Raw genomic sequence first — 102,129 nt, 5'->3', positions numbered from 1 at the left:
AGAAGTGGGAAGAACTGGCCAGTGAACATGTGCCAGCCCGCCCACCTCCCACCCCGTCTAGACACCTGGCCATTGTGTGTCTCCATGTATTCAAAGGCGAGTGCAAGCCAGGTGCAGTGGCTCCTGTCTGGAATCGAAGCACAATGAAGACAGAAACTGGGAAGATGGTGTTTCAAGGCCAGCATAGGCAAAATGCTAGTCAGACACTCCGACCCCTATCTCAACCTGAAATCCTATTGGAAAAATAGCTAAGGCGGGCGGGGGGGCGGGGCGGACGGGAGTGTCCGGGGATGTGGCTCAAGTGGTAGAAGACCTGTCAGGCAAGTGCAAGGCTCTGAGTTCTGAGAAATAAGTAAATAAATAGCAATTACAGATGCAAGGTGCTATGGACCTCACCCTGGGAATGTGTAAAACTGTCCTTTCAATGCATAAATCTTTTTGCTTCACGTAGGATCTCCCTGTTGTAGCCCAGGCTGGCCTTGAACTCCTCAGCACCCTGCCGCAGCCTCTTCAGTACATGTAGAGATTACAGGCCTGCATCACTACACCCAGCTTATTGTGCACAATTCTTAAATGAATTTTGGCCAAGTTTGTTTGGCTTGTATTTTCTTGAGACAGGGTCTGGTTATGTAGCTTAGGCTGGCCTCAAACTCCTGACCCACATGCCTCACCCTCCTGAGTGCTGGGATTATAGGTGTGCACCACCAAGCCCAACTCCTTAGCTGCGTGAGGCAATCTTTCATCAAGACACATGGCCACCCCTAGGAATGGCTCCTGCTCCCAGGCAAGTCCCATGGGTCCCCTGAAATTCCTTTAGCCTGTTCTAGAAGCTCATGGAAGTGGGCCCACATGGTATGTGTAGTCTTGTGTCTGTCTTCACCCCCCACAGAGATGCGCCCAGCTCCCCTGCAGCGGAGCCAGGCTGGCACCATGCTGTGTAGCGCCTTACTTTGCATTCTGGGTGGATTCCACGGCGTGGGTGTTTGCCAGCTTTGCAGCCATCTCCTCGTGACAGCACCTTAGAGAATTCTACGTCTTACTATCATGAATAAAACGGAACACTCGTCCCTCTGTGTCTGTGAGGAGCTGGATCCCGGATCCACGTGGATACTGAAATCCAGGGACACTCCAGGCTTTTATAAAATAGTGCTGGGCATGGCGGCACACACTTGTAGTCTAGGGAGGATAAGGGAGGAGGAGCATGAGTTCCAGGCTAGCCTTGACGTTGTGTGTGTGTGTGTGTGTGTGTGTGTGTGTGTGTGTGTGTGCAAGATCCTGTCAAAACAAAACAAAATCCCAGCTACTCAGGAAGCAGAGTCTGAGATCAACTTGGGCAAAAGCTTGAGGCTCTATCTAAAAGTTAAACTGAAGCCAAAGGGCTGGGAGTATGGCTCAGTGGTAACATGCCTGTCTAGCGAGTGCAAGGCCCTCAGTTCAAATCCTCTCAGGACTGCCATAAACAGAGAGACAGAGACAGAGAGAGACAGCAAAAAGAAAGAAGGGGGAAAAAATGGAAATGCTATCATTGTCTGAAAATCTGTCCTGCCTGGGGTAAAGGAAGACTACACAGAGCTGCCAAACAGAATGGGAAGTACCAGGCCTTTAGAAGTTTCTCATGCCTCTGTAATGAAATCTACATAAACACTCCAATAGGAAACAGGTGTGGAGGTACATGCCGGTCATCTCAGCATTCCGGAGGCTGGGGGAGAATAAGAAGTCACATTTCTAATTAAGATTGCTCCCCACCCAAATGCTGATCTTCCAACTTGCCAGACAGGAGATCTACCACTACTGAGACACCCTCTCAGGACCAACCCCCCTTTTGTTTGCAATGGTTACTTTGAAATAAGGTCTCACTTTTCTTTTCTTCTTTTTTTTTTTTTTTTGGCCGGTCCTGGGCCTTGGACTCAGGGCCTGAGCACTGTCCCTAGCTTCTTCCCGCTCAAGGCTAGCACTCTGCCACTTGAGCCACAGCGCCGCTTCTGGCCGTTTTCTGTATATGTGGTGCTGGGGAATCGAACCTAGGGCCTCGGGTATACCGAGGCAGGCACTCTTGCCACTAGGCTATATCCCCAGCCCCTGAATATTTTTTTTTTTAGGGGGAGTTTAGAGAGTGAAAGTTACCTTTTGAATTTCTTCCCACTTCCTATTTTTTTCTTATGTCATGTAACATGTTCACACTGCCAACTTTCCAGATTATTTGAAATCCTCCTTTCTTACTAAATACCCTACTAGCTTAAGATTTCTCTAGGGTTACACAAGATCCTGCTGCTGATTTGCTTGGGCTTTGCTATAGAACGTGCACATTATCTCTTCTCCAACATGGAGAATAATGTGTTAAATAGTGTAGTCACTTGCCAGACCTGTCTTTACAATGAAAATCTTAAAATGTAAAACCTTTTCTATATTTAGAATTGTTTCCATGGGCTAGATTTTTCTGGACTAAAGGATAAGCATTTTTTTATTGAGCCAACTTATTTTCCAGAAGGGTTATTCTAATTTGCACATATACACCAGATACACAGCAATGGAAGTTTTTAAAAAACAAACAAACAAACAAACAAATATGGATCTAGCAGGGCACCTGTGGCTCACACCTGTAGTCCTAGCTACTCAGGAGGCTGAGATCTGAGTATCATGGTTCAAAGCCAGTCTGGGCAGGAAAGCCTGTGAGATTATCTTCTCCAATAAACTACCAAAAAGGCTGGAAACAGAGCTATGCCTCAAGTGGTAGAGCACTAGCCTTGAGCCAAAAGAAGAAGAAAAAGCCCAGGGACAGCTCCCAGGCCATGAGTTCAAGCCCCAGGACTGGAAAGGAAACAAAACAAAACAATAAATCCTCGGTGTAGGGATGCGTGTGGTAGTGTTTGCCTGTGTGCAAGGCAGGAGGATCAAGATCCAAGGTTGGTTTGAGGCTGAACTGAAGCAAAACAATAAATTAAAGCAAATATGGTATATATGTCTCCAGTGGTAGACCACTTCCCCCAGATTTGGGGGGAAGTGGAGGAAGGACATCCAGGTGGAGGCCTGGCAGGTGCACTGGCAGGCACCTGCACTGATTTCAACAAGACCTGCTTCCTGTGGGCGGGTCCCAAGCAGCAGAGATCCAGGGTACTGTCTGGTCTCACCTGGTTCCTGACTTCACCTGGCTGAATCCCTACATTGACATGTTCTCCAGAAAACTCATACTCCAGCTAAAAAACTTTCAGTCTGGTCACCTGTGCTGAGGAAGGGAGGAGGGTGGATAGGCTGGACAGTGAGGATGGTCCGTTAAGTCAGCGGCAGGAACTCTTGGGGTGGCCAGGGCCAGCAAGCCCCTTCCCCATCCTTCTCCCTCAGTATCTGGGATCAAGAGTTCAGCCTGGATGAAAAAGGGTGCAAAGAGAGGGGCTGGGAGGGGGCAGGGGGCGGGGCTATGCGGGTGAGAGGCTGGTGCGGTGGGCGGAGCTATGCTGATGAGAGGATTGTGGGCGGGGCCATACAGATAAAAGACTTGAGCTTTGGGCGGGGTTACGATGATGAGATGGTTGGGTAGTGGGCGGGATATGCTAATAAGATTCTTAGGCTGTGGGGGTCACGCCGAGGAGATGCCCGTGAAGTGGGCGCGGCCTCGCTGCTGAGGGGGGGCGAGGGGCGGGGCCGGGCGGGGCGGGGCGGAGCGCGGGCCGGGCTAGCTCACCGCCGCCGCTGCGCCCCCCGCACGCGCCGGCGGACCCGGGCCGGCGGACCCGGACACCGCGGAGGAGGCGGGCGGCGCCCGGTCCGAGCCGCGGGGATCGGGGCCCGGCGGGCGGAGTGCGGGCGCAGGCGGGAGGGCACCGAGGACCGCGAGCCCGGGGCCGGCCGAGGTGAGTGTCGCGGCGGAGGTGGCGGGCGGCGGGCGGGGACGAGCCGCGGCGCGGGGCGACGCCGGCGGGGACCTGTCGGAGCCTTTGTCTGCGGCGCGCCCCCTCCCCCTCCCGCCGGCCGGCGTGGAGTCCCCGCCGCATCCCCGGTCCTGGGACGTGGGGTCCCCCGGCCCTGTCCAGCATCGCAGAGGGCCGGCACCCTGCACTCCAGCTGCAGGCGCCGGGCACGGGTCCGGGAAGGGACGCGGCGCCCGTGGCCCCGGCCGAGCCCATCTGGGCGCCACCTTCACCCCTCGGTGCACCCCAAGGGGTCTCTCACCCGAAGTTCCTCTTGGACCCCTCTCTCCCTGTCTCATTCCTCCCCCTCAGCCAGCTTTCTCCTAGTTCTCGGGAAAACTGCTGGGAGTGGCAGGACCTGGGCCCAGAGGTCACCTCGTGATCGCCCCAGGGATTCCCCCCTTTTGCCTGAGGTCACAGGCCCGGGGGTCTAACTTTGCTGCTACTGGGGACGCTAACAGGAGCATCAGGGGGCTGCGGGATGCTCTGGGAATATACAGAAACCTGGGGAAGGGAGGGCGAGGAGCCTGGGACACCCCCAACCTGTCCAGCACCTCAGGCCCTTGTCCATTCAGCCGGTGGCCCAGGACATTGCCTTTATCTGCCCCCCGGTACTCCGAGAAGGTGGCACCGCAAGGGATTTAAAGCCCACAATCCTAAAGCAGTTGAGCCAAACACCTGAAAAGCTGGGCTGTGGAATGAGCCAGGAGAAGCCCTGAGGCAGCCGGGCCCCCTTGAGGCCGCGTCCACAGCACAGGGGACAGGAGGACCCAAGGGCATCCAGCTCCGCAGGTCTGTGGCCAAGCCAGAAGTTCAAGGCCTGAGGAGGACCAGCAAGCAGGCTGGCTTTCCAAGTGGAACTCCATTTCCCTTGTCCCCTCTGGATGCCGACCACAGTAGCCTGGGAGGGAGGCCAGGTGGCACTGAGTTCCAGATGCACCCCCTACAGAGAGTCACAGCACCCCCCAATGGGAGGGGCTGAAGGTTTGAGTTGTGAGCTACTAATCTGGACTTGGCCTCCCTGGGCTTCAGTCCTGTCTTGTGTAAATTAGGGTTTAGAGCCCTGCTTTTCAAGGGTGCTGGGGGTCAGCCCTCTCTCCCCATCATGGTCCACTTGGTGCTCTCTGAACGGCAGCCACATCTTTTCTACCAGTCACTCAGTTCTTCTCCATCTGTGAAAGATGAGGTGGGGAAACTGAGACCCAGGGGGTGATCAGAAGATCAGAGAAATAACTGGTGTCATCTCAGCTGCTCTGTAGAGCCGTTGACCTAGGGGGTCCAGCAATTAGAGGTAGGAGAGCAGAAATAAATCTGTTTTAAAGCTGTTTTATTTTTTTAGCTTGTCTGCATGTGCTTACATTTTAATTAAAAGGGGCAGGGGGGGAAGGGAGATTCGAGGTCCCAGGCTCCTGATATTGAGTGTGAGAAGTCAGGGGAGGGAGGTGAGAGGGGAGGGCCGTGGGGACGGACTGAAAGGTGGGCAGTGTGTGTGGCATCTGCCCGCCACACCAGCCGAGTCAGAGGGATTGGCGGGCCCGCCTGGCTGGATGCAGAGCACGTCTGCCTTCCCGGATGGCGAGGCCCCAGCGAGGCGGAAAGCTCGCGTGCTGCCCAGGCACCGCCAGGATGCTGTGTCTGGGGCTTCATCTCAGAGCCCTTGCTGGACACAAGCCAGGACACTTGGGGTTCGGACGCTGTCCAGGGCTGTCCAGGGCTCCATCCTACCACTGTTCCCTTCACCCATCTTTCATGCCTAAGGAGGGGGGCAGAGTAGGACAGAGTCCAAGAGGCACCCAAGTGAGGGTCCCCACGCCCTCCACAGGCCCTGGCTGAGGGCAAGGGTGTCTCTGTGGCCACCATCAGTTAAATCCAAGCCAGGTCTTTTTTTGTGTGTGTGTGTGTGGTCCTGGAGCTTGAACTCAGGTCCTGCATGCTGTCCCTGAGCTTTTGTGCTCAAGGTTAGCCCTCTACCACACACCTCCCCTTTCAGCTTTTTAGTGGTTAATTGGAGATAAGAATCTCATAGGTTTTCCTGCCAGGGCTGGCTTTGAACCGTGATCCCAGCCTCCTGAGTAGTTAGGATTACAGATGTAAGCCACCAGCACCCAGCTTCACTGATAAGTTTTAAGAGGTGAAGGTAGAGCCCCCTATTTGGGCAGAGGGTAACCCCCACAGTGGGGTCTCTCCAGTATAGATCACTAAACTCTAAGAATTTGGCTTTAGAACTGAGGGCCATCGTGGCTGAGTGTCACACAGACTTGGGTTGGGATGAGGGGGTGCCACTACTATACCTGGGAGACCAAGGTGGGATAAAGCCACCCCAAAACCCTATTGTCCTTGACTGGAAAACGAATGAAAACCTGCATCTCCCTCGCAGAGATGCAGGTATAGTCATTCATTTCAATGTGCTTCATGGTATCACCTGTTTCTCATTGCACACCAAGTCTGTGTCGCCTGTGCCCAACCGAGGTCGCCACTTCCACGCTGTCCACCATGGTTGCTCCTGGGGCAAGCCTTTACTGTTCCCACCCCATGTGCATAGCAGTGAGCAAGCTGGAATCACCTCACTACCAAGTTTGTGATGAATATCAAAAGGGGAGAATCCTTGGCAGTAGTGTCAGGTGTTCCCTTGCCTGGCCTCCTTACCTACCTCTTTTTCCCCTAGCGTGTCGGTTGCCATGGGCTCCATAGGAAGCCAGCGCCTCAAGGAGCCCGGGGAGGTGGCCACGCCTGAGCGGAGTGTGGTGACGAGCTTCAGCTTCGACAACTTCCAGCTGGAGGACCAGGGTGTCAGGGCCAGGGGCGTGTCCACATTCACAGATGCCAGTGAGTGGGGGATGGACCTGGCGTGTGTGTCCCGGAGCCGGGACAAGCCAGAAGCCCTGTCAACCTGAGGGGAGCCATGGGGCCTCAGGACTGAAGCAGAGCTGTGCAGATCCCATCAGGCTGGGTCACAGCTGCTGCGGTAATAAACAGGCCCAGGGCAGGGCCTGACTCCATGCTGGTTGCCATCAGTCATGGGTCTGGGCTGTGGAGGCCCTGTCTTCACCTCCCTGTCACTGGGTAGGTGAAGGGGGCACACGGAATCAGCAGTCTTGTTTGCGGGTCCTCATCTCTGTATGTGGACAGTAGAGGTTGGGCTGATAAAGCCCTGGCTTGGGTTAGGGTGAGCCTCTGCTCCTAGGCAGAGGGATGGAGTTATATTAGGCCAGGCCCTCAGGCCTGATAGCCATGGCCACAGGAGTGGGTCACCATGGTAGCAATGATTTAACTGTGCTTGCTAGGGTGAAGGTGGCTAGATCAGCCAGGGTTCAACTGGAGAAACAAAATCAAAACACAGATAGTTTAGAGAGAGAGATAGGTAGGCAGGTAGATAGATGACAGACAGATAGATAGATAGATAGATGATAGGGTTATGGATTTTTGGGGGGTCAGTTATGGGGCTTGAACTCAGGGTCTGGGTGCTGTCCCTGAGCCTCTTTCTGCTCAAGGCTAGTGCTGTACCACTTGAGCCACACCACCACTTCCCATTTTTGAGTGGTTAATTGGAGATAAGAGTCTCCTGGGGACTTTTCTGTCCAAGATGGCTTTGAACTGAGATCCTCAGATCTCAGCCTCCTGAGTAGCTAGGATGACAGGCGTGAGCCACCGGTGCCCAGCTTGAGTGGGGTTATAGATATGTGCATAAAGGGTATGAGAGGTTGGCTTGCCAGGCACCAGTGGTTGACACCAGTAATCCTAGCTACTCAGAAGAGAAAGGAAATAAGAAATAAGAAGGAAAGAAAGTAAGTAAGAAAGGTAGTTTATCCCAGGTACCAGTTGCTCATGCCTATAGTCCTAGCTACTTAGGAAGCTGAGTCTAGGGATCAAGGTTCAAAGCCAGCCCAAGAAGAAAAAAATCCCCAACTCCTAGGTCCAACTAACCAACAAAACACTAGAAGTGGAACCGTGTGGTTCAAGTGGTAGAACACCAGACTTGAGAGGAAAAAGCCAAGTGAGAGTGGAGTCCCTGAGTTCAAGTCCCAGTTCTGACACAAGACAGTAACACAGACAGCTGTGACCCTCATATGAACAGTGGCTGTGGGAATGCTGTGGCCGTGGCCTGAGTGGACTCGCCATCTCTCTCCTGATGTCTTGGTTTAGCAGTGGAAGAGCCGGTGCCCGAGGACCGCTACCATGCCATCTACTTTGCCATGCTGCTGGCTGGCGTGGGTTTCCTGTTGCCATACAACAGTTTCATCACGGACGTTGATTATCTGCACCACAAGTACCCAGGTTGGCCCCTCCCTGCCCCCCAGCATGGAACCCTTCTTACTCACAGATGTACTCCTTCCTTAGCCAGGTGCTCTGCCCTGTAATCCTGTAGTCCCTGCATAGGAGAGTCATGAATGTGAGACCAGCCCAGGGAAAGTTAGCAAGACTGTGTCAAACACATCATAATTTGGGGCTGGGAATATGGCCTAGTGGTAGAGCGCTTGCCTCATATACAGGAAGCCCAGGGTTCGATTCCCCAGCACCACATATACAGAAAATGGCCAGAAGTGGCGCTGTGGCTCAAGTGGCAGAGTGCTAGCCTTGAGCAAAAAGAAGCCAGGGACAGTGCTCAGGCCCTGAGTTTAAGGCCCAGGACTGGCAAAAACAAATAAATAAAATTTAAAAGATCATAATTTTTAAATGCATTGTAACTATGCATGAAGAATCTCAAAGAAAGCTGTGGATAAATAGAGGGTTGGCGACTGGGAAAGAGAAATAGGTCCTTTAAAGAAGTAGGTGTTAGGGATGGGATGAGACTCACAAAGAGGGTGAATGAAGATAGATTGTTGGCATTTACTGAAAACAGAACAAGGAGCCAGGCTCTGGTACCGCATGACTGTAATCCTAGCTACTCAGAAGGCTGAGATCAGAGCCAGCCTGGGCAGGAAAAGTCTATGAGACTCTTATCTCCAGTAAACTACTCAGAAAAGGCTAAATGTGGTGCTGTGGTTCAAGTGGTAGAACAAAAGAAGCTCAGGAACAGTGCCCAGGCCCAGAGTTAAAGCCATAGAGCCAGCTAAAAGTAAAACTTAAAAAAATAAATAAATAAGGGGCTGGGAATATGGCCTAGTGCCAAGAGTGCTTGCCTTGTATACATGAAGCCCTGGGTTCGATTCCCCAGTACCACATATATAGAAAACAGCCAGAAGTGGCACTGTAGCTCAAATGGCAGAGTACTAGCCTTGAGCAAAAAGAAGCCAGGGACAGTGCTCAGGCCCTGACTCTGAGGCCCAGGACTGGCAATAATAATAATAATAATAATAGAAAAAAACAGAACAATGAAAATTCTTGAAATGAGAGAGGGAGGAAGGAAGGAGAAGAAAAGAAATGAAAAGGAAAGGAAAGGGGTGTAGGGGTGGGGGAGAGGAAGAGAACAGATATTCTTGCCAGGCACCAATGGCTCACGGCTGTAATCCTAGCTATTTAGGAAGCTGAGATCTGAGGGTCAAGGTTTGAAAATAGCCATAGCAGAAAAGTTGGCGACTTTTATTTCCAATTAAGCACCAAAAACAACAATGAAACAAAAGTAGAGCTGTGGCTCAAGTGGTAGAGCACTATCCTTGAGTAAAAAATCCTAAGGGATAGCGCCCAGGCCCTGAGAACCTTAAGAAAACACACACGCACACACTCGGGCTGGGGATATGGCCTAGTGGCAAAAGTGCTTTCCTTGTATACATGAAGCCCTGGGTTCAATTCCCCAGCACCACATATGTAGAAAACGGCCAGAAGGGGCGCTGTGGCTCAAGTGGTAGAGTGCTAGCCTTGAGCAAAAAGAAGCCAGGGACAGTGCTCAGGCCCCGAGTCCAAACCCCAGGACTGGCAAAACAAAACAAAAAACAAGAAAACACCCACACACACACATATGCTGGGTGACCAGAAGGCAAGCCCTCCCCCTCTCTGGGCAGTGGCCCCTTGGGGGAGGGGAAAGGAAGCTCCCGCAGCAGAGATGGCATAGAGGTTGGGCCCTGATACTTGCTCCCTGGCCCCTGCAGGGACCTCCATTGTGTTTGACATGAGCCTCACCTACATCCTGGTGGCGCTGGCCGCTGTGCTCCTAAACAACGTGGTGGTGGAGGGGCTGAGTCTGCACACGAGGATCACCGCAGGTATGCCGGGGGCCTGCACACAGCACCCCTGGGCTTCCACTTTCCCAGCCTTGTCTTCCTTGAACATAAAAAAACACCGGTGGACATATTTCCTAGGCACATCATGGCTTCCACACTGGGAGGGTAGAGGGGTCCCCCACATGCCAGTTCCATGCCTGGCTCTGTGACACCATGTTATACTCCAGCTCCCTCTGCCCAGGGTGCTCTTCTAAGAAGCTCCTCGAGAAAGCCCTCCAGCTTGTTCCCTAGACCTTCCAGCGGCCCCTGGTTCACCCAGCATGAAAAGGGAAGGGCAGAGAGAGCCCCAGACTGAGACCTGGCTGCACACGTGGTTGAGGGGTGATCAGGAGCCCCCAAGACCACCCCTCCCCCTCACAGCATCTCCCCACAGGCTACCTCCTAGCCTTGGGACCCCTGCTCTTTATCAGCATCTGTGATGTGTGGCTCCAGCTCTTCTCTCATGACCAGGCCTACGCCATCAACCTGGCTGCTGTGGGCACCGTAGCCTTTGGCTGTACAGGTAGGGAGGGGGAGGGGCGCACACAGGGTGGGCAGAGACCCAGGGCACAAGGCCAGATAAGTGGCTGGCACATCGGCCCACACCCCCTGCCTTGTGCACATGTGAGCACAACATGTTGGAGGCAGTGCCTTGGACTCAGGTATCCGTCAGCATTTCAAGGGCTGTCCCACCTCATTGCTCTTGGTTTGGTGCATAGTTCTCCCAGTGTAGCCCAGGCTGGCCTTGAACTCAAGGTCCTCCCGCCTTAGCCTCCCAAGTGCCCTGATGATTATAGGTGTGGGGACGGTGGGGTCCGGCATGTCCAACCTCATGGACATTACAGCATCAGCCTCAATGCCTGGGGTTTTTCTGATTGACAGGTGACAAATGGTGTCTCACTGTTTCCCTCCTCTCTCTTAAGTGCAGCAATCAAGCTTCTATGGGTACACGGGGTTGCTGCCCAAGAGGTACACGCAGGGAGTGATGACCGGGGAGAGTGAGTATTGAGGGCCCCAAGGGGTACCAGCTCCTGTGGGCTGTGGACTCCACCATAGTGTTCCTTGCACGGATAGGGCACTGGGCATGCGGGTCTGGGGGGTCTCTCTCTGCACCTGGATAGAGTGCAAGGGATATGTGTATGCCATGTGGGGGTAGGAGGACCATGTGTGTCCCTGGAATGTTGTGGCCCAGGAAGTTGGTGTAGCGGGTGGTGTCTGTGTGTGTCTGTGTCTGTATGTTGGGGACATATGCACACACCTATGATGTCAGATGCTGGTGTCATCAGGCTCTCCTGCTTGGCACACACACACACACACACACACACACACTTAAGGGGGGCCTCTCCAGCATACTTATCCCAAGCCACAAGGCCACCTCCCAGTCACTCCTTTATAAACAGTTCTCTTCACTCAACCCCCAGCTCTCCCCCTCAGTTTTTTGAGCAACCCAGACAGGCCTCCTCCACACCCTGTGGACCTTCCAATTCCCCAGTCTGTCCCTTGTTCTCCAGCCTGGCCAGGCGGCAGGTCTCCTGTCCTCCCATCCTGTCTCTTAGCCCAGGAAGGCATCAGGGTCCCATGCGCAGAAGTGCCAGGTTGGAAGTGGACCCAAGCCATGACTGACATGGGTTGCTCTCCTTTGCTCCCCTTCTGCCACATTCTACAGCTTAGTGCTGAGGTCGACCAGATGTTCATAGACCAATGACAGGGTTGTGGTCCCTGAAGGGTCTCTGAGCCCACTGGTCACTTTGCCAGTAGATTTTATAGGGTGAGTGCAGCGGGTTCACCAAGGTACCGGCAAGCTGATTTGGGGTGAGGGGTATATAGCCAGAGTTCCTCAAGAAAGATTTGTTTAGGGCCCCCATGGCTCATAGGGTCTGTAACCTGGTCCTGCTCCCTGCTGCCCAGTAGTTGAATTTATATGAAACTCCACCTACTGGCTGCAGCCTTCCTGACCAGCACCCTGCTCCCTGGCCTGCATCTGGACCTGGAACACATGGCTCCCACCAGTTCCCTGCCAGCTCCTCTGCCCAGCTCATATCTTACATTTTCCTTCCTCAGTTTGCCCCCTGCCAAGCCCCATGTGTCTATAGACTCCCACTGGGTCCTCTGGGTAGGATGATGCTGGGTGCTCAGCAGAGTGGTGGAAGCAGAGGTTGTATGTGTGTGCACGGCCCTGGGGCCAGCTCTTGGGAGGATGGATGAGAAGACCAAGGAGGCCAGAAGGTCTGGGGTTAGGGAGACCAGATGTGCCTGGAGTGGGAGAGCCGAAGGATCTGGGGCAGGAAGGGAGCAAAGGCAGGGATCCTTGAGGCAGGGCTGGGGGGAGATGGAGGGACAGGACGAATATGGATGTAGCTGGATGGAGCAAGGCTGGGGAATGGGAGGCCATTGGGCATGCTGCAGTGGGCAGGGCCTGGTGGAAGTTAAGCATTGTACATGCTGGAGGGGATGGGGCCTGGGGTCGTAGTTGGAGAATTGGACGTGCTGGAGGGGGTGGGGCCTGGGAAGAGGTGGGGCATTGGGCATGTTGGAGGGGCGGAGCCCGGGAGGAGGTGGGGTATTGGGCACGCTGGGGGGGCGGGGCCCGGGAGGAGGTGGGGCATTGGGCATGTTGAAAGGGGCAGGGCCCGGGATAAGGTGGGGCATCGGGCATGCTGAAAGGGGTGGAGCCTGGGAGGAGGTAGGGCATTGGGCGTGTTGGAGGGGCAGGGCCCGGGAGGAGGTGTGGCTTTGGGCACGCTGGAGGTGCGAGGCCTGGGAGGAGATGGGGCATTTTATGTGCTGGGACCTGGGGCATTGGGCATGACTCAGGGGCCGGCAGAGCCAGGCCTGAGGCCCTCTTGGCGCTGAGCCCCTGCTCGTCGCGGCCCCCCAGGCACAGCGGGGGTGATGATCTCTCTGAGCCGCATCCTCACCAAGCTGCTGCTGCCGGACGAGCGGGCCAGCACGCTCATCTTCTTCCTGGTGTCCGTGGGCCTGGAGCTGCTCTGCTTCCTGCTGCACCTGCTGGTGCGGCGCAGCCGCTTCGTGCTCTACCACACGTCGCGGCCGCGGGACAGCCGCCGCGTGCGAGCCGGCTACCGCGTGCACCACGACGTGGCCGCCGGGGACGTCCACCTGGTGAGTGCGCGCGGCCGCTCCCGCCTACGGCCGCTCCCCTGGCCCATCTTGTCGGGACAGCCCGGCCGGGGCCCCTTCCCGCGCGCTCGGCCCGCAGGTCACTCCCGTCTGCTTCCCCGAGGTTTGAGGTTCGCTGCACCCAGAGGCCAGGCAGAGCCAGGGAGAAGGGCTCAGGGCTGTGGCCGGTTCCTGAGACATCAGAGCCAGCCAGCAAACCTGGGCGGGAGGATCCATCGTGTGATTCCTCCCTTGCAAGATCGGGGCTCACCCGATGTGTCCCCAGCAGACAGCTGTGCCTGGGGTGGCCTTGTTATTTGTCTCTCCCTCCATGGGGGAAAGCCAGGACAGACCGAGCAAGGCCTAACCTCCTCCTGGTGGACTGTGGCGCCCTCTGGTGGCCTCAGGCCGCGTAGTCCTTCCCCGGAGGAGGGAGGCAGCACAGGGGTGTCCTGAAGCCCCTTGGTGGCCCTCTCAGCACAGTGAACCTGGAGGGGAAGACACAGAGCGCACGGGTGGGAAAAGCACGCGAAGCTTAGGGCTGGGGTAGGTGGGGACAGCTGGGGAGCAGGGTGCCAGAAGGAAGAGGTTTGAGCGGGCCCTGCTTATGGTGGCCAGAACCAGGAAGAAGGTTCACAAGATGGAATGGGCTGTCTCCCAAGTTTTATTTTTGTTTGTTTGTTTTTCTGCTCCTGGAGCTTGAATGCTGGGCCTGGGTGCTGTCCCTGAGATTCTTTTTTTCAAAGCTAGTGCTCTGCCTCTTTTTCTGAGTAGTTTATTGGAGATAAGAGCCTCACCGACTTTATTTTATTTATTTTTATTTTTTGCCAGTCCTGGGGCTTGGACTCAGGGCCTGAGCCCTGTCCCTGGCTTCTTTTTGCTCAAGGCTAGCACTCTGCCACTTGAGCCACAGCGCCACTTCTGGCCATTTTCTGTATATATGGTGCTGGGGAATCGAATCCAGGGCTTCGTGTATAGAAGAAGGCAAGCACTCTTGCCACTAGGCCAGCCCCTCACCGACTTTGTTACCAGGCCTGGCTTCAAACTGTGATCTTCAGGTCTCGGCCTCTTGAGTAGCTAGGATGACAGGCATGAGCCACGGAGCCACAGGTGCCTGACTAAAATCTCTTGATAAGGATGGAGAAAGTGTCTGCACAGTAGATGCCAGTTGTATACCAGCCTGAACGTGCTGCCCTTCTCCTGGGCTTGCGATGCTGGGCCCTTGCCTTCCTTCCATCCCACCACCAATTCTGGACCTCTTCTGCTCCCCCTCCAGGAACACCAAGCCCCAGCCCTGTCCACCAGTGGGTCCCCAAAGGACAGCCCAGCCCATGAGCCATCAGGGGGCAGCAGCGGAGCCTATGTGCGTTTTGATGTACCCCGGCCCCGAGCCAAGCGCAGCTGGCCCACCTTCAGAGGTGAGGGGGACTCGTGCATGCCCCCCCCCCACGGTCCCCATCTGCATGCCAGATAGAGGCTCAGGTGGGAGGCAGCAGGGCCCCCCTGGGCGCTGCCCTCTGACCCAACCACACGCCCCCCCAGCTCTGCTGTTGCACCGGTACGTGGTGGCGCGGGTCATCTGGGCTGACATGCTGTCCATCGCTGTGACCTACTTCATCACGCTATGTCTGTTTCCCGGCCTGGAGTCTGAGATCCGCCACTGCGTGCTGGGCGAGTGGCTGCCCATCCTGGTCATGGCTGTGTTCAACTTGTCTGACTTTGTGGGCAAGGTAAGCCACCTCGGGAGGCCCTCCCTGGACACCCCCCCCTGCCCCGCCCGAAGCGTTCCCAGGCTGAGGACACACAGGGGTCCCTGGTGGAGAGAGTTGCAACCACGCCACAGAACTGCCCCCAACAGTGCCCATGGAAGAAGGCCTGGTCCCCAAACCTGCGTCTGCCAGGCTCAGCCCCCCTCCTCTGGCATCATGGCCTCTAGTTCCTGGGTCCTTGGGATGATGTGGGCCAGCAGAGAGCCAGCTGGGGAGCAGAGTGAGCTGGGGAGCGCCCTGAAGTCACTCAGTGGGCAATACATTCTCTGCTGCCCCAGGCAGACAGGGCTGGCAGCCAGTTACGAAAAAGAATCTGGTGCAAGGATTCGTGCGGATCTGGGATGGGCCTTGTCTTAATGGGGAAAGAGCATGTGGCTCAGAGAGGGGAAGCTGTTTACCCAGAGATGCACAGCTGAGGGGGTCCAAGAGGTGAGTCTGGAGGTCCAGAGACAGCAAGGCTGACTGAGTTCGTGGGTCTGAATCCTAACGCTGCTGTTCTGCTGCTTGAAGCACTGAGACTCTGGGCCTTGGTGCCTTTATGACTCAAATAGAGCCCAGGCTCCCCCGAGCAAGGTTATTATGAGTAGCACTGGGTGACTCATGACTGTAATCCCAGCCAAGTGCCAGGTAGGTTGAATGTGGTTCAAGGCCAAGTTGGGCAAAAATGAGAGGCTATCTGAAAGATTAAAGCGAAATGGCCTGGGGGCATGGCCTTACAAGATAGGGGCGTGGTGTATTTGGCAGGGCATGGCCTCCTCGGATAGGTGTGGCCTGTATGTTAGGGGCGTGGCTCGCCTGGTAGAGCCCCTGCCTAGCAAGCATGAAGTCCAGCTGTTACAATGGGGCTGGGGATGCCAGGCGGGGAACCCACAGGTCCTGCTCCCTGCAGATCCTGGCAGCTCTGCCTGTGGATTGGCGGGGCACACACCTGCTGGCCTGCTCCTGCCTGCGTGTGGTCTTCATCCCTCTCTTCATCCTGTGCGTGTACCCCAGCGGCATGCCCGCCCTCCGCCACCCCGCCTGGCCCTGCGTCTTCTCACTGCTCATGGGCATCAGCAATGGCTACTTTGGGAGTGTGCCTATGATCTTGGCAGCTGGCAAAGTGAGCCCCAAGCAGCGGGAGCTGGCAGGTAAGGAGGCTGCCCCACACAGTGCAGTCTCCCTCAGTGGGGAAACTGAGGCCAGGAGAAGCCAGCGGGCAGCCCGCTGCAAAATGCATTTGGTTCCGAGGGCCAAGCTGACATGAGGAAGGTGGGAGGTGTGTGGACACCTGTCAGTCATCTCATGCAGACACTCCTTCCTTTCCCTTCTACTTGGCAAGCCCCTACGTGCCAGGCTCTGTTGGATGTAAAGTAAAAAAGGAACCGCAGCCAGGTGCTGGTGGTTTCCACCTGTAATCCTCGCTACTCAGGAGGCTGAGATGCAGAGGATTGGATTTTGAGGGCAGCCTGCACACCAAAGTCCGTAAGACTACATCTCCAATTAACTAGCAAAATACCAGGCTAGAGTTGTGGCTCAACTGATACGGTGCCGAGTGAGCCCAGTCAAGCAAGCCGGAGGCACTGAGGTCAAACCTCATTGCAGGGGTGAGGGAAACATGAGTCTGAGAATTGGAAGCAGTAGAATGGAAGTCATAAGTGGTGGTGAGGGAGCCAGCCACAGGAGGATGCAAAGGGTGTGGCATCAGGGTGGAGGGAGCCGCTGGAGACAGGGGCATCTTTGAGTTCCTGGAGCAAAGGGGTAGGGGACAGGGGAGGCTGGGGACTGGCCAGGAGCACCAGTGCTCAAGGAGGTCCAGGACAGGACAAGGCTTGCACAGAGCTGGGAGCAGGTACCTGGGGTGGGGTCAGTTTTGACTGTTGGAGGGGCACTGGAGTTGTCTGTGGCCTCAGCTCCTGTGGCCACCCCTGGTCTCCACCTTCAGGTCAGTCTTGTCCACAGGGAACACCATGACCGTGTCCTATATGTCGGGGTTGACGCTGGGCTCTGCCGTGGCCTACTGTACCTACAGCCTGACCCGAGAAGCTCACAGCAGCTGCTTCCATACCATCACCACCAACGGCTCCGTCCCCATGGGGCCCTGAGCCCAGCCACCGCCCCCCCCCCCAAGCCCCAGGCAAGGGAGCCTCTCAGGCTAGATGAGGGGCCCCACGATCTGAGGCCCCCCTCCTGCCTCTGCCTCAGTGCCTGCGGGGGGGCCCTCTGGCCTCCTCATATGCCAGTGATAGCACCTGCCTGGGCCCAGCCATGCTCTCTGGCCTGGAGCAGTGCGCCCCCCCCCATCGTCTCTGTCTCCCCTCCTCCCCTGTGTCCCGTGCCACCCCCACCTTGCCCCGCGTCTGGTGGCTTCAGCTCTAGCTAGGCCAGCACTCAGCCACCCCCCAGCCAGGAAGGCCGGCCACAAGCTTAAGTGTCCCTTCATCAATGTAGGGGCCCTGGGTCAGGGCAGAAGAGAGGCCTCAGGTAAAAAGAATGGCCCTCTACCTGGCAGCCTTTGGGCCCCCTGCATCCCCTTCCGAGTCCTGTTTGCTCTAGCCGCAGCGGTCCCTCGGGGGGGTCTAGAGACTGGCTTGAGCGTGTCCACCCCATGCTGCGACCACCCCATGTCCCCACTGAGGGGTGCAGGGCCCAGTGGGAGCACTTTTGGCTCCGCCTGACTCACTCGTGGTCCAGGAGAGGGGGCTCCTCAGGGCTGCTCTCAATCTGAGCGTCCTGGGGATGAGCTGTAGGCAGAGGACATTCAGGCTGGCCCCCTAGTGTCCTGCCAAACACAGCCGTCCAGGGACCCCAACACCCCATCCAGCGGTGCCACCTCCTGCTGTGTCCTGTCCCCCTGCGTGTCCTCTAGCGCACTAGCCATTAAAGATGATGGCAGAGAGACTGCCCGCTGCCACCTCTCCAGAAGTGTTTGTGGGGGGCTGGAAGCAGTAGGGGGCCCGCAGCGTGGGGAGAGGGGCTCTGAAGCACCAGGCCACATCTCTAAGCAGAGCTGGTGGGTCAGGAAGCATGGGCTGCCACAGGTGGAAAGCTGCCACTTGTGGGCTTCAGAGCAGCCTAGGGGGCCCTCAAAGGCTGGGCAAGGCCCAGTGGGAGTGGGGAGAAAGCCCTAAGGTGGGGGTGGGGGGCAGTTTTGTCTCTGCCCTGGAAACCTCAGCTTGCAGCTATGTGGACAACTTGTGCAGTCTGGCCAGATTCCTACCTAGTGCCATGCCTCAGTATCTCCAAAGAGCAGGATTGGGCTATTCATCCCTTGGAAGGCTTGAGGGTGGCTTAGGCCTGAAAGGTGTGTGGGTGGGTTAGGATCAGGGGCAATGCCTAAAGGCTGCCACCAGGTGGTAGCAGTGCACCAGTGTTGAGCCATCAGGTTGGGGCAGGTAGGCCGGCCCACACCATGCTGTGTGTGTGTGTGTGTGTGTGTGTGTGTGTACACCATGCTGTGTGTGTGTGTGTGTGTGTGTGTGTGTGTGTGTGTATGTAGGCTTTTCTACAATTGAGTGTCCTGGGCAAACACGCTGAGTTTCCTGGCCCTCTTCCACAAGCCCAGGATGGCTTATGTTCGCCACCACTGAGTAACTGGTCCCCAACTCCAGGTTCTCAAGGTCCCAGCTTGGGGTACAGAACTGAAGCCCCTCCCAGGGGCAGAACTTTTGGCATAGCTCCCCCAGGCCCAGGCCCCGGCCCGGCTCAGACTGTGTATTTTCCAGGTATGGGAAGGATGTGCAAAATCCTTTCTGGTCTTTTTTTTTCTTTTTTGGCCATCCTGGGCCTTGAACTCAGGGCCCTGAGCACTGTCCCTGGCTTCTTTTTGCTCAAGGCTAGCTAGCACTCTGCCACTTGAGCCACTGGGAATCGAACCCAGGGCTTCATGTAGAGGAGGCAAGCACTCTTGCCACTAGGCCATATTCCCAGCCCCTGGTCTATTTTTCTTTTACTTTTTTGCAGTACTGGAGTTTGAACTCAGGGCATCATGCATGCAGCCACAGGGAGTGAGTGATTGAGCCATGCCTACCAGCCCTTTTTTGTTTTGTACGTCAAATAGGATTTTAAGGTTTTGTTGTATTGGTCTCAAGACTGCGACCCTGCTGGGCACCAGTGGCTCACATCTGTGATCCTAGCTACTCAGGAGGCTGAAATCTGAGGATCCTGGTTCAAAGCCAGCCCCGGCAGCAAAGTCTGTGAGATTCTTATCTCCAATTAACCACCAGAAAAAAACAAAAGTGGTGCTGTGGCTCAAGTAGTAGAGCACTAGCTAGCCTTGAGTTGACAAACTCAGGGACAGTGCCCAGGCCCAGGTTCAAGTCCGGTGATGGAAAAGACTGCGACCCTCTTACATCTGCCTCTCATTATAGCTAGGATGACAGGCACTCCCTGCTGTGCTCCCAGCTTGCTGCTTGATTGGGGGGGGGGGGGGCTTGCTATTTTTTTGCTTTGAACTGGGATTATAGATGTGGCAACCATGCATGACCTTCAAGCTACATTTTAAATGAAAAGAAAGGAAACACACACACACACACACACACACACACACCACAGCCCGAGAACTTTAAGTCCAACACAGCTAATACCCTAGCTGCTGCCACACCCTGCCTATTCAGAACCTGGAGCGCAAGTCCCAACACTGCAAAACCTGATGTCTCATTGTCCTAAACATTTTTTTTTTTTTTTTGCCAGTCCTGGGGCTTGAACTCAGGGCCTGGGCACTGTCCCTGGTTTCTTTTTGCTCAAGGCTAGCACTCTGCCACTTGAGCCTCAGTGCCACTTCCAGCTTTTTCTATATATGTGGTGCTGAGGAATTGAACCCAGGGCTTCATGTACACGAGGTGAGCACTCTTACCACTAGGCCATATTCCCAGCCCAGCCCTGAGCTTCTTTTGCTCAAGGCTACCACTCTACCACTTGAGCCACAGCGCCACTTCTGGCTTTTTCCATTGATGTGGCACTGAAGAATCAAACCCAGGGCTTCACACATGCTAGGCAAGCACTCTACCACTAGGCCACATTCCCAGCCCTCATTGTCCTAAACTAAGCTCAGATTTAGTCCCACACAACCAGTGGCTCCTCTGCCTCCACGTCCAGTGCCTGATGTGGCTGGCGGCTCCCAGAACGAACCACCCACACCTCAAAGAAATCACTCCAAGCAACAGTATTTTTCCAATTAAATCTTTTTTTCTTTTTTTTTTTATGAAAAAGATCACACAGAATTTTTGCCAACAAACAAAATTCCAAAAGAAACTTAAAAAAAAAAAAAAGAAAAAGGCAAACAATAACTCCCCCACCCTCCCAAAACAAAACAAAACAAAACCCGAAGTCTGGCTTTTCCTTTCCTCTAGATTGTCTGCTGGGGCCTCCGGGGTCCGGACGGCGCAGGGGCTGGTTAAGTGCTTTTGGGCCGAGCAGGGGCCAAGCTCGGGGTCCCCTCTCCCTCTCTCCTTTCTCCATCTGGGGGTGCATACAGTACACATGGGCAGGGCGGGGGTGCTAAGGGCTGAGGATGGCGGTGAAGCCGGGTGCTAGACACTCACAATCTAACAGGAAATAAAAAATAATATTCTGCACGTCAGAATGTGTTTGCTTTTTTTTTTTTATAATTTCATAGCTATTTTTTTCACAGTTTTAAAAAGTTTATATATATATATTTATATATATTTATCTTTATATATATAATTAAAAAGTCGACTCCATTTGAAGGTGTATGATACAAGGACGGGCGAGTCTCTTGGTACAATAAAACTGTACAGGTAAGAGCGGCCCTCCCTATTGTGGGAGGGGCTGGACACGGCCGGGCACAGGGTTCAGCACCATTTTAGGGGGGTTCTCGTAGTGTGAAGGTCTGGCACGGGTGATGCGTTGGGGCTGCCTCCCCCTGGCTTGTTCCCCAAGTCTAGGCTGCGCTGAGACCATGGAGGAGGGCGTAGCAGGCGCCCAGATGCCCGGTATAGTCACTGAGTCTGGATGGCACTGGGGGACCCCCAACCCATGCTGGGGGACCCTTGAGGGTAAGCTCCATGCTGCGGGTGGCTGAACCCCGCGGTGAATGTCTGTCCGGTCCCTCAGAAGCTGGCTCCCCACCACGTCAGTCTGCACAGGCTTGGGGGGTGGGGGGGAGCATGGGGATCTCGCCAGGTGTCAACGGGGTGCTCAAGGGACGCCAGCACGGGTCCTGGCCAGGGCCACCCCGAGCCACACTCAACCCTGCATGGGGGCGCCAAAGGGACATGTGCACATGTGCACACACGTGCATGCATACAGTACACACATGTACACACTCGCAGAGCGTCCGCTGGCACACCTGGCCAGGCGCACCGCGGCAGGGCCGGGGAGCGCTCAGCAGAGGACGGGCACACCGTCTGTGGAGAAGATCATGCCGGTGGTGGGCTCATAGGTGCCGGCCAGGTAGTACAGGCCCTCGCCGTCCTGGTACTTCTTGGTCTTGACCATCTGCTCGTACTGCTCCAGGCCCACCACCAGGCACTTGTGCGACACGGTCTGCACGTCGTTCTCGTCCACGTGCGAAGACTGGTACAGGGCGCGCTGCCGCGGGAGGGGGTCATGGTGGTGGGAATGGGGCTGAGGAGGGGGAACCCCAACCCATCCTGAGCCACAGGGACCTGATGCCAGGAGGCAGACAGCCCAGGGGAGACCAAGAGGGATGCCACACAGTGCGAGAGAAACAGCGAAGCCAAGACCCAGAGGACCCCGAGCGCAGGGAGACGCGGGGCCGGAGGACGAGGAGGGACAGCAAGACACAGACGCGGGCAGGGACTGCGTGGCCGCTGGGGTCTCGGCTGTGGGGACCGGCAGGGGCCAGGCTGAAGGGAGAAGCCACCCAGCCCAGCTCCGGGCTGCCTTCCTACCTCCATGAAGTCCTTCCTCTGGCTCGAGGCACGCAGGGCCGTGGGGAGGCTGCGGCTGGACTTCGGGTCCCAGTGCTGGGGGCGGGAAGGGGAGACGGGGACGAGTGGGTGGGGGCCCAGCCTGGTGTGACCCTAGGGCAGCCCCGGTGGGGGTAGGGGCAGCGGGCACTCACTTGGCCCTCGTGGAACTGCTTGCCCGGGCTGGTCTCCTCGGGGTGGTAGAACCACTTGACGCGGACCACCATGTTGTTGCCCCAAGACTCCCACATGCTCTGGATGCGGCCGATGTAGGGCAGGTTGGGCCGGCCGGCCGATAGGAACACAGCGCAGTCCCCGATGCGAATCATCTCCTTGCCGCGCACGATGGCCTTGTAGAAGAGCTTGCGGGCCTTGCCCTTCATGCCGCGCCGCTGGGGAGGACAGGGGAGGGGAGGGGAAGCGCCCGTCAGTGGCCAGGCCCAGCCTAGGAGCCTGCGGCCTCCCGGAACCCAGCTCTGGGCCCCTCTAAGCCATGCGGGGAAGGGGTGGAGGGGAGGGGAGCCTTGTCTTGGCTCCAACTGGAGAAATCCCTGTTAAAGTTTGGGTCTGGAATGTTCCCCCAAAGCTCCTATTTTGAAAGCCTGGACGCTAGGGGGTGACCTCACTGCCAAGTGGTGTTCGGAACCTTTAAGAGGCAGGGCCTAGTGAGAGGAAATTGCTTATTGGAGCGTGACTTTTAAGAGGCCGGGCCTAGTAGGAGAAAGCAGGACATTGTAGGTTGTTCTAGAAGGGAGTATACCCTTTGGTCCTTTCTCTTTTGTTTCCCAAGCACTGAGCAGCTCTACTAGAAACCCAAAGTAAAGGAGCCAAATGACCACTGACTGAAATTTCCAAAGCTCAAGTAGAATTAACCCTTTTTCCTTATTTGGTTGTGTCAGAGATTTCTGTCACAGACAAAGGGCTAATCGGCACACCCGGTTCACATGACAGGTGGCGCTCTGTGGCTAAGGGGACTTCAGTCCATCCTGGGAGTTGGCAGGACACTCACTGGGACCAGCAGAGACCACTGCTCCAGGCCTGGTGGGCACAAGCTCACGGCAGGCCAGCAGGGGCCCAGCGCTGTCCCTCCCTGGGTGCTAGCACCCTACAAAGCCAGGCTGGCTGCCTGCAACACTCAATTTGTGGGCACAAACGTGAGGTCCAAGAGAGGTAGAGGTAGGGTATGGGGTATAAGCTACTGCACTGGTCCATCACAGCAAGTGTGAACGAGTGTGGACGGAGCCCCGTGTCCCTCTGCCGCACATGGGCAGATGGCAGCATCATTACAAAGCCAATGTCCAGCATCCTGGGGCCAGGTAGCTGCAACTCAAAGCAGTATGAGGCTAAGATACGAGGTCCCAGTGGCTTACACCTATAAATCCTAGCTACTTAGGAGACAGGATCACAGGATGTCTGCAAAACTGCTATCTCCAACTAACCAACATAAAACCCTATGTGGAGCTGTGGTTCAAGTGATAGAGCGCCAACCTTGGGGGAAAAAAAAGGTCAGGGACAGTGCCCAGGCCTAACTCAAGCTCTGGGACTTGTGCATACAAAAAACAACAACCACAAACAAACCCCAAAGACCAGCCTTAACCCCAAAGCAGACTGCAGTGAGAGCCCTAGGTGCCAGAGGCAAACCTGGACGGCCATCCCTACACACTGCATTAGTTCATTTTACAAGCCCATACATGGGCATACATAGGTGTGTGGGAGCACAGAGCCCCATGTAGCTGGCAGGGCTCCTCTGAAGGCCAATCCCCAACTGTCAGGGTGGATGTGGAGGCCACAGTCCCAGCCTGCTATAGGCACTGCTGAGCCATCAGCTGAGGGTGGCCAGAGTGTGTGGGCCAGCCTGGAGACTGAACCCTGGGCTTTTAGCTGGCAAGTCTTCACTAGGGAGGCTCTGGGTGTGGGGATGGGAGGGTACAGGCCTCTCTCTAAAGCCCATAACCTGGGCCACGAGCTACCCCCGCATCGGGCAGCTGCAAGGGGAAAGCTGGCGTGGACAGTACCCCGGAGCCCCGAGCTGTCACCTGGGTGGGCTTGCCGAACCACTTCCAGAGCTGCCGGGCGGGCAGGAAGGCGGCAATCTTGGGCCTGTTCTCCACGGATGGTAGGCGCTGGCGCTTGGCCAGCTCCTTGGTGGTGGGCAGGTGGACGCCCTCTCTCTTCTTGGGTCGGCTCTTGGCCCCGGCCCCGGCCTGGGCCTTGGGTGGTGGGGGCTGGGGCGGCGGGACAGGGGGCTGGGCAGCAGGCGCCTTCTTGCCTGGGGAGTGGGCCGAGGAGCGGGCCTTGCTGGCTGGCTTGGCCACCTTGCTGGGCAGGGTGGGTGGGGTGGAGGGGCTGGCCGAGGGCACGGGCGCCACCTCATCATCGGAACTGCAGGAGGAGTCCTCGTCTGTGGTGGAGGAGGAGGAAGAAGAGGAGGAAGAGGAGGAGGACGATGAAGAAGAGGACGAAGAGGAGGAGGAAGAGGAGGAGGAGGAAGAGGAAGAAGAGGAAGAAGAGGAGGAGGAGGAAGAGGAGGAGGAGGAGGAGGAAGAGGAGGAGGAAGCTGGGGAGGAGGCCCTGGAGCTGGAAGCACTGCAGTGCCGGCCCCCGGCGCCCCGGCCCTCTCCCCCAGTTTTGTCCCCGTCCTCCTCGCCCTCGGTCTCTGAGCTGCTGCCACTACTGCTGCTGCTGCTGCTGCCGCTGCTGCTACTGCTGCTGCTGCTGCTGCTGTTCGTCTCCGACTCCTCAGCCCCATCCTGCTCGGCCTGGGCCTTGTCCGGGCTCTTGGGGGTCTCGGGACCCTCCAGTGGGAGCCCTGGCCCGGGCTCTTGGGTGAGGTCCCCCTCCAGGGCCTTGGGCCAGGCCGTCTTGGGCTCTCCACTGCCGGCTGCCGGGGCATAGCTGGCTAGGCTCAGCAGGCCCTTGGGCTCCTGCCAGCCCCCGGCCCCCGGGTCTTCCCGCAGAAGCAGGGCCTCTTTGGCCTTCTTGCTTTTCGGGGAGGTGACCCCCTCGTGGTCCAGTTTGACAAGCAGCTTGGCCTCCTCTGCTGGCCTCCGGGGACCCTTGGTGGCCGACTCTTCGGCAACGCGCGTCTTCTTGGGCTTTGGGCGGGTGGCGGGCATGGCGACAAGAGGGGCGGGGGCCAGGGCCGTGGCAGGGGCCGGCAGCTCTCCAAAGGGCTCAGGAGCCGGGCAGCTGGTGAAGGTGGGCGGTACAGGGCTGGGCTGTGGGGGTGGTGGGCGAGCCTTTGCGGCCTTGGCCCGCTTGTCCACAGGTTCTGGGGTGCTCTTCTTGGAGCTTGGGGTACTGACTGGCTCCAGGGCCAAGGCAGAACTGGGGACCTCCTCCTTGGCAGTCCCCTCCTCCAGGGCGGCCGCTCTGTCTAGAAGAGAGAAGACGACGGATGGAGGCCCAGGCAGGGGCGGGCCAGGTTGGCCAGGGCCTTCCTGGTGGGAGATGAGCCAGGAAAGCTCTGGTTGCAGACACGTGGTGACTCACAACTTTAATCCTAGCTACTTGGGAGGCAGAGACAGGAGGATCGTGGTCTGAGGTCAGCCAAGGCAAAAACATGCTCAAGTGGTTGACTGTGAGTTTGTTCAATTCCCAGAAGGAAAGCAAGCCCTGATGGCCCCTGGCGGGATCTGGGTGCTGTGTGGAGCTCAGTAGCTCTGGTGGAGCAGCCACCCCACATGTAGTGGCCCCACGGTGGGTCCTGGGGTGGTTCGGGCACCTTTCTCCTGATTCCTGAGTGACTCACCAGGCCAAGGCCCAGCTCTGTGCTCACAGCTCTGCGTGCCCTCCCCCCCCCCCCCCCCGGGCTGCCAGGGCAGAAGCGGCCAGCGGGGTGCAGCTCCAGAGAGATGGGGACTGATCACTTGTGCACGCCCTCCCCACCCCCCAGGCCTGGGCCAACTTACCACCCTTGGCCTTGGCACTGGGTTTTCGCCCGCGCCCTCGCGCCTTAGCTCCCGGCTCCTCCGAGCCCGTCCCAGCGCCCTCTTTGCCCTCCCTGGTGTCCTTGCTGGTCTTGCGGCTACGGCGCTTGGCGCTGGGCACCAGGAGGGCAGGGGAGGGCTCCGCACCTGCAGGGTGAGCATAAGTCAGGCAGCTCAGGCCCGAGGCTCCACTGCCCAGCTTCCAGACCCGGAGCCGCGCATCCCAGCGGGGCGCAAGGCCCTGCGTGACGGCTACCGCCGCCAGGAAGCAGAACGGCCGACGCAAGGGCCGGCTTGGGCGATGGCGGGCCACCTGGAGCGTGTTAAAGTCAGGCACAATGCAGGCCATGCCAGCTCTGCCTCTGGAGACTCATTAAGCTCTGAGCCCCAGGTACACCACTGGGCAAAGGGGACAGCAGTTCCAACCACACAGGTCACAGCAAGAAGGCCATGCCATACAAAACTTGAGGCCATAGATAAAAATACTTTGTTTTGCAGTCCTGGGTATGGAACTCCGTACTCTACTACCTCTCCGGCCCTTCATAAATAATACTTGACTAAGAGTGGGCATAGTCACGGATGCCTGTAATCCCAGCTACAAGGAAAGCAAAGAAATAATCTTTGAGGTCATCCTTTGAGGCCAAGGTAGTAAGACCCCATCTGAAAAGCAATGATGGTACACACCTTGACATTCCAGCTATGTAGGAAAAAGAGATAGCTCATAGGCTGGCCCAGGCAAAAAAAAAAAAAAGTGTGACTCTCTATGAAAAACTAAAGCAGGACTGGGGGTGTGGCTCAAGTGGTAGGGCACCTGTCCAGAAATAAGCGCAGGCCCTGAGTTCAAGCCCCACCCCCAGGAATAACATAATAAAATTATAGTGACGTTTGGGCAGCCTCCCTTGGCCCAGACCGGCTGGGCCTGTGGTTATCCTCATGGATCACTGGGAGCCCTCATGTCTGACCACCCCAGCCTATTAAGGGGTTCATGTCCATCATCCACCATCTCTTGTGGGTTCCGATGATGCAAACAGCAAAATCAAGAGCCCAGAAGCAGGGGAGGGCATCAGACGACGACAGCCGGCCACCGGGGCTGTGGTGCCCATCACTCACACTGGATCTTGTAGTCTGGTGGCAGGAGGCGGATATGGGAGAGTGGGATCCTGCCCGTGTCTCCGTCGTCAAACTCCACGGTGATCAGGTCTCCGTCATCTTCAAGGTCCAGCAACCCTGTGAAGGAGGGCAGGTCAGAGGGGGACAGGGGCTGCCCAGGTCTGGGGTGCAAGGCTGGCTTGGCTCTCCCACTTCTGAGACTGGGTGCCAGAAATGGCTGGTCACGTACACCCCTCTCTGCTCAAGCCTAAGCCCACCCCAGCACAGGGTCAGGGACCACAGAACGTCAGTTCTAAGGCGAAAGAGGAAGAGGGACAGAGTTGGATGGATGCACAGGAACTAGCTTGGGCTGTGGCTCTGCGGCTCTGTCCCATTCCTGGCCATGTCAGCAAGGAGGCCACCGAGGGGACCCTAACACTGAACAGCCAAGTGTCGCATGGAGGAGTGTGCGCCAGGAAGGCCGCTGGGCTCTGGGCTGAGCACAGGGAGGAGGAGCTGGCTCCCCCACAGCCAAGGTAAGCAGGACCCCGTTCCTACATGCACATGTAAGACTAAGTCCTCAGGGACACGCACCCCAAGGAAGTGATATAGCGCCGCTGCCACAGGTGGTCACAGAGCCACACACTGCAACTGCACCGTGCACCCAGCGGTCAGGATCTCCTCAGCACACATGGCACAGGCCGGAGTGGCTGCCAGCACAAGACTCAGGGCAGAACTAACATGCGCAGAAGACACAAGGAGGCACAGCTGGCTGGGTAAAGGGCAAGTCCTCGGGGAGATTTTGCAATGTGCTGCTGCAAGTGAGAACACTTCCCTCTAAAGGAATGAGGAAAGGAAGTCATGGCGATTTTTACAAAAATGATAGAAATTTATAGAGTGTGGTAACGCATGCCTGTAATCTTAGATACTTGAGAAGGTAAAACAGGAGAAAGAAGGAAAGGGAAAAAGAGGGAGGGAGGGAGGGAGGGAGGGAAGGAAGGAGGGAGGGAGGGAGGGAGGTGAAGGAAAGGAGGGAGAGACAGAAAACTTCAGATCTAGGGGTAAGAGAAGATCCTAAATGTTTCCAGAGACACACACACAAAAAAAAACAAAGATTTGACAGTGAGTATGGTAATAAACTTCTCCAACAACATTAGATGGTGAACAGACTGACGTGATGACAGGGTAAAGTGAGAGAGAAAATGATCTCTAGTTGAGATTCTATACATAGCCCAACTATCTCTAAAGAATAAGGGTAGCTGGGCACTGGTGGCTCACGCCTGTAATCCTAACTACTCAGGAGGCTGAGATGGAAGGATTTCAGTTCAAAGCCAGCCTGGGCAGGAAAGTCCATCAGACTCTTATCTCCAGTAAACTACTCAGAAAAAGCCCCAAATGGTGCTATGGCTCAAGTGGTAGAGTGTTTGCCTTAAGCAAAAAGGAGCTCAGGCAGAGTTCCCAGATCCAGAGTTCAGGCCAGGAGAGGAGGGGGGGAGAGGGAGGAAAAGAGGGAGAGGGGGAGAAGAGAGAGAGGGGAGAGAAGGGGGAGAGGGAGGGAGGGTGGGTAAGGATAGAATACAGAGATGGTGTTCAGCAAGCCCTGGAGATACTTATTTTCCATGGACTTTCTGGAGAGCCACAATGACAGCACCCAAGGAGAGACATGGGTGGGGCACACAGGATGGCCAGAGCCTCAGGTTGCCAGCCAGGAAAAGCTACGCGACTCCAGGAATCCCTTGAGTGGCTTGAGGAGCAGCCACCCCTCCCGGTTTCTGAGGACAGGAAGATCCAGGAGACCAGAATCCTAGAGAAAACCTACCGTGTTAACAGGACTTACAAGGTTTTGGTAATAAATGACTGACAGGGGCTGGAAATGTGGCTTAGTGGTAGAGTGCTTGCCTAGCATACATGAAGTCCTGGGTTCAATTTCTCAGCACCACATAAATAGAAAAAAAAAAAAAAAAAAAGAGTTCAAGCCCCAGGACTGGCAGAACAAAGAAACAACAACAAAAAAAAAAACCCAAGGCTGACTGGTAGATGGGAAACACATTGTCCCAGCTGAATGTCCTAAGGCTTGGACTGTAGCAGACACATATGGACCAGATGCTGTAGGCAACTCCTTAGCTTCAGCCTCACCACAGAGGGTCACCGAGAACTTCAGTTCACACTAACACCCAGGTGCGGACACCTAGAGTGCTAGCCATTCTCCTGACTAGATGTACTGAAGTGTTCAAGGACCTGCCTACCCAGCAGAGGCCACAGGCTTGCTGTGGACAGAAAGCAAGTGAATAGGGCTGGGAATATGGCCTAGTGGTAGAGTATTTGATTTGTATAAATGAAGCCCCAGCACCACATATATAGAAAATGGCCAGAAGTGGTGCTGTGGCTCAAGTGGCAGAGTGCTATAGCCTTGAGCAAAAAGAAGCCAGGGACAGTGCTCAGGCCTGAGTCCAAGACCCAGGACTGGCTAAAGGGAGGGAAGAGGGAAGGGAGAGAGGGGAGAAGGGAGGGAGGGAGGCAGGGAGGGAGAGAGGGAGGTGAGGAGGGAGGGAATATACGGCTCCTGGATCCTGCCATTCAGAAAAAGTCCATCACTTTGTTATGTGAGTCAGGAAAAGTCTAAGACTAGAGTTGGGTTGGAGGACCCAACAAATCCACCCAGAATGCACTCGTTTAGACCCAGGGTCATGCTGGGAGGGAGGCATCTCACCTCGGACCACAGTGCCGGGGTATAGGCAGCGGTACTGCTGGCTCCAGTAGGCAGCAATCCTGGTCCCTTGTGGCAGGTAACGCGTGGAGGCTGGCCGCACGTCAATGATCTAGAGGAAATGTAGGATTGAGCCCCGGGTGGTGGCCAGGAACAAAGTCATGTCCATCCCCTACTCCCCCAGCCCGGGTCCCGCCCCCCATCCTGCCTCCCCTTCCCCCTCACCGCCTCCTGGAGCAGCTGCTCCAGGCAGTAGATGTGGGGCCGGTTCCCTCGTTCACCCTCCACTACCACGCGGTATCTGTGGGGAACGAAACATGTATGAGGTAACATTGACCAGAGGGACCCCAACCCAGCATCATCAGCACAGCCAGAGTCCTGGGGCACAGCACCCAGATCCTGAGGTCATTGACTTGCTATGTAAGTAGAGGAATTCTGTTTTTTGTTTGTTTTTCCTGTCCTGGGGCTTGAACTCAAGTTGGGCCTGAACACTATTCTCTGAGCCTCTTTTTGCTCAAGGCTAGCATTCTACCACTTGAGCCACAGTGCCACTTTCAGCTTTTTCTGAGTAGTTTATTGGAGATAAAGAGCCGCAGAGACATTTCTGCTGGGGTTGGCTTTGAGCCGTCATCCTTAGATCTCAGCTCCTGAGTAGCTACGATCCCAGGTGAGAGCCACCAGCACTCGGTAGTAGGGGCAAATTCTCTCTCCTCCTGGCCTCAGTTTCCTCAGTTGCAAAATGAGGAGTCACAGAGCCTGCTAGGCTGGGGTCTGCCTTCCCCGGGCCCAGAGCGGCGTGTAACTCACATGTCCGGGGAATGCACGGTGTGCACGTGGCCTGCATACAGCAGCTTGTCGTCCATGGGGATGAGCACGCGCAAGCCGTCCTTCAGCTCGTCCTTGTCAATGATGCAGGAACGCGGTGCTGGGGGAGGGGGGAGGGGAGGCGAGGCTGAGCACAGCAGAAGGCACCAGGGAGACCCTCTCTCCTCACAGGCCCACTTGGTGGCCCCCAAGTCAGCTCTAGGACAGAGCACCTAGGGGACCCTGAGTGAGCCTGGTGGCCCTCAATACTGCCCAAACCAAAGTGCACACCCAGGAAGAGGTGTGAGTTTGGCAGCCTCCTCTGCCCCTCCGAGGTGTCCCCAAGATCGCAGGCGATCCCCGTGAGCCACCTGGCCCACCCAGACCGCTGGCACCTTTGGTCCACTTTCCCCCCGCCTCCCCCTTCTCTTCAGTACCCTCCCCCCCACACCCTGACTGCCCCGCACAGCCCTCCCCCAGCCTCCAAGTGGGCCCTGTCTTCCTGATATGTTATGAAGATCCAGACAGCTGTGAGGTCTGGGGGTGAGGGATTCCTTCTGCATCCTTGCCTGCACCAAGCTTGATGCCAGGCATGGTCGTGGCGCTCACTTTGACCAAACAACAAGTGGCAGACGCCAGTCATGCAGGGCCAGGCAGGCAGAGAGGGGGCTTCCCACACCCTGCTCCCCTCCACTCTCAAGCCCCTGCGCATCCAGAGACCACTGACTCTCAGTCAACCAGGCACTACCTGACACACAGCAGGTCCCGGGCCTAGGCGCCTCGTCCCCCGTCACGTGGGGTGACCGCTCAGGCATCTGCACTCTGCAGACCCCAAACTTCTGTGGCAGTGTGATTGGCTGCCTGCCCTCAGGGCTGCCCTGGCTCCGCCCCATCCTATCACCACCATCCCTCCAACTGACCCCGAAGGAAGGCCATCAAAGCCCAATGTGTGGTCTCTCCTATCCCAGGACCACAGTTTTAGGAACCCCCAATGTTTGCCCCCTACCCGGTCCCGCCTCCTGGCTCAGCCCTACCCCTGCCTGTGCTTTTTGTCCCCCACGTCACCCTTTAGCTTCACTAAGCCAGAGCTCAACTGGCGTCTTTTCTGTTGGCTGAAGGTGCCCCACTCTCGGTCCTCACACCTGCTGAGGTCTAACCTCCCCCCAAGAACCCCGCCAGCCCCTCCCAGCACAACAGCGACACTCACCTGGAGTCAGGGGCCGCTCCACAACCCCGCCATGCGGCAAGTGCTCATCCTCAGAGAAGCTGGAGTCCTGGTTGGGTTCGAAGTCCTCCTCAGCAGCCATGCACTCCATCAGCTTGCTCACAGCCCCGCCTTTGCCCCGGTTCTAGCCACAGAACACGGCAGACAGAGGGCTGAGGAGAAGGCTCAGGGTCCTGCCCTGCAGGGGACCCTCCCAGGGACCCAGAGCCATGTTGGGCCAGCCAGGCTACAGGGGGGACCTGCTGCATGCACAGTGGCCCAGGCCACTCAGCACTCCGTACATGGTGCTGCCACAGCGGACACCTGGGTTTCCTCCTTGGGGAAACTGAGGCAACAACTCCAGCCATGCACGATGAACCTGAGGGAACAGCTCCCTCTGCCCCCTGAAGGAACGCTTGTTCTAGTGGCCCAACAGGCCTTGCGCCGCTCAGTTGGCTGTGGCCTCCCCTATTTGCCTCCTCCCATACCCCCTGGGGGCCTCACCTCCTTCTTCACCTCCTTCCCCTTGGGCTTGGCCTTGCTCCTCCTCGCAGTCACCAAGGGCCCAGCATGTGGGGCCCTGGCATCAGGAGGCAGGGCAGGAACCCGGGGGGCTGGCAGTGAGGTGGCGGGCCCGGCCTCCTTGCCTTTCTTCTTCTGCAGAAATAGCAAGCAGAGCTCTCAGAAGGCAACAAAGGGCCAGGCCCTCAGTCCTGCCTTCTGGCAGGTCCACACAGCCCCAACACACCACACCCTACGCAGAAGAACCAGGCGCCTGGTACCCTTCAGTGTTCTCATTTTGGAGGGTGTTTTAGTGATGGTCCTGAGAGGCTTTGACTCACGGCCTGGGTGCTGTCCCCAAGTATTTTTGTCCAAGGCTAACACTCTACCACTTGAGCCACAGCAACACTTCTGGCCTTTTCTGTTTATGTGGTACTGAGGAGTAGAACCCAGGGCTTCATGCATGCTAGGCAAGCACTCTACCGTTAAGCCACATTCCCAGCCTCATGTGCTTCTGTCTTTAACTCTAGATTTTCTTTCCTCTTTTGCCTTGCTCAGGGTCTTGTGCTTGCTTGGCAAATGTTCTGCCACCCAGTCATGCCTCCGCCAAGCCACTCCTCCAGCCTCTCCATTATTCTAATACTTTATGTTCCTTATTCCAAAACAAAAAGATAATGTACATAAATTGTCTTTTGTATCATATACATGCATGTTGTGCATTCCTCTCCAACAACATCCTGATGTGTCCTTCTGGAACAGTCCACGAGGTAAACCTGAAGGCTACACATACACATTTATACACATTTTTATTTGCTTGTGGATTTTTGGGGTGTTGAGGATAGCACTCAGGGATTCATGCATGCTAGGGAAGTATTCTACCACTGAGCTGCACCCCTAGCCCAGTGTTTGTTTTGTTTTGCGTGAGCACTGTCCCTGGCTTCTTTTTGCTCAAGGCTAGCACTCTACCACTTGAGCCACAGCGCCACTTTCAGCTTTTTTCTATATATGTGGTGCTGCGGAATCAAACCCAGGGCTTCATGTATACGAGGCGAGCACTCTACTAGGCCCTATTCCCAGCCCCCAGTGCTTCATGTTTTTAAACACAGGTCCAGAAATCCTGCCTTGAGCCATGTATGGTGGTCCACACCTGTAATCCCAGTACTTGGCAGATGGAGGTAGGAAGATGAAGAGAAGACAAAGGAGGGAGGGGCATGAGGCAAAAGGAATCCTATCACAGCTACTGTACTGTACTGTACTGTACTGTGGCTCCACCCTTGCTGTGTAGCAGTGTGATCGGTGTCATGTAAGCACCCCCAGCAATGGGCCTGCTGACCCCCTTTAAATGATGCCCCCAATCCCCACAATGGCCACCCCAGCCCGGCCTCATTGTCCAGCCACAGTGCACACTCCCACCCACATGGCTCCCAGAGTCTCCCATCCCCAGCACCTCAGAGGTACCCCGAATGGACAAGCGTTCCCTTGCATGTGGGTGGAAGGCAGCCCAAAGCTTCACCCACCCATGGGCCTGCCAGCAAGGAAAGATCTGGAAACCAACTACAGGCCACCCATCAGAGAGCCCATATACAGCTGTGGGGCACAGTGCCACACCACCCAGAAGATAAAATGGGCCCCAGGCTGGCTTCTGCCAAGGAAAGAAAGAAGGGTGACAAAGGGAGAGGCAGGGAGGGAGAGGGGGGAGAGGATTCCTGAGGCCAAGGTGGCAGTAGGGGTGGGGGACATGGCTCTGGGCCATGACTTGGGGGCTGGGCACTTGCTGGCATGCCCAAGGCCTTGGCCCTAGCACCATCAAAAACAAAAATAATCATCTCACGGTGCCACACGGAGTACCTGCAGCTTCTTGGGGGCCAGCTTGGTCTTGTCTGGGCTGGTGGGGCCAGGGCGACAGGCCTAGTCACAAGGGGGTGACAGTTTTGTTCCTATAGTTCCCCTTTCCCATGCGGGGACGAGATAGCCAAGGGTCCCCCGAGTGTGAAGGTGGCTTGGTTCTCAGGATGGTGTTTGGGGAGGAGGCAGAAACTCCAGGGGGCGTGGCCTAGTGGAGGCCCCAGGTCATGGGGAGGGGACGCCTTTCAAGGGCACTCAGGAAACCCAGTCTCTTGCTGGCCCTCTGCTCCCTGGCTTGCATTCTACCTCCTGCTCCTGCCTCAACACAGGCCAGTTGATCTTGTCCTGGAACTTCCAAAATGCTGAGCTGTGTTCAAATGGTAGAGAACACCTGGCTAGCAAAACAAACCACTCTTAAAAAAAAAACATGACAAGGTCTCATTCTCCCAGGCTGACATTGAACTCATGACCTTCCTTCCTCTGCTTCTCAAATGCAGAGATTACAGGCATGCCCCGTCACACCTGTGTGTTATATTCCAGTCACAGGAAGCTGACTAATTTGGGCTCACACTGGCAAACACGGGCGCATAGATGACACAGAAGCGATTCGCCAAGGCTGGGGATCCCCAGGACCCTCCCCGTGGCCCCTACCTTACGAGGGTCCTTCCTGTCCTTGGCTCGGCCGGCGTCCTTGCGCGGGCTGGGGGCGCCGGCCTTGGCGCGGGCGGCCCTGGGCGCAGGTGCAATGCTGGGCGTGGGGGCCGCGGCGCTGGCGTCGTGCAGGAAGATGCGCTCGCTGCGGCGCCGCGTCCACAGGTCGTCGTCGCTGGCCTCAGGCCCAGCCTCAAAGCCCGGCTCTTTGGGGCCCCGCAGTTTTCGGGCCTTGCGCCCCTTCTCCGGTGCCAGCTTGGTCTTGTCTGGGCTGGTGGGGCCGGGGCCACGGGCACCAGTGGTGGGCGCAGGCAGTGGGGGGCCCGGCTCCCCCAGCCCCTTCTTGGGCCGCAGCACCCCGGCAGGCGACTGTCTGCGCACCTTGACCTCACTCTCTGAGTCCGTATACTCAAACTCCGTGCCTGGATATAGGGGGAGGAACGGGGCTTGTGGGCTGCACCTTTGGAGGGGGGCCCTCTTCTACCCAGCAGGCCCCAGGACCACACTCTGGGAAGGGGGGGGGAGCTTCTCTTTTGCTTCCAGGGAAGAAACTGAGGCCCAGATGGGGAGGTGTGAGTGTTGCCCGGGCCCACCTGTCCCTGCCCTGCCTGTGCCCAGCCCCTCACCCTGGACCCCCTCTGGAAACCTCACGGTCCTGGGCTGCCCAAGCCCCTCCCATGGAGGCCCTGGAAACCCCAAGCCGACAGGTGCACGGGGAGAGGTGCCCACCTGCAGGGCGGTGGCCCGCGGGAGGCAGATGGGGAAGCCCGTAGGAAAGCCCCGAATCCTTAGTGCTGGGCGGTCCCACGTTCTGCCAGGCCTCTCCCCTTCCTTGATTGCTGGCCAGCCCTACTTCCTGCCAGGCCAGGCCTTCATGCCCATCACGGCCTCCCCTACCCTGAGTCTGGGGACAAGTGATCTCTGATTGCAGAGCTTCCAGCTCTAACCCACACCTCACGTCTTCCCTGCTCTCTCAACTCCGGGCTTCCCTTCCATGGCTCCCCCAACCTCAACCAGGGATGTCAACTCTGCTATGCCAAGAACACATCTAGCTCCTGGGTGTCCCCTTCATTCATGGCCACCTGCCACTGTCCCATCTCCTATCTTGGACCTATCCGGCCTGTCCCACTCCCAGGAGTGGCTCCCTGAGTTCTCCAAGGGTCTCCGGTGATTCTCCGCTAAGCTTGGCACAGCACCAGTGTTCAGCACAAGTATCAAGCGAGGAGCTGGTGGCCAGACTCTGGATGGGGTGTCAGTGCCAGCCTACTGGGGTGACAGCCCCAGGCAAGGCCAGAGATCTGCCCGAGGGCTCCCAGAACCCAAGCCTGGACACCACGGCTCAATTCCAGCTCTCAGACCCCCTTGGGACAGCAGGCAGCCTGACCACCCTGGTGCCCACAGCAGGCCCTCCCCTCAAGGGCAAGCAGGACCCCCGATCCTGTTCATCTCGTGTTGGCAGAACTACAACACAGGGAGCCGCAAGGAGTCTTGGGAGGCACTGAGACTTCAGGCCTGAGTGCGAAGGGATGAGAACCCAACCAACAACAGCTAGACCCCCGGATGCACAGCCCCATCGAAGGTGTGAATGGGGAGTAGGTGACACTGGGACAGGGAAGGCCCAGTTGGAAGAGGAGTACAGTGTTACACGGGTGACTCCTTGTCCCTGTCCTTGTACCCCAATTCTTACTAGTGTTTTTGGCACAGACAGTAGGGAATGTGGGGCACATGTGGGAAAGAAATATCCTCCTGAGCTCAGAAAACAGGGATGAGCCAGCCAAGCATGGTAGCGGTGCACATCTGTAATCCCAGCACTCCGGAGGCTGAAGCAGAAAGACCACAAGTTCCAGGCCACCCTGGGGTACACAGTAAGATCCTGTCTCAAAACACTAAGAGGAAGCAGGAAAAAGACGCCTAGAAGTAAGAGAATGAAAAGATAGAACCACAAGCTTCTGTTCACCCACACTCTGAAAGGACTCACACATAAGAGGTGACCCAAAGCAGCCCAGAGAACATCAGAAACCTATCTCAACCAAGTCCACAGTAACCTCCACCAAAAACACAGAATCTGGAGCTTGACCCCCATCAAGGCAAGGTCAGCTGAAAGAGAATAAATACTAGTCAGGTACTAGGAGCTCACATCTGTAATCCTACCTACTCAAGAGGCAAAATCTTAGTATTACAGATCGAAGCCAGCTGGGGCAGAAAAGCCCATGAGACTCTTATCTCCAATAAACTACTCAGAAAATTCTGATGCTGTGGCTCAAGTGGTAGAGTGCTAGCCTTGAGCAAAAGCAGCTCAGGAGCAGTGCCCAGGCCCTGAGTTCCACAATGCCTAGTACACAACCAAAAATTACTCAGCAGATGAAAAATCAAGATGGTGCCCAACACATGCTAGACAGAAAAGAAAAACAGTTGCCTTATACTGAGATGAAGCCAGCATTAGAAACAAGACAAGAATTCACCCTGAATATCACAAATGTCCTTGAAGACGTAAAAGGAAACCTGCAAACTTCTCTAAAGAAATTTAAAAGGCCAGCAGAGAGGGCTGGGAATGTGGTAGAGTGCTTGCCTAGCATTCATGAAGTCCTGGGTTCGATTCCCTGGTATCATACAAACAGAAAAGGCCAGAAGGGGAGCTATGGCTCAAGTGGTGGAGTGTCAGCCTTGAGCAAAAGAAGTTCAGTGACAGTGCTCAAGGCCTTGAGTTCAAGCCCCAGAACTAGCAAAAAAAAGAAAGGCGGGGGGGGGGGGGAGCAGGGCACTGGAAAAAAAAGAATGGGCTGAAAAGAACTAAATCCTAGAACTACAAACTGCAGCTTTGGAAATGAGAAATTCACTGAAGGAAGAAGTCTAAGAGTGCAGTATCTGACTAGTAAGCACCATGCCCTGAGTTCAAACCCTGGTGCTCTTTAAAAAAAAAAAAAAGGAATAAATTCACAAAAGGGACCTAAATGCTGAATAGATGAATGAGTTCAGAGACTGGTTAGATGGTAACAAATGAGGGGGGAGAGAGGGACTGCATCCAAGTAATAATGGCTCATAATCAAGAGAAATGTGAAGAATCCATGCAAATACATTGTCCACACCAGGTATACTGCTGTCCCTGCTGGGAATCAAATTAAGACTAGGGAGACAACAGCAGGAGACCTGAGACCTGCTTGAGTTTAGATCTGACATTTCCTCCTTAGGCCTCAGGAGGTAAACGTTTACAGTTCCTTAGTGTGGTACTACTGAGGGGCAGTGGCTCTGAAGGAGTGGGGCCTAATGGAAGAAAGTTAGATGATTGGGGGTGTGCCCTTGAAGGAGGAGACTGTGGGACACCAGACTCTTCCTCCTTCCTCCTCCACCTTCCCCTCATACTTCTGATCAGCTTCTTGCAACACAGGCTCAGGGACAGTGCCCAGGCTGTGAATTCAGGCCCCACAACCAAAACACCATGTATGTACCTAGTATAGCAGCTATAGACGTGTGAAGAAAACTTGGGAGAATTGAAAGGAGAAACACAGAATTCTGCAACCATAATTCCATTTTAACATCTATCCTCTATCAAACTGATGGGATAAGAAAATGGTAGGCATAAATCTAGACATAACTGATCACCTTGAGGTGAGTGGTATTTATAAAGTATTACACCTAGTCATCTAACTATATATTTGCAAAATACCAGGTATGTAAAATATGATACTTGTGGAAGGACTGATTCCTGCCTCATTTCCAAGGTCAAACAAGACAACAAGCTTGACCACCAGCCTGTCCTCAGGCAGTTCCAATCTAGGCTGGGCCAGAGGGCACCACCCTTGGTCCCCAGGGGACAACAGCCCCTCACCCTGGGTGGAACATTCCACTGTGGGGCTGGTCAAGGACATCACCCTGGGACCAGAACCCATTTTCTGTTTTCTATTTCCTTGTTAAGCCCACCCCAAAATCCCATTAGGAGCACAATCTCCAAACCAACAGGAAGGTCTGTGCCCCTTCGCTGTTCCTCAATAAACAGTCCTTGCCTGTTGAAGATCCAGTGCGACCTATTCCTTTTCCATTCTCCTCCATTTTCCGAACACTTGTAAGATAGTATACCGATTGTGACTATATCTATGAAGTGTACAAAATATTTACTAGGAAATGCCTTCCCTTCAAAAAAAAAAAAAATGTGTGTGTGGGTTGATCCTGGAGCTTGAACACAGGGCAGGGGTGCTGTCTTTGAGGTTTTATTGCTCGAGTCTAGTACTCTACCACCTGAGCCATAGCTTTGAAATTCCATCCTCTGATCTGTCTCCTGAGCAGCTAAGTTTATAGGCATGGACCAACATGCATGGCTTCAAATTAAAAGATAAAAATTATATAGGCTGGGAATTTGGCTTAGCGGTAGAGTGCTTAGAGTACTTGCCTACTACATGCATGAAGCCCTGGGTTCAGTTCCTCAGCACCACATAAACAGAAAAAGCTGGAAGTGGTGTTATGGCTCAAGTGGTAGAGTGCTAGCTGTGAGCAAAAAGGAAGCCAGGGGGGCTGGGGATATGGCCTAGTGGCGAGAGTGCTTGCCTCGTATACATGAGGCCCTGGGTTCAATTCCCCAGCACCACATATACAGAAAATGGCCAGAAGTGGCGCTGTGGCTCAAGTGGCAGAGTGCTAGCCTTGAGCAAAGAGAAGCAAGGGACAGTGCTCAGGCCCTGAGTCCAAGCCCCAGGACTGCCAAAAAAAAAAAAAAAAAAGGAAGCCAGGGACAGTGCTCTCAGGCCCTGAGTTTAAGCCCCAAGACTGGCAATAAGTAAATAAATAAAAATCGCCAAGTCTGTTCTCCAATCATGAAGGAATAGTAATAAGCCAGGCACTAATGGCTCACACCTATAATAATCCTAGCTACTAAGGAGCCTGAGATCTGATGATTACGGTACAAAGCCATCCAGAACTGGAAAGCCCATGAGATTCCAATGAACCAGCAACTAGCTGGAAGTGGAGATGTGGTTCAAGTGGTAGAGCATGAGCCTTGAGCACAAAAACTGAGTGAAAGCGCCCAGGTCCCGAGTTCAGACCTCAAGACCAGCACACACACATACACAACAACAGTAGCAGTAAGATAATCAGGCAATTTCTCTTAAACATCTGGGAAATAAACAATGGTTTTCTAAATGTTTTTCATCTGGCCTAAGTAGAAATCACAAGGGCAACTAGAGCACATAACTGAAAAACGTGGTAATATATCAAAATGTATTAGATGTTACGCAAGTAGTGTTTAGAGAGGCTTCAGCTTTTAGTGTCTTCTGGAAAAGAATCAAGTTCCTATCAAAACCATCATCTCTTCCCTTATGAAATGGGGAAACAGCTGCAAATTATATGCCAAGAAAACAGAAGGGCCAGGCACTGGGGGCTCCGCCTGTAATCCCAGCTACTCTGGAGGCTGAGATCTGAGGATTGCGACTGGAAGCCAGCCAGGGCAGGAATGTCTGTGAGACGCTCATTTCCCATAAACTACTGTGTTGGCAGAAGGACACCTCTGACCCAGCTCCCAGATCTCTGGTCCCCAAGGCTGGGTGAGGGTCTCCAGGACACCCAACACAGGGCCGTGCTTACATGAAGTCACTCAGAGGCCCTGTCACTAGCTGCTTTGCTCGGGGCAGAGCTGCCCTGCTCCCACCATCTCTGAGCCTCAGTTTCCTCGTATGGGTGATGGGCCTGCAGTACCCACCTCGAAGCAGCAGCCCTGCCACACTCACCCATTAGCGTCTGTCGCTCCTCCTTCTTGCGGGCCTTCTGCTTGGCCTCCAGCTGGACCACTGACAGGGCTGGCCCCACTGTGGGGCTGGGAAGGGCGCTGGCTGCAAAACGTGCAAGCAAACCCAGCCCACTCTCTTCCAGGCCTGGCGACAGAGCCCGCTCTCGGGGGCCTAGCCTATAGCCACCATTGCCAGTTTCCTCCTCCTCCTCCTCCTCCTCCTCTTCCTCCTCCTCCAGATCCTCCTCCTCCTCCTCCTCGTCATCGTCTTCTGAGCTCTCATCTGGCATGCAGAAAATAGGGAGCAAGTCAGGGGCCCGGCCTGGGTGTGCACCAACCACCCCCCTCCCTTCCACCACACCAACTGTCCCAGGCTAGAGCAACCACTTGACTCCAACCTCACCCTCTGTCCTCACCATGGACCATGGGGAAGGATCCAGAACCAACCCCCAGCCCCACCCATGGCCTGAAGCATCCACCAATCAGAGCCAGGTACATGGGCATTCTGGACAGCCCAGAGGGGGGCAGTGGCTCTGGGCATCAAAGTGGACTTCTGGGCAGGGAGCTCCAACAATGCACGCACCTGTGCTGTGGGCGGGGGACAGACACAGACAAAGACAGGAGACAGTGCTTGCCACGGTCTCACACACACACACACACACACACGCACGCACACACACAACACAACACACACACCGACGTAAACATGGAGGCCAAGGAAGGAGGCAGGAGAGGAGGAAAAGGAAAGGAGGAGGAGGGAGAGGGTGGGCTTCAGGCTGCAGGCCGAGGCATGGGGTCCGTGGCAGGGGAAGGTGGAGTTTGGTGGCTCTGCAGAGAATGGAGACACCATGGTTCTAACCCCAAGTAGGTCTGAAAATGGACTCCCCATGCTGGGAAGCCTGAAGGATAGGCAGGCTGTGCTCCTCCTGAGCCCCAGGTGGCCCTCCTTCCCAATTAAGAGGGAACATACAAGAGGGGCCTGTGTGGGAGGTATCCCCCGCACACACCTACATTAAAAAGATCAGGTGGGTATATTGGTGGTTCATGCCTGTAATCCTAGATACTTCTGGAGGCTCAGATCTGGAGGACTGAAGTCAAGACCAGCCTAGGCAGAAAAAAGCCCACTAGTTTGTTTTTTCTTTTTTTTGCCAGTCCTGGGGCTTGGATTCAGGGCCTGAGCACTGTCCCTGGCTTCTTTTTGCTCAAGGCTAGCACTCTGCCACTTGAGCCATAGTGCCACTTCTGGCCGTTTTCTGTATATGTGGTGCTGGAGAATTGAACCCAGGGCCTCATGTATATGAGGCAAGCACTCTTGCCACTAGGCCATATCCCCAGCCCCGCCACTAGCTTTTATCTTCAATAACCAGCAAAATGCTAGACTGGAGGCACAGAACACCAGCCCCTAACCAAGCAAACTGAGCAAGTTGGAGGCCCCAAGTTCAAAAGTCCCAGTACCAAAGAAAGAGGAGAGAGAGAGAAACAGAGAGACAGAGAGACAGACAGAAACAGGAGCATGGGAAGAAGCAGGTGACTCCCTGTCACCTACACAGGAGCTACACTGTTCCTGGGAGCTACAAAGCGTAGCTCTGGGGCAGGTGGTCTGTGGCCTGACCCAGGTTGCACCTCTGAGGGGTGAAACTGAGGTTCAGCAACATGAACTGCTGTCCTGAGTGCAGGCAGCCAGGACATAGGCAGTAAGGAAAAGCAAGGCCAGGACATTGTGACCTCCATGGAACCAGAGCCTCCATCAGAAATAAAATAGGGTCTCAAAATCAGGCTAGCCTCCAACTCAAGGTCCTCTTGCCTCTGCCTCCCAAGTGCTGGGATAACGGACGTGTGCTACCATGCTGGTCCAGCGTCTGAAGTACAAACTCCCTTCTGACTTTCCCTGAGGAAGTGGGCAAAGGGCATGGAGAGCTTGTGGCCACAGGCAGGACCCAGGGAGCTTGCAAGGGAACTATGTCCCACAAGAAGTAGCAGGACACACATACTCTGGGGCCAGACAGGTGACCAGGAAAAAGGTGAAGAGAGAAAGATAAGTGGACAAGGAAAGATGGGTAAATCAAGTCCCCGTTCCTCTGCCAAAGCCCCAAGCCAACTGCTCAGTGAAAAAGCAACTAGTGGCCAAAAGTACAGCCCAAAGAGAGGTGCTATGTCCCCTCATCCAAGGAAAGGAGTGTGGGGTTCTACTGAGCCAGCCTGGGAGGGGGAGCCCCAGAGCAGGTGGAGAGAGGGAGGAGGAGCCAAGGGGGCGGGCTATGAGGGGGAGGGGCTCCTGTGGGCAGCGCAGCGATGGATGAAGCAGGCTGGGGAGGCCAGCAGGGCAGGCAGGGGACGGGCGAGCAGTGCACACTTGCGATCATTCACATTGCGACATCACATGGTTGTCTCCGCCCCAGTGAGCCACAGCGGCAAAGCAGGCTAAGTGTAGGCAGACTTGACAGCACCTGGGTCCCCCGGCAGGACCCCCACCCCGGGGTTGGCCAATTTGGGCAGGGGAAGGAAGAGGGTGGCGGACTGGGATGAGGGTCAGCTATTTCTCCTCAAAGCCCCCTGCCCTGGTTGCTCAGGTGTGGAATTTTCTAGAAGGAGTCTAGCTAGGCCAGCAGCCAGTTCTGGATTTCTGGGAGCCGCAGTGGCCATGTCAGAACCCAGAAAGCCACAAGTAGGCCAATCCCAACACCGTGGCCTTCAGAAAGTGTGAATCACCTGCCACAGGTGCACTGTAATTCTCCTGTGGCCTTAGTCCACAGACTTGCCAAGGCAGAGGGGGAGAAAAACCCCGAAGGCACCCAAAGAAATGCAAAAAAATAAAAATAAAAATAATGAACCGCCCAAGAAACCAAAACAGTAACAAAGAAAATAACCCAAAATAAAGAAACACCTTTTTATAATTAAAAAAACAAAAAGAAAAAAATAGATCTTGACTCAGGGCAAGGGCTAATAAATAGGCTATTGTCTATTTTGTTTGGTTTCCCAAACCCAATACAAGCCAAAACGCTTCTGCTGTTGGCAGACCCAGTGGGGACAGACCCCAAGGAGGGGAGGTGAAGAGAGGGCAGAAAGAAAAGGGTTTTGCCTACCCCAAGCTCAGTTACCCGCTGCGCCGTCTGCCCTACTCCCAGCCTTCGCTTTGCGTCCAAGTGCAGCATGAGGGTAAATGCAAGAGACCGAAACAGACACTCAAAGCATCATGGGTAGGGGTCAAGGGTGGAGGTATGGTCAAGCTGCTGGGAGGAGAAAGCAGACACACTAGAAAAAGCCAAGCCAATTAAGTGTTTAGTACCAGGGGGGCAAGAAGGCCCTATTAACCAAAATATCCCTTGAGACCTCACCAATGATCTGCCTGGTATGCAGGGACCCAGATGGGGGAGTTGTGCCCACCCCCCCGCTTCCCTTCCTCCCATCGCTCCCCTAGCTGGGCTCTGCCCACTAGCACTGTTGTAGCCGGGACCCCTTTCTGAGAAGTCTAGGGGGATAGGAGGGCTACCTACTTGTCTGTGGGATGTGGTTAAGGGTAGAACTCCGAAATGTGGGTGTGTTGGGGAGCCCAGGTCAGAGAGTAGAAATGGAGAGCCAGGCCAGAGTCATCCACAAAAGAAGGGAGACCTGGGACAGAGACTGGCAGGTAGACACGTGGCCTCTCTCTGTGGCCCAGCTTGCGTGGGCTCAGAAGTGCCAGGAGCCCAGGAGGAGGAGCCCACAGGGCCCCAGCTCCGTGCTCCCTTCGTACCACTTCACGATCACCCGAAAGCCACCTGTGCCAATTTGGACAGAAGGTCTGGGAGGGGAGGAGACTGGGAAGTGGAGGGCGGGCTGACCTGATCCCAGGGGCCCATGCCAGGTCCTGTCCAGGTGCACTGTGATTCTCCCAGCCCACCCGGGGCCTTCCTTGGGGAGCAGGTGATATCTGGGATGCTACACAAGGCTCTGGCGAACCCCATGGTCTGATTCTAAAGGGAATCCACCCTGAAGCAAAACCACAAAAGCCTAGAACATTCTCACATTTCTGGTTGAAGGGTTTTGGAGGGCTCTGATGTTTCTGAAGGCAGACTACAAGGCTCATGCTGGAGAATTGGCAGCCAAAACCATCTTGGCAGTCACATACATGGGTTTTTGTTTTGTTGTTTTTTTTTGGACTCCTGGCTAAGCCCAGGCCACACCAGGCAGGGGAATCATAGCCATAACACTATGTCCCAAAGAAGCTAGCCATTTCTAAATCCAACCATGAAAATCAAGGATGGCAAAGGGCCTTGCACCTGAGCTGCCTCCACGCCCTTCCAAGCAGAAATGCCAGTTAAAAGCCATGTGTTGGGTTGGTTAATATTTTTTAACCACTGGTGAGTCACAGGAGAAGCTTTAAGAAAACTTAAAAAAAAAATTAAAAGAACCCACAAACAAGCAGCTTTGAAAAAAATAAAAAGATATACACGTACACACAAAAAAGAAATGGATGCGGGACCACTAGGGATACTTGAGTAATAGAAAGGAATGGTCCCCCACATCTACTCCCTCTGAGGTAGGGTGGGGAAAGGATCAGGAGGGAGGAGGGGAGCAACAAATGGGGGAAAGTATCAACCTAATGTCTAGTAAGGACACAGCAAGAGAGACAAGGTACACAGTTTAGTTAAAAATGAACTTGGTATGTTTAATAGAGCTTGGAATTACCAAAATCGCGGTACAAACATCAAGTCACACGCCCACACGACTGACAGGAGTCCATTTACAAAACTCTCCTGGGCAGCTTCCTCCGGCCCGCGCCAGGGGACAGTGCCCAACCCGGCCTGTGGTTGCCTGGGAGGGTTCAGAGAGGCACAGAGCCTTGGGGCAGGGGCAGGGGCAGGGGCAAGTTATGAGGAAGGGGGAGAGTGAAGACTAAAAGCCAGTCAGTGTGAGGCTGCAAAAGAGCCAGCCAGTGATGAAATTAAGATGGTAACAGTACAAATAAAAATCAAATAAAAAATGGGGCATAGGGCAGACTACGCTGCCAAAGACCAAGACGGCTGTCCATCTGCAGCCATCCTTGCTGTGCACGCTCTCTCTCGCTCTCTCGCTCTCACTCTCTCTTTCCCCCACTCACTCTCACTCTAAAACATGGAAGGGACTGTGTGTTTGGAGCTAGTAACCTTGGTCAAAGGAGTTCTCCGAAGAGTCGCTGAAGGAGGAGCGGGCCTCAGCTTCTCGAAGCAGCAAGCAGAAAGGCTGCTTTCTGCTAGCACCTGCCTTGGCTTTCAGAGTTCGGGGGGATGCTAGGCCCCTCTTGGTCAGTTTAGGGCCTGCCACTGGCTTGCTGTTCTTGGCCACCATGCCGCACAGGAGGGAGGAGGTGAGTTTGGAGCTGGAGGGGCCTTGAGCAGACCACTCGTCCTTCAGGAAGTCATCCTCTTCCTCAGAGTCCGTATCTGTAGTCAAAGTGGTTTGGCACAGTAAGTCACGGGTGCAGGAGGAGGGGGTCAGGGCTCTGCCGCACCATCATCAGTGCTTCTGAGGGCATGCCAAAACACAGGGCCAAGTACCCGCTGGCCCTGGGAGGCCTCTTGTGGTGCCCCGCTCTCCTCCTGGCCAGGGGAGGAAAGCACGAGTGCCACGCAGCCTGCGTGACATCTGCCTCTCCGGCCCCTATGAGAACAGAGCCCCTGAGCCTCATTCTCTTGAGGGAGGATTCTCTCAGGATCCTGGAGGCCACCATACCTGATTCCTTTCCACCTCTCACCAGATGGCAGTGTCTCGAGGCTCCCCTGGGGAGGGACATGGCCCAGGAGGGGAAGGGCACCATGACACTCATCTCTTCCCAATGCCCTACTAGCAATAGCACAGTGGCAGGGTGAGAATTAGACCAATGAATGCGACGTTCAGGGCCTCCCCCGGTCCTCTTCTCCATAGAGCCTCCTGACCACATTGTCACCGGCTCAGCGTAAGGCTCTGGCCCACTCACATCTCTAAAAACCAGAGATGTGAAACTTTCCTGGGGTGTAGGGTGGGGCCTGTGAAGGGGGGCTATCGCTCTGATCCTGTGGAATCAGCCAACACCTGCACCATTTCAGTCTGTTTTACGACTGTGTTTGTTGGGCAAGACCAGAAATAAAAGAGCTCCACAGCCAAGCCCATAATCTCTTAGTCTGGTAAAAACCCACGCCCAGCAGGAGAGGGTTCACACGTGCAGCAATCCTTCTAGGAACACCTGCCATCTCCCAGGCCAAGAGCAACCACGTGCACACAGGCGAAGGGATGGACATACCCGGCTGCTTCTTGACAGCCCCACTGTCCATGAGCCGAAGCCCCACTGCAGCAGGTAAGTCGAGGCCTGCCAAGGCACCACAGCTCTCCCTCCTGTGCATTCTCCGTTCAGTGGCCACATCACGGGCCAGAGATGGCTATCATCAACAATCAACATGGCCCCCCATGAGAACCCAACTAGGCATGCCACACGTGACCTGCAAACCAAGGTACCATTCTCTACTCCATCCCCTGCAGCAAGTCTCTATCACAGTCCTGCTTCCCTGGCCTCCAATCATGGCCCAAGGGCAGTGCTGCCTGACCACATTTACCTGGATGTGGAGGACCTTGGAGTTACGGTGTTCTCACATGTCCCGGCATACAAGGCACATCTTGAAGACACACTAGTCCACGACATACCCACCCACTCACAACACTGCAACAAAACACCAGCAACCCTATACCAGAAGCCATACCCAGCTCTCGGTTCACACAAGCACTCTTAAGATCCCTGGAAGACAGGTGATGTTCTAAATTTGAGCCCAAAGGCACTTTCATTTTCTTAAGAAATACATGCCTGGAGGCCAGGCACTGTTGGCTCAAGCCTGTAATCCTAGCTACTCAGAAGGCTGAGATCTGAGGATCACAGTTCAAAGCCAGCCTGAGGAAGGAAAGTCCCTGAAGCTATATCTCCAATTAACTGGAAGTGGCGTTGTGGCTTAAGTGGTAGAGGGCTAGCCTTGAGCTGAAGAGCTCAGGGACAGGGCCCAGGCCCTGAGTTCAAGCAAGCTCCACAACCAACCTAGAGAAAAAAAAAAAAAAAAGAAAGAAAGAAATACATGCCTGGGCTGAGGCCTTGGCTCAAGTAGCAGAGCCAGCTGCCTAGTAAGAATGAGGCCTTTGAGTTCGAACCCTAATACAACCACCAAAGTGAAGAAGGAAAAGCAAAAAAAGATGAGAAGAAAAGGAAAAGGAAGAAAAGAAAGGAAGGAGGAAAATGCGGATATCCTAAAAAAATTTTTTTAAAAAACCTATTGTTTTTGTCTTTTCTTTTTTGGGTACCAGGTATAGAACCCACAGGAAATCTTTTTTTTTTTTTTTTTGGGCCAGTCCTGGGCCTTGGACTCAGGGCCTGAGCACTGTCCCTGGCTTCTTCCCGCTCAAGGCTAGCACTCTGCCACTTGAGCCACAGCGCCGCTTCTGGCTGTTTTCTGTATATGTGGTGCTGGGGAATCGAACCTAGGGCCTCATGTATCCGAGGCAGGCACTCTTGCCACTAGGCTATATCCCCAGCCCCCACAGGAAATCTTTTAAGCTGAATATGGCGGTACACATGTGCAATCCCAACTTTCAGGAAGCTGAGGCAGGAGGATGATCTCAAGTTCAAGGCCAGTCTGGGCCAAAGAGACCACCCGGTCAGAAGAGAAAGGGAAAAGATGATATAGACACAAAAGGGGAGAGGGAAAGGATAGAAAAGAAGGAATGAAGCCAGGTGCTGGTGGCTCACACCTGTAATCCTAGCTATTCAGAAAGCTGAGATCTGAGTATCATGGTGTGAGAAAAATTTGTCTTTTTTACCAAAGTAGTTTGCTTCCTTTCTGTTCATCTTGAGAGGAAGGTTTTCTGGAGAGTTCCTACTTGGGCCAGGTGGCTTGACCCTTGTTAATTACAGCTTAGTTACACCCATCCTTTTCCTGAGTACTTTAATTAAGACATCCTGTTAGAAGCTCCTTGAATTTTAGTTACATAATGTTAATTAAGCTGCATCCATGTGCAGATTGTGAGTACAAGCCTCAGCCAATGTGAGCAGAGGAGCAGAGCCTACTGGGTTAGGGATAAAAAGGGAGCAACCTGCTTGCTGGCTTGCTTGCCAGATTTTTGGCTGATGGAGCCCTCTTCTGCAGCAGTTAACTTTGCCTTGCCAAGTTCCTTTTGAGTTGGTGTCATTACTCAACATCCCAAGCTAACTCTAACAATGCTTCAAAGCCAACCCGGGCAAGAAAGTCCAGGAGAGTCTTGTAGGTAAAAGCCAGAAGTGAAGCTATGGCTCAAGAGTTACAGCACTAGCCTTGAGCAAAAACAAGCTCATGGACAGCGCTCAAGCCTGAGTTCAAGCTCCAGAACTGGCACCAAAAAATAAATAAATAAACAGGAAAAGCAAAAAACACACACCTCATTACATGGTGTCCATTTCCCACTCAAGATCCAATGCCCCCAACCCCACCCCTCACACACTAGCAAAAACCCAGACCCAGACAAAGCCAGTGGCTCACATCTGTAACCCAGGAGATTGAGAGTTGACGCTCTTCTCCATTAGAAGAAATGTCCCTGAGACTCTTATGTTCCCTCCAATTAAGCAGCAAAAACTTGGAAGTGGAGTTGTGGTTCAACCCGCAAGCTTTCCACTCTACCTGGGCCTAGAGACTCCCAGAATAAACACCAGCGGCTGGAGAGGGCCCCCTGCCTTCCTGCGGCAGTCACACTTGGTACCCACCGTTCCTGGGCAGGTGGTCCCCAAAATACAGACGCCAGTGCGCAGCTCTTTTCGGCCAGGTGGCAGCTGGGTGAGGGCCATCTTCCCAGGCACATCACAACAGTCATCTCCATTCAAATGAAAACAAAACAAAACTCCTCCATTCCTCAGACCACCAAGCAACGACTCAATTTTGCAGGCTTAATAGCACACGACCTACCACACTGGGCAGAGCCTGAGTAGGGACAGGGCTACCGTGGCAGGTGCCAGGCAGAACCAGATGTAACAGCGGCTGGACCATCACTACTCAGGCACACACTCGTCCCTCAACCCCTGATGTTGCCGTCAACGATAAAATAATGGCTGCTACTAGCAGGACTGTCAGAGACAATGAAAAAAGGCCTGAGAAAGCTACCATTTGCAGGCCCAGCACAAGGACCACCACGAACCTCAGGCTCCGTTAGCCCACCCAAGAGCAGTTGCACTCCAGGCCTCTCTAGGCGACCAGCCATGAACTCAATGTATGGGAGGTGGTGTTGAGGAAAACCTTCTGGGAACTGGAGGCGGGCAAAGAGATGTCCTGCCTGCCAATCAGAAGTCTCCAGGCATAAGCTCAACATGGCATCCGCCAATCACAAGCACTCCTGCTTCAAGTGCACCCACTTCCAGCCTAAAAAGAGCACGCAAAGTCAGGCTGGCACAGAGATTAATAGGAAGGGAGAGGAGTAGCCACCCAAAGGCAATAGGCGGCAATAGGCGTCGGCTACTTACTGTAGGAGTAGCTGCTCACTTCCGAGGCGAAGGGGGAATGGGCCGACTTGGGCTGGCCTCTGACCTTGAACCCCACCTCCATCTTCCTGGCTTTGGAAGCCCTTTTGTGTTTCCCTTCTCTGGAGGATTTCAAAGATAGGCCCAGGCCTTTGGCCAGCGCCTTCCTGTCCTTGCTCAGCAGACTGTCATAAGAAGTCAAGAACCTGCTGCAGCCCCCATTGCTTTTGGATTTTCCCCCAGAGGGGTCCGAAAACTTGAAGGGCGACTTCAACTTGTCCTGCTTTGTGAGGGAGAGGGCCTTGTCTAGCTTGCTTGCCAGTTGTTCCTGGTCACTGGCCATCTTCTTCTTCTTAATTTTCAGCTGGAGAAGCAAATTGGGTCACAGTTTAAGACATTTTGGAGAGAAAAAGAAAAAACAGAAACAAAAAGCAGTGTAGTATCCTGACAAACCTGGCCTCCAAAAATTGCTTTAGTTCAATCCTTACACTCTTACGTGGGAAGCTTGGCATCTGGGTATCAACGGATTATTCTGAAGGTAAACTAAGGCATACAATAAATACACTTATCAAAATGCCTCAGCCCATAACCAAGGCCTGGAACCACTTGTCAAATAGATGCCACTGGTCCTAACTGCTATAGGCACTAGTTTTTCACAGCCCTGGATGGTGCCTCCTAGCAAGCAGAGCTGCCCAATAGCCTGGAGAAGGCAGCTGGATCAAGAGAGAGAACGATGATTGAAAACTGAGATCAGAGCCTGGCTTGATCTGCTTATCTGTAAACCACCTACAACAGCTGACACAAGAGACCGCACAGTCTAAAACCAGCCTGTCCAACGAAACAAGCTAAAGCTGCCAAGAAAATGCCTGGAGTGTGCCTTGGATGCCTGAAGCAGAAAGAATAATTAGAGATTTCACAGATTAAATTCCTGCTTGCACGTCTATCGTCGACTGGAGTCGTTTACTGAAGTGAAATGTGCAGTTTCAGAGCCATCAATGCCCTGCATTTCAACATGTTAATCTCTATTTGCTGGAATCAGGTAGCATTTCTAAAGGAGGGAAGCAGGGAGGGTGTCATTTAAACAACAAAAGCATCCCTCACCGCAATTCAGGAGTTAAAAAAAAAGATCTTGATGTACAAAAACTGGCTCTATTTCTCCACTTGGGCCCAACAACCCCCCACCCCCAACCTGCCAGGATGTGGACATTCCTCTCTAGTAACCAAATCAACCAACACAGCCTCTTTGCATGGGGGTTTATGAGGAAGGTTGACAAGGAACATTAGCATTTAGATACCAGGGCCTTTGGTGGATGGTTTCAGTGCTCTGCAGAATCAGAAAAATCAAGGGAGTTGGCTCTCACTCCATTACCCCTGGAGAATTCGCAGAAGAAATTACAATGGCATCAAGCCCTTGCTTCTTACAACTATAGGATGGAGAAGCTACTCATTAAACAATTATACTGTTAAACAACAGAGTAATTGCATTAGTTGGGTAAGAACTTACAATCATCCTGTTTGACTTAAGCAGAGGGTCATAAAGCATATAAGTAAGAGTAGTTTTTACACCTGAGGGAAGCTGGGAGGAGGGCACAGAATAAGTAGAAAGTGGGTGAAAATAATAATAGTAATATAACAGAAGGGACCATCAGCTACATCAGACATTGATGAAAGTGAACTAAGAAACTCATGGGTGGGGATGGGAAGGAGGGAATAAGAAAGAGAGAGAACAGATGTTACTAAACAAAAGGAAAGTAATGTACATATCACCCAAAATAGAGTAAATGGTTTGATTGTTAAAAGTTCATAGACTTCATCAGCTACGTAGAGTAGAATGGTGATTTTCATCATTGTGAAGGTTCAAATGTGTACTGTGAAATATATGCAGTAACTTACTCAATTAAATAAAATAGATGTGGCTTTTATAGTTCAATGGCTACCACTAAGGCTGCTCCTTTGATAGGTAGGTACCAGATCTTCTTGGAGCATTCTCCCTCCAACTAGAACAGCAGCCATACTCCCAGTGTCTGTTAGCAGCAGGGGTCTGTCTCCAAAGGGAACAGGAACTCTCAGGAATAACTCTATCTCTCCACCCCAGGACTGTAGTGGAGAGGGAAAACTAGGTTACTGACCTGACTTAGAAAGTCAGAGGAGGCTTCATGTTCTTCCCAGCTCTGGTTCCTCCCCCTGGCTTTTCCCATCGCCATGAGGACATCATGCTCCTCCTCCGATCCTTTGTGCCTCTTTCTTATCCCTGCTCCCAGCTCGTAGTCATCTGCCGTCAGCAGGGATTTGCTCAACCTGAAACCCAAACATACCATTTGATCAGCAACAGGAGGAGGGGAAGGGGTCTGCCCTTTGTGAGCCCCTGCAGTTTGTGCTGCGGAATATGGAAGGGCAGGGATGGATGCAAGGGTGACCAGATCTTGTGAAGCTACAGCATTAGAAAGCTGGAATACTTGTGAATAAGGCAGAATGTGAAGGGGGGTGGGGGGTGGGTTGAGAAATGCAATTTTCAAGTTAGCATCCTCTGCTGGCCTTTCATGCAATCATTTACACACACACACACACACACACACACACACACACACACACACACACCCTTGAACAAATACTGTTTCACCAAAATATGCCAAAAACAAGGATCATAAATGCCAAGGAAATCCACCAGGATGGCAAAAGGAAATAAGATGAAGCTGATCTGAGCCGGGCACCAGTAGCTCACACTTGTAATCCTAGCTATTCAGGAAGCTGAGATCTGAGGATCTTAAAACCAGAGGCAGACAAAACCATGAAACTCTTTAACTCAAATTAACCAGGAAAAAAACAAACAAACAGAAGTAGAGCTATGACTCAAGTGGTAGAGAGCCAGTCGTGAGCCAAAACTAAAGAAATAAATAAGCTCAACAAGAGTGTGAGGCCTTGAGTTCAAGCCCCCACACTGGTATGCACGCAAAGCCACTTCCCCACACCCTGACTGCTGTGGCATTTGCTGCTCCCTGTTCTTCTCCTGTCAGGAGCATCCAAGGAGGTTAATGCTAAGTCCTGGAGCACCAGGGCACCCGTTTGCTCCTAAAAGATCTGATGCCATCCTGCCCTGCACCCTCTGGAGTCCCTGAGGCTGCCTGTTGTCCACCCGCCCTTGGGGCCTTTGCTACATTCCCCACCTCTTTCCTCCATCCCCCTCTAATGGCACCCAGGGAAGGCCAAAGCCACTTGGGACAGAACCCCAGCCCTGGAGGGAAAGCTGGCACTGAAGACCACCATGGTCCCCGCGGTGCCCCAGCCCGCAGAGGGACCCTTAGCCCTCCTGGCTGGAGGAAGCGGCCCTGGACAGAGACTCGTTCAGCAGAGGGAACTAAACGACAGACTGCACGAGGAGGAACGACCCAACTCCAGCAGGACTGGCCTCTGGGCAGCCCCATGGCAGGGAGGAGGGCACAGAAGGGAGCAGGAAGCAGTCCCTGGCTGTGGGCAGGCAGGCCTAGGCCTACCGCGGGACCCTCTCTCCAGCCAGGTCCTCCGAGCTCTGTTCCCCTAAGTCGCTCACTTTCTCGCTCACTCGCCCTTCCTCCTGGCCCAGGTGGCAGGCGGGGCTCCCGGAGCTGCTGGCCCAGGAGTCAGAGCCTCAGGGACCTGAGGCCTCCTGGTGCCCACATGTAGGCACCTTGGGGGCCCTATTCCTCCCCTCTGAGCTCGGTGCCAGTCCCCGACCCGCCGAGGGGCCAGCCTTACTTTCCGCTACTGCTGTGGCTCCTCCCTCTCTTGCAGGGGGGCGACAGGGCGCTCGGGGTGTGGGTCCGTTTCCGTGGCCTGCCAGGGCCTCTGCGTGCCAGGCTCCTATGGGAATCCTCGTGCCTGTCCCTTAAAAAGAATCACAGGCTGGGCCATGAGCGTGGAGCAGGCGGGGCGTGGAGGGTACAAGAGCTGCACACACACCACTCACTCTGGTCCACGCACACCTGACCTAACAACCCCGAGGCCCGCCTGCCTGCCTGCCACTGCCCAACGAGCCAGTCTGCACTCACCCCGAGTCCCGGCGGCGCTGGAGCTTCACCAGCTCCCGCTGCTTTTCTTTGTACTGCCGCTGGACCTCGGCCAGCCGCATCCGGAAGTCCAGCTCCAGGGCATCCATGTCCTCCAGCGACGACTTCATGGCGTACATCTGGCAGACATCAGGGAGGAAAGGAGAGGCATGAAGACACATGGAGATGGCTGCAAAGTCCCCAGTTCGCATCCTACCACGTCCTCTAATAACTACGGGTTCAGCCTCCAGCCTCCTTCCCCAAATACCAGCCTGGCAGGGCAGTGTCAGCACCAAGTCAGCAGGACACAGAGGAAAAACGGCGCTTCACCCAGTGCGAGGACTCGGTTAATGAAGATGGAAGGTATTTGTGTCCAGGGGCTCAAGGGGGGGCAGTGCCTGCTCAAAGCCCAACGCGTAGCACAGGGCAGAGTCAAACCTGGCTCCTAGAATGCTCTCTTCCCAATCCATGCCACTTGACCAGAATGACCACTGACGCTCAGAGATGGAAAGCAATTCTGTCCAGGACCACAGAGCCCGTCCGTGAAGGGAACTAGACTCAGGTCAAGATGCTCACCACCCCAAGCTAGGCGGCCCCCACTTCTAGACGCCCCAACTGCCAAACTGCCAGGACAGCTCACCCGCTCTTCTTTCCTCTGCATCCAGCTGTACTTCTTGTTGGGGTTCAGCTCCCGTGGAAGCCGCAGGTTCTTGAGGGGGTCCACAAAGGGGCTGTCCAACACCTCCTTCAGCATGTGGCTGCTGGCAGCCAGGAGGCTCTCCAGGGAGGGCCGCACGGGAAGGCCCAGCTCCGCATCTGCACAGGAAAGGCAGGTGAGCCGGCGCAGGGACCAGGGGCCAGCCCAGTGAGCCCAGTGACTTCAGGCAGGCACGGCAGCCACAGCAGCCACTCTGCCACCGCCCCGTTCCCCGCCCCCCCCCCACACACACACACAAGGAGGCTGAGGCCCAGAGCCAGCGCAGGCCCCAAAATGGCTGACCTGGCCACCTGGGCTAAGGCTGAGATTCAGGACAGAGTGCACAGGAAACTGGAAACTTCAGACTTCATTGAAGGCTGACCATCTCGTCCCAAAACTGGACTGCGGCTGGCTCTCGTGAACTGTATTTCTTTTTTTTTTTTTTTTGGGGGGGGGGCAGTCCTGGGACTTGAACTCAGGGCCTGGGTGCTATCCCTGAGCATTTTTACTCAAGTCTCCATTCCTGGCCTTTTGTTGTTGGTTAATTGGAGATAAGAGTCTCACAGACTCTCCTGACTGAACTGGCTTTGAATTGAGATCCTCCAATCTCAGACTCCTGAGTAGTGAGGATTACAGGTGTGAGCCACTGGTGCCTGGCCATGAGCTGAATTTCTCCACCGTGGAATTTACACAGCTCCCCATGCATGCTCCTGAGATCAGAAAGGAGCCGAGGACAGGAACACAAACCAGGACAGGTGCGAAGAAGGAAAAAACCTGCTCCCAATACACAAACCCCTCCCTGGCAACAGCTTCTGCTAGATGATTCCAGAAACATTTATGCATGCTCCAAAATTCCTGACGTGTCGGGGCATCCTATGTAAATACTAAAAGGAATCGATCGATACCTAGCATCTGTCACACTTGGCTGCTCCCTGCTCCACATGAGGGTTGTGTGTGCATGTGTGCATGTGTGTCTGAGTGCTGGTGCTTGAATCAGGGCCTAATGTTCCAGTTTGGCTTTTTTACTCAAGACTGGGACTCTACCACCTGAGCCACAAGTGCACTTCCAGCTGTTCTGCTAGTTAATCAGAGATGAGTCTCAGATTTATCTGCCAGGCTAGCTTCAAACAAGATCCTCAGATCTCCACTTCCTGAGTGGTTAAGATTATAGGCATAAGCCACAGTGTCTCAGTATCTGGCTTTCAACATCCCCTCCCCCTACCCCATGGGCAAGCTCACTTCATTTTTTTTCTCCTGTTACAGAATTTGAATTCAAGACTTCACACTCATTTGGTTGGGTTACTCAGCTGGTGTTCTACCACTCGAGTCCCATCTCTGGCAAAATGCCCATTTCAGAAGGTTTAAAACAGGAAATTATCAGCAATTTTCTATGGCCAAATCTAACAGCAGCTTGGAGAACTTGGGCATTGGTATGGGAGGTTTGCTGTTTTGTTGCTGTGTTTCGTGTTCTTTGGTGGTACTAGGGTTCAAACTCAGGACCTGGCACTGCTAGACAGGCACTTCAGCACTTGAGCTGTGACCACTGCATGCTGAGGCTGGCCTCAGATCAAGATCCTCCTAGCCTACCTATGTATCCCTGGGATAACAGGTACAGCTTGCTTGTCTTTTTTCCTGTTGGTCATGAGGCTTGAACTCTGGGTCTGGGAGCTGTCCTGAGAGCTCTTCAGCTCAAGGCTAGCACTACATCACTTGAGCCACAGTGCCACTTCCGGTTTTCTGGTGGTTAAATGGAGTAAGAGTCTCGTGGACTTTCCTGCCTGGGCTGACTTTGAACCACAATTCTCAGATTTCAGCCTCCTGAGTAGCTAGGATTACAGGCATGAGCCACTGACGCCCGCCTCCAGCTGGTTAAGATAGGAATCTTGCTAACTTTTTGCCTGAACTGGCCTTGAACCACCAGGTCCACTTCTGGCTTTTTGGTTCTAAACTGGAAAAAAGAGTCTCACAGACTTTCCTACCCCAGCTGGCTTCATACTTTGATCCTCAGATCTCAGCATCCCAGGTAGCTAGGATTATGAGTGTGAGCCACTGGTGCCTGGTTCAAAATGTTGTATCTTTTTTTTTTTTTTTGGCCAGTCCTGGGCTTTGGACTCAGGGTCTGAGCACTGTCCCTGGCTTCTTTTTGCTCAAGGCTAGCACTCTGCCACTTGAGCCACAGCGCCACTTCTGGCCGTTTTCTGTATATGTGGTGCTAGGGAATTGAACCCAGGGCTTCATGTATACAAGTCAAGCACTCTTGCCACTAGGCCATATTCCCAGCCCCAAAATGTTATATCTTAAATTGACATTTTCTTCCTTTGATCTAAAAATATAACAGGACCCAGGGGCATGGCTCAAGAGGCAGAGCACTAGCCTAGCAAGCATGAAGCCACCCGTTCAACAGCCAAGGACAGAAGATTAAATGCAATGACACATGAGCATTTTTTTGGTGTGTGACCATTCCCCACACAATGAAGAAGGGTTGCAATGACATCAGCCCCCAAAGACAGAATGGAAGAGTTAGTCAGGGCCTGGAGGCCTGGGTTTTTTTCAGCCAGAGCTCTGTGCAGTACCTGCCTTCCACCACTAGGTATCAGCAGCACTCCCCTAAACGGTGACAGACAACCAGAGATAGTCACAGCCAGCCAGGCACTGGTAGCTCAGGCCTGTAATCCCAGCTAAGGAGGGAGGAAGCTGGCATCTGAGGATCTCAGTTCAAAACTAGCCCTGACTGACAAATCTGTAAAGACTCTTTTCTCTAGTTAACCAGCAAAAAGCCACGGTGGAGCTGTGCCTCAACTGGCTGAGAGACAGCCTTGAGTGGAAAAAGCTAAGCAAGAGTATGAGATGTGGAGTTCAAATCCCAGTACTGGGGGAAATTTTTTTTTAAAGGGAACCGTCACTGCTAGCTGATACTAACACCTGGAAGCAAAGTCATCCCTCTGGTTTTGCTTGTATAGATCCTTAGGGAACCTGATGCCAAAGGAAGCAACTCTATCAGCTTGAAGCTGGTCATCCTACCATGAGGGGCTGCACCTGGCCTACCAGCCCCTCTTTGGGGTCCTTATTAAGGCAGGGTGTGTTTGATCTGCTGCCACTTCTTTTCTCTAAAAACCCCGTCGCAGAGGCCCGTGACAGATGGTAGCCAGAGTAGCCTCCAGGCCAGAGCTTAGGGGCTCACTTGTGTCCCCCAATTCACTAAGTTGGAACCTAACCCACTACCTGAGTGATGTAGCCTGAGAATTAGAGACAGGGGCTGTTCCGATCGTGAGGCAGGGTCCCAATTCAACATGGCTACTAGCGTGCTCAGGAGGGGGCTGTGGAGATGAGAAAAAAGTCTGGGCACCTGCATGGCCACAAAGGGGGGGTGGGCAGTCCTGGAACAGAGCCTTCCCTCACAGCCCTGGACAGAAACCAGTCAGCCTCAGAACCAGTGTCCAGACTGGGCATTGTAGCACAATCCCATAATGCCAGCTACCCAGGAGGCATAGGCAGGAAGATCTTGACTCAAAAACAGGCCGGGACGGGGGGGGGGGGGGGGGGGCGAGCGGGGGCTGGGGATATAGCCTAGTGGCAAGAGTGCCTCGTATACATGAGGCCCTGGGTTCAATTCCCCAGCACCACATATACAGAAAATGGCCAGAAGTGGCGCTGTGGCTCAAGTGGCAGAGTGTTAGCCTTGAGCAAAAAGAAGCCAGGGACAGTGCTCAGGCCAAGAGTCCAAGGCCCGGGGGGGGGGGGGGCAAAAAACAGGCCGGGGGAAATCAGGAAACCCTAGCTGAAAACAAAAAACCAAAAACAGGTTGGGGACATGGCTCCAGTGACAGAGCACCTGCTCGCCCAGCTTGTGCAAAGGCCTGGGTTCAATCTCCAACATCACAAAAGGAGGGGAACAAGGGGGAATGCCACCCCCAAAGAGACCAGGGTGGTCCTGGGAAGTCTGGACCTCTGCATGGCTTTAGGCCCCCACGGTGAGGACCAACAGTGCTTTCATTTTCTTGCAGAAAAAGAAGAACGCACATTGAATTTTTCTTCCATTGAAATGAGGTCTCAACATAGGCCAGGCTTGGAGCTGGGGATATGGCCTAGTGGCAAGAGTGCTTGCCTCGTATACATGAGGCCCTGGGTTCGATTCCCCAGCACCACATATACAGAAAACGGCCAGAAGTGGCGCTGTGGCTCAAGTGGCAGAGTGCTAGCCTTGAGCAAAAAGAAGCCAGGGACAGTGCTCAGGTCCTGAGTCCAAGCCCCAGGACTGGCCAAAACAAAACAAACAAACAAAAAAACATAGGCCAGGCTGACTTCAAATTCACAAAAGAAAAGTAAAGGAAAAAGGGGGAAGAAGGGGTTAGACCCGTCCAGTCAGATACAGCTCCCCCATGGCTAAACGTGCTGTAGCAAAAAGCTTCAAGCACCTCCTGAGGTAACACTCAGCACCGGGACCAGAGCTATCAAGACAATGTGGCCTCTTTCATGAGTCTGCTGAACCACTCAAGGCAGCCTGTGGGCCTGGGAGGAATCACTAGAGCTCTCCCTGCCCCAGGAGGACAGTTTACCTGCCTGCCTGGAATGAGGCCAGGAGAGGAAGTAGAACAGGGAGAGGGAGGGAGGGAAAGGAGGAGTCCTGATGGGCTTGGGTGGAGCACCTGGATCCAGTCATACCTGAAACCACCTCAGAACCGCTCAACATTAATTCCATGAGCCAATCAATTCTCTTCTTGCTATGCAAAATCTCTTGCAATTCAAAGGGTTCTTCTCTTACACATCATTGGTGGACCGGGGCAAGATTCTACCCCAGGAGCCCAGGGATTAACATTAGGAAATGGGGTCCTTGCACACGATGGTACTTTTTTGTATATTATACCACACTTTTTAAAGACTTGAGTAGAATAAACGAGTGTGTGCAGGTCTGCAGTGAGTGTGTATATGTGTGTGAGTGTGTGTGTATGTGTGGTGTGCGCGTGCATGCCAGTGTGTGTGTGTGTGTGTGTGTGTGTGGTTGTGGGGCTTGAACTCAGGGCCTGGGTGCTGTCTCTGAGCCTCTTTGTGCTCAAGGCTAGCACTCCACCACTTGAACCACAGCGCCACTTCTGCTTTTTGAGTGGTTAACTGGAGGCAAGAGTCTCGTGCAGACTTCATGCCCAGGCTGTCTTCAAACCACAATCCTTAGATCTCAGCCTTCTGAGTAGCTAGGATCAGTAGCCCCAGGCTCCTGGCCAGCACTGGGTCAAACTCAGGGCCTTAAGCTTTCTTGTTGAGGCTAGTACTTTACCCTACCTTCACCTCTGGCTTTCTGGTGGTTAACTGAAGACAAGAGCCTCATGGACTTTCCTGCCCAGGTTGGCTCTGAATCCTGATCTCAGATCTCAGCCTACTGAGTAGCTAGGATCACAGGCATGAGCCGCAGGTGCCCAGCTTGGTTTTGCTTTTGCTGCACTTGAGGCTCTGAACTCAGATCTCAATAAAATGCTCAAAAGCAGGAAGACCGCGACCCCTGGCACTGACCTCCGGCCTCCTGGCTCCTCCTCTCCAGCTCCAGCTCCGCGATCTCGCTCAGCAGCGTGATGCCTTGCAGGAAGCTCTGCTCCAAGGCCAAGTTCTGAGTCGTGTCCGGTTTCTCCACGGCCTGGACTCCAGTGGCCAAGGAGGGCAGAGGCCTAGCCTGGGGCAGCTCGGCCGCCGCTGCCAGGGCATTCATGCCGGCCAGGGGATCCTCATGGCCTGGGCTGGTCTCCTCCAGGTAGCAGGCCCGGCCCGGCCCAGCCTCCTGGGCCTCCAGGTTCGAGCACTGCCCCTCTCCAACAGGCAGTTCCAGGCTGGGCTGGGGCTGACTGAGAGCCGGCTGCACCAGGGTTTCCTCAGGCGCAGCCTCCACGACGGGGTGGTCGGCAGGCACATCCAGGGGCACCTCTACCGGTTCCTCCTTTGTCTCCACCAGGGGCTCGGGGCTCAGGGTCCCCAGCTCCAGGGCTTCCGTCCGGCCCGGCATCTCCACCTGCACTTCCGCCCCCTCCTCCAGTTCTAGGGCCTCCGTGGGCTCCACGGTGGTCCTCAACACCTGGGCCTCCAACATGCTGCCTCTGCAGCCACCCGCAGGGCTGGCAGCCGCCAAGCCGTCGGGGACAGGCATGGCGAGCGGCGACTCCACGGGAGGCAGCTCTGGCGGGCCCTGGTCCTCATCCTCCACCTCGGCCTTCACCTCCCGCGGGGCCAGCGGCGGCTCCTCACGGCCCTCGGCCAGAGGCTCAGGAATCTTGGGGGACAGGCGGATGGGTTTGTCCTCAGGTGACAGCGCCAGGTGCTCAGGGCCATCAGCGGGCAGTGGCACGTCGGGGGCCAGGCCATCGGCATCAGCAGCTGCGGTGGGCTGCAGCAGGAAGGGGTACGGCCGCCCGTAGTGGGGTGGCAGGGCCTGGAACGGGTACCTGGGGGGGATATCTGCCAAGAACAAAGGAAGTCAACATGGGGCGCCTCTCCCTCACCAAGAGAGCTCAGCCAGCCTCTCAAACCCCACCACCCAGGACCCAGCTGCCCCAGGGCCGCCATCGCAGGCCCCAGGGAACAGAAGGGACCTCACCACACCTATCCCCCCATCACCCTGTGCTCGGTACTGAACTACAACAGGGGCACACACTGAATGAGACCACAGATTCCAGTCAGCCTGGGCTCCCTCCCAGCAGAACCTGTTCCCCAGCCCCCCATGAAAGCAAAGCTTAGTAACTGTGGGCTGGGTGTGGTAGTACACACGCATAATCCCAGCCACTAGGGAGGCTGAGACAGGAGGATCCCGAACAAGGTCAATCACAGCAAAATGAAAAGAGAGGCCCTAGTTGAAAAATAACTAAAGCAAAAAAGGAGCTTGGGGTGTGGCTCAAGTGGCAACACACCTGCCCCAGAAAGCATGAGGCTCTGAATTCAAATCCCAGTACTGCCAAAAAAACAACTGAATACTAGCACGACCAGCATGCACTACTCCACAATCTCTCTGTAGTCTAAAGAGGGCCAAAGACTGCCCGAAGCTGCCAAAAGCCTGGGTCAGGGCTGGGCAGGGCAAAGAGCGGACCAAGGGAAGCTGACCACGGGAAACTGACCAAAGGCAAGATGGCCAGGCACGTGCTCAGAGCTTTCTAGCTGCATGAGAGAGGGCCAGTCACCTCCTGGACTCACACAGCATGAGAGCTGCACTAGCCCACATTCACACCCAAGTGCCCAGGAGAGACTTCATACGCACAATCACTCCAAAGTCCGCTCTGTATACAGTATGCGCTCCAGAGCGACAGAAAACATGAATGAATTCGGATAGAGGCTTTAACTCCAGGCTATTCGGGAGGCAAAAACTGATCAGGAGGATCCTAGTTCAAGGCCAGCCCAGGAGAATGTGTTGAGTCCCCATCCTAAACAACAGGCTGGGCAAAGTAGTACCCCCCTATCACCCCTGCTACAAAGGTAGAATTACAGTCCACAGCTGAACTCAAGGAAAAGATATAAGACCCTATCTAAAAGGTATCTGGAAGCAAAAAGGACTGGCGGTGTGGCGCATGCGGTGGAGCCTCTGTCTAGCCAACAGGGAGGCCCCGAGTTCAGAGCCCAGTACTGTTAATAAGTAATGAAAAGGCGCCAAATCAATGAGCACACAGGGGTCCCGGGGGTCCCACATCCCAACTCTCACCTGAGAATAAGCTCTGGAAGGGACTGGGCGCTTCCTTGTCCAGTTCCAGATCTTTCTTCTCTACAACGTTCTCGGGGGCCTCCTCCTTACGGGGCAGGCCAGGGTTGGGCGGTGGGGAGGCGGGCGGGGGGCTGCTCGGGTGGGAGCTGGGCGTGGCAGGGTAGGCATAGGGGGGCGGCTTGGAGACCACGTCTTCTAGCTTCTGGATGACCTTGGCCTTCAGCGCGGCCACAGAGGAAGCTCGGGGCGAGGGCGGCGGGCTCACGGCCTTGCCGTAGGCCCCGGCAGGCCCCGTGCCCAGGCCAGGTGGCTTGCGGGGCAGCAGCCCAGGGCCCGAGTTGGCCAGGCTGGCCTTGGCCGAGGCTTCCAGGCTCCGCTTGGCCACCTTCTCCTCCATGTCTGCCCGATGCTCCTGGGTCTTCAGCCGCTCCTGCTGGGGATGGGGGCGGGTCAGTACGATGGGGACCCCCTGGCCACGGTCAGGGCCACCCGGCCCTCCCTGGCCTGACACCCACATTCCGACACATTCCCAGCCACCTGCGTGTAACAAAACAGGGTTCCACGGAACCGGGGGGAGGGAGGGGCAGGCCTGGGGGGAGGGCCGAGGCCCTGAAGTCCCTTCCTGTGAGATCAGGAACACCAATAATCCTGCCAGGGGACAAGGCAGAGCTAGAGGCCAGTGCAGATGAAGCATCTGTGCCACACACAGCCATGCCCATAAGGAATGCTCACCCCTGCTCAGCATTTCACTGCACGACCACTAAAGCATCTGTCAGGGGATCACGAGGAGCTGTCCTCGTGTCTGACAGAACAGAAGAGAGGGAGAAGGAAAGAGCAGGCTCTGCAAGAGCCAGGGTTTACAAGGGCCACATGAGAACACACACACACAAAATTGATGGCTCCACGCTGGGCACCATGGTGCACACCTGTAATCCCAGCTGCATGGGAGGCAGAGATCAGGAGGACTGTGGTTTGAGGCCAGCCAGGGGGAACGTTATCAACTAGTTAGGTGCTGGGCGACTCTTGCCTATAATCCTAGCTACTCAAAAGGATGAGATCTGAGGACCATGGTGTTTGAAGCCAGTCTAAGCAGCAAAGTCCCATGAGACTCTTACCTCCACTAAACTAACAAAAAAGTTGGAAGTGGAGGTGTGGCTCAAGTAGTAGGGTGTTAGCCTTAAGCAACCAAGTTCAGAAACAGTGCCCACGCCTTGAGTTCAAAGCCCCATGACTGGCACAAAAACAAGAGGGCTGGGAACGTGGCTTAGCTCTAGTGCTTGCCTCGCACGCATGAAGCCCTGGATTCAATTCCTCAGCACCACATATACAGAGAAAGCTGGAAATGGCGCTGTGGATCAAGTGGCAGAGTGCTAGCCTTGAGCAAAAAGAAGCCAGGGACAGGGCTGGGGATATAGCCTAGTGGCAAGAGTGCCTGCCTCGGATACACAAGGCCCTAGGTTCGATTCCCCAGCACCACATATACAGAAAACGGCCAGAAGTGGCGCTGTGGCTCAAGTGGCAGAGTGCTAGCCTTGAGCGGGAAGAAGCCAGAGACAGTGCTCAGGCCCTGAGTCCAAGTCCCAGGACTGGCCAAAAAAAAAAAAAAAAAAAAAAAGAAGCCAGGGACAGCGCCCAGGCCCTGAGTCCAAGCCCCAGGACTGGCAAAAAATAAAATAAAATAAAGAATAGGTTATCAAACAATGAGCTGCGTGTGGCAGTGTACACCTTGTCATGCCAACTAAAGGGTGGTGTAAAAAGGAGACCACAGCTCAGGCTGGCCAGGCATAAACACGGACACTATGCCCAAAATAACCAAAGCAAAGGTCTAAGGTGTGGCAAGTGGTAGAGAACCTGCTGAACAAGTGTGAGGCCAAGTTCAAAACCCACCATACCAATAATAACAATAATAGTAAATAATTTTTAAAGTACTGACTCAGGCACTCATTGCACTCAGATAACCATCCATGACCAATGCCCCAACAAACAGCCACTGTGGTGCAGGGATGGAAGCCAGGCGAAGTACACTACCAGGGAACCACACCCCCTCACCTACCATCTCCCATTTCTAGAAGAGGCAACTGGAAGACCAGCGTGAACAGGCCGCTTGCCCACAGCCCCACAGCCGGGGGAGAAAGCCCCAGAACTGACTGTGCTACCAGCTGACTTCTCCCCCAAGGGCACTGCTGAGGGAAGGACAAGCGTCCCAGCATGCCTCCAGGAAAGAGATGGGGGCTGAGAGCCAATCACGCACGAGGACGCTGCACATCCCGGGTCTTAGACCATCAGGCCATGTGGCAGCAAGGGTCCCCCCCTCTCTCCCTGCTGTCCCAAGAAGCCACAATGACCAGGACCCTCTGAAAACCTTTCAGTGTCCAGATCTCGGGCCCCAGGCTGCCTCTGCTCCCGCTACATTCCATCTATCCCCAGGCCTTTGCACATGCTGTTCCGTCTCTGCTCCAATGCCACCTCCGCGCCCCTCTTCCCAGGGTTTCCCGGTCCTCCCCGTTCCCAGGTTGGCAGGCTCACCACCAGCTGGGCGCTGCGCTGCAGCTCCAGGGCCTGGGCAGCCTGCTGCTGCAGGTACAGGAACTCTTGCTGCCGCAGGAAGTGCTGCTGCGAGAAGAGCTGCAGCTGCTGTGCATGGTGCAGGGGGGCACGGCCGGGCGGGTACAGCGCTGGCCACAGCGGGGGCACCGCAGCCCGCTCCATCAGCTCCGCTGCAGGCATGGGGGACAGTGGGCTGAGCCGGGGTGCTCCCAGACCCGCCCTGGCCCTGGGGCCCCCACCCCTATCCCACAGGAGGAACTCACCAAAATGAGGCAGGTGGTCACTGGGGATGACCACCAGCTGGCCAGACTGGGGGTCCCGGACAAACTGGTAGGCCGAGGGCAGGGAGCTCCCCAGGCCAGGCGGGAAGGCGGGGGACACGCCCTGGTGCAGAGGCGGGGGGCCCAGGCCTAGGAGGAGAGCCCCAGCTCGGTCAGCGCTGCCCGGCCCCCGCCCTGCACCCCCACCGCCACGGTGCCCCAGTGGCCCCAGGCCACACTCACCGTACGGATGTCCTGCCAGCCACATGGACGATCCCCCCGATCGCGGCAACCAGGGGTGTGAGGCCAGGTGGGCCGCGGGATCCGCTGACCAGCGCCCCGAGCCTGCCAGCGCGGGGCCGCCGGTCACCATGAGGTTGGGGTTCAGGCCGTTGGGGGCGCAGCTGGTGGGGTGCAGGCGGGCGAGGTCGGCCAGCTCCTTACTCTCCCTGTTAGGACCAAGATACACAGGGTTGGCGCATACACCGAAGCAAGTGAGGTGATACCCGGGCAGGCATTGAGGGTCCCCAGGCCCCCCCCCCCAAGTTCCCCTCACTCACCGGAGCAGCTTCTCCTGCTCCCGGTCCAGCCGGCCCCCAAGCAGCCGCTCCTCCCGGTGTCTGGAGCGCTCGTCCACACAGCCCTCCTCCGCCCGGCCGTGCCCTGTTAGGCCCAGGCGGTAGTGAGCCCCAGGCACCCCCACCCTGTTCCCCACCACCTCCCCCACCCAGGGGCCCTCAAGACCCCCACGGCTCCTCCCCCCACAACACAGTGCCGCACGATGGACCCGGGTCCCTCTAGGCCCTATCCCCCAAGACAGATTCTGTTGTTCCCATGGAAAACCATGGTTATAATAAAATATAGCTGGGCACAGTAACAGTAGCTCACGCCTGTAACCCCAGCTCAAGAGGCTGAGATATAGAGGATCATAGTTCAAGGCTGGCCAGACCAGGTTGAGACCTCAGCTCCATCAACAGCTTAGCATGATGACCCATGCCTATCATCCCAGCCATGCAGAAAACACAAACAGGAGGATTAGGACCCAGACAAAGGCCTGAGTATCACACACTTTTTTCCCCTTATTTAATTGGTTGACTGGGAGTGTATTAATGAGGATTGGACCCTAGGTCTCCCGAATGCTAGGCAGCCACAGTAGCCATATCCCCAGCTCCCTTCATGCAGAACTTTTTTTCTTCCCTTGGTGGTAAACAAGGGTTGAACTCAGGACTTCACACTTGCTAGGCAGGTTCTCTACCACGTGAACCACTCCTCCAGCCCCTTTTGCACTGGTTATTTCCAAGTTGTCTTGGTAGGCCTGGACTACGATCTTCCTAACTTGTGCCTGGTAGCTGGGATAGCAGGTGTGTGCTACCTCATCCAGCCATGGAGTGTGATGGGAGTCTTGAGAACCCTTATGCTTAGGCTAGTTTTGAACCACGACCCACCCATCTGCACCTCCTAAGTAGCTGGGATGACAGGCTTGAGCTATGGGACCTGGCTGGCTAAGTGCTTTCAAAGTGACAGTGGGGCATCCAGCAGGGTAGGGACAGGACAAGGATCCCACGTTTGCTAGGCCCAAATGGGTCCCCCTCAAGGACAAGCAAGTGTAAGAACAGCCAGACTCAAGGAGGCCCTGCGCGTGGCCACTCAGAGAAACTGGCCCAGAAAGGAAGCACCAAGCTCCACTCAGGACTGAGACACAGAGAGTCACCCCGCAGATCTGTGGCTATGCTTAGAAATAAAGAGTGTGGTGGATGCAGTGGCTCACGCCTATAATCCCAGCTGAGATGTGAGGATTGCAGTTAGCAGCCAGCCCGGTATAGGAAAGTCCATGAGACACTTATCTCCAGTTAGCAAAAAGCCAGAAGTGGAGCTGTGGCTCAAGTGGCAGAGCACCAGCCTTGAGTAAAGAACCTCAGGGACAGCACCTAGGCCCTGAGTTCAAGCCTCAGGACCAGTACTTCCTTCTCCCAGGAGACACAGCGGGGCCTCGGGGCAGCCCAGGAATCTGGGACTCTGCCACCTGGGACAGACACCCTGGTCCCGGGGCCAATGGTGGGCCTAAGTTCACGGTGCCCCAGAGAGCCAGGATGGGGCTGAGCTCTGCCTCAAGCTTGGAGCCTTCCCAGGCATCTCTCTGCCAGCCACGCCCACTGTACCCCACCCCCACACTGGGTAGGGCTCTGCCTTAACCCCCTCACCCATACAGCTCCCTAGGGCCTGAGCCCTGCTCACACCATCACCCACAGAAGGGAGCCCGTACTCTGACCCTCATGGAACCAGGCTGTCCACCTTCCTCTGTTCACCCCCACCTAGGGTAGAGAGTTCTAGACCAACCGAAGCTACATAACCAGACCCTGACTAGAGAGACAGAAACAGGGAGAAAGGGAGAAGAGATCTAGAGGAAGAACAAGATAAGCACAGGAGCTACCACCAACCACCCACTGAGGTAGCACGCTCCTGTAATCCCAGCACTCAGACTGACACAGAAGGATCACAAGTTCAAAGCCAGCCTGGCTATATAGCAAGACGCTGGCTCAGCAACAAAATGAAAGCAGAGAAGCCTGGAGGTGTGGCACAAGTGGTAGAGTACCTGCCTACCAAGTGCCAGGTCCTGAGTTCATCCCCCCAGTGTAGTGGTGCATAGCTATAATCTCATCAGTCAAGAGGAAGTGGCAGCCAGGTGCCTCCCACCTACAATTCTTTTTTTTTTTTTTTTTTTTTTTTTTTTTTTTTTTTTTTTTTTTTTTTTTTTGGCCAGTCCTGGGCCTTGGACTCAGGGCCTGAGCACTGTCCCTGGCTTCTTCCCGCTCAAGGCTAGCACTCTGCCACTTGAGCCACAGCGCCGCTTCTGGCTGTTTTCTGTATATGTGGTGCTGGGGAATCGAACCTAGGGCCTCGTGTATCCGAGGCAGGCACTCTTGCCACTAGGCTATATCCCCAGCCCCCCACCTACAATTCTTAACTACTCAAGAGGAAGAGAGCTGAGACGAGGTTCAAAGTCAACCTGGGCAGAAAAAACTCCCATCTCCAATAAACCAGCAAAAAGAAGGGCTGGGCATATGGCTCAGGTGGTAGAGTACCAGCCTAGCAAAGCATAAGGCCCTAAATTCAAATCTTAGTATGACTCCCCCAAAAAACCTTAAAACCCCCAGCCAAGAGGATTGTAGTTTGAGGCCAGCCTGAGTTACACAGGAAGATCCTGTCTCAAAACAACAAAAGAAAAATATAAAAAGAGCTAACTGCCTAACAAGTCATTTAGGTGCTGCACGTCACATCCATAAAAACACAGGGCCCTACTTCATATCCTCCCACAAATACTCACTTCTCCAGCACCTGCTCTAGCTAGGCCCACTGCAGCTGCGCCTGGATGCAATAAAACAGGAAAAAGCCCGGCAACACCTCTCTCAAGCACTTCAGCATTGAAGGCTTCAGGTTAAGTTTATTCCTAGGAACCTCTATTCTTAGAAAAATGACTCAAAAATCTCACAGAGGCGCAATGCACAAAAATATTCAGGGCAGCATTCAGAACACAAAACATCAGAGCAGGGGGGAAAGGCAGAACGACACACCAGGGAATAGAGAGGCCTGCACTCCACGCCTGCTGCTGCGCGCGCAGCATACACTATGGAAAGCATAAAAAAAATAAGAAAGTGACAATTCCAAAGACGTTGGTGTCGCTGGAGAAACCCACATTGTAATATGGGGGGGGGGGGGAGGAACAACCTGGTCCTGGGTGCTCTGGGCTCTGCCGGTAGAAGAAAATTGCAAAGCAAAACAAATTCCCAGATCTGTGAAGGTCTACAGTGTGCTAGGAAGACAAAATACTACTCCTTTTCTCTGCCTTCCTTATCTTTTTTTTTTTGCCTTCTGCATAACCAGCAAGGCAATAAGACTTTCATCTGCAGCCAGAGCGGACCAGTGGGAAAAGAGGTAGATAGTATAAGAAGACAGAGGAAAGACAGAGAAAAGCCAGCTGTCGGTGGCTCACGCCTGTAATCCTAGCTACTCAGGAGGCTGAGATCTGAGGATTGCGGTTCAAAGCCAGCCTGGGCACTCTTATCTCCACTTATCCACAAGAAAACTGTAAGTGACACTGTGGCTCAAAATGGTAGAGCACTAGCCTTGAGCTGACGAGCTCAGGGACAGGGCCCAGGCCCAGAGTTCAAGCCCTACAAGCGACCAAAAGAGAGAGAGAGAGAGAGAGAGAGAGAGAGAGAGAGAGAGAGAGAGAGAGCTTGCACGCAAGCAAAAAAAGTCAGGCATCGGGAGGCTTAGGTTGTTAGAAACACGGGCTGGCTAAGTGCAATGGTGCACACCTGTAATCCTAGCTACTCAGGAGACAGAGATAAAAAAGGCTGAGGTTCAAAGCCAGCCAGCCCCTTGCCCCCCACATCTTAACCAACAAGTTAGGTTCAGTGGTTCCCATATCTATAATCCCCAGCTATGTAAGGTATAAGTAAGATAGTGGTCCAGACAGGGCAAAAAGAACAAAACCAGCCAGGTGCCGATGGTTCACACCTTTTACCCTAGCTACGAAGGAAGCTCAGATCTGAAGAACAGGGTTGGAAGCCAGCCTAGGCAAGAAAGGATATGAGACTCTCATCTCCAAGTAATTATTTAAAAAAAAAAAAAGGCACAAGAAGAGCTGTGGCTCAAGTGGCTTGATAGAGCAACAACAAGAAGCCAAGCAAACGGATAGAGGCCGGAGTTGGGGGCCCGTGGTGGACAGGCAGGCCGGGGACGCCCCGGGCCACTCACCTTTGCCGCTACTCAGGGACAAGGGCCGCTCCTGGTCCCCCAGCCCGGGGCCCAGCCGGCCGCTGCCCCCACTGTCCTTCTGCCGGGCCACAGCCACAGCGATGCCCACAGGCGGGTGCCGCACCTCGGCCTCACCCTGGGCTCCGGGCACGTCCCGGCCGAAGGCCTTGGCACTCTCGGGCCTCTCGGGGTCCCGCTTCAGCTGGCGGCCGGCGGTGGGCGCGGGGGCTGCGGGGTGCGGGACACGGGCCTGGGCTCCTCGGGGGGCTCCGGCGGCGGCGGGCGTGGGCTCGGGCTTCATGGTGCCCAGGCCCCCGAAGGGGTTCTTCCTGGTGCCGGCGCCTGCAGGGCGCAAGGCCGTGGCGTCGCGGGCGAAGCTGCCGCTGTACTTGATGAGGCTCTGCATGGCCGAGGCCTCGCCGAGGTCGGCGGCGCCGGGCCGGGCGCAGGCGGCGGGGCTGCGGGGCAGCGCGGCCCCGGGGTCCAGGTAGGCCTTCTTGGCGGCGGCCAGGGCGTCGTCGTCAGGCCCGGGCCCGGGCCCCGCGCGGCCCGCGTGGTGGTGCTGAGCGGCCAGCGCGGCCATCTGCGCCGTGGCCAGGTGGCCCAGCTCCAGCGGCTTCCACTTGGGCTCGGGGGCGGCGGGCGCAACCGGGCGCGCGGGCTCCAGGCCGAGGAGCCGGGCGGCGCTGGCGGCATGGGCAGCGTGGGCGCCGGGCCCGCGGGCCGCGCGGTCACAGGCTCGCGGCTCCCCCTCCGGCTTGGGCGGCTCTTTGGGGGCCGGAGAGGCGCGCGCCGGGGCACCGCGGGCCGGGGCCGCCTCGGGCACGGGCACGGGCACGGGCACGGGCGGCGGCGGACGCTTGAGCGTGCGGATCACGGAGTTCTTTTCCCGCAGGATCTCGGGGAGATCCGGGCGAGGGTCCGTTCGCGGGGAGCCGGGAGGGGCCTGGAGGACCCCGGGCCGGGCCACGTCGCGCTCCCGGGCGCGGGCGTCGCGCGCCTGCGAGGCGATCTGGATGGGCCCCGCGCGCTCCTCGAAGGCCTCCACGGAAGGCACGAAGGTGGGCGCCACCACGCGGTGCTCGCGGCCCGGCTCTCGGAACGCGGCAAAGACTCCCGCGGGGCCCGGGGGGGCGGGGCAGGGGGGCGGCCGGAGCGGCGGCGGGGATGCGCAGGGCCTGGGCGCGGGCGGGCGCAGCAGCCGGGCGCCCTCGTCCTGCCGTGCCGCCGCCTCGGCCACCAGCGCGGGCGGCAGCCCCGCATCCCCGGGGCCGCCGCACAGGCTCCGGGCGCCAGGGGCTGGTGGCACGGCGCCCTTGGCCTTCACCTCGGCCACGAAGGGAGACAGGCGGTCGGCCAGGCGAGGGGGCCCGCGGTCCTGCCGCCCCTCGTTCCTCGCCTCCTGGGTCAGGTCCACCACGCCCCGCGGCCCCGCCACCTCTTCCCGCGCCCGGGGGTCCTTCTTGCCAAACAGCGGGGGCGGCTCCCCGCCACCGCCGCTGCCGCCCCGGCCCGTGCGCTCCTTGCCGGCCACGTCCCGCGCGGAGCCCTTGGCTGCGGGGCCGCCAGGGGTCCTGGAGGAAGCCGCGTGCGAGTGCAGGGCGCTCGGAGCCCCCGGGGCTGGCAGGTAGAAGCCATCTGCGGAGGAGAGAACGACATCAATCAATCAGGGGACTGAGATGCTAGTGAGAACTCCCCTAGAAGGCCCCCACCATGCCTCCCTCTGTCCCTTCCCCAGGCCACTGACCTTTCTGGGTATCAAAAATGCTGGGTTGGCCCAGCTGGCTGAGGAGGGGGCTCCCGCTGCTGGGGGGCTCCAGGTGGTTCAAGTGGAGGTAGGATGGGTACAGGCTGCTGGGCAGGTGCGCAAAGCCTGAGGAGGGAAGAGAGAGCAAGCTGTATGTACCTCAGGGCACCCAGAAGAGCATCCTTCCAGTGTTTTCCTTGCAAGCAAACTGTTATGGCTGTCAGGCCCCAGAGGCAGGGGTGGAGGGGTTAAGTAGCATCTTTGGCTGGACTCCAAGCACAGGCTGCCCTTGGGAACCAGGGTTCAAACCTCCCAGAAAGCAAGTCCCAATGGATCCAACCAGAAAAGGCGTGACACCTGCCAAGCCCTGCCAGCTATGTCATTATTATTCTCACTTAACCTCAAAAGCAACTGGGCCTGGTGGTATAGACCTGTAATCCCACCACTGGAGAGGCTGAGGCAGGAGAAGCAATCATTTCAGACCAGCCTGAGCTAACATACTGGGGTTCTGAGCATCTCAAAAAAAAAAAAAAAAAGCAAGCATGGTGATGTACACCAGTAATCCTAGCTACTCAGGAGGCTGAGATTGGGAGGATCATAGTTTGAGGCCATGGAGGGAGGGGAGGATGTTGTCACAAGACCCCAACTCAACCAAGCCTTGGGTGCCATGTTTGCACCTGTCACCCCACAGACCTTATTAAAAAATAATAACCGAAGCAAAGGGCTGGGGACATAACTTATGTGGTAAAGTGCCTGCCTAGCTAGGGGGAAAACCCTGAATTCAAATCCCAGTACTACCAAAAAAATAAAATCCAGGCAGCCTGTACTCTTCCTCTCTCATCGTATAAATCAACAAAAAAGCAGAGGCTCAGGGAGAACCTGCCCAAAGTCCCACACACAGCACAGCACAGCCTGGCTTTGGCCAACATGGACCTTGGATGTATAGTGATTGATGATGTCACATCAGGTGATGGGGGGGGGGCGCGCAGAATCACATCTGCTCCTTGAGCCAGGGGCAATCCTACATCCTGATCTCAGAAAGGGGGTGGGGACGGGAAGAACCAGGAGAACCCCAGTTCTGAACCGAATCTGGAGGCTCTCTTCTCTACTGTGTGTCTCTGAACACTCAGACCCCCATGGCTGGCTGGAGACCACACAAGTGAATACTGAGAACTTCCCCTCCCAGTGTTACCCCACATACTAAAAGTACCTTCCACACCCTCATGGTGCTTAGAAATGGTGAGCCTGGAGCCCACACAGGGGGGACAAGGGCCCCAAGGCTTCTTCACCAGCAGACGCGGAGAAGGGGTGTCCTCCTGGAGATCCCTGAGGGACTCTAGAGCCCCCCCCCCCCCACACTTGTAGCTCCTTCTGTAGCCAGGACAGAGCTGATTATCCTCCCCACTCCCCCCAACATCACCTGATCAGAAATTAACCATCACAAACCCAAGAAGCCGGCCTAGTGCATAGTATGTCATTTAACCACTGAGCATGCTGGAGGTACCCAGGCCCCAGAGTGGGGGCCCATGCGCTTTCACGGTCTGTCTTCCCCCCCCCCTCCCCAGTTGGCCAGTGTATGTAGAACGCACACACCGTTTCTGAGATGGCCGGCCTTTCCCCAAGTAACTGGGAGAGCCATGGCCTGGCTGGGTCCTGTGTCCCTGGCCGCCTCAGCCTGAAGCTGCCTGCAGCACCATCAGGACAGAGTGAAGGGGCTCTGCCTAGCCCTGACCCCAGGGGGCCCTCTGCCTCCACATGAGGCCTTCTCAGCACTCTCTCTACCCAAGACATGGGTGATCTCCAGGGGGAGGAAGGAGGGCTTGGGATCCCCAAATTCAAATCTCAGAACTCTCCATTTTGAATACACCAGGCCAAGCCCAGCAGCAAAGCCAGTGGTTTACAGATAAATCATACAGCTGAAATCTTCCATCCCCACAGACATGCCTGAGCTGACCCCTGGACAGAAGCAGGACACAGCTAGGGACTTGTAGGAGGGAGGGGGGCGAAGAACAGCTGGTGCCAAGGCCCTGTGGCACAACCAGGAGGTGGCCACAACTGGACCCCACTAGCTATAGCAAGAAGGATGACCACTAGGGACATAAAACGGTCATTGCTGGGGGACAGCGGCCCAGCAGCCACACCCGCCCACACGCTCCTTACCTTCATGGGCATGGGCGGCCCACAGGTGCACCATGGAAAGGTTGCTGGGGGTGGGGGAGCGGAAGGAGAGGTCAGAGGGCAGAGACACCGGGCTCCCCTGGGACGAGGCCGAGGGCCCCATCCCACTGGCCACAAAGCTGCCCAAGAGGGCTTCGCCTGCAGAGAAAAGGGGGCGTCAGACAGCCACCCAGGCCACTGCCATCAGGGCCCACCACAACCCCAGGGCCCCAGCTGCATAGCCAGAGGACAGACAGCCTCTGCCCAGCCAGTCCCTGGGCCATGAGAGGGGGCTGGGCAATGCAACCCCACCCAGGGCTCACAGCACCCTGGGAAATACCCAGGCCTATGAGTGTTACTTTTGGCCCTGCGTGCCCATTTCCCAGAGGGAGAAACTGAGGCCCACAGCTGGGGCACTCCAGAGACCACAGCCGGGGGCAGCTACTCACTGCACACCCAAGGATGCCCAAGCCACCAAGGATCAGGAACAAGTGAAGACAGAGGCGGAAGCTGGTGCGGGCCAGGGCACCCTGGCTAGGGCTGGCCCTCCAGACACCAGGGCCCTGTTTATGAGGACACCTGGCCCAAGTTTGCCACAAACCCAACTTGGGCAGCAACAAGAGCAACAAGAGGCCTCCCAGGGTCTCGCCCTATCCTAGCTCCAATACCCGCCCCCTCTTGAAAGAGGGATCCCAGGCAAACCTGGGGGTAAGAGGCCACAGAGAGGCTGGGGAGCTTTGGGCAAAAGGCCTCATAATGCTTATCCACCAAGCACAGTGGTACCTTCCTATAGTCCCAGAACTCGGGAGGCTAAGGAAGGAGGATCCTAAGTCTAAGGGCAGCCTGGGCGTGTAGCAAAACCCTATCTCAAAAGAAAAGCTAGGAATTAGAAACAAGAGGTTTTATTCTTTGTTGCTATTTTCTTTTCCTTTTGTCTCATTTATTGGTTTATCTGTCTTTGGAAGGGAAGGAGGTGGCTATAGAAATGGAGGGACAAGGGTGAACAAGTGCAGCAGCGGTGCTCACCAGACACTATGTTGAAAATGAACTGTATAACCTGTGTGAAGGGACAGGAGGAAAAAAACTGAGGAAGAGCAAGGGGGGGAGTAACATTGACCCAAAAGAAACACACTCATTACCTGACTTATGTAACTGTAATCCCTCTGTACACTACCTTTCTCATAACAATGAAAAATAAAAGGGCTGGGAATATGGCCTCATGGTAGAGTGCTCGCCTCATATACGTGAAGCCCTGGGTTCGATTCCTTAGCACCACATATATAGAAAAAGCCAGAAGTAGCTCTGTTTCTAAAGTGGTAGAGCAAAAAGAAGCCAGGGACAGTGCTCAGGCCCTGAATTCAAAAACAAAATAAGTCCAAACTAAGTACTGTAGTTGTGGCTCAAATGAATGCCAGCCATGAGCATAAGACCCTGAGTTCAAACCCCAACCAGCATGACACATGCCCTTACATGTGTACACACACACACACACACACACACAGATGCATACACTCATGCATACATTCACAGGAATTGAAAGGTAGATGTTTTAACAATAAGACAGAATAAATTGGTGCCAGGGTCGGTGACTCACGCCTGTCATCCCAGCTACTCAGGAGGGTGAGATGAGAATCGCACCTTAAAGCCAGCCCAGGCAGGAAAGTCCATGAGACTCTTATCTCCAATTAACCACTAGAACACCAGAAATGGCGCTGTGGCTCAAGTGATAAAGCACTAGCCTTAAGCTGAAGCAGCTCAGGGACAGTGCCCAGGCCCAGAGATCAAGCCCCATAACCACCAAAAAATAAAAGATGGAATCATAAACATAATGGTTCGGCCAGGCACCAGTGACCCATGCCTATAATCCCAGCTACTCAGGAAATCTGAGGATCAGGAGATCTGAGGATCATAGTTCAAAGCCAGCCCAGGCAGGGAAGTCCATAAGACTCTTATCTCCAAGTAACCACCAAAAAAGCTGGAAGGGAAGCTATGGCCCGTGGTAGAGTGCTACCCTTGGCAAGAAAAAAAAAATGCTCAGGGACAGTGCCCAGGTCCTGAGTTCAAGCCCAGCATGGGTACATGGCACAAATGCAAACAAAAATAAACGACTAAGGGAATGAGTCAAAATGATGGTTGGAATTCGATGCCAATGAGCCCAGCCCTCAGCCCCCAGCCCAGAGCCAGGCACGGAACACAGCACCCAGCAGGGGCCACCCCAGGCAAGCCCGGACAGCAGCCTCGCTCATACCCTGGGGACCCTCAGAGAAGGGCTCACCATGGCATGGAGGAATTAAGCAACTTTGCAGGGATCCATACACACAGGAGGGGGCAGGGGACCCCAGTCCACCCCACGGAGGCTCACTGACCCCACTCCAGCCTCTGGGTCCCCAGCAGACATAGCCTCCAGGGCGTGTGTCCATGTGCCTACTGGCCACCTCACAGGTGCCTGGGATCCAACCACATCCACCCCTCCAAGCCCTTCTGGGGTACCCAGTCACCCCAGGCAGGGCCTCCACCGGGTTGCCCTAGACTGGAGCTCGGGGATAGGGACCCTCCCTGGCCACTTGTCAATCATCCCGGCCCCTCACCCTGCTCCAGCGCTGACCCCTCGGGCCTTGGGGCCCCGTCAGTCCATCCATGTGGCCTGGGAGGGGCCAGCAGGGCCCCTGTCCCTGCCGAACCCCGGGCTGCAGCAGTAGAAGGCTCCGGAAGCAGCGACCAGGGCTTTTCGCAACTACTTACGTGACATCCTGCTGGGGCTGCAGAAGCCCCAGCCCTGCCTGGGTCCTGCCCCGGCTTGTGGAACGTCCCCAGAAGCACCCCAAGTTGGCAGGGCCACGGGGCCGGATGCCACCAACGGCTCCTACCCGCCACCAGGGCAGGGGCTCCCTGCTGCCCAGGCGTGGCAGGATTGCTGGAGTACCCAGGTTCAGGGGGGCACTGGGGAGCACACATGTCACCCCCCTTCTGCTGCTATGAGGACACTGACAGTTTATAGGAATTTATGGCCTCTCCAACTGTCTGCTATAAATCAGCCAGCACCCTGCCCCTCTCAGCCCTTGGATCTGACACCCCAGTCTTCCCCCTGCCCTGTGCCCCAGGGCCTCCACACCAAGCAGCTCCTGAGAGATGGGAGCAAAGAAAGAGACCTATCGGCATGGCCCCTTCAGTTCCTGCCTAGGGCCTGACTTCCCCCTGCCCCAGAAGTTACAGCACAAGTCTGGGGGCCCTACCCACTGCTCAAACCCATAACCCCTGTGACCAAGCAGTGGCCACTGAGAAACGCATGGGGCAGGGACTCCAGGAGGGTGCTACTGGACCCGGAGCTCAGCAGGGTCTCTCGCAACGCCCTCGAGCTGGGGTCTTCCTCCACTAGAGGCTCCCGTGCTTCTAGCTCAGCCCATCAACCTCTGTTAAAACTGAAAACCTGAGTTGGGAGGCGGTGGCTCATGCCTGTCATCCTAGCTACTCCAGGAGGCTGAGATCTGAGGATCTCACCCCTGCCTGGGGTGACTGGGTACCCCAGAAGGGCTTGGAGGGGTGGACATGGTTGGATCCCGGGCACCTGTGAGGTGGCCAGCCTGAGCATAAAAGTCCGTGAGACTCTTAAACTACTCAGAAAAAGCTAGAAGTGGCGCTGTGGCTCAAGTGATGGAGCGCTAGCCTTGAGCAAAAGCAGCTCAGGGACATTGCCCAGGCCCTGAATTTAAGCTCCAAGACTTGCGGGGGGGGGGGGGGGGGGCACACACTAAAGAACTTTCTCAAGTCCTTTCACTCCACGCCAGGCAGGGTGCCAAGCACTCCTATCAACAGCTCATGTAATCGTTGCGCCTATCAGGGGAAAGACTTAGTCATGGCCGCGCCCAGTTTACAAACCAGAAACACAAAGCAGAAGCCTGGAGGCCGGGCCTGAAACCCAGACAGGCCGCTTCCCTCCGCTTCCCCTCACCCAGACACAGCCCCCTCCCTCGGGGCTGTCTAGGCACACAGCTCCATCAGACCCAGAGCTTCAACCACAGTCCCCAAGCATTCGATGGAAAATTCCAGAAATAGACGCATGCTGTTTTCAATTACATGCCATTCTGAGGAGGATGAGGAAATTCTGCCCCCATCCTGCCCAGGAAGTAACTCATCCCTAATCCCCTGTCCACCGGGCCAAGACTGTACACGCTACCCTCCTTAATTGCCAAGGAGCTGATATTCAAGGAACCATGATGGAGAGGGTGGGGTGATGTATGGGTGCAGGTCCTCTTGAACTCAAGGCCCCAGCCCTGTCTCTGAGTTCTTGTGCTCAAGCCTAGTGCTCTACCACTTGAGCCACCATTCTACATCCAACTGTGTGCTGGTTCACTGGAGATAAGATACAGGCGCGAGGCACCATAGCCAGCCCCAGTATATAGTTAAACGTTCAGGCCTCCCACTCGGTCAACCTCCCCACCCTCCAAAGAAAATTCAACGTAAGATGCGCTTTTGTTTTTTATGTTTTGACTGGGTAACAGCGGCTTGGGACTGTCATCCTAGCTCCTCAGGAGGCTGAGATCTGAGGATCACAAACGTCTGTGAGACTCCTATCTCCAAATAACTAGAAAAAAAAAAAAAAGGCTAGAGGTGGAGCTGTGGCTTAAGTGGGAGAATGCCAGTCCCTGAATTGGCTGATACCCATTTGAACTCAGGGCCTTCCACTTGCTTGGCTTGCTTGCTCATAGCTGGCCCTCTACCACTTGAGCCAAACCTCCTCCCTGGCTGTTTTGCTCATGGCTCTTTTCGACATGGAATCTCATGTGCTTTTGTTGTTGTTGTTTATAAATGAAGCAGGGTCTCCTAACACAGCCCAGACTGCCACTGAAAAAAAAAATTTCTCCTGTCTCAGCCTCCCAGGTTTTGGGATTACAGGTGTGTGTATCTCCATAGCCAGCCAATATATTTTAAAAGAAAATATGTCCACTTAAGTGTTACTTCCATTCATCGTTATTATTGTTTTACTGGCATTACTGCTCTTGTCTCTCTCCCGCCTGGTGTACAAACAATCAGAGGTATAAATATACAGGGAAATCATAGATGTGGTGTTTGATATTATGAGACTTCTGACACCTACGGGGGGTGGGGAGTGTTGGGATGTATCTCCGTGGGATGCAGGGGCACCTGAAGTTTTCACTGGTGGGAGTGGGAAGGAAGTATCAACAAACAGCAAGGGCTCAGGCACCATGCCACAGGCTATACCTCAGGGCCTTTGCACACACATCCGCCTAGAAACCATCTTCCCTCTCCTCACAGGAAAAGAATTAGTGTAGCCCCTTCTGCACATTCATGCATTCTTTCACACTGGGATAACCAAAGGAAAGAATGAGGCCATTCAGGTTATTTTAAGTTACAACCTCCCCCACCACCACCAAGGTCCTCTGGGCTAAGGCTTTCCCAGTCACTACTTAACAAGGATAGGGCAGTGGACAGGCTTCATTTCCTGTTTACCAACCCCGCCTGCTTCATGCTTTAAAGAATGACCAGGAAAACAGTTATTGGGTGCTGCTTTGGGCCACACCTCCAGCCTGGCAGCTTTGTTCCAATAAAACTTTACTTATAAAAACTGAAAGTGGACCAGATTTCAACGCTGTCTGTACTGCGGTGAGCCTCTCCATCCCAAATTCCCCCATTCTCACTGATTTCCCCATGTTTGTTTGGGTTTAACTCTGTGTGTGTTTTTCCTTGTCTTTTCTTTTTTAGTAAAGACTGGGGATTGAATCCAGAACTTTATACATGTTAGGCAAATTCTTTGCCACTGAGCTACATCCCAGCCCTAACTTCTCTAGAAATGAAGGTAGGAGAATACTGATAAGCAGGGGAGGGGCCAAGGTCCTGAGGCTGGGGTGGGGGATGAGAAAAGCTTCACTTTCAGGGTCTCTCCAACCTGCTCAACTCTAGGAGGAGAAGTTGTCCTTCTCACACAATAGGAAACCAAGGCTCTGACTCTTTTTTCCCAGTCGTGGTGGGACTGGAACTCTGGACCTAGTCACTGTCCCTGAGCTCTTCAGCTCAAGGCTAGTGCTCTACCACTTGAGCCACAGCCCCACTTCTGGTTTTCTGGTGGTTAGTTGGAGATGAGTCTCAAGGATTTTCCTGCCCAGGCTGGCTTCGAACCACGATCTTCTAATCTAAGCCTCTTGAGTAGCTAGGTTGGTAGGCATGAGCCACCGGTGCCCGGCGCGGACTCTTCTTTTAACCTCCACTTCTAAAACAGGTGTGGTGGTCCCTGCCTATCATCCCAGGCCTCAGGAGGCAGAAGCAGGAGGATCTCAAATCAAAGGCCAGCCTGCACTGAATGGGGAGATTCTGTCCTGGAGAGCTGAGGCAAGAGAGAAACTGAGGCTCACGCCTGTAGTCCTAGCAAGTAAGACTGAGAAATGGAGGATCCAAGTTCAAGGCCAGCCCCCTGGCAAAAGTCTGTCAAAGGACACTGGCACACAGCTGTGTGGTCAGGGACAGAACTCCTGATGCTCCTGCAGGGCCTGTCCATCAATGCCGCTTGGATACACACAGGAGAAATAAGCCACCTCACCTCACACCATACACCGTCATCGACCCCACATAAACATAATTAGCTACGGATGTCTCATTTTTAGATGTCAACTTAAAAACAAATTAAAAAGACAAAATGTGAAAATAATAAGAAACACAAGCGTACTGTATACCTAAATATATGACAAAGAAAAGTTACAAGATGGTATGTTGGAAATTAACTGTACAACTGGGGAGGGAGTTGAGGGGGAAAGGAGGAGAAAAATGGGGGAGTAACAAGTTTGACAAGAAATGTAGTCACTACCTTATGTATGTAACTGTAACCCCTCTGTACATTACCCTGGCAGTAAAATTAAAAAGACAAAGAGAAGAAGAATGAGGAGGAGGAGGAAAAGGAGGAGAAAAAAAGAACACATTGAATGAAGAAAAAGCCATTAGGAAATACCTTTCAAGACCTGAGGGCTAATAAAGATCTCTTAAAACCAACAAAAAGAAGCACTTAGCCATAAAGGCTGATATGATGGATTACTTCAGAGTTAGGAATTTCTAGTCATCCAATGACACTGTCAGGTGACAAAGAAGAAACACCTATCTCATGGAAGATCTATATTGCTGGGCTGGGAATGTGGCTCTGGGGTTAGAATGCTTGCCTAGCATGCATGAAGCTCTGGGTTTGATTCCTCAGTACCACATAAACAGAAAAGACCAGAAATGGCATTTTGGCTCAAGTGGTAGAGTGCTAGACTTGAGCAAAAGAAGTTCAGGGGCAGTGCTTGTAACCACAATATATAAAGAGCTGTTACAAATCACTAAGAAACAGACAACTCACTATAAAATAGGCAAATGAGAGTCACAAATAGTTAATATACTTAGAACAAGATATTCAGCTTCTGAAACCATTGGAGGAAATGAAAATTAAAAGTTGCAATACATTCATCATTACTGGTTAAAAAGAAAAGATGAGGCTGGGAATATGGCCTATAAGTAAAGTGCTCGCCTCGTATACATGAAGCCCTGGGTCCGATTCCTCAGCACCACATATATAGAAAATGACCAGAAGTGGCGCTGTGGCTCAAGTGGTAGAGTGCTAGCCTCGAGCAAAAAGAAGCCAGAGACAGTGCTCAGGCCCTGAGTTCAAGCCCCAGACCTGGCAAAAAAAGATGGAAAAAGATAAATAAATGGCTGGACAGGGGGAGTTTTAGAAAATTGGGATATGGGAACAATCATGGCAGAGTCTAGGGCTGTTCTGACCATGTGGCCCTGGCATTCAGACATCATATGGAAATTTCTATAAACATTCATCCAAAAGGAAGATCACAAATCTTCTCGGGAGCTGGGCTGCATGTCAGCCTAGAGCCCTTACTTAGCATATATATACAAGGCCCCCCAGTAATCGTGGCAAGCAGAAAACACCTCAGACACCTCCTAGCGAACAGCAGTCAGTGAGTGGACAATTGAGAGAGCCTTAACCCATCACAAGAAAACCAAGTCAAGTCACAGGCACTCACACACTGTATGATCAAATGCCAGGTGACTAGCTAGCTGTGGTGGCTCCCACCTGTTAATCCCACCACTGAGGACATCTCAGAATTATTACATCTGAGAATTATGGTTCAAAGCCAGCCCAGGCATAAAAGTTCATGAGACTGATCTCCAATGAAAGTTGGAAGCGGGGCTGAGGCTCAAGTGGTAGAGCACCAGCCTTGAGTAAAAAAAGCTCAGGGACAGCACCCAGGCCATGAGTTCAAGCCCCTGGACTGGCACACAGGAAGGGAAGAAGGAAGGGAGGGAGGGAGACCAACTATGTCTGGTGCCTTGCCTGTTGTGTGACTCCTCAGGGTGACAGAACAAAAGGCTGGGGTGCCTGAGAACGCTGTGAGGAAGGACCAGGTATTCACCACCCAGGTAATCGGAAGGCCGCAGCAGGAGGCCACAGGGGACAGGCGCCAGCCCCAGGCCAGGGCCCCTACTCCGGCGCTCCTCCCCCGCCAGGTGAGCTGTCACTCTTGCAGCCCAGGACGCAAAGCTCCCAGCATTTCCTATGGAGGCCTCCAACCAGCCCTCTTCCCCGCCCACCACACAGCAGAGACCAAATCTGGGCCCCCAGTGGGCAGAACCTTTGTCTGGTTCCAAGCAGACAGGAGCCCCACCAAGTAGGTGTGAAGATTTAAGTAAAAGGAATCCCAAAACAGCAGGGCGTGAGGACAGCCAGGGCCCCAGGCCCTAAAGCAATTATGCAGGATTTTCCTACCGATTGATTCTACCCCCCCACCCCCACACCCACCCCCACACCCACCCCCGCAGCCAAATAGAAGGTGAGATAGGGAAAAGTCAGGAGAGACCGAGAAAGCCACAGAAAGAAGAAAAAGGCAGGTAGGAATAGATAGTTGGGTGGAAAAAAGAGGGTCAATTCCCTAAACATCCAACCAGAATCCAAAGCTGAGTTTTCCATTTAGAAATCCTTGAGCCAGCCACGTGGAGGCTCACATCTGAGGATCACAGTTGGAAGCTAGCTCTGGGCAGGCAAATCCAAGAGACTCTTATCTCCAATGAACCAGCAAAAAGCTGACTCAAGTGGCAGCTCCCACCTTGGTGGGGCGGGGGGGGGGGGGGGGGGAGCCCAGAGACAGTACCCAAGTCCCTGAATTCAAACCCTAATACTGGCAGCCAAAAAGAAAAGAAAGAAATCCTTAACCCCAAGGCTAAGAACTCCGTGGAAATAATAGTAGCATGGTTTCCTGAGGAAAGAAAAGAGAATGAGAAATGGAGAACAGAACTTCTCAAGTTTAGAAGCGAAAAATATGGATGGTGTTCAAGCCTCACAATCAACAACAACAAAAATATGGATGGACAAGATGTGTGCGGCAGGGCAAGATGAGGAGCTGAAAAAAGTACAAGTTCAAGTTGAAAGTAGGACTGAAGAAACAAACCAGCCAGGCGCTGGTGGCTTACGCCTGTAATCACTAGCCACTGAGATCTGAGGATCTCAGTTCAAAGCCAGCCTGGGCAGCAAAGTCTATGAGACTCTGATGAATTGCCAGAAAGTGGAGCTGTGGCTCAAAGTAACAGAACACTAGCCTTGAGCAAAAAGAGTTTAGGAACAAAGCCCAAGCCCCAGAAACAAACAAAAGGAAACAAATCATTGCTGATGCTCCAGCAAATCAGGATGGAATCTTTTGTTATTTTGTTTCATTTTTTAATTATGGGGGGGTGATGGAACCCAGGACTTCATGCAAGCTGGGCAGGCCCCAGCCCCAAGAATGCTGATTGTACACTCCATAATGCAGCCTTCCGCAAACCATGGTGGGCTGGAGAATAAGGCTTGGACTCCTGGAAAAACCAGGATTCTTGCCAGTGAGATACACAAGGTCAAAAAGAGGATCAAAGGCCAGGCTAGGTGGCCCAGGCCTAATCCCAGTCCTAGTAGAACTGGAGGCAACCCTGGGCTACACACAGTGACATTGTCTCAAAAACCAAACAAAGTATCTCTTTATAGATAAGTGTTCCAGGAAGTTCCTCCACTGCCAGGCTCCAGTGCTTGAGCTGAGCCTCCTACTTCTCTGCAGTTTGTAGTTTGTTGTTTTGTTTTTTTTGAGGGGGGGGGCACATTGGTATTCAGGGCCCCCCAGGTGCTGCTCTTGAGTCAGCCTCCAGTCCTTTTGCATTCCTTATTTTTTTCAGCTAGGGTCTCTTTTTGCCCAGGGCCAGCCTTGAACATTAATTCTCCCACCTAACCTCTTTCTTCCTGGTTAGGATTACACGTGTGAGCAGCTACAACAGATCTCATTGACAACTTTTTAATTTTTTTTTCCAGGGACGTGTGTGTGTTGGGGACGGGGTGTGTGTGCCAATACTGGGGCTTGAACTCAGGGCCTGGGGACAGTGCTAGGCTGGCTTTGAACCATGGTAGTCTGATCTCAGCCTCCTAAGTAGCCAGAAGGAAGCTTCAGGAGAGGGCTGGCAGGCCAGCAAGGGATGTAGTTCAAAGGTGGGCACCAGGTACAGGGTTCAATCCCAAGCAGGCAGGCAGGCGCGCACACACACACACACACACACACACACACACACACACACACACACACACACACAAACTGAGCTAGGTGCTGGTGACTCACATCTGTAACCCTAGCTACTCAGGAGGCTGAGATCTGAGGATCACGCTTCAAAGCCAGCCAGGGCAGGAAAGTTTGTGAGACTCTCATCTCCAATAAATTACACACACACACACACACACACACACACACACACAAACCAGCTAGAAATGGAGCTGTGGCTCAAATGATAGAATGCTAGCTTTGAGCAAAAGAAGCTCTGTGACAGACAGCACCCAAGGCCTGAGTTCACACCCCTGGACCAGCACATACACACAAAAACTGTGAGGTGACATACATACTAGAATGTAAGAGCTCTTAGGAGATAGGTGTGCTTGTGCATGACTGTAATACCAGCACATGGGAGGTTGGGGCAGAAGTAGCAGGAATTAAAGAGGCCAGCATAGGCTCCATACTTGCTTTAAAAGGGTGGGGGGGGGGGAGAGGAGAGAAAAAGGGACAAAGAGGAGAGGGGAAGAAAATTACTGATACCATCCCCTATATCTCACAGTACTACAGAATAACCAAAATCATAGGAAGGAAATTGTAAAAGACAAACAAAAATAGTACTCTGGATGCTGGTGGCTCACACCTAGCTACTCAGGAGCCTGAGATCTGAAGATCAACAGTTCAAAGCCAGCCAGGATAGACAAATGGGTAAGAACCCCCACCTTTTTTTTTTTTTTGGCCAGTTGTGGGGCTTGAACTCAGGGCCTGGGTGTTCCCCGTGAACTAGCCTAAAGCTAGCACTCTACCACTGAGCTATAGCCCTACTTCCAGTTTTTGAGGGGTTAACTGAAAATAAAAGAGTCTCACAAGGACTTTTCTGCCCAGGCTGGCTGTGCACTGCAATCCTCAGCTCTCAGCCTCCTGACTCGCTAGGATTACAGATGTGAGCCACCTGCGCACGGCTGGTGAGACTCATCTCCAACAAACCACCAAAGCTCTCCAAGTGGCTCAAATGGTAGAGTATTAGCCTTGAACAAAAAGAAAGAAAGAAAGCTGACAGGTAGCATCCAGGCACAGACTTGAAGCCCCAGTAGTACCACCCGTCCATAATACTAATAACTATAATAATAATAATAATAGAACAGAACCTGAAGCCGAGAGACCACAGTTCCAGGATAAAGGAGGCCCCTGGAACAGCAGTACGGCAAACATAACCATAAAAGCACCACAGGGAGAGGCTGCGGTTACAACTTCAAAGCCACGGAGCTTGGGAGGGATGGCCTAGGCACATGGGTTTCAATCTTGACTCTAAAATGCTCTTAATCATCTGAAAAAGTATGAGGGGGAAAATGTTCATAAAATACAAAAGTCAAGATCTAAATGGAGCCTCCTAAGGTGGTGCATGCCTGCAATCTTTACCCTCAAGAGGCTAAGGCAGGAGGATGCAAAGTTCAAAGCCAGCCTGGGCTGCAAAAAGAGACTAGGGAGAGAGAGAGGGAAGGAGGAAAGAAAGGGAAAGAAAATTGGCGTCATCAGGCTGGGTGCTGGTGGCTCACTGTAATCCTAGCTACTCTGAAGGCTGAGATCACTGGACTGCAGTTCTAAGGCCCTGAGGCTCTTATCACCAGTTAACCATAAAAAGCAGGAAGTGGAGCAGTGGCTCCAGAGGTACAATGCTAGCCTTGAGCAAAATGGCTCAGGGACAGTTTGCAGGCCCTGAGTTCAAGCTCCAGGACTGGGAAATCATGTAATGAAAAAAGAAGGCCATCTTACTCAAAAATAATGTACTAATCCTCATAGGATTTGTGATTTTTCCACCCTTTCTGAGAAAGCTACAGCAGAATCTGCTCTATGGAAACAAGGAAGTAAAAACAGGAAACAAGGAGGTATAGAAAGAGTTTCAGGAAGGCTATCTTCCAGAAAAGAAAGATGCTGACACCAAAGGGAAATGTGCCAAGATACTAGAAACCAGAAATCCTTATTTAGGGAGAAAAAATCCTACCAAAGGGGCTAAAGGAGGCATGACACAGAAACAGAATACCTGCCTAGCAAGCATGAGTTCAAATTCCAGTACTGCCAAAAGCAGGGACACACACACAACAACAACAACTAGGTATGGTAGTGCAGACCTATAATCCTAACCACTTCAGAGACAAGACAGGCAGGAAGATTAAGACTGGAAGATGATCTTCTCTGAACAATAACTAAAGCAAGAAGGGCTGGAGTGTGGCTCAAGTGGTAGGTAGTGTACCTACCTAGAAAGCTTAAGGTCCAGAATTCAAAGGCCACTTCTGCCCTCCTGGGGGGTATGGGGGGGCAGGGGGAAAGGAAATCACTCCAGGAAATCTAAAAACGTTCATTTTATTACAGAGTTTATTTTATTGGCTCAATACTATTAACAATATTTGCAATGCCATAGTGATAAAACTGACTTAAACACAATAGGAAAAGGAGGCCCAACAGCAAGAATCATCATGATCATAAGCATTTATTCAGTGCTTATTACATACCAGATAACATTTCTAAATGCTTTCATCCTCTAAACAATCTCATGGTACAGATATGAAAATCAAAGTACCAAGAGGCAAAGGACCTCAGCTGAATAAGTGGGAGTTAAATTCAGAATCCAGCTACCTATGCCAAACCCTCATGCTCCATAAAAAAATTAAATGTTCAAGCCAGGTGGTGCTAGTGGCTCACTCCTGTCTATAATCCTGGCTACTTCAGGAGGCTGAGACCTAAGGAACTCAGTTCAAAGCCAGCCTGGGAAGGAAAGTCCATGAGACTCTTATCTCCAATTATACCACCAGAAAACCGGGAGCAGCACTGGGGCTCACAGTGGTAGAGCACTGGCCTTGAGCATAAAGAGCTCAGAAACAGCATCCGGATCCTGAATTCAAGCCCCACAACCAACCAAAAAAAAAAATTATTTTGAGGGTTCGATCGCAAAAAAAAATTTTTTTTAATAATTAGTGGTAGAAGCAAATTATTATTGAGAAATAGGAATAAAATAGAAACTAAGGGTAGAAATGAGAAACCAGGAAAGATAAGGCAAGAGCTCCTGGTTTTCTTTATAATCCTTCTAACGTGGTATGGGGGTGTAGGGTGTGCATGAGCACATGGGTGAACCTATCTCTTGGGCATGCCAGTACAAGAAGAGCTTGAACTCAGGGCCTGGGCACTGTCCTTTAGCTTATTTTTAATTTTTACACCAGTCCTAGAGCTTCTTTTGCTCAAGGCTAGCACTCTACCACGTGAGCCACAGTGCCATTTCTCTAAGGGGTTTACTGGAGATGAAAGTCTCATGGACTTGCCCAAGTTAACTTTGAACTGTGATCCTCAGATCTCAGCCTCCTGAATAGCTAAGATGATAGGAGTGAGCCGCGATTGCCCAGCATGATTTGTGTTTTTAGGAGAAGGGGGTGTGAGAATTGAACCTGAGAAGTGCACTTAAGCCCCAGCCTTTTGTTTTGTTTTGCTGGTAACCTTTTTCCCTGGGCTGGCCTCAAACTCAGGATCCTTTTACTACCTCCACCTCCTTAGTCATGATTACAGGCATACACATACCACCATAGGCAGTTATAATTTGACTATTTAAATGTGGAGTTTTTGTTTTTAAATGCATGTTGTCCAAAAACAAGTTGGTATACTCTTAAAGAGTAAAACTTACCATATGTAAGATATTCCCAAATAGAGCTTTTAAAAAGTCAATAGGGGGATGGCTGCCAGTGGCTCTCCCGTCATCCTAGCTACTCAGAATCAGGAGGCTGAGCTTTGAGAATCGCACTTTGAAGCCAGCCTGGGCAGCGATGTCCATGAGACTCTCATCTCCAACGAATCAGCAAAAACCCAAAAGTGGAGCTATGTATTAGAGCGCTAGCCCTAAGCAAAACCACTCCACAGTGATCAGGTTGAGGTCAAGCCCCAGTAAGAAGAAAAAAAAAAAAAGTGAATGAATGAATGAATACATGAATGAATGTGAGATCAGGTTGGGCCACTTGAGTCTGAGGTCCATACTCCCCAGCCAGGGGAAGGAAAGGAATTCCACCAGCCCTGGGGGAGGTCTGGACCAGCTCTAGGGAGAGTGAGTCATGGAGTAATGATCACAATAATTGCAGCAATCACTTTTGCTGAACTTTGCAAGGGACAGAAGAAGCTCCCAGCTGGCCTCAGCTCGCTGGCTCAGGCTCATCCTACCACCTGAAAACTGTAGCACCCACCTAACCCACCTGAAGAGATAAGAAAACCCAGGCTCACAGAGCCAACTTGCCAGGGAAGGGAGATGAAAACCCCACAGCCCGAGGCCTTAGGGTGGAGTTGATTTTAATCCTGGGATTGCAGGTTAGAGCTGATGTGCCGGCTTATTGCTGGTTAATTGGAAATAAGAGTCTTTCCTGCCTGGGCTGGCTTCAAACCCTAGTCCTCAGATCTCAGCCTCCCAGGGTAGCGACCATTACAGGTGTGAGCTTCTTTCTTTTTTAAAGGGTTATTTTGGAGTAATTTCAAATGCAGAGCAAAGTTTGACGTGACACACCAGGCCCAGACAGCAGTGAATGACTTTCTTGCCCTGTTATATGGTATTATCTGAGGTGTGGCTGTCTCTCACACACATACAAATTGATCTAAATTGTTGATAACTCTTTTTTTCCCCTTTGCCAGATCATTCCCCAAAGGGAAATTCCCTTACCAGGAAATGCTTTAACTTTCTTTCTGGGAAAACAAGGAAGGGACAGGCACAGCGCTCACACCTGTAATTCCAGCTACTTGAGAGGCAGAGATATGAAGGAGTGTGATTGGGAGACCAACTGGAGAAAAAAAAAATTACAGAGACCCTGTATCTCACAGCTAACATGGTGGCTCACACCTGCAATATCAGACTAGACCTAGAAAAAAAAGCTCAAGAAACTGTCTAGAAAAAAATTAGAAGACAGTGTCTTACATAATTGTACGGGTATGGACTCCGTGGGATATACTATCAACAACACTAAGGGCTAACCTCCTGTCTATTCCCTGATTTCCACAACTGCCCTATGACCTTTGAAACAGCTTCTCATTCTCCATTCCAATCTCAAGCAGTATATGGCCTATGACTTTTTTTTTCTTTTTTAAGATTCAGGCCAGACTGGGGCTGGTAGCTCACACCTGAAATCCTAGCTATTGAGATAGGATCGTGGTTCAAAGCCACCCAGGGCTAGAAAATCTGTAAGACCCTTATCTCCAATTAATTATCCAAAAGCCAGAAGTGGAGCTATAGTTCAAGCGGCAGAACTGGATCATAAAAAAAAAGAAAACAAAAGCCAAGTTCAGTGCCTCTAGGACCTGAGTTTATGCCCCCAACACAGGCACAAAACAGAAAATGAATCCAGGCCAGTTCTGTAAAAAAATGTCCCTCCGTTCCTCACTGTTTAAAATTCCAAGACCTCATTATTAGCCCTTGGGGACAGGCAGGATCCGCCCTCAGTACTGCTAACACACCAACTTCTGCATTCTGTCACCTCAGTGGCTCTTCACACGTACACAAAAGCTCCACTCAGGTCAAGCCCTTTGACCCCCATACCGCCTCTCTCCAGGCAGACTCGACCCAACCCAAGGCATTTCACCCCCTTCGTGGCCTGTGTCCCCATTTAGAATTTTTTCCCTTGGCTGATTTACATGCCTGATCGCCTGAGCTCCCCCTCCCCCCTGACACACACAGCACTGACTGCTGAGCCCCAGACAGACAGCAAAGACTGGTCTGTTTGGTTCAAGGCTGAACCTCCTGATCCTGGAGTAGTTTCTGGCTCCCAGGAAGTGCTCAGAAATGATTTGCTTAAGTATGTGAACAAGATAGGAAGGAAAGATGGATCCAGCAAGCTAGTAAGCTGAAGAACCTAGACACAGCAGGGCTAAAGGCCTTTCTGAGATTGCAGAATCTCCATTCCCAGATTGCCTCCAACCGAAGAAGGAAAATTCCGGCAAACCTCTCTTATCTCAGTCCTAACTGATTAATCTTTCTAAATCAATCCCAGTGGGCTGACAGGCTGGATTCCAGAGCAGGATCTTCTGGGAGAGGCAGGAAAAAAGAAAAGCCCCTGGGTCTCCAATTGCTTAGTGGCCAGGCCAAAGTGCAAACACCTCCCCATCCGGGGCTGGGGGCCACCTCCCATTCAGTGCTGGCTGTGGGGGCTGGGAGAATAAAGACCCAAGTACAAAATCCTGCTAAAAAAAACTCTTCCATTGCAAAGCAAGAGGACTGCCAACCCCAGCGGGAGAGCATGGCCTGACAGCAGGCTGGAGTCTAGCCTCATCAGTTGCTTGCCGGTCACTCATCCCTCTCACAGATTCCACATTCAAGGGTGTAGGAAAAGGGGAAAAAAAAAATCTTTTTGTTTGCAACCAGCACCCCCACTCCTGTATTTTGTGCTTACACTGGGGCTTTAACATGGGGCATCTAGGCACTGTCCCTTAGTTTTTTTTATTTTGTTCAAACCTAGTGGCTCTACCACTTGAACCCCAGCTTCACTTCTGGCTTTTTGGTGGGTCACTGGAGATAAAAAGTCTTTTTCCCTAGGCTTTTTCCTGCCCAGGCTGGCTTCAAACATTGTCAGAGCCTCAGCCTCCAGAGTAGCTAGGATTACAGGCAGGAGCCACCCACCAGGCTCCACATTCATTCTGGATTTCCTACCTTTTTCCAAGAAAAAGACCAAAGCCACACCCACAACACGGAAAGCTATCTCTACCAGAAAACCCTCACTTAGAGCACAACTCCCTCAACCCCCTAGTTCTGAGGGCTCTCAGGGCAGCTCCTTCTCTCTGCCAACCTAGGGAGCCTGGGTATACCCACCGAACACACCAGGGTACCCAGCCCAAAGGTAACACTCCCTCTTGCTGTGTGAATGGGGCAAAGAGCTCAGCCTCTCTGAGCTTGTGCAAAAGTAAACACAAAAAGCTGATGATGCTGAGAAGGCTTACAGAAACAAGAGGTGGGAAAGAGGAAACTAAGCACCTGTACTCCACAAGAAAAGAGGGAGGGCCTTTAGGTTGGGGAACCTTTAATTCTCCCTGACAATCAGTAAATTCCTGGTGCAGTCCATCTAGTTAACAGGACCGGCCTGGGTGTGGCTCAGGGCCTGCCTGGGGTCCCCAGCTCCAGGCCAGCTGGAGGGGGGGGGAAAGGGGTGGCCAGCACCAGCCCCCACTCTTCACTCCTGGGTGAGAAGCCTCACTAGGCTGTGGCTGCGGTAGCCTTCCCGCCGTTTCCTCTACAATCTCAGCTGTGAAAGGGCAAAAGGGGGAGAGGTGATGAAATCGGAGGACTGCATCGTAGAACTCCCCCAGACCTCCAACGGGGACTTACCTAACCGTAAGCCCCAACACCCAGCCACCCGGCAGCGGCCGGTCTGCCTGCCCCTGACCGGCTCCCCACAGCACAAGGCACTGATCTGGGCTGGCACGCCTGGGCCAGGCGCAGGGCCACAGCCCCCGCAGGCGGGCGGGCGGCAGGCCGGCAGCGAGGCCCAGCCAACCAAGGAGAACCGAGATCCGATTCCCAAGCAGTGGGGCGCCCCAGCCACCACCCCAGGCCGCACCAACAAACCCAGCGCGCTCCCCGAAAGCCGTGCCCACACCCATCACTGCGGCCTCTGAGGGTGCCCCAAGGGGGAGCCCCAGACAGCCTCTGCACCCCCGGGCAGCGCTGCCTGAAAGGTCCCCCATGCCCCCACCCGGGCCGGTGGGGACCGCGGCGGGAGGAGAGCCCGGGCTGGCCGGCCGATCCCCAGGGCCGCGGGCACCACCGTGCCCCTCCCCCCGGCGCCTCACAAAGGCCCTTTGTCCCGCCGAGCCCCGGACCTGGGTTCCTGAAAAGTTGCAGCAGAAAAATCCGAGAGAGACGCAAAGCCAGCCAGCGTGGCCAGGCCCGGGCTGGGCTGAGGACTCCTTCCGAGCCCCCAAGGACAAGGGGGGGACGCGGGGACGCCCCGGGAAAGCAGACACCCTCCACTACGACTGCACGGAAAGGTGGATGCCTTTTATTTTCCTTTGATCTGAGTGTCGGGCTGAGAGGCGAGGTGCAGCTAGGGAGGAAAGTTGGGGTCCCCCCGCTAAGCACTGCCGCCCGGCTCGCTTTCCTTCTCGTTCCTTTGGCGGCTGCAGCCTGGCTGGGCCCGGCCAGCGGCGGCGGCGTTCGCCCCGCGGCCCTTCCAGGAACCAGAGCCAACCGCATGCGCTCCCGGCCACGTCCTCGGGCGTCCCCGCCACCCTTCCCGGCCACCTCCCCCCGGAGTCCCCCCCTTCGGCCTCCAGGGCCCGGCCCATCTGCTCCAGGAGCCGGCCGGGATTCAAGGATCCCGCCGCCCTGCGCGGATCCTTGCACTCAGCCAAGAGAACCCCAGTCCCCCAAGCCGGCATCGCCGCCCTCCTACCTGAGAGGAAAGAAACCCCTGGCGGACCTAGAACTGGGGTCACCGCCCTCCCCATCTCTTCCCGCGGACCGGAGGTCCTGCCGGGTGCGGGTGGTGGAGGAGCTGGGCACGGAACACAGGGCCCAACGGCGCAAGAGGAAAAAAAAAAAAAACCACTTGCCAAGAAAAATGATCGGAGCTTGGGGAGCGTGAGGCTCACGGGGCACCGGGGCCGGCGTGGTCTCTTCTCGCCCAGATTTTGTAAACCCCAGGCTCACACCACCAGGGGCCAGAGAACACGGGTCACTCCCCCCCCCCCCCCCCGCCGTGGCTCCGAGGAGATCCGGGGCCGGCAGCCGGCAGCCTCTCCGCTGGGGCTGTGGGTGAGGGTTCCCTGCCCTGAGGCCACCCGTACCCCAACGGCAGGCTGGGGGGTCACCGCGTTGCCCCGGCCCCGAGCGCGAAGGCCTCCCGGGGCCTGCCATCCCCCGCCGCCCGCGCGCGCGGCGCACTTACCCGGGTGCGGGTGGAGGTTGAGACCGGCCATGTACTTCCCGGGCGGCAGCGGGCCCGGCAAGCCCGACGCGGGCAAACGTCCGGCGGTGGCCGCGCCCACGCGGTGGCCGTCCATGGCCAAGCCGGACAACAGCGGCGGCGGGGGGCCGTGCACGGACCGCTGGGGCCCGAAGTCTCGGCCATCCATCCTCCGTGGGAGAGCCGCGGCCAGCCTCCCCCACGCCTGGCCCGCCGGCCTCGATCACGGGGAACTAAAAGTTCGGCTTCGACGCAGTCCGGGAGGCCTCGGGTGGCGGGGGTTCCGCGGCGTGCATGGCGGCGGCCCGCGCGCGGCCCCGGGCGCACGGCCGGCAGAAGGGCCTCTCGGGGCGGCCGGGCGGAGCTGTGCGAGGCGCACCCGGTGTCTTGGCGGAGAAGACGAGCCACGGAAGGGAGGAAGGTGGGGGAAGAAGAAAAAAGGAGAGAAAAAAATGTAAGTTTGATCAAGTCGCCTTGCGCCCTTCGGAGCCAGGGGCTGTCGATCGAGGGTGTCCAGAAACAAATTCGGGAGTTGAACCCTTTTTACGGAAAGGTAAAACTTAAAAAAAAAAAAAAAAGAAAGAAATCCACGTTTTCCTTCCTACTAAAGGGCTCAGCTCCCAAGGACTGGATTTGGGGAAGTGACAGGTGCGCGCAGAGCCCCAACCCGGCCTCGGCGATGGCCGGGTGCGTCCTCCCTAAACCGGGGAAGGCCAAACCGGCCGTGCCCGGAAAGGCTAATAAGACAAACCACCTAAGAGGGGTTTTATTCCCGGGCGTCACAACCTCCGGGGTGGAAAAACTGTAAAGCCTCTTCCAGAGCTGCTGGGAAGATCACCCTCAACACTATCTCATCGGTAAAGTTTAATATTTAACCTTTCTGGGCCCCTCGTCTGTTTTTCATACCCGCTCCCAAACCCAGTCTGATTTTCCTGTAGTGGCTTTAAAAAAAAAAAAAGCCAAATGAGTGGAGTGTACTTAGTTTCTTGTGATGGTTGCCCGATTGGGATGGGATGCTGCAAAAGCACAGGGCTTATGATTTTTAAGGGGCTTTGCCGCTCCCTCCTGCCGCCCGCATCGGAGCCACCTGGAGCCGCAGAATCCTGGGTCCCCAAGACCCCAGGACGTGGCGTGGTCGCCGGAGGATTTGTAAAATCCTCCAAACCTAGCTTCGGTTTCATTTTCCATCGCCCCGGCCTGGGAATCATTCTGCGGCTCCCAGGACGCGTGGCCCCGTGGCTGGGACTTGGGGGAACATCGGACGGAAAAGAAAAGGAGTTCTAGGATAGCGCTTCCAAACCTGCCTTCCCACATTACACACCCTTAAAATAACCTACAAAGGAAAGCTTGGGGGAGGGCGGAGAGGCCCGCGCGGGGCCGAGGGGTGCCACCCCCCAGCGCAGGGCAAATCCCCCTGTAGTTCGTTTCAAGATGTTTGTTTAAAAGCTTTGTCGTTGGCCGATTCCCGTGGGGTTGGGAAGAGGGGGGGGGGGGTCGTGGAGCCCACCCTTTCTCAGCCGTCCTCCGGCCGGCCGCCCTCGGTGGCTGATCGGTAACTCCGGGAGAGGTGCCGAGACGCCCGGCCGGAGCCCAAACGGCCACCACCCGCCCTGCACCCCAACTCCGTTCCCAACACCCTCAAGCCGCACACACACACACACACAGCGTTCTCCGGCTCCCTTCAGTTTCTCCATCCCACCCCCCACCCCACCAACTTTGGTATTTTAACATGGTTTTGGTTACAAACACCCCCTCTTCCTCTCTCCCTCCCGTTTCCAGCTCTGGTTACCAGATCCGCGTTTACTTTGGAAAAAAAAAATCTAAGATTGCCACATCCGAGGATACCGGTCGCAAGGAGGCGAGGAGTTTCCCGTGATTTATTTTTTTAAATATATTCTTAGGTATCCTTTTCCTAAAAAAAAAAAAAATCAGCGCTTCGGAACATGCCCACGCGCCCCACTTTGGAAAAGTCGGGGTGAAGCCCTCTCCGAACAGGCTGGCAACGGCTAGGAAGCCGGCGTGGCCATCTGCGGGCTCCGCCGCTTTCTTCCTACTTTTTCTCCCTCCGAAATGCAGTTAAAATGGCTGAATTCCGGCTTTTAATTAAAAACAGCCTGTATCATCGAAAACGCTCCGGCGTCCCCGCTCCGCAGCCGCCAGCAGGGAACCCACGCCCCTCGGCCGTGCCCCCCCCCCCACGGCGGCCGCCGAGCCCCCGGAGCGGGCTGGGGGCGAGGGTGGGCGCAGGGGCGCGCCCCCGCCTTCCCCGGGGCGCCCGCGATCCCCGAACCCCTTCTCCGGAGCTGGACAGCTTCGAGGGGCCCGGTCCTCGGCGCACACCCGAGGGGCAGGAGGTGGGGGGCGAGCGGCAAGAAGTTTGGAGACCATCGCGCCCCCGCGGGCTGGGGGCGGGCGGGCCGGCGGCGTACCTGGCGCGGCGGAGCTCCCGGCTCGCGGCTCCGGTAACAACGACTCCGGTGGCGGCCCCGCTTCCCGGCGCGGCTAGGCGCCCGTGCTGCCCGCCATCCCGCGGCCGCCGCACACTTTTTGCCCGCCTTTCCTTTTTTTGGTAGAAAATCGTTCCCGGGGCCGAGCGTTCGGCGCGCCAACTCCTCCGCCCTCCCGCGGTCCGGCTCCCGCAGCCCCCGGAAAAGCCAGCTTTCCTCCCGCCCAGCTCCGCGCTTTTTAATAAAATCCAGGTAGCGCCGGTTTAAAGAATCCCAAATCTCCATATACAGCCCGGGATTGGAAAAGGTACATTACACAACCCCCCTTTCAAGTTCCACTCGCTGGATCTAAAAAAAAAAAAAAAAAAAAAACCCAGCGGGGGGGGCGATGGGGGAGGGGAGCCCTCGGCGGCTAAGAAACACGCATTGTTCCCGGGTGCCCGCCCCCCCTCGGGCCCGCCCCCGGCCGCCGCCCATTGGCCGCGCCCGCCGCCCATCACGCGCATGTAAACACCTTGGCCCTCAGCCATTCCTATAAAACCAATTACGGACCTCGGGGCTTCAGCAGTTTCCAGGCTCCCCCTCGGCGGGGCTGAATGATCCAAACTGGTGGTGAGAATTTTTCCGAGCCGTTTCTAGGCAGCCCTCCTCCCCCTCCACCACCAGTTCTAGCCCTACCCGCCCTCCTCCCCCCCCCCCCGCCTCTTCCTCCTTCTCCTCCCTTTTCCTCCCCCGCCCTCCCCCTCTCCTCCTGCGTCTGGGGTTGGAAGTGATCAAAATAGGGGAAGATGGTTGTCGCCGCAATCCCAGGCGCGGTTTAATGGGCCGCCTGTCAGCTTCCTGCTCGCTGGAGGAGGTGACGAGCTGGACGAGCTGGGAGAGACCTTGGAGCCCGGCGAGCTGCGCCCTGCGCCCGACCCCCAGGTCTCCCCCTTCCCCCCCGCCCGCCCGCCTGCCTTCCCCGGGTTGCGCCTTCAGAACGCGCAGTGGAGACGCCAAAACAGACAAGGGCGGCTTTTTCCTTTTTTTTTTTTTCCTTCCTTTTAAAAACAAAGCCGCGATTCAGTCCCTTTTTCCCCCAGCAGCAGCGCAGTCGGGGTGGGCTAGGCAGGCCGAGAAAGGCGTTTTCTTTGCCCCAGCCTGCGGGGCTGCCCTCCCTGAAACGCGGTGTCAGATGGTTACTGATTAATATTTTGGAGAGGCTGCGGCGGCGGGGAGCGGTGAGTCTAATCTTCTAAAAAGGGGGTTCCTATAGAAACGCGGGCCAGGGCGCGGGCGCCCCCCCCCCCCTTCCCGGCCCTCGGCGGGGCTGCGGCGCTCGGCACCGCGCGCCCCTCCCCAAAGCCCCTCGTGGCGTGGGCGTCCCCCTCCCTTCCACCACCCCCCAAAAAAAATCGGAGCAGAAAAAAGGATTAGATCGGCTGAGCGCAAGCTGAATCCCTCTCGATTCTGACATTTCAGCCTATTAGCATTTCTCCACGGGGCCTTCTGAAACCTATTAAAGTATAATATTAAAAACCTCTTGGCTGGGGGCCTCTCTCGCCTTCCATCCGCCGCGCCCCCTCCAGGGAGGGCGAGACCGGGAAAAAAAAAAAATCTGTTGAGCTCAGAGGAAGCTGCTGCCAAGCCTAAAAGTGCTTGGCTGGCCACGACAGCGGAGGGGGAGGGGAGCCCCAATCCCCCAGACTTTGTACTTTATTTTTGCGCTTTCAGCAAAATCCTTTCTGGGTTGAGTCTCCAGGAGCTATTCGAAGCAGATCTACCTGGCTTGGGGATTCAAGGAATACAGACCCCACTGGAAAGACTTTGTTTTTTGTGGGGTTTTTTTGGGGGGTGGGGTGGGACTGTAACCTTTCCCGCAGCTCCGCAGGCACCCAAGCCCGGCTAGGCGTTTACCTACCCTGGAAGGGCAGGAATCCTAGCCGATCCTGCCTCGGAGAGCAACCGTGGTGATAGAATTTTAATTAAAAGGAGAAGTCCGCGCTGCATACAGTTTCCTCTTAGCTCCTTTTTTTTTTTTAATCCATTTTTTAAGGGAACTTTTTCTGAAGGGAGGAGAAAATGAGCTAGTGAGTGCCCATTCGTTCTATTTTCTTAGGGGGGAAAGAGGGAGGGCTGGAGGACGAGGGGGGTGTCTAATTTAATTCCAGGATAAATTTGAGGGGAGAAAAAAAGTTGAGCCTCTGGAGGGCAGTTTCAAGTTGCCCTTCCTGGAGCCTCCTGCGCTGGTTTCTAGGCTACCCACTTTGAGAAGCTGGAGACCTGGGGGTTGGGAGGGTGGTGAGGAGAGAAAAGGAACGAAAATAGCCCGAGCCAAGGGGAACCAACGGCGGTGGCCGCGCTTGGAGCTGGGCGCGCGGGTGTCACTGGCAGCCAGGGCGGCGGGAGGCGCCCAGTGCAGCCTCGAGAATTCAAGAAGACGGAGAGAGGGGGGTTAGAGAAAGGAGGTATTGTGACTGTGTGCCTTAGGGGAGGGGGGGGTGTCTGCAAAAATAAAAGAAATGCAGTCAAATTGCACGGGGCTGCTGAAAGCGAAGGTGGGGTAGGGAACTGGGGAAGGGGGCACGTCAAGCACCCGAGCCTCATCCAGAGATCGTTGTGGGGTCCCATCACCCGCCCCACGTCGGAACATAGGCCCTGATCTCCACCCTCACCCCCTTATATCCCGCCAGCCCGGGATCTGGAATGTTTTTATTTAAATATAGCACAGGGGGGAAAATGTATCTTGAGACAGTTGGGGTGGAGAATAATAATGCAAAAGGGCTATGGAGTAGGGGGGAAAGGCCTATTTTTATAAATGTTTAATGTTTCCACCCTGGATGCTCCAAGACGCCATAATTGTGACAGCAGGGGTGTGTGTGCCCATAAATCATTTAGTTGCTAATAAAAAAAATTCTGCCTATTTGCCCTTGGATTTGCCAATGGTGTGTGCATTTTTTCAAGTGCGCGCCTTGCCGGCGTGGCAGAGCCCAGCCCGCATTTCACTGCGGGCAAAGACCAGGGTTAGACGTGGCCCCCTCCCTGCTGGAATCTTTGCGCTCCAGCCCTCCTAGCACCCGTGCCCACCCCCACCCCCAGCGCTGCCACGCGGGAACACCCGCAACTAGGGCGCAGGGGGCATAGAAACGCCGGAACTCGGGGTTTCCAACCGCGAGATGGGGCGCACAGGATAGACCCTGCCCACCACGTTTTCTCCAGACTGTGGAGTCCACGGACCCACCAAGCGTCTTTGATCTTTGCCCCCTCTCCTCTCCGCCCCGGGAGTCCCCACAATCGCTGGGTAAACAGCAGCCAGGAGCCATCTTGGGGCGTGGGACGCATCCCAAGGGCAGTGGAGACAGCAGCCCTGTCCTCTTGGGAACCTCCTCGGGTATCTTCGGAAGTCCATGGGCAGCCCAGCCTGGCTTCAGGGACCTGGGAAAACGCCCTCCCGGTCATGGTGGGCACATGTAAGCCCAACGATCAGGCGGCCCCCCGCACCAGCCACGCGTCCCGCCGCCATCTTCCGCGCCCCACCCCCACTCCGCCTGCTTGTTTACCCGGCCGGGATCGTCGGCCAGAGAACGGTGTTGACACAGTGTGTGTGTGTGTGTGTGTGTGTGTGTGTGTGTGTGTGTGTTGTACTGACTGGGCGGAAAATCGGCTGGGAATGTGGGGGTGGGAGGGTCAGCCCGCAACCCCAAATTGCCGTTTGTGGAAAACCCAACCAAGCCAGCCTCTGCCTGGCCTAGCACAGTTGTCTGTCCGCCCCACGCCAGGCATCTAGGCTGCCCGGACCGCCACCTCCCGCCTCGGCACTCAGTCCCGAACTGCCCCCCCCCCTTTGTTGAAAAACCAAAGGACGGGCCAACCTTGAGCCCTGCGGCCTCCTCTGCCTGCCGCAAGCCTACAGGCCAGGCCGACTGGAGGGGACCCGCGTCCCTGGAACCCCGCGCTTCCTGAACCCTGGCGTCTCCGGCCGCTTGGACACCTTATTGCTTGTGCTCCTCCCCCAGGAAGAAGGGGGGGGGAAATCAAGCCAAGTGTCCGTTCCTTGGAGAGGGCATCAAGGCCACCCCATCGCCCTAAGCAGCCTTTGGGGATGGGGAGCGCGAATCAGAGCCCCGAAGTCCATCGGCAATCTAGGTGAGGTGGGGACGGCCGGCTTCGGCCACCGGATGGAGAGGATACAGCCGGGTCCTCCGGGCGCGGGTTTCCGCAGGTCCTGAATCCGGCCACTCGGGAGCTCCCGGCCGGGCACCACTAAAACCCGGAGAGGCCTCACTCGGGACAGCCATCCTCGCCGCCTCTCACCGCCCCGGGGCCCGGTGGATCGCCCCCCCCCCAGCTCAGCCAGCGCAAACCAAGAGCCGCCTGGACCCTCCTGGAAGACCGGGGACGAGGCTCGCCACGCCCCGCTCGCCACCTGGACCTGGGCGCCTATCGGCCAGAGCCCGGGCCACCTCGCCAGGCCGGGCCCTGGTGGATTCCAGCTCCTCCCGGCCCCGCCTCCGACCCTGGCCTCTTCCTCCGGCCCCTGTGGGTCAGGTTTTCCACTCCTGTGTTTGGCTCCGGGAGGTTGGGGGTGTCCTCGGCGTGCCGAGGGCCCTGTGAGGCCTTAGATCTCCACGCCCTCGGCCATCTCCGCGGCTCAGGCGCTGGCGTCCACCATGCTGGGCGCCATGCTAGCCTGCCCAAGGCCTGGGAACCCCGAGACTGCTCAGGAAGTCAAGCCAGGAGCTTTCCCGTTGGACACAGAAAGGGAAGAACCTCGCCACTGAAAGCCGCCACCATCCCCGCCCCGGGTGCCGGACCCCGAGGTTGCGTAGTCCTCGATGATCAGCACTGGGGGTAGGGGCGCCGGGGCAGGCATTTCCCCTAGGAAGCTCGGTGGGGCTGGGATAGCCAATCGGCCACCTCCACAGACCTGCCCTGTTTACAGGGGGGAAAAGGGTGTGGAGAGGCGAATGTGGTTGGACTGCAGGCGTGGTGCTCAGAGGTAGAGACTGGCTGGTCGGGGTCCCCACCTCCCTCTCCTAGGCCAGGACCCCACACCCCAAGCTTTGCCCCGCGTCGTTTCTGCTTCCAGCCCCGGTGCAAGTGTCCAAACCATTGGACCAGCGGGGGAAAGATGTTTCCACCACATTAGGGGTTAGTTCCACTGGGACAGAGGGATGGGAAATGAGAGGTCCGTCCTGAGGATCAGCCTCCGCCTAGGAGAGCTTTGCAGAGGACTTGGGGTGGGAACAGCCAGGATGCCCTCCAAAGCCTTGCCCGATGGGGGATGTTTATACGGACACCCCTTCTTCCACAAGGAATCTCGGCCCCTTCCTAAAATGGCTGTGGAGCGGCCCGGACCTTCAGACCCAGGCCCCCATCCCCCGACCTTGAAGCCCCAAGAGGAGACTTGGAAAACAAAAGCCCTGTGGTTTCAGCCCAAGGTTAAATTCCGCCGCTGGCATTGTATATATTTTTTTTCTTTTTTTTTTTCCCCATTCCGCAATCTTAAGAGCCATAGCGCTTCTCCAAATAAACCACTAATAAATCAGCTCCCCGGCGGGCTCACCGAGTGACCTTGGGAAGGTTTCCCGCCGAAGGGAGGACGAGGTGGGGGAGGGGCTCAATGTCACCACAACCATCCCACCCCTGAGCGACTGCGGCCCTCAGTGGGTGTTTATTGTGGCATGTGAACCCAGAGGGGCTGGGGGAGAGTGGGCTTTTCTGCACAGATTGACTTGGCCCCTCCTGGCTTGCAGTACCCTCCTCTCACACGGTGCCTGGCCCTGGCCGGGTCTTTGGAGGCCTGGGTCTTTGTCTGGGTGTGACCGGGTGTGTTCAGTGAGTTTGGGCGAGGTGTGACTAATGGGATTTATGTATGTTGGTGCCAGGGTGATGAATGGAGAGCTTGGCAGCACGTGTGTCTGGGGAGGGGTGCTGCACCTTAATAGGGTGTCAGTGCCCCCCAGAGGGGGCTGTCCCATCTCCTGAGGCTTCCCTCCTCCACTTGCTGGCTCCCAGCTTTGTTTGGGCCTCCCTGGCTCTCTGGCAGGCCTATGCCTGCAAACGGCTCAGGAGCAAATTCCACTGCTGGCCTGGGCCCCAGCCCAGCCCCCATGCCCCACGTGGTACCGCCAGATCTTGGGGGACTGTTTCCACCTTGCCCCAGCCCTCCCAGAGTCTCTCTGTCATCTGACTGGTGCCCTGCCCACCCAACCGAAGAAACACTAGAGACTTGCCTCTGTTTTGGGTGCTGGGTATGGAACCAAGAGACCCTTGTTAGCTAGACCAGCGTTGTTTAAAGAAGGCAGCGTGCCCACCAGGGTGGGTGGCTCATGCCTGTCACTCTAGCTACTCAGGAGGCTGAGATTTGAGGATCATGGTTTGAAACCAGCCCGGGCAGGAAAGTCCCTGTGACTCTTATCTCCAATTAATCAGGAAAAAGTGGGAAGTGGAGCTGTGGTTCTGGTGGTAAAACCCTAGCCTTGAGCAAAGATAACTCAGGGACAGTGCCTAGCCCCTGAGTTCAAGTCCCAATATTGGCAGAAAAAGAAAAGAAAAATGTAAAAGGTCCAGCCAGGGGAACAGTCCTTGCCAGCTCATCCTACTGACAGGCTCCTGGAGATTTTCTGCAGCCTAAACTTGGTGGGGGAGGGGAGGCAATGGGGGTCAGAG

At 54.9% G+C, this 102,129-nt stretch overlaps 2 protein-coding genes across 8 annotated transcripts; one reads left to right on the top strand and one right to left on the bottom strand.

Annotated features, from left to right (window-relative positions):
• Positions 1 to 3,817: 3,817 nt before the first annotated feature.
• Positions 3,818 to 17,260, top strand: Slc29a4 (solute carrier family 29 member 4). Of its 2 annotated transcripts, none has more exons than XM_048329984.1 (11): positions 3,818 to 3,848; positions 6,571 to 6,731; positions 8,052 to 8,180; positions 9,932 to 10,045; positions 10,437 to 10,565; positions 10,966 to 11,040; positions 12,921 to 13,165; positions 14,439 to 14,580; positions 14,705 to 14,892; positions 15,821 to 16,061; positions 16,873 to 17,260. In XM_048329984.1, exons 2-11 carry the CDS (start codon positions 6,584 to 6,586, stop codon positions 17,013 to 17,015), a joined length of 1,554 nt encoding a protein of 517 aa, XP_048185941.1. In that variant the 5' UTR covers positions 3,818 to 3,848; positions 6,571 to 6,583; the 3' UTR covers positions 17,016 to 17,260. The 2 variants fall into 2 exon arrangements, with proteins under 2 accessions (XP_048185941.1, XP_048185934.1); XM_048329977.1 differs by having other exon boundaries at positions 8,049 to 8,180.
• Positions 17,261 to 19,966: 2,706 nt separating this feature from the next.
• Positions 19,967 to 95,851, bottom strand: Tnrc18 (trinucleotide repeat containing 18). 6 transcript variants are annotated; one of them, XM_048329938.1, is made up of 30 exons: positions 95,461 to 95,851; positions 93,014 to 93,417; positions 73,567 to 73,722; positions 71,407 to 71,532; positions 69,660 to 71,297; positions 65,459 to 65,561; positions 65,142 to 65,347; positions 64,902 to 65,048; positions 64,618 to 64,808; positions 62,092 to 62,524; positions 59,928 to 60,860; positions 54,366 to 54,541; positions 53,729 to 53,865; positions 53,436 to 53,564; positions 51,833 to 52,001; positions 49,707 to 50,067; positions 45,373 to 45,648; positions 40,248 to 40,529; positions 34,534 to 34,955; positions 32,041 to 32,193; positions 31,540 to 31,681; positions 30,336 to 30,453; positions 29,754 to 29,829; positions 29,532 to 29,640; positions 26,843 to 26,959; positions 25,715 to 25,879; positions 23,840 to 25,179; positions 21,959 to 22,195; positions 21,786 to 21,860; positions 19,967 to 21,462 (listed from the first exon to the last, which is right to left on the bottom strand). In XM_048329938.1, exons 2-30 carry the CDS (start codon positions 93,198 to 93,200, stop codon positions 21,256 to 21,258), a joined length of 8,811 nt encoding a protein of 2,936 aa, XP_048185895.1. In that variant the 5' UTR covers positions 93,201 to 93,417; positions 95,461 to 95,851; the 3' UTR covers positions 19,967 to 21,255. The 6 variants fall into 6 exon arrangements, with proteins under 6 accessions (XP_048185895.1, XP_048185900.1, XP_048185897.1 ...); XM_048329943.1 differs by having other exon boundaries at positions 62,092 to 62,521; XM_048329940.1 differs by lacking the exon at positions 95,461 to 95,851 and having other exon boundaries at positions 93,014 to 95,226.
• Between the last annotated feature and the right edge of the window lie 6,278 nt (positions 95,852 to 102,129).

The sequence above is a fragment of the Perognathus longimembris genome, chromosome 1 (genome assembly GCF_023159225.1).
Source record: "Perognathus longimembris pacificus isolate PPM17 chromosome 1, ASM2315922v1, whole genome shotgun sequence".
Classification (NCBI taxonomy): domain Eukaryota; kingdom Metazoa; phylum Chordata; class Mammalia; order Rodentia; family Heteromyidae; genus Perognathus; species Perognathus longimembris.
Note: the sequence above shows the minus strand (reverse complement) of the source record. Positions and strands in the feature narration are given on the sequence as shown.

What these genes read in the sequence shown, in the direction of transcription:
- Slc29a4 (XM_048329977.1), top strand. Translation starts at nt 6,584, where the DNA reads ATGGGCTCCATAGGAAGCCAGCGCCTCAAGGAGCCCGGGGAGGTGGCC. An exon ending in CCGCCGGGGACGTCCACCTG is followed by an intron (nt 13,166 to 14,438) that starts GTGAGTGCGCGC and finishes CTCCCCCTCCAG; the next exon opens with GAACACCAAGCCCCAGCCCT. An exon ending in CAGCTGGCCCACCTTCAGAG is followed by an intron (nt 14,581 to 14,704) that starts GTGAGGGGGACT and finishes ACGCCCCCCCAG; the next exon opens with CTCTGCTGTTGCACCGGTAC.
- Tnrc18 (XM_048329938.1), bottom strand. Translation starts at nt 93,200, where the DNA reads ATGGATGGCCGAGACTTCGGGCCCCAGCGGTCCGTGCACGGCCCCCCG. An exon ending in CAACCTCCACCCGCACCCGG is followed by an intron (nt 73,723 to 93,013) that starts GTAAGTGCGCCG and finishes TTTTCTCTGCAG; the next exon opens with GCGAAGCCCTCTTGGGCAGC. An exon ending in AGCGCAGCGCCCAGCTGGTG is followed by an intron (nt 62,525 to 64,617) that starts GTGAGCCTGCCA and finishes CCCCATCCCCAG; the next exon opens with CAGGAGCGGCTGAAGACCCA.